The sequence below is a fragment of the Rutilus rutilus genome, assembly GCF_951802725.1.
Source record: "Rutilus rutilus genome assembly, chromosome: 7".
Lineage (NCBI taxonomy): Eukaryota > Metazoa > Chordata > Actinopteri > Cypriniformes > Leuciscidae > Rutilus > Rutilus rutilus.
Genome location: NC_140221.1, coordinates 42,333,023 through 42,477,201, shown reverse-complemented (window position 1 = coordinate 42,477,201; position 144,179 = coordinate 42,333,023). Strand labels below are relative to the sequence as shown.

Genomic DNA, 144,179 nt, shown 5'->3' with positions numbered 1-144,179 from the left:
GCTCTTGTAGTAAGAGGAGGTCAGTACTAAGAACATCTAGATTTACAGGAATAAATTATCCTGATGGGCTCTTGCTCTAAGGAGCCTACACTCAGATACTGAGAGGCTTGAGGTGAGAATGCTTAGCAAACTGCCACCAATTTCCTAGTTACTAAGCCTAAGCCGAAAAATCGAGGTGGCCCTGTGAGGGCCGACACACAAATATAAAGTGACTGAAGTTCAGAGCTATAATCTCAACGACTCTCTAAAGTGAGAGGAGAATGCTTCAAATCTGTCAGCAGATCAGCCTGGTATGCTTGCAAAACCGTCATTGTGTGCAAATCATCACCAGTCTGCCCTGCCATATAAGTGTGCTGTCATATTTTAGTGGCTTAAGAGGCAGGGCCGGAGCACTTAGTGTCGATGCCTCTCCAGCCGTGAGATAGTTCACGAACATCTCGTCAATTGGGTCGTAGTTCGCTGATGCCGATGAATACGCGCTGAATACGGGTTCTTCCATGCCTTTCCGATCTCATCGTGTAGATCCGGGAGGAATGGAAGGCTCACAAGAGCTGGAGCTTTATGGCTGGAAAGAAACCATTCGTGAAGTCTGTCACGAGCGGTCTCTTCCCTCACGTGCTCCAATGACAGCAGAAGCCTCGTTGAAGCGCGTTCCATAACACTCAACAGCTTAATATACGCGGTGCAGGGTAGCTGTGAGGGTTTGGGTTGTATATCCTCTTCACCCATCAGCCATCTCCTGCTCTCTTGGGCTGGTTGTTTTTATACACAGCAGAGCACTCACTGCTGGATCAGAGGATGTTAGTGACAACACATCCTCATCCTGCAGCTCACTCTCGCGAGTCTCTGAAGGGCGTGAGAGATTAACAACTCTCTCAACCTCCTCAGCGAGCTCCCTCTGAAAAACCCCAGGATTCCAGTCTCTGCTCTGCCTCAGCGGGACCTGAATCGCCTGGTACAGGCTGGTTCCCTCAAGAAGAGAGCAGACGAGAGTGGAGTTTTCTCAAGGGAAAAAAACAGTGGCACAAGCAGATCCTTCAGGAACTGATCGTGCATGCTCTGAGTCCAAACAATGAACACACAAGTTGTGTGTCATCAAGTATCAATATTTTAGACACCAATGCACAGACTTCCTGAAGCGTTTTTCACAAGCCATGATTACCTTTTTGAAGTTAGGGTGGACTAAAATTAGACTAAAATTAAACGCTTTGCAGTGTATATATATATATATTTCATTTGGATGTGTTCATTGTGATTATACTGGCTGGGTTTATAAAAGTTTGTAAAATTGACAGGATATTTGCTTGGATCATTTGGAAACAAAGCTTGTCTATTTCCGAATGTAATCGCGTGCATCTCTGATGACTATACTGTGTGTGTGTTGAAATAAACATACCCAAAAAGCGGAGCGTTGCCAGTGGCACTGAGAGGAGTTTTGCCACTGTAGTGGACACGCAGCGGGATGTTCGTAAAAAACCATACTGGTTCACTAAAAAGAGGAGTCATTTTTTGGGAATCAGACTGGTTGCCCTGAATGCTTCTCGCAGTAGATTCAGTAGCGATGAAGAACCGTAGTGCGGTTAGGGAACAGTCTCACGGGAAATTTCCAACAACTGCGGAACGGCTGCGGATCCACTCCGGAACGGCGGCGGAGTGAATAGGTTTCCATTAAAGTCAATGTGTGTATTTTCACTGACTGCGGAATGGCTGCGTTCCGACTCCGTCCCAGTTCTGGCGATCTGCAGCCCTCCGGAGCAGATACACAAAGCTTCTATTTTTGCAGAATGCCAGAGAGCTCCGCAGCAATTCAGCACTTATATCGCACGATCATACGTGAATTTGCGAGATCTCGTGGGTCCTCATGACTTCAGCTGTCAGTCATGGCCGCAGCCGTTCCGCAACAAATCCGGACCTGGTGGGCATTGAAGGACGAAGGACGACGGAGCACGGAGCCGATCCGCAGCCGTTCCGCAGTTGGTGGAAATCCGGGGTTAGAATACTTATTACGTTGGTCCATCCTCATCGGAAGAATGCATGTCCAAGAATCGAAGTTCGAATGTCAAGTGTTTTTATTTAATGGATGGGTTCGCCTGACGAAGAATAGTTGATTGAAATGTTGTTTTAATGAATAAAAATTTAAAAAACAAGAAAGAAGATAACAGTATGGATTTACATTCTTATTTTAATGGATGGATTTTCAACCATACTCAAGTAGTCAGTTGCTGTCATTCAGCCCTGGAAATGGGCTAGTTGTATATGGCATAATAATACACTTGTATTTTCTGAGCAAATCACTTCATCATCACTACATGACTCCACCATGTATTAAAGTTAGAATTATCATTTTATTCATACATTACAGCTGCCATGTTGGATTTCCGATTGAGCAAGAGTGTGTATAGATATTTCCAGTTGCACCTGAAGAGAACCAGAGAAAGCTGAAAATTATATTTTATAGTTGTTTATAGAATCTGTTATATCACTTAAAATACTACTAAGACCTATATTACTATTGCATGAGCCAATGACATTTGAAACACATGTATGAGTCAGGTGAATGACTGAAATACATTTTAGTGTCCACAAAGAGAAAATTCAGTGCAAACACATACGCAATGTCTTATTCTCCGACCAATTATGCCTACTGTAAATGTACAAATATGTAAATATAACCAAATAAAAAAAATAAAAAAATAATGTTATATATATATATATATATATATATATATATATATATATATATATACACACACACAGACCCATCAGTTAGCTATACACATGCAGCTACACCCAACAAGAAATATTTAATTTCTTGAAAATATTCGTATTGCACTTGTTGTATAACATTTTAACTGAAATGGGTATACAAAACATTTTAAAACTATTATACATATATACTGGAAACCTGCCTACCTGGATCATAAAAATAAGTTGTTTGCTTTCCTGAGAACAGATACTCAAATAAAAGCTTATAACTACAAGAATAACCATGATTAGAGAGTTGTCTGCATAAATGATCCCGTAAACATTCACTAGTTTGCACTGTGAAACACAAACTGCAATTTATCTCCATAAATGCTATTTTCTCAATTATGCGCATATTTTCACTTACCTACATCAACTTGCTCCATCAATATTGTCACCACATATTTTACATTTACACTCTGATCTCTTTGCATCAATTATCTTTTTAGATAAAAACAAGGGCTGTAAAAAGACAATCGTAATGCACAGTTGTGATTCATTTACACTAGTTTAACTGGATTTAACGTGTCACTTGTTGAGTTTGTGTGTTCATGTTTAGACTAGAGTTTTATTTTTTATCTGGTTTTCTGTTTATGTCTGAGTTTCTTTGTTATTCTTCAAGTCTGTAAATCACCTCAGTTCTCTTCCTGTTTGTTTCTATGGTTCCTGATTGAGTTAGTTCTCTTCAGGTGTGTAGTTAATTAGCCCTCTCTTGGTTTCTGTCTATTTTCTGTCTATCAGTGTTTCTTTCAGTTCATTGTCAGTTCTACGTTGTGTTTAGTTGGTGGTTCTGTTCCTGATCTTGTTCCTGCTCCTGAGATCTTGTGAAGGTTTGCATTTATTTCTAAATAAAGACTGATGCACTTAGATCCTTTTTCATCTCTGCTGCAACCAACGTGTGACATAATGCAGTTGCGTGTACTGTATATTTTACTCATAAAATATATGTGCTGCTTATAGACACCAGACTAAATGATTTATGCAAAAGATATTCTTAACTCAGCTCACTTGCAGAAAATTATTAGAAACGCACAGGGGAAATGCAAACACTGAACATTAAATGCAAATCTATAATAATTCAATTACATTTCAAGTAATGCAGCTAGCAATAATAAACCATAAACTGAGTCCACATCGTATTATTATGCTTATTTATATCTCTGATGAGGATCGATACTTCGGTTGACAATTGCAAACATTAGATCTTGATAAGGGTATAGTGTTGTTCCACGCAGAAAGAGAAGGCAGTTTTAAGCCATTTAGGTCTCCTGCAGTCAGAAGAAAATCAGGATGTTTCGTGTGAATTAAGAGATCCCTGTGGATTTTCACTAACTGATGAGCTGGAATTACCAAGAGAAAGAATGAAAGATTATCTCAGCATATCTCGATGAATTACCGCACAGAGGTTCACAATAATATAAGAATGAGGTTTTCTTTTGTCTAGCCCATACACACCTGGACGCTTCCATATTTGCGTCATGGGCCAGTCATGACGCTTGACCTGAGCCGCAAATGCCACGTGAACTCCTTGGAGCAGACAGGGAAAACGATTCCTTATACTCCCTGGATACAGAAGGCATATCAATGTCAAACTCACACTGCCCAAATGAGCATCATGGCAAAGTTAGCAAAACAAAGTCCCCGAAAATATAAACAATGCTACATCAGAGAATGTCTAATAAGGGGAGAACTTCCACTCTCAGTAAACTTCCGGCTTCTGAATTGGTTGCACAGGTAAATACACGTGCTAGAAGAGTTTTTGTTTTGTTGTTTTAAAAGACCACACCAAAAATACACACACGCACACGATGTCTCGCGGGATTCTCTGGTCGTAATCAGTCCTTCACTGACCAATCAGCGTTCATTAGCAGAATGCTAGTGTGTTGTGGGAAACAACAACTTAACCTGTAAGAAATCGAAAGGACATAAGTACTCGTTCATTCAACTTTCGATCTATAACCCATGTTGAACTGGCAAAACCTGCAATCAAATCTGAGATTTCTCAACGGCAGTCGGGTGAAAGAGACAAATTTAGCCGTCTAGCGCCATAGACTCCCATTCATTTTGCACTCATGGGCGATCGCCCCCAGTGGAACTCTGGTGGAACTACAATCAAAATTCAGTACCATAGGACTTAATAAGGAGTGGCCAGGCTCTGGCTACATGAACAGTGTTTTTTTTTTCCTTTGTTTTTTCTTTTTCTTGAAAGCTCATAATTGCAAGTAGCTCTTTTTATGAATTATTCATGAATGAATTACATTTGAACTTTGTCAGTGTAGCAATTAATGTAAACTACAGGTCTGATGCATAAATATTTTGAGTACATATTATAAAAGTTTCGCATATACTGTGTAGTCCTATTTATGCGTGATTATTAAATGTGTCTCTGTGGAGGTCATCAGAGAAGCAATTAGAAGTTTCCCTGAGGGAAGTCAGCAGGAGGGACTGAGATATATGGAGAGAGTTAGAAAGACCCGGCCGCTTTTGTCCTTTATTCAACATGGTGACCTGGAAGAGAAAGTGTTTACTTAGTTAAAGTTGTTAACCTTCCCCAGCCTGCCAATATTCATCTCATAATGCAACTGAAATTATGTCAAGTGTATGAGAGGTTTGGATGACCTTGTATTTTCCTGGAAATATACTGGTAAGGTAATGGAGCGCCTTATTTACAGTAATTAGAGAAGAATCAGAACCGACATCGCAAACTTGCTTTGAAAAGAAAAGAAAATCTAACTATATCTGCCGCAGCATAATCTCCCCTACAGCACGTCTATGGCGACATTAACCATGAAATTCGAGTCAGTTTGGTCAACGGCCAGCAGATGGGTGCTTAAGGTGGTAATTATCTTTCATGACAAGTTTGCATATTTGCCGGCAAGCTCTAACAAGATGCTAACGCTCTTTTGCTCAGAGACCCACTGATGCGAGTTCACACTAACGTCAGATTAATTGGACATTACATTGGCTCATCATCACGGACCACTCATGGTGTGTGCTTTATTTCACACATCCATTGTGCTGATGAAACTTGCAGTAGCCCAGCAAACCCTGGAGTATTACCACTATACTGTTTTTGAGGCTTTGCAATGTATTGCGATGACACGATGCTAAACATGAGAGGTATGATGGTTAACGGGTTCAAAATTTGTTATCATCATTTACTCACCCTCACAGTTGTTCCATTGAACACAAGAGGATTTGTTTTGCCTATACAGAGTGATGTGTCAAAAAATTACATAAAAGCAACATAAATGTACCATAAAAGCATATAGCCCATATGACTTGAATTATGCGCTATATTCCAAGATGAGTCACTAGCTTATATTCTTCTCTGCCAAGAGGTCTGACGTCAATGCATCTTGATTTGCCATAGTTTAAATGTGATTTAGACATTTTGCTTAAGACCTTTGATTGTATTCCACACACAAAAGAAAGCTATATGGGTTTCTATAGTAAATTGTCACCACTGTGTTCATGGACTTTTCAGTTAGTTGTCATTTGTCACATGTTCCTTTGTTCAGTTTCCCGCCACTAGTCTGTCTCCCTGGTTACCATCATTAGTTGATCTGTATCACCTGTGTCCTATTAATTACCATCATCTGTGTTTGCTTTTTTAGTTTGTCTTGTTCACTCTGCCTTTGTCCAATCTCCGTTATTTGTAAGTGTGTGTTGCTCAGCCTGTTTACCGGTCTTCTGGATTATTATTAAAACATTGTATTGGAAATGATCTTCTTTGTCTGCCTTCCTGCAACCCACTGTGACATAAATGATGACAAAAAAAAAAAATGAATGCTGTTAAATGGCAGGTTTTCAAGTGAGATGGTTTTTTTCTTCTTTTTTTCACTTAGCTCATGCGTCATTGAGTTCATTGCACAAGAGTAATGTTGAACAACATTTGAATACATGTCAGTTTATTATATAGGGTATTTATTATGGTGGCAGAATCCCAAGTCAGCTGACTAATTTGCCATTTTACATGCGTGAGGGAAATGCTTTCTGGTTGGATGTAATTAACTGTGACATGGATGGTTTGATGCAAATAAAATCCAATTGGCTAAATGCAAGTGCAAGTGTCTGGTTTAGCCTCCATCAAGTGAAAATAATTAGATTTTCTTCATTACTCAAAACAATGAAGAAATATATCAGTTGTGCCTATTCAGTTGTTCTGCCCAGTCACAATCAAAGTACTAAGAATGAAGCAGGATAGATATTCCTATACTAGAAAACCTGACAATAAGAAAGAAAAATCGGACAAACCTTGTGATGTTCCTTGCAGTCTGTGTTGCACCTGCCGCTCTACATATCCTTCTAAATGTTAGAAAGAAGTTGAAGTTTATTTTAACAAGGTCTGTGATCATTTCAGTTTGAGCAACACATTTAATCACAGACTGTTTTGTGATCCCATCAAAATGTAATGCAGCTTTGCAAAGTGGCTGTTACTGAACGATAGAGTGGGGAAAAATGATATTACACCCGACAACAAACCTGCCGCAGTGAGTGAGCGCGTTTGGCCCATTTAATTAGTGCGAGGGTGAAAAATGGTCATGAAAATCTAAATTATAACTGTTTTGGTGGAGAATAAAAAACTTTACTCCTTGTAAGTATAGAGCTCGGGAAAAAAAGCAGCTTTATATGACCCCTTTTAAGAAAAAAAAAAATAGTACCAGTTTCTTATTTTCTTATTTTTATGCTTTCATCTGATTTGTGTTTACTGGTAGAACTCTTATATTACATCTGAAATAGAATACAGCAGTGAAGAAAAGTTGGGAAGTAAAATAAAGGAAATAAACCTGAAAGAAAAGAATTATCCCTTTCAAATGAGTTAGTCGTATATATCTTATGTGTCAGCAGCGCATTATGTTGGAGAGAGCAGCTGTCAGAAGGCTCTATTGGGAAGAAAGCGGCAAGATTGAATTACTTTCCTTTCTGAAGGCTGACTAAGAGCATATCAACAGAAAAAAGGTAACATGACAGTGTGAGATAACTGTGAAGCAGCATTTCTGATACAGATATCTCACATCTCTCTCAGAAACTTTCTGGATATTGAAGATTTGGAAAAAGAATTTCCAAGTAGACCGATATTCTTTTTTTTTTATTATTCTTTTTTTTAAAGAACACACACACAAAAAAAAAAACACTGAAAAGCACTGAAATGCCTTAAAAAGTTGCTGTAGCTACGTTTATCCTAGACTTCAAAACAGTGATTCAAAATGTATTCTAGCTGAATGTTTGTCTGTGATAAAATATTTAGATTTTATTGGTAACAAACACAAATGTTCATTTATTTAAGGGTGCAGTACATATTTTCTGTGCCACTTGTATCAACGAATGTATCAATGAATGCAAAAACGATTTCTCCCATTTGCTATTGGTCAGTCAAAATAGTCCTGCCTATGAAATATAAAATGCTAATTTATGACACTGATACTGTCCAGTAAAAACAATCTCCTTCTAATAATGGTCCAGGGATTTTACCTCCGCTGACGACCACACAAGGCATCCAATCAGGTCAGGTGCCTTGCTTTCATTAAGTTAATGAATATTAATAAAACGAATTAAATTAACAGTCTGTCACATCTTATAAACACATGTAGAATAATGTAACATAGATTAGGCAGCCAATTACCTGTGGAATTCTGGGAGTAGTCTCTCGTCCCCACGGGCTTATTAATGCTGTTTGCATCTATGAGTCACAACCTATCATATTAATGTTTGTACACATAATAAACATCTGTGGCAAAAGCAGGTCTCTTTTGTCTGTTCATGCAGACCTCAACCTGTAAAGCAGGAGTCTTGATCTCACACTTACAGTAGCAGGGTGTTGTTCTATATGAGGCCAGCTGAACAGTGTTTTTACAACTGTGAATTGAATCTATATGCAGTTATTGGCACAGTTATACATTTAGAACTATTGATGCATGAACAGACATTTTCAGAGTTGAGCGATGCATTCTGTTCTGCACATTTAATGGAGTAATGATGCTTGAGAACAGTAATTCTCCTCTTTGCACATCAGGCAGGTAGCAGCTCCAGAGTCCAGTCAGTGATTTTGGTAACACTTTACAATACGGGTGAACTAATTAAAATTAAAACATTTCCTGATAATTTATTCACCCCCCACGTTATCCAAGATGTCTTTCTTTCTTCAGTCGAAAAGAAATAAAGGTTTTTGAGGAAAACATTCCAGGATTTTTCTCCGTATATAGTGGACTTCAACGACTTAAAATTGCAGTTTCAATGCGGCTTCAAAAGACTCTACAAGATCCCAGATGAGGAATAAGGGTCTTATCTAGTGAAATGATCGGCCATTTTTGAAAAATAAATAAACATTTATATACTTTTTAACCACAAATGCTCGTCTTGCAGTAGCTGTGATGCGCCACACATTACGTAATCACATTGAAAGGTCATGCGTGATGTAGGCGGAAGTACAGAACTAGTGTTTACAAAGCGAACTTGCAAAGACGAACGTCAAAGTCAAATGCCCTTTACAAAAAAAAAGTTCAAATAAATGAAAGCTCTAGTGTAAATTCTGCCAGGAAGACTAAATTGTTACGTCACTTTTTACCTTCACATCTAACCAATCGTGTTCTATTACTTGTAGTATAAAAGATCGGTACTTACACATGTCTGAGTTCGCAGATGCTGACGTCAACATTCACCTCCATCCTCCCCACCACCACCACCAGGATGGTCCCTGCCCAAACCTCCCAGGAGGTCGGCTGCGCCCCTGCCTTTGTCTTCAGGCAGGAAATGCAGAATCCGTTACCCTCGGATCGCGAGCTACGGACGGGGCCAACGCCAAATAACTTCATAACACAATACTTGCTTGCTGGGCTGTTAATAAATTAATGCTTTGTTATGTCATTTTGCCTCCCGAGTCTTTCTTTTTTAAGACCCTTATTCCTTGTCTGGGATCGTGTAGACCTGGGGTCTCATTTATAAAACTGTGCGTAGGAACCTTACTAAAAGTGTACGTGCGCCCGAAAGCCAAAAATGGCGTACGCAAAAAAATATTCAGACTTATAAAACCGTTCGTACGCCAGAACCTGCGCAGAATTCACTTTATAAATCCAAGTCAGCGGAAGATTGTGCGCACATGCGTCTCCACCCCGAAATAACCATATGTGGAGCTTACAACGCCTAGTTTTACTATGCAGATCCTCATCTGCATATCATTTGCATATGATTATTCATCCACGTGATAACGTTTAACGGTAAGACATTACATTAATAAAAATCAAGTAGTTGCCTATCCTTGCCTTGTTTTTGAATACATAAATCAAATAGCGTAAAATACATTTCAGAGAAAGTTTTTCTCAATGTTTTCCACTGTTCCAATTGTATTTTTAATTGATTTATATTTTTAATGGAAACAAAAAGGCCTTGGGCATTATTTGCATGAAACTATTTTCTCAGACAATCTGGTATTATCATGATAAGCAATTATCTCTGTGGTTAAAACATTAAAACAGCACGCCACAGGAAAAGTGTTAAAAAACATCGCATCCACAACAAATATTTCTAATGATTGAATATAAAAAAATGTTGTAACTTCTCAGTAGCCTAATGATTTCATGTTTAAGTGTTTAACTCCATTAATTTGAATGGCATATTTAATCTAAATGTTTATATCAGAGGTAAAACATAATTTAAATCATTATTTTATTTATTTAAACTGTTATTTGCGTCGGTTTCACTAAACGGCCCAACGCGCTCGCTGACGCGGACATTTATTAAGAAGGGATGGATATTTGCTTCAAGTGGCAGGCTTGGTGAGTGAAATTATATTTGTATAATCTTTCTGTATATGTTTAATTTTATTTAGATTTTCTGTCTAAAAGTGACCAAAAATACATTTAACTCCAGCTCACCATCGGTGTGGCTAAACTGCTCCATCTCCAAACCTTTCGTACGCATGGGTCAGAGTCTTCAGGATCACTTGAAAATGAAAGGCAGGTGTGTTTGATTAGGGTTGGAGATGAACTGCGCAGGACAGTCGATCGGCAGGAGCAGGATTGGGCACCCCTGGTGTAGACTCTTTTGAAGCTGCATTGAAACTGCAGTTTGAAGTTGTTGAAGTCCACTATATGGAGAAAAATCCTGGAATGTTTTCCTCAAAAACCTTTATTTATTTTCGACTGAAGAAAGAAAGACATCTTGGATAACGTGGGGGGTGAGTAAATTATCAGGAAATTTTCATTCTGAAGTGAACTACTCCTTTAACTAATGCACAGATAATCATGAGTTAATGTATGACTGCATCAGCAACTAATAAAGAGTATCTGCTTAATAGATTAAGTAATGTATGAATTGCTATTAAATATTAAATGTGTCTTCATGTATGAATTCCTTAACAAATGAACTAAAGTGTTAATTACCACAATGGGTTGAAGATATGCATTTCAATTTCCAGTTGTCTGCTTTAAGTCATTAGCTAATGATTTGCAAATATATCATTATGTTATGACTTTACTTGTTGAGGCACATGACTAACTCATTGTTAATTAATATCCTTTATGTTTTGACATCCACTAACCATGGATTTCGATTTACATTCGTCTGCTACCAGGGTGTCACTGTACCAGATGAACGAGCACATCCACTGCCTTGTTCATGGCACAGTAATATCTCTGACTGAAGCTTGAGGTCAGGCGGAACACTGAAAACATGCAGCCGGGCACTGCTATATTTCATAACACTGTTTACACCGGATGCAAGTGGCACAACGTTACACAACAAAAGACCATACAAACCATTATAATCAGTGATACTGTCTACACTAGATGCGGTGCAATGCAATGCCACACAACAAGTCCCTGACAGTAAACAGATGCCCCGTTCTATTTCTGATGTAGAATTCCAAGCACTCAGGCTACTTCTGATACTAAAGACAGTCCAGTTTAAAAAGTTCTTTACGAGTGATACATTAACTCATAATCATCTGTGCATATGTTAAGCATGATTTAATGCATATTAGTGTAGCTGTGTGTTGTAAAGAGTTACTGTAATTTTATATAGAAAGACTACAAATATGCATAGCAGTCAATTCACACACGTTATATTTGTAAATCAAATCATTTTACTTTACATGCAAAGTAAAGTGGCTGGTCATGTCGAAAATAGAAACAGGTTGTGTCGATTAACAACCTGTTAGCCGTCCCACTTTTGAAAAATGCCCAGAAATGGCATACCCAAACTAAAACAGATACAGTTCATGAACCCTTTGCCTAAAAGCACAAGTATGGTCTCATTTGAAAGCTGACACTTGGCAGTTTATTGTAATTATTGTCATAATGAACATAATTGTTATAAATAGCTTCAAAGTTTTGTAAAGTTATTAGAAATTTCTTCATGAAAATAATATTGAAGTTGGCATTGTATCAATCTAGAAATGCACTGCAGCTAAAGCCACATGTCTGACCATGTTTAAAATCTGAAGATTAAAACTCTGTATTTAATTAAATGTTTCTAAAGATCGTGTCATATGACTTTATTTTGATTAGACTCTAAAATGCAAACTGATGTTTATTGTCATCTTCTAAGCATCTATTCAGTCTATTGTCTCTATTGTTTTGTGGTGCAAACGAGCCCCATTCAGTCTCAGTCTCTCCTGTACACATTCACACCTCTCCGGCCTGGTTATGGCTCTAAATATGCTTTTCTTTTGTCTGCATTATAATTACTACCGACTGGCTATTCACGCTGTTTCAATCCCTAATTTCTTTTATCAAAGGTCTCAGTTCACATTTGAAACTGTCAGAGTATCCAGCGCTCATAATGATTACATCGGCACATTTGGGTATAAATTCAATAAATATTATTCCTCTCTATAGAAATCTGACATAAACCTATCAATATTTCTCCAAATCTGCAATTTTTTTTAGCTAAAAGCCCCGAGGGACGTTGGTTTGTGAAGCGCTTTCATGACGACCACACAGGAGGTTTTTTTGTTTGTTTTTGAATGGGAGCGGCTGATGCTCATAATTCATATTAAAGGTATCGACTCATTTTTTCCATTACATAACTCCTGACACAAATGAAGACATAACTGTCACTATAAGTTTCTCAGAATAAAATAGTGGTCAAATACTGAAACTTGAATCTTATATCTTTTTAATGATGTATATTTTGTCAAGGTAATAACATTAAATCTAATAGTAACTTTGAACTATTTAAACAAAGTTTAAATTCAGTGCGTCAGCGCCCTGGTGAAGCTTAACAGGACAATGAGATAAGTGCATGCTTATTTTTTTGTGTGTGTGTGCCTGTTTATGTGCTATTAATTAGTGCTGCTCATATAATTGACATAAACATGGCAGGTTTTACATGTCAGCTCAACCATTCTGCAAATTACGTTTTGTTTAATTACAGTGCTTGTAAGGCAGTGATGTGTGTATGAAGCATTCAGAATGTAATAATGATGTCACCATACAATTACCATACAAAATTATTATTATTATTATTATTATTTGCTTTACGAGCATTTCTATTTCTCTTAGAAATTAAAAATCTTTATTAATAATTTATTTGCTATACTCCTCCTTAGTAGTTGTGTATGCAATATAGTGGTGCATATCAATATTTAAATGCAAAAATTTAATGTATCTATTTGCGTAGATATAAGCATTTACAAATCATTTAACTTTAATTTAACATTAATTTCCTTCAGAAAATAAAAATATTGAATAATAAAACATGTATTTGTGATATTACTTTGAACTCATAGATGCAAGGTTTTTTTCTTTTTCTTTTTTTCTCTCCTAGAAGTTCTTTGGCGTATTTAGTAAGTAATACCCATATTTAGATGCATCTTCTAATTTATGCTAATTTCTTCATCATTAGCTCTATCTCTAAAGCTACTTATACACATTTTTATGCATATTTTTTTATACAAAAGCATGGGTGAGAATGGGCTGGTCCTCTGGGAGAATCTGCTGTCGTGTGATAATATAATCTTGTACTACGAATAACAGCTTGAGGCAGGAATAAAGAAGGTTAAAGCCCCTATATAATCTGACATCTACAACAATTTGCAGAGAATTGTAGGAAGCCTTGGAGGTTGGTACAGTTTTTACCTGCTTCAGTAAGCTGTGATAATAATAGTCTTCTTTCCACCCTGAAGTATTACTGTCACTATTACTTTTAGATTAGAATATTTTGTCTACAAACATAGTTTTTTATGCATAATGTGTTTGTTAATGTAATTTAAAATCAAATGAATTTCTCTGGTAATTGAAGTATTTCTTGCATTTTACTACATGCTGCTGGTTGCTTATTGGTCCCTGTCAATAGAGGCTAGTTTGTATATTGGCTCTTTCCTCAAGGGATTTTTGTTCTCATGTTTTATCATCCGTCAAGCAAAAATTGTGTGTCTGATTGCTTAGAGAACTATTAGTGCGCCTCTCCTCAACAAGCTCATTCGTAAATTACTTGGGATATCATTTAAGTCTATAGCATAAATGTTGTGGGATGAGTTATATGCCAAAATTTCAATAGAAAGGGTTGGGTATTTGTTTGAATCTCTAACATTATAAGTATGAGCAATAGTAGTAATTCTTGCTTTAGCATGCACCTGTAACGTGTTAGACACACACAAACAAATATGAATCAAAAATACTTATTAAACAAAGAGAAAACACTATAAGGTAGATACTTTATAATGATAACACATTTACATAAACAATACCGAAAATGGAGCAGACCGAACTAAAGGTTTAAATACAAAAGGGAGAAATCAACAGAAAACAGCACAGGTGTAGAACTAATTATCAAACAAACAAGGAAGACATGTCCTCGCGCCGTAAACAAACGGACGAAAAAGTCCAGATGAGGAAGGTGGGGGCTCTGAAGGAGGACGAGGGACTGGTGAAGGACAGGGATCAGGAAATGCTGGCAGGAGATACCAGGGTGGAAATGACGGAGGGAGGAGCAAGACAGGGACCTAGACCACAGCCTGGATGAAGGCCCATGACAGAAATAACGTGAACAGCGGAGACACAAGAGACTTGGAGCTGGACGAGACCAGTGGAGACACATGAGACTTGGAGCTGGGCGAGACCAGTGGAGACACATGAGACTTGGAGCTGGACGAGACCAGTGGAGACACAAGAGACTTGGAGCTGGATGAGACCAGTGGAGACACAAGAGACTTGGAGCTGGGCGAGACCAGTGGAGACACAGGAGACTTGGAGCTGGGCGAGACCAGTGGAGACACAGGAGACTTGGAGCTGGGCGGGACCAGTGGAGACACAGGAGACTTGGAGCTGGACAAGACCAGTGGAGACACAAGAGACTTGGAGCTGGACGTGACCAGTGGAGACACAGGAGACTTGAGGCTGGATGAGACCAGTGGAGACACAAGAGACTTGGAGCTGGGCGGGACCAGTGGAGACACAAGAGACTTGGAGCTGGGCGAGACCAGTGGAGACACAGGAGACTTGGAGCTGGACGAGAACAGTGGAGACACAGGAGACTTGGAGCTGGGCGGGACCAGTGGAGACACATGAGACTTAGAGCTGGGCGAGACCAGTGGAGACACAGGAGACTTGAGGCTGGATGAGACCAGTGGAGACACAAGAGACTTGGAGCTGGACGTGACCAGTGGAGACACAGGAGACTTGAGGCTAGATGAGACCAGTGGAGACACAAGAGACTTGGAGCTGGGCGAGACCAGTGGAGACACAGGAGACTTGAGGCTGGGCGAGACTAGCGGAGACACAGGAGACTTGGAGCTGGACGAGACCAGTGGAGACCCAGGAGACTTGGAGCTGGGCGAGACCAGTGGAGACACAGGAGACTTGGAGCTGGGCGAGACCAGTGGAGACACAGGAGACTTGGAGCTTGGCGAGACTAGCGGAGACACAGGAGACTTGGAGCTGGGCGAGACCAGTGGAGACACAGGAGACTTGGAGCTGGACGGGACCAGTGGAGACACAAGAGACTTGGAGCTGGACGAGACCAGTGGGGAGACACAGGAGACTTGGAGCTGGGCGAGACCAGTGGAGACCCAGGAGACTTGGAGCTGGACGAGACCAGTGGAGACACAGGAGACTTGAGGCTGGATGAGACCAGTGGAGACACAAGAGACTTGGAGCTGGGCGAGACCAGTGGAGACACAGGAGACTTGAGGCTGGATGAGACCAGTGGAGACACAAGAGACTTGGAGCTGGGCGAGACCAGTGGAGACACAAGAGACTTGGAGCTGGGCGAGACCAGTGGAGACACATGAGACTTGGAGCTGGACGAGACCAGTGGAGACACAAGAGACTTGGAGCTGGATGAGACCAGTGGAGACACAAGAGACTTGGAGCTGGGCGAGACCAGTGGAGACACAGGAGACTTGGAGCTGGGCGAGACCAGTGGAGACACAGGAGACTTGGAGCTGGACGAGACCAGTGGAGACCCAGGAGACTTGGAGCTGGGCGAGACCAGTGGAGACACAGGAGACTTGGAGCTGGGCGAGACCAGTGGAGACACAGGAGACTTGGAGCTTGGCGAGACTAGCGGAGACACAGGAGACTTGGAGCTGGGCGAGACCAGTGGAGACACAGGAGACTTGGAGCTGGACGGGACCAGTGGAGACACAAGAGACTTGGAGCTGGACGAGACCAGTGGGGAGACACAGGAGACTTGGAGCTGGGCGAGACCAGTGGAGACCCAGGAGACTTGGAGCTGGACGAGACCAGTGGAGACACAGGAGACTTGAGGCTGGATGAGACCAGTGGAGACACAAGAGACTTGGAGCTGGGCGAGACCAGTGGAGACACAGGAGACTTGAGGCTGGATGAGACCAGTGGAGACACAAGAGACTTGGAGCTGGGCGAGACCAGTGGAGACACAAGAGACTTGGAGCTGGGCGAGACCAGTGGAGACACATGAGACTTGGAGCTGGACGAGACCAGTGGAGACACAAGAGACTTGGAGCTGGATGAGACCAGTGGAGACACAAGAGACTTGGAGCTGGGCGAGACCAGTGGAGACACAGGAGACTTGGAGCTGGGCGAGACCAGTGGAGACACAGGAGACTTGGAGCTGGGCGAGACCAGCGGAGACACAAGAGACTTGGAGCTGGACGTGACCAGTGGAGACACAGGAGACTTGAGGCTGGATGAGACCAGTGGAGACACAAGAGACTTGGAGCTGGGCGGGACCAGTGGAGACACAGGAGACTTGGAGCTGGACAAGACCAGTGGAGACACAAGAGACTTGGAGCTGGGCGAGACCAGTGGAGACACAGGAGACTTGGAGCTGGACGAGACCAGTGGAGACACAAGAGACTTGGAGCTGGGCGGGACCAGTGGAGACACAGGAGACTTGGAGCTGGACAAGACCAGTGGAGACACAAGAGACTTGGAGCTGGACGTGACCAGTGGAGACACAGGAGACTTGAGGCTGGATGAGACCAGTGGAGACACAAGAGACTTGGAGCTGGGCGGGACCAGTGGAGACACAGGAGACTTGGAGCTGGACAAGACCAGTGGAGACACAAGAGACTTGGAGCTGGGCGAGACCAGTGGAGACACAGGAGACTTGGAGCTGGACGAGACCAGTGGAGACACATGAGACTTGGAGCTGGACGAGAACAGTGGAGACACAAGAGACTTGGAGCTGGGCGAGACCAGTAGAGACACAAGAGACTTGGAGCTGGGCGAGACTAGCGGAGACACAGGAGACTTGGAGCTGGACGAGACCAGCGGAGACACAGGAGACTTGGAGCTGGGCGAGACCAGTGGAGACACAGGAGACTTGGAGCTGGGCGAGACCAGTGGAGACACAGGAGACTTGGAGCTGGGCGAGACCAGTGGAGACACAGGAGACTTGGAGCTGGGCGAGACCAGTGGAGACACAGGAGACTTGGAGCTGGGCGAGACTAGCGGAGACACAGGAGACTTGGAGCTGGGCGAAACCAGTGGAGACACAGGAGACTCGGAGCTGGGCGAAACCAGTGGAGACACAGGAGACTTGGAGCTGGGCGAGACCAGTGGAGACACAGGAGACTTGGAGCTGGGCGAGACCAGTGGAGACACAGGAGACTTGGAGCTGGGCGAGACCAGTGGAGACACAGGAGACTTGGAGTTGGGCGGGACCAGTGGAGACACAGGAGACTTGGAGCTTGGCGAGACCAGCGGAGACACAGGAGACTTGGAGCTGGACGGGACCAGTGGAGACACAGGAGACTTGGAGCTGGGCGAAACCAGTGGAGACACAGGAGACTTGGAGCTGGACGGGACCAGTGGAGACACAAGAGACTTGGAGCTGGGCGAGACCAGTGGAGACACCATACCAAACATGGAACAGTCTGAACTAAATGGCTTAAATACACAAGGGAGCAAATTCAATCAATGGAAAACAGAACAGGTGTAGAACTAATTAACAGCCATGGAAACAAACAAGGAACTAAAAAGGCAATCGGACACATGGAAAACCAGACTAAAACAATGAACTGACATAAATACAAAGTTCTGTCATGAAACTCAAACTCTAGATGATGCAGGCTGATATGTCCTAAACTCAATTTGTTAATGATCACACATTATTGTCTATATAGCGCAGCTGATTGTTTGCTGTTGCATCAGCATCGGTGCTTGCTCAACACAAATACTTGGCATTGTTTTGCTGTTCAGAACCCCTCCACCTTCCCCAGCTCCACCTGTATAGATCTGCTACAGGGGTTAGGGGAGTGCGGGGCACAACCTAACGCAGGGTTAAAGGTAACACGCAGGTTGTGTTTCCGCTCTTTTTCTCTCGCTGCCAGAAGACGATCTCCCGCAGATTTGTGGAAAGTTTTGATACGATTTCGTGAAGATTCTGGACAAAGAGTGTTTTGACACCATGCAAGTACATTTTTTCATCACAAGTTTTTTCCGGTTTCTGAGTTGGGTGTGTACTTCACCAAATCTGACTTTATATTACCTTAATCACTGTCTTGTTGGCTAAAACATAGCAACATTTTTAAACATATCAGCAACTCCTAGCAACTGTTTGCTAGGCTTAAAATATTTGTTACACAGCAGGGTTAGTTGTAGCACAGTGTTACAACTAAGCTGCCAAGTGTACAACGATAATGAAATGAAAACATGGAGCCACACAACTTTTCAGGTTTGAGTATTTTTTTATATATTTATTTTGCCACATTTAACTTTGGACTTTCACAAACAATGTTGGAATTTAAATGTCAAAGTATGTTTTTTTCTTCCACATTTGTTTACTACACTGTAAAAAAATTGCTGTAGTTATGCAGCTGTTTGCCAGTAACTTACTGTAGATTTAAATTGATGTTATTTACTGGCAACAATTTGTTCAAAATTAAATGAACATTAAACATTAACAAGTCTTTGTCTTTACAGAATAAAACTATAAAATAACAATCTAATGCAAAGCATTCTGGGAACCAGAAATCTTCATCAACCTTTTTCTGTTTTTTTTTTTCCTTCAGATTTTGGTTCCCAGAATGCTTTGCATGAGGCTGTTATTTTAGTTTTATTCTGTAAAGATAAAGACTTGTTAATGTTTAATGTTCATTTAATTTTGAACAAATTGTTGCCAGTAAATAACATCAATTTAAATCTACAGTAAGTTACTGGCAAGTAGCTGCCAGTAATACTGTAATTTCTACAGATTTTTCTAACAGTGTATGCATTGATCCCTTGTTTATTTATTAAAAATATAGCCTGTTTGTCACGCAATAAACCCTTTAAATTGTGATTTTGAGCTATTTTTTATTATTATTACTGTTATTATTAATAATAATAATAATTTTGCATGCAACTGCCACACACACAAATATAATTCAATTGCAGTTACAATATTTGATGATTTCCTGCCTGAAGACGAAGGCAGGGGCGCAGCCGACCTCCTGGGAGGTATGGGCAGTGACCATCCTGGTGGTCGATACGGTAAAACCGACACATCGATATTGTTCGTGTCACTGTGTATCAACTGCTGAGGAAACCTCGGATATGGTAATAGAAAGATTTTGGTTTCCCACGCACGCTGTAAGCAGCAGTAGACCAATCACAACAGTCTGGGCCATTTGACCAATCAGAGCAGTGTATTGGCTCTCGGAAAAGAAGGGTTTAGAGAGACTGAATCTTCAAACTAACCGTTTTCAAACAGTTTTTATTTTATTTTATTTTTTGTATGCATGTAAACCTATTATAGGAGACGTCCAAAACCATTAGGAACGTTTAAAATAGCATAATGGCGCACTTTAATTATTTTATCTTAAATGTGACTTTTTGTGCAAGAATATAATGGCCCTATTTTTAATCTCTGAACATTTCCATAAAAAAAAGCATAATTTTCATTCCGTAAAGACATTATATCAGAGCACACAGAGTCTTGGCTTCACTGGCACTCTCCCTATCATATTTGAAAATCACCAAGCAATTTTGTTTCGTAGCTTCAAGTGAGCAGTGAGTGTGTGATTATACTTCAGGCTGAACTCTAGTACTCAGGACATCATCTTTTTGCTTTATAGTACAAAACTGACACAAAACTGACACACACACACACACACACACACACACACACACACACACACACACACACACACACACACACACACACACACACACACACACACACACACACACACACACACACATGTCTGGTTCACTATCTTTGTGGGGACTCTCCATAGACGTAATGGTTTTTATACCGTACAAACTGTACATTCTATCCCCTTACACTGCCCCTGCCCCTAAACCTACCCATCACAGGAAACATTCTGCATTTTTACTTTCTCAAAACAACTCATCCTGTGTGATTTATAAGCCTTTTGAAAAGTGGGGACCGCTGGCTGGTCCCCACAATGTAGGTGATCTCAGGTTTTACTATTCTTATGGGGACATTTGGTCCCCACAATGTAATATAAACAAGGCCACACATCACACACACACACACACACACACACACACACACACAGGCTTAATAGAAAGAACCCTGCAGGACATGATTGATGTCTGTAACTGTCATCACACATTCACAAGCTTATATAAGAAGCAATGGCTTCTGGGTAATTTGTCTTGCCACATTGATCATTGCCTAATTACAAAAGCACCTACTGAGACGTATGTCCATTCCAATGAGCCTTAAATACTTTTTGAAGACCGAAATGAGTAATGTTGAATTAAAGCGATAATTCACCTAAAAATGTAAATTCTGTCATCATTTACATAAAAATGATCGGTTTTGGGTGAACTGTCCCTTTAAGGACTTGTACATAATATTTACTTGTATAATGGAGATACTATTATAGATTTTATTAATAGTTTAAACTAGTTTTTGTTGTGTTTAATGTTGTTTTTTTCTTCAGTTTTAGCTTTAGTTATTTTAGTACATCAGATTAAACAAAATGGAAATGAGAAATGTTTCCTTGACAGCTAGCTGAAATAAAATAAATGTTAAAATATATAAATATAATATATATATATATTTTTTTTTGTGTTAGTTAACTGTAATAACCCTGCTTGGACAGAACACATTAGTAGTCATCTGTATGCATAAATAATTTGCTTGATATGTATGCATCTTTAAATTGTGATTTTTGTCATTAATTATTCAAAAGTGTAATGCATTAACATTTTAGCATGTATCATACATACTTGATCAATTTTGTTGCAAAGATTTGAAGCAATACAGTGATGTAGAAGAACAGATATGTTTAATTCCCAAATATTTTGTGTTAGAATAGATCTTTCTGTACTCATCTAAATAACTTTGGCCTTTTATATACAGGGTTGGTTAAACGGTAAACAGCAGGTACAGTATAAACTGTATGCTAAAAATCTATGGCCTTTTGTGAGAATTATATGTGTGTAAGCGCTTGTGTGTGGCTGTTGTTGTGCGTCTGTGTGGACTTTACAGAGGACATTAATTCTATTATAGCTGTGTCCTTAGGCCCAACACTACAATTTTATTGTAGAAGAGGAGAACAACTTCATCATTTACTTCAATTATTGCAGAAAAATTGTCAGTATGCTGTGAAATGAGACAACGCGCAGTCATAAATCAAAAGAGCATAACAGATTCCCCACTGAGACTCATTCTCCTTATGTTGCAAACATCCCGTAAAACACACACGCACAGCTAACGCACACACACACTTTTTTTTTTCTCTTTCTGTTTAATTGTGCCAAAAATATACAGACAGTCCACTACTAATCACTTTATATGCCATAAAGAATCCCCTTTTTTTTTTTTTTGTATTGTAGAGTTGTATGAATGCAAATTTGTCTTAGATCTGAGACAGTCCTCATGTCAGATTTCAGTTTTTCTTTCAAGACAATATGCAATACTTTTAAGAAAGCTGAAGAAAGCTCAGTGAAAAAGTAAACCGTGCATATTTTGTCATTCATTGTCAACTTTTACTGTAATTACAAAAGTGTTTGAATATTTAATGTGCGAGACAGATGCTGTGTTGTTGTACGCTTTCCCACTCTAATTTTAGGGGTAATAAATGAAAGACCTTGCAGAGAAGTTTGCCTGTTTGTCATGTGGAGTGTGACAGAGAGCTACAGATGACCGTCTGCCAGTCTGAATCCAAGTAAAGGGTTCTGCTGTTATGCCTGTGAGCAAACACTTAAACACTCTTCTCAGGAAAAAAAACCCAATAGGTGTTCCCGAACACAACCGCTTCAATCTTTCTCCGCTACCCTCTGGCTCGCTTTTGGAAATCAGAAATAGTTTTCAATCAGTCTGCCAAAAAAGAAGGTTATGGGAAGATGGAAGCCGTCAGGGTCATCTCTTTTTGATAAAACGACATCCTTTGGTAAGAAAGTCAAAACTCTGGCCTCCCATCTCTTAAAGAATTATTGGAAAACGTACTGGAATCAAGTCGGAAATGGAAAATTATACAATGCTATGTACTATTTAAGCAAGCACTGTCCGTGAATACACCAACTTTGTGAAACATTGTGATAAAATACAACCTGCTGATATGCATACTGTTTATTTTGGGATTTAAAAACCTTAAAGTGATAGTTCACTCAAATCATCCTGTCATGACAAATCTTGGAGTGTGTGGCATGGTAATGGATATGACAATGTTGATATGTTTGGACTTGGCAGAATAGATCTGCTATTGCTGCTGCTGCTGCTGCTGCAGAGCAAGTACAGGACTTGCTTCTGCCAATACATACACGACACCCTGCTGTGAGCAAGTAAGACATACTGCTGCTGTACAATATAGCGTACATGAATTATCTATACAGGTGGAGCTGGGGAAGGTGGAGGGTTTCTGAAAGTGTGCTGCGACTGCTACAGCAAATGCTGACCAGTATTTGAAGGACGAGCAGCGAGCTCATTGGCTACTGATACGGCAGCAACCAATAAAGAGTTTCATGACAGAACTTTGTATTTCTTCTGATAAACACAAACGAAGATTTTTAGCAAAATAATCCATCTCTGTGAGTCCGTATAGTGCTATTGAAAGAGTGCAGCTCAGCTGATGCTTGAAAAACACACCGCGATCGTGACAGTGATTCATACGACACCAGTGGATGAATCTGTGTCTTCTGAAGCAAAATGATGTGTATGTGTAAGGAAAATACCAATATTTAAACTTTTTAAAATATAAATCAATGCTTTCCGGTCTACTGTCATATGAGCGGTTACGGCAGGACTGAAACGAGAGACGTGCGGATCCATATGCAAAGCCTTTTATTTACAAAAGATGTGTTCAGAACAGACAGGGCCCCAAACAAAGGGAAACGGGTATAATATGGACAAGACAAAGAGCATTCCAGGGACAGGCGAGGGTCAACAAACGGAGATCATAATCCAATGGACAAGGCAATAGGATAAACCAACTAACCAGGCTAAAGTCCAGGCGTGAGGCAAATAGAGCCCGAACAGGGCAAGACGAAAGAGGTAATCCGAGGCGAGCAAGAGTCCAGGGCAGGCAGAGAGAAGGCAGAACATGGGAAACCAGGCTAGGATCAAAACACAGGGCAAACAAGCAAGAGTAAGACTAGAACAGACTAGGAACTCTAGGATTGGCTCCGTAAAGATGCCATCTGCTAGACAGTGATATTCGCTAACAATACTCAGCAATCGGTGAGCTTGTGCATCAGTGTTTTATAGTCCTTGTGACTGACTACAGGTGCGGAAATAATTAAAGCCATGGAACATGGGAAATGTAGTCCAGGGTAACGTAACTCTGTGTGTGCAGTGGTGAACAGGTGACCTCTGGTGGTGAGTGGACGGAAACGGCAGGCGTAGAATACGCGAGCGAGCGATCAGGAGAGGGATGTCGTGACACTTGACGTAAGTATTGTGAAGCTTTTCCGAGAAGTGATGGTCCTCTGTGCTTCTGCATTACATCTTATGTGAACTTCACAATGCACTTACAGTACGTCACACGGAACCCATTCACTTTTATTATATGGACTCACAGAGATGGATTATTTAGATAAAATCTTAATTTGTGTTTATCTGGAGAAAGAAAGTCATAGTAGTGGCCTAAAGTGATGTCTGGTGGGGATATTTTCACAATATAATATTCTATTAAACAATCAAAATATGAGGAGTGTGTTATATTGAGAAGGATTATACACTAACCTTGGTTAAGGTATTAAAATGACAAAATTATTTGTCAAGAAAGGCAAAATCCAGCATATAATTAAATAAGGGCTTTATTGTATTATGCAAAAAAGGAATAGAAAAACAAAAAGCTCACAGGAATTAAGGCATACAGTATGTTAACTACAATGTAATCAGTTATTAATATATATATATATTTTTTTGTTCTCCCTTGTTTTTGATTCAGCAGCCTGTATTCTTCTGGGTACTGACTCACTAAACTGTGCGCATGTTTCATGCTTAACTTCTTTCCACTCCTCCTTAAGTTAATCTGAGCATCATTGGACCCCTGCATGACGTATCATAATTCAGATTTATAATTTCCTAAAGGTTTTCAATGGCTTTCAGGTCAGGGGACTGAGGAGACCACTTAAAGACTTCAAAATGCTGAGCATGAAAACAATCATTGCGTGCAACTTTATTGTGTTTGGGATCATTATCATGTTGGAAAATGCACTTTTGATCTCCAGACAGATCCTCCATACTCTGCAACACTGTGTTCAACAGGATTCCCAAGTATTGGTCCGTTTTCAAAGCGCCAGAAACATTGTACATCCTTCCAACATCTACTGCAAGCATGCGTTCCTAATAAAGTGTCACCAGATTTGGACTTGTCAGACTGCAGAATGTGGCTCCAATCTTCCATACGCCAACCCTTACGTTCTTTGGCAAATGCAAGATGTTTTCACAGTAGATAAAACTAATAAATGGTTTCTTTACTGGTACACAAGCTCTCAATTTAGCCTCTTTAAGCCATTGGCTTAAAGTTCAAGATTGGAGGATAGACTGAATGTCTCATTCACGTCTTTAGAAGCTGTTTTGAGGTGGTGCAACATTAAGGTGATTTTTATCCTCTTGTGAAAATGCTCACTAGTCTTCCTTAACCAGCCACAACACTTTGAGTTCTGCATGGTAGTGGTCTTACAGTGCTTTGAAATAATTCTGTGGACATTATGACCATTCACATCCAGCACGAGAGCAGTATTCAAAACTCAATTGACCAGATTTTGCCATTTTAACAATATCCTCCTTGTTTGAAGAGGACAGCTTCTTCCATCTGGCCATTTTCAATAAAACTAATATTACTAATATGTAGCTAATACCTGACACACAGTGATTTATTGAATTATAGGCTGGGAATAATGAGTGCAAGATTGGTATGACCACTTGGCCAAAAATGATATACGCACAATTCGGTATGTTTCATTGCGTCATGACAAATTATACAATTCAAACGTGGAACGCTGAATTAGTTTTACACTCCAGGCAGAACTTCACGCATACAAATTATTTGATAAATATTTAATAAAAGGTTTAAATAAAGTGCCAATTTTCCTAGGTTAGACATCACTTTTGGCCATGCAGGGATGGCATAAGAGTGAGTACATTTTTATTTGTAGGTGAACTATCCCATTCAAATCTTAAAAAAAATAAATGGCATAGATGGCATAAAAACTTGTTTTTATTTTATCATTTTGTTTACATTACATTTTCATCCATTTTCCAGATCGCTCCTATGTAGGGTTGCAGGTTTTTGTTTTTATTTTATTGTGAATTATTGCATGTCAATTAGCAGTCCAGTGCTGAGAGTGACAAGTGGCTATGCTTTTTTGCTTAATGAAAAAGCAGCTAAGCAAACAGCTGCAAATGAGGGACATTCAGAATGTGTTTTTAATATAGGTGACGTCGGGTGAAGCGTTAAGCAGTCTGACAAATAGCCATAATAAGAGCCTAGCTTGAGGGTTGAGAGCAAAACACACACACACACACACACACACACACACACACACACACACGCAGAGTCACATGTTTACAGTCTCCACGAGAGTTTTGAGAACATTAAACTGATTAAATCCATAGGATACTTTGAGTCAAAGAAACAGCTTGTTTGCGTTGTAATGTGTTTGTCCTTGGCAATGCTTATGCGTGTGGGTTTCCTTTTGAATATGCTGGCCATTATGAGGCCATACATTGTTGTCTAAAGAAGAAAAAAAAAAAAAATTGTATGGTAATATTTAGATACTAGATACTACAATATTTAGGTAATATTTCGCGCACAATTCAGGCTAGAAATGAAAGCTTTAGCGTTAGTTCTGCCGAGAAGACTCAATCATGTTCTAATACTTGTAGTATAAAAGATCAGTACTTACACATGTCTGAGTTCACAGATGCTGACGCCAACATTCACCTCCATCCTCCCCACCACCACCACCACCACCAGGATGGTCCCTTCCCAAACCTCCCAGAGGGGGTCGGCTGCGCCCCTGCCTTCTTCTTCAGGCAGGAAATGCAGAATCCGTTACCCTCGGATTGCGAGCTACGCCAAAGAACTTTATATGATATATTGCTTGCTGGGCTGTTAATTACGCTAATTAAATTAATTACGTTAATTAAATCCACATCTTTCTGGTAGAACTGGAGAATGTGATTTACTTTGACGGATATTGTCCTAATAATATCTTACAAGCATACTAACATTTCAAATTAAATATTTGTCAGCTCAGCATTATTATCATTTCACGAGTTCACACGTACATGGAATCTGATGTAGTATGTATGCGTATTTGGCTTGCTGTCCAGCCGAGTGTGAGGTGATGGGGTGGGGGAGGGATGCTGAGAAACTTGTCGTGAGACAGAAGGTGAGGAAAGGCTTTATTTATACCAGCTTCCTCTTGTGCTGATTGGTTGATTACCTGAACGTGCTCCTCCCGAACTTTGTTACATGAAACTTCATTTATTTATTATATTTGTTGATGAGGTGTTGCTCTTTTGTATTTCACAGTGAAGCAATGCATGAACTAGATGTACTGCTTCATAGAAAAACTGAATGTGAAAATATTTAATAAGACAATTTAGATTTATGTGGGTGTTTTTTTTTTCAACATTTTAGAAAACAAGCCATCTTTTCACACTCTCGATATATTTTATTTAATTAATCTGGTAAGAATGTTCAACATGTTTGGTTTGTTTCATACTGGGATGGAAATGACATCTGAAACATTTTTGGGATATGATTTCATATAATGATTATGATATATAATATTGAAAAAGATTTTGCATAAATGAGATCAAATTCTGTTGTCTGCAATATTTCTTTGTATATCTTGGCAAGTTGGCATATAGTTTTAGAATAAATATATTACATTATATTATATATATATATATATAATTTTTATTTTATTTTATTTTTTTATGCAATTTAAATATAATTACTGGAATGTAAAATTACCCATAATTGTACATTTATCATTTTGTATTTAACATTATAATATTTGTTATTTTATAATACAAGACTTGGTATTTCGTCATTATCCCCCATCTTTGGAGTCTGATGTGTTTGAAGTGCCATGATCTTTCTTAGCATGGCTGTTTGTCTAACAAACGTTCTGACATCCTCCTCATTACACCTCCTCTTTCCAAAGGATTTCCCAGTTCAAACGGCCATGATCCAAGTTTCCTGTGAACCCCCGCTGTCCCAAATCAATACTTCTCTTATTTAATGAGTGAAATCCCTGTTACACGTAATGGCAGCGGTTACGCTTTGACAGCTCAGAGTCGTGGTTTTCAGTTTCATAATGAATTGGGGGAATTCGACAGAAGGGCAGCCTATTTACTATGGCTGTTGATAACAGGCACGTCACTCCAGTGGTCAGCCTCACTTCCTCTAATGAGATGACAGGTGCAATGTTTACTCTTCGATCGCTGCTCTAGTTTGAGGGGTCAAGTGTGTTTACTTCTCAGACGTACGACCCTAATGTCCAAGGCTAAATAGTTGACCCTCCAATTTATGCTGCATATATTGAAAAGGTCACTGGAAGCACAGTGTAGATCTCTCTGTGTGTGTAGGTTGAATTGTGAGCATGTGTCCATCAAAGCATCAGTCATTTCATTGCACATAGACACCTTAAATCAGGGGTAGGCCACTATCCTTCAGAGTTTAGCTCCAACGCTGATGAAACTCACTTGAATAAGCTAATCAATGTCCTCAGGATTAGAGGAAAGCAGGTGATTTTTATCAGGGTTGGGGGTAAACTCTGCCATGAGGCTCTCCAGGACCAAAGTTGCCCATCCATGCCTTAAATGGCAATTCACTGCTGGAAAAGTGGGCTTTTGATAAAATTTTGTCTGTCTAAAAAAATGGTGCTATACATGACTAGAGATAAAGGACAGTGGCATCTGTAGTTTTAACAAAAGCCCTGGAGCCTTTCAAAAGTTCTGGATGCAGGTGGAAAGAGTACCAATTGTTCATTTAGATATTACAGACATTGTAACAATACAAAGCTGAAAATCAGCAAACTCAATAATGTGCACTTACTGATAACTTAAAGGATTAGTTCACTTTCAAAAAAATTTTTGCTGATAATTTACGAAAAGAAATTAAAGGGTTAGTTCACCCAAAAATGAAAATTCTGTCAGTAATTACTCACCCTCATGTTGTTCCAACCCCGTAAGACCTTCGTTCATCTTCGGAACACAAATTAAGATATTTTTGATGAAATCTGATAGCTGGCTCACTCCTCCATAGACTTCTAGGTGACCGAAACTTGCTGGCCCAGAAAAGTTATTAAAGAGATCGTTAATATAGTCCAAGTGACTCCAGTGGCTCAATCTTAAGTATATTAAGCAGCGCGTCTGTGTTACACGTCACCACGTAGGCTCACTATTGGCCGACGCTGGTCATGTGTATGATGCGTGTGATGTACCACACAGACGTGCTGCGCAAAAACACTACGTGAACTAACTCGAGGCCCAGCTAGAAGGAAATGAATAGTGGAATAAAGTCGTTATTTTTGTTGTTTTTTGCACACAAAAAGTATTCTCGTCGCTTTATAAACTTAAGATTGAGCCACTGGAGTCACTTGGACTATATTAACGATCTCTTTAATACATTTTCTGGGCCAGCAAGTTTCGGACACCTAGAAGTCTATGGAGGAGTGAGACAGCTCGCAGATTTCATAAAAAATATCTTAATTTGTGTTCCGAAGATGAACGAAGGTCTTACGGGGTTGGAACAACATGAGGGTGAGTAATTACTGACAGAATTTTCATTTTTGGGTGAACTAACCCTTTAAGGTTTTTTAGGAAAACATTCCAGGATTTTTCTACACAGAATGGACTTCAATTGCAACCAACTAATTTCATTTCACCTGAAGAAAGAAAGACATGGATATCTTGGATGACATCTGGGTGAGTAAATTATCAGCAACATTTTTTTTTTTTAAGTGAACTAATCCTTTAAGCAAGTTTCACCACCAGCCAAAGTTTATTTTTTGAACATTTATGTTTCATGATCCTAAAAACCTTTTGATCTAAGGCTATTTAATACTAATAAGGCTATTTATTTTATTTTATTTTATTTATTATTTTTTTTTATATTTTTTATTTTTATTTTATGTTATAGGACAGTTAAGGAAAAGCACCTGAGTTTCTAGCACAGATGTGAAGAGTTTTCATTAACTATACAGTACTTCCATTTGTTTTAGCTCATATTTCTATGACTTTTAAGCTTATTATTTTAAGCCAATTGTTTGTTTGCTAATTTAGTGCCTACTACAATATTTTGTATTAGTGTCTTTTGCTGGTGGCTCTTTGGAATACTTGATTGTGATTGATTGATTGATTGATTGATTGATTGATTGATTGATTGATTGATTGATTGATTGATTGATTGATTGATTGATTGACGTTAGTTAGTTAGTTAATTAGTCAGTTAGTTAGTTAGTTAGTTCGTCAATAATGTAAATTGCTCAATATTGAAAGTCTCTGACGGAAATAGAGTAAATATGAAACATTTTGCAATTATATGGACTGTAGATGTCTTATATGCACATTCCAAAAATGCCTTATTTCCACCACAACAATATGCGATACTGTTATAACCCTTCAATCTAACAATGGATCTAACATGCATCACAGTCTTCTTCATCTCTATTCATTCTGCTCCATCAGTCATTTCATCATTCAGATTCTTGTCTTGGCGTGACACAGATGTCCGTGACATTTTCTGTCACAAACGATTTGAGGGCAAAACCTCATCTGGAGTTCAGAGGCTGGGCAAGGAATGCATTTGAGCAGCCAGACTTGTGAAAAAAAAAAACCTTTTTCAATTCCTGCTTTCTGCTTAGCTAACAGTACTTTATCCAGATTGGCAACAAAACTGCTCCTCACCTCCTTGTCTGTGGTCATGGAGTGAGCTCAACTCCACAATAAACTTCTGACCTTTCTGGAAATTATCCCAGTGCCCCTCCTGCACCCCTGATTACCTCAGCTCTTGTTCAGACCCTGCTTTGACCTCCTACTTTACAGAGCTGGGAAGGTATAAGGATTGTACCCAGATCTAGAGTTTACCAAAAGCATGTGATAGAGGACTTTTCTCACTGCTTATAGTTTCAATGACGTATATGACATATATGTGTGTGTGTGTGTGTGTGTGTGTGTGTGTGTGTGTGTGTGTGTGTGTGTTTGTGTGTGTGTGTGTGTGTGTGTGTGTGTGTGTGTGTGTGTGTGTGTGTGTGTGTGTGTGTGTGTGTGTGTGTGTGTGTGTGTGTGTGTGTGTGAAAATATTTATTTATTCATTGACTTCTGGATAGTGAAGGAAAAGCTTCACTATAAAATAAATGAATTCATTATAAATATATAAAAAATAAAGAAATAATTCATAAAGAAGTATATGGTCAAACTTTTAACTTGTAATGAAAATTATACTATATTAAATTATTACTACATACAAATACTTGTATTTTTTGCTCCTGCACAGATTATTTGGTCATTTTATTTTATTATTTTATTATTCTTTTATGATGCCCTGGTAATCTATTCAGAAAATGGAGATTTTTTTTTTTTTTTTTTACTCTGATGCCAAGGTTATTGTTCAAATTTTTATTTTATTTTATTTGTTATGTTACAAATATCAATTTCAGATATAAGTGCAATTTTCAAAGCATAATTTGCTTTATTTAATTATTACTTATTAATATTTAACATTTACAGTTAAAGTATGTCAAGAGATGTTACATCTCATGTTACAGAGATGGCTTACAATATAAAAAAAATATGATTAAAAGTGAATAGCAGTCTTTCCAAAAACTCAGGATAACCACATTTCATACTTGACCTACATTCATCTGATGATAGGAATAAGACCAAGATTAAACTTGAAGATAAAAAAAAAAAAGATGATGAATTATTGAATCATGTCATTTGTAATGCACATATGAGGCATGGCACAAAAAACATGTCAGTCTTAAATTGAACTTTGAGAAAGTGTTATAAATGATAAACAAAATGACATGACAACTAAGTTACTCACTGAATGATTTGTATCTTGTATGGAAGCTGACAGCAGCTCACAAACATGTCTGCGGTTTCTCGAAACTCAACTCATCAGATTAGTGACACAACCGAGCTGTGGATGATGCGTTCATTAAAAAACATATTCTCTTTTCTGCTTCAGGAATCAAATTTCTTATTTAGATTTTTGTAATGCAGTGTCTGAAAGCATCTGTATAGCTTAATTAATGTGTAGTTATTATGCACAAAAGCATTAAAAAGCATGAAATAGTATTACTACTGATGCTTTACCTGCATATTTATAAGTGGACAATCAGAAGAACTGAAAACTTCTCTGCTACTAAACATAGATTTCAATAATATCACATCATGTCAGTGTTTGATGTTATATGATCTCATCTATGATACTGGCATGAGTACAGAGACTTGTGATCATGCTCTATCTATCATTCAGGGAGATGTAATGGGGAATTATGAATCTGCTTGGACCATACGTAGAGGATCAACCATATTATTCGGGATAAGCCTCAGCTTTAAAGCTGCTTTGATGCTTTCCACAGAGCTCAAATCACAAGCCATATGGTTTAAATGATCTGTGGTCATTTTGGGGTAGTGTAAAGCCTTAATCTGTACTATTTTCATGACATAGTTGTAAAAAGTTCTGCTTTCAATATAATCACTCGAATAACTTGTGTTCAGTTTATTTGCGTTTTATCTATAAACAGAGATGAAACTGACCAAATACATATCCTATTCACAGCCCTTATCATATAGGATACTACTGTATATAAATGTGCAACCAGAGCACTTTCATTTATAGTAATTTTTTATAGTAGTGCTCAAAGAGGTCATATTATGCCCTTTCACAAAGTCTTGATTTTGATTATTTTCCCCATATTTTACATTGTTGTCCTTCCGAAAGCACAATGTGCTTTAATTAGTCGGCTGGATCAGTGTTGTGATTGGTCAACCTCTTTGAGCGTGTTTCAGAATTGTCAAGTCCTGACCCTTACCTCGCCCCTTATTTTGCAAATGCTTTGGGCGGGAATTATTTAAATGAGGAATATTGTGACATATACGTTCCCAGAAAACTCAAGAGTTCAGAAACAGTGCGCATTGATTTAGAGGATAACTCCCTTTGGATAGTTTTTTTTTTTTTAACTTTGCAGACCTTTTTAATGCTCAGACAGCAACATTACACACTAATAAAAAGTTGAACATGTAAGAACTATAGGTTGTCTTTAGGGCAAGCGTCATAATTTCTATTGATCATGATCACATATTACTTTGCTGTGTGACCAGACTTGCATTTTTTGTTTAAAAATCTACTTCATCTATAATGGCAGAGAACACTCAATTTTTTTGTATTGCAGCAGTTTGATACAAAATTGCTAGCTTTATTTTGAGTTAAGATTTCATCTGCACCACAGGGTGGATTGAACATATAGATGTTTTTCAACACTCCCCAGGAATCAGTTTATGCAACATGTAATTATTTATAACATGTGAGCTGTAAAACTGACAGCGTGGGTCTCTGGCATTGGCGTTTTGATCTTCCAAAAGTGTTGATTGTGAGATACTTAGTTTAAAAATGATTAATCCATTTCATGCTGCCTGGCGAAAGGCCATCTCTTTGTTTTTGTTGCCAATAAACACCTGCTTTCTGCATGATCTGATTGGCCAATCAATATAAAAGACTTTTTGGAATTCTGTGCATCAAAGAAACCCCTTTGTAACACTAATTGGAATCTATTCCTGCAAGTGCAATTGAGAAGGGAATGCTAATGTGTTTAATTCTCCAGGATTTTACAGACCTCCTTGCAGTGCAACTTTATAGATATAATTTAAGTATTATATTGTCAGAAATTAGTTATTATTGTAAAGAGAGTTGAACTCACATGTACTTGATGACCTAGATAGAAACAAGCTTGCTGTCCTATCTACAAACCTCCATGAAAACATAAATCAACATCTTTTGTGCAAAAAGGGACAATGCATATCTGAGAATCTAATACAAGCCACAACACATCTCAACAAGTCTTCATTTAGACTTCTCAGTTTGACAATGTCACAGCACTCTTTTGAAATTCAGTTGTTTCCAGCCAGAATAAAAGGTTTGTTTATAGGTTTAGTATTTGGTTGTCAACTGATTACAGATTTTACATTCAATTCAGTTATTTCTATAGCGCTTTTCATATAGCGCATATCGTTTCAAAGCAGCTTTACATTACATTACTACATTACAATTTAGCATTATTTCCACATCATGATCTGTATCAAAGTAATGTCCATATGTCAGAATGTACAGTTCTTAGATACAAATCATGCAATTAAACATCATGTATTCATTTAAGCAGAAAACAATGAGCTCATTAAAGCAATTATTACAAGTTGTGATCATAATGATTACAATAGAACATTTGGAAGTTGTGTATGTTGATTAAGACTTGACGTCATCTGAAGTCCTGCGTCATCTTTTCACAGATGTTGGGGCATCCGAAATCTTCGTGAGAGGCAGGATCCATACTGGAGCTGGTGTAATCTCTAGTTAGAAAACAGAAAAGAAAAGCAAATAGTGTAGCTGCTGTTCATACCATTTCAAGCAATAGATAGTCATGTGCATCTGATCTGATATAACTGGAGTGCAAAGTTATGAGATGCGTTATGTGAATGCTTGGCTAAAGAGATGCGTATTTAATCTAGATTTAAACTGGGAGAGTGAGTATGAGCCCCAAACATTATCAGGAAGGCTATTACAGAGTTTAGGAGCCAAATACGAAAACGCTCTCCCTCCTTTATTGGACTTTAAAGGAACACTCCACCGTTTTTTTTTTTTGAAATAGGGCTTATTCACTTTCTTTCCTACATTTAGATAGGTGGGCAAATGCATTTTTGTCTCAGTGCATGCATTGTTTTAGTTTGACAGGGTCGGCGCTAGCTTAGCTTAGCATAATGAATGGAATCCTTTGTTGCCAGCTAGCATGTCCTGAGTAAAAGTGATATACATTTTTTTTTTAAAAACACCTAATTACTTCTTGTGGCCTGCGTATTCACAACAAGTACAAATAGCGATGCAGATTAACAGGCGATTTCCTAGGCAGATATTGACTTGTATATTAAGGACTATATTAGGGGGAAGCACAGGCGAAGCACTGCTACTTGGGCGTGATATCTCTGCGCCCAAGTAGCAGTGCTTTGCCTGTGCTTCCCCCTAATATAGTCCCAAGTCAATATCTGCATAGGAGATCACCTAGTGTTAATCTGCATCGCTATTTGTACTTGTTGTGAATACGCAGGCCACAAGAAGTAATTAGGTGTTTTTTTTTTTTTTTTTTTATCACTTTTACTCAGGACATGCTAGCTGGCAACAAAGGATTCCATTCATTATGCTAAGCTAAGCTAGCGCCGACCCTGTCAAACTAAAACAATGCATGCACTGAGACAAAAATGCATTTGCCCACCTATCTAAATGTAGGAAAGAAGGTGAATAAGCCCTATTTCAAAAAATGGTGGAGTGTTCCTTTAATATACCAAAATTCCAGAGTTTTATGATCTTAAAGGGCGTGATGGATTGTAGGGCGATAGAAGATCGGTTAAGCTAAACCATTAAGGGCCTTATAGGTCAGTAGCAATACTTTGTAGTCGATATAGAACTTAATAGGTAACCAGTGTAGAGTAACCATCAGTACAGTCAGATCAATAATAATGTTGAATGTTAAGTGTTACCAACTAAGCAAGCCAAAGGCGACAGTGGCAAAGAACCACTGTCTCAAGCGTAGGTAATAAGCCTAATTTACACAGACATGAGCTGTATTTGCTCTGAAAAGAAAGACAATGGCATTATTTAGATAGTTGTTTTAGTGAATCTGCCCCAAAGGATCCAAAAGAAAAGATCCTGTGCTGTGACATATAATATAGTTGTCACATCTCCAGAATATCTAATACTGTAGGTCAAAATACAGTTATATAGCCTATATTAGCTTAATGACTGCAGCTAATGTGAGTGTTGGATGTAAAATGCCCTCATTACCTTGATAAAACGGTGTGTTAAACTGTGCGCTGAGGATTCACCTCACGCAGAAGACTCCGACAAGTCGCCACACAAAAGACACACCGGTGCATGAATCTGATTACTTCAATCTGTGTGCATCTTTTATTCATGATGGAGACGGATATTTTACCAGACACTGTGTGAAATGGCATTAACATGATTTGGAGATCCTGCACATTATTTCCACATCATGCATGTTTTTTCTTCTTTTTTTTTTTCTGGCCAGGTCATTGCTAATGTAGCGGATTGCATCCCTCCCTCTGGTCTGGTTTAAATTGAGTGAGTTCTGCTGATTCAGGACTGGCTTCCCTCAACGGATCACTCACCATAACTCATCTGAGATCTACACGAACAGGTTATATCTGTCAAAACATTTGAAAATGACTCAGATATTCCCATAAAAGATTAATTAACTGGAGTCTATTCCCAGATATTCATAGTGAGGTAACTAATTCTAATTCTAATGGTTTGCTAAGGCTGTCATCACTATTTCTTTTTCTCATACTGAAGGTGAGATTTCAACAACACAGTATTAAATGTACAAATATTATTATTTTTTTTCTTACCGAGTGATCCCAAATTGCACAACTTGACCTCTGTGTTTTTTTTGCTTGTTTTTAAATCGATTAGACTATACATTTTTAATAGTAAAAAAATGAAAGGAGAAACATGATCCATATCTAGAGACCAGAATATCATCAGAATCTTTCTTCAGTAAATATGTTTCTATCTTAGTTTATGACCATGTTTTGTTATTTGATAAAAAATGTATCTGCCTCAATTGAGCACATACACATATGTGTATGCACATTTTTAGAATTTATGCGAATCCTGGCATTTCCATCCAATATTTTTTATGCGATATCCCATGCATTAAAATAGGTGGATGGAAACAAAGCTTGTGAGAAAAGAGGTGATGCACCAATGTATATTATGAGAAAATGAAAGTGTGTTTGACCTTGGATGCATATAAACCTATTGTGAGAGATTTCAAAACAAAATTTGGAACCTTTAAAATAGCAAAATAGGGGAACAATAATTTTTTTAGGAAACTGAAAAAAAAATTCTGTGTGATTTGCTGAATGTATAGTTCAAAAGAACATCATTTATTTTGAAATGTAAATCTTTAATGTCACTTTTGATCAATTTAATGCATTTTTGCTGAACAAAAGTATTAATTTATTTTGAAATGACACAAAAAATAAAATCGTACTGACTGAAACTTTTGAATGTTAGTGTATATCCTAATTTTTCCAGATAGCCAAACACTGAACATAATGGCTCGGGTGCAGCTGTTTGCGTTTAAAAATTGTAAGCCATTACAATGAATGTTTTATTATATTTACAGAAATATCTGCGCTGCAGTGTTTGTCCTCACACAGGCAAACATCAATTCAATCAGTAGCAGTCTGGGGTGGGATTCCAGTACATATGATCAGACCCCTGCTGAACTGAAATGCTTTGTATATCTTGCTTTTAAATAAATATGTATAAGATGAATATTGCACTTGACATTTCAGTCCCCCTTTCCAGGCTTTGATCTTTCTGTAACATCTTCATTTCACAACAAGCATTACCCAGAAGACCAGAAGTGACGGTTAATGGTACTGAAACATTATTATTCTAAAATAAATTTGCATAACTAATAGGATTGTTTATCTCTTGTTTTTAAGTTTTTTTTTTTTTTTTTTTTTTTTGCTTGGGTCCATCTGATGACTAACAATAATTGCTATTTCATTGCTGGTCCTTATAGCATGGATTTCAGTTAGTTAATGTAATTGTGCTCATCAACAACCTCACTGATTTCTAATCAGTTTCTTTGTGACGTCTTTGATTACTTTTGAATGCAGATGCTTGAATAATCTGACACTGATGAAAACTCAGCATAAACTGCAGAAATAACTGTAGATGTCAGATTTGCACAAAAGGCCATTAGAGGCTGTGTTACAGTGATTTTATCATGGTAAAGCGGTGGTAAAATCGCCTCAGTACCTTTTACATTGATAAGATCACTGTAGAGTAATTCTCAGCATTGAGACGGCGGGTTTTGAAATGGTGCAAGAGTAATATAAAATACACCAGCAATAAGCAATTAAATTTATTAAACAATTAAAGTGTCCCTATTATGCTTTTTTTTATATTACCTTTCATAGTTATTATCTTCCAAAAGAAAGAACCGACGACGATGAGTAGTCTTACTAATCTTACTTCCTGCACAAACCTATAAGGTTTGTAACCAATTCACATAATGCCAGCCTATGGTTTTCATTGGCTGCCCGCGAACAATGTCTACTTTGTCCCGCCCTCAAACACTGTAGGCTACTGAGTCCTGGAAATGTTGTTTTGTGTTGTCAACATGTCGAGAAGACCGTGTTTTCTGTACTACGAAAGCAAATCCACTTTGTCTGCACTTCCAAAAGATGAGGACTCGCGCTGGAATTGATACAGAGCAGAAATTGTTAATACGTAGACTTAATACGTAATTTTCAAAGATAGAAAACGTACTTTTTTGTACGTTTGGATAGATGTTGAAACGTATAATATGTACGTATCTGCAACATGTAAACGTAAGATTATTACGATTTTACAGCTACAAAACGTTAACAGTTTACGAATATTTCCTATCATAAAGATATCTGTATAATTTCCCTTTTACCATTTTATAGATACAGATCCCTTAGACCTACTCTCGAACCTAAAGATACATATTTTATACAGAATATAAAAAGGATAAAACGTAATGGACAGAGAGATGTGTAGGGAAATGGCAGTTTTATTAACAATGTAGCATTAAAAGATATTTTGAGCCACTAATCCTACTCATACCCCTAAACCTAATGTTACCCATAACCATTTCTTAAAACTACGTAGGCTACAATTATGAAGAAAAACATAACAGGCAAGTAAAATCACAATCATTTTTATTATTTTTATTGCGAAAATGTCAAAACCGGTACCAAGCGTCGTTCACATGACGATGTGCTGCAGTCGCAGTCCTCTCTGGCAGTATATAGTTTTGTATGAGGTACAGAGCAGAATTTAAATTATTAATCCATGAAAATGTTAATCCGGTTTCACTCTGTGAAGGCGCGCGCGCCTCTCCATTTCAAATCAGGGGGGCAATCCAGCACCCGAAAAGCGTACCATCCCCGGGGGCCGCCATTGGCTAACAAGCCATCACCTGCTGTTAGCATTCCATTGACTCCCATTCATTTTGGCGTCACTTTGACAGCGAATAACTTTACATCTGAGGCGTTTAAAGACTCTATTTGTCCATTGTTTATTTCTAAAGAAACACGACAATGTATAAAAGGCTCCATTACCTTGTATCTTACGTTATGAAGCAGTAAGTAATTTACAATAAGTATAGTTACGTTCTATATACGTAGAAGCAGTTTTTGTAAAAATAGGCTAACGATTGCGTCATAACCACGCGACTCTCTGGAAATTCGTCAATCGGGGGGACGTGGAGGCATAAAGTCCGATAAAGTCAAGGGAGAAACCCATAGAGAGTCATAAAGTTGCTCCTGCTCCTAGCTCATGGACAGCTCCTACTCACGCTCTCCGTTTCTGCAAGATTTGGAAGGGAATGATTCAGATTTCTCTTGGCACAGCTACTAGAAGACTTACAACTGTCAGACAGGTTGCTCACGTCACATCTACGTCGTCAAGCTCAGTTTGAGTCTGCGCAGTACGCTCAGCCATCAGGAAGTGAGTGCTTCTAATTTGCTACACTTTTCTCTGTTGAAGTCTATGGGGTCGCTGTGTCCATTTCTTTTACTGTCTATGTTTCAAATGTAGTACACCTACTGAAACACGGCATGTCGCAATTTGTGACGAAGCAGGCGAGAGCCAATGAGCGTTTGATATCACTGCCATAAAACATGTCGTAACGCTTCTTGAGGGCGGATTTTTTTTATTTGAATTCATCACGAGCGCGTGATTTGACGTGAACGGTCGCTGCTGAGAATGGAGATGAAGATCGCTGGATAAAGGGCTGAATTTGGATTGTTTCTTGCAAACAACGTATGGATTATAAAGATTTGGATTACATCAAGCTAGTAAAATTTATGTATTTTGTGAATTCATGTTGTGTTTTAGTGTATTATGGTTCTATAGGAGAAAACGCCTTTTGTGTCTCACGGTAAATAAACTAAATATTACAAAATGGTTAAACGATTAAAGAAGGTATTTTTAAGGTTTTAAAGTGTATTCTTGTTTAACACCATGTAGGCTAATCCTCCGAAACGAGTTTGCAGCAGAAGGCATGAACAGAGTACCCTGGTAATCCAGAGTTCTCGCGAGAGCACAAGTTGAATTTGCTCAGCGAGTTACTCTGGCGTCGAGTAATGATGCTCATTAAATATGCCCCTCGATCTGAGCTGCACCAATCACAACGGGTTATCTGATATAGGCGGGCCAGAGGCGAGATAAACAGATTGCGACAGCGCTGCGACGTCGAAGTCATTAGTAAACATTGCAAGATGGCTATGGATGAACAGCATTTGTTTGAAACGGCTTTGGCCGCTACAATGAACGAGTTAGACTTTTTCTCTAAAAGAGAAACAGAAGACGGCGCTCGAATCGTTCCTTTGCAAGAAGGGCGTTTTTGCTGTTTTGCCGACCAGATACGGTAAGAGTCTAATCTACCAGTTAGCTCCGCTGGTAGCTAAGCGTATGGGGTTTGTTGTGATTGGTCGTAGTATTATCCAATTACGTGCAGTGAGATTTTCAAATGCATGCTTGGTGCCGCCCCTCGAGCTGGCCGATTTTCATTAGTTGACGCCAGACCATTAATCTTTTAGATTTAGGTCTGGATTTCCAGGCTACGAACAGAGCGAAATGTTATTATTTATATGTATTATTTATATAGTATTATATGAGTAAACTGCATTAATAAATGCGACTGAAAACGTAATTGATAAGACAATTGAATGCAATAGTCAAAACATTAATGCCACGATTTTAATATGCATAAATAGGAAAACGTACAAATTTGTACATCGGTAGAGTTGTTCATACGTAAATAAATTACGTTTTTGTGCTGTCAATGCGTAAATGTTTTACGTTTTAGTGCTGTAAATCCGTCAGTATTATACGTTTCTGTGTGAATAAAACGTAAATAAATGTACGTGTGGTGGTAGAACTACACTTTATGTAAAAATACACACTTATTCTCATAAGATCACGTTGCAAATTCAGATATGTTAATGAGCGTTTCGGTTTCCCACTGTAAACTGTAGATCACAACAGATTGGGCCATCTGACCTATCAGAGCCGAGTAGGCTCTCGGAAAGGAGGGGTTTAGAGAGTCTGAATCCTCTATTGAACAGTTTCAGACACGGTGAGAAGAGAGGTGATGCTCTAATGTCTATTATGAGAAAATAAAGTGTTTTTGTTTTATTTTGTTTGTTTTTTACCTTGGATGTATGTAAACCCATTGAAGGAGACTCCCAAAAGAAAATTAGGAACCTTTAAAATAGCATCATAGTTGGCATTTATATAGTATTCAGTTGATGAATGGCTACAGGTGCATGTGCATAATTTGCAGTGGCTTTGAAAAAAGGGGCTTACCTAATAAGATTGAATAGAAACCATTCATTTTATAAATGCATATCAATATCCATGATGAGACGCTTTAAAGGGAATGCAACTGGCATTTCAGGAGTTTTGTGTACTTCTAAATAACTGATGCTGAGCCACATTCATTGGCATGAGCTGGCGTGTGCTAGCTAACCTTCTGGTTCACATGCAGTATGACGAATATGAACCAAAATATTACATCTGACAGTATTTAAATTACCATTTTAATGGAACTTTCTCTGTGGCAGTGTTTCTATTTGGTGTGTACAATTGCACCATGAATAATGTGTTACTCAGTGATGAGATATATAAAAAAGTGTATTGAATACATAGAAAACCAAATATACTGTTCGCAGACTTCATTAGTTAAAACTTTAGAGGCAAAAACGGTAGAGGTGTTCTAGTTATGCTAAAAATTCCCAATACTTATTATTATTATTTTATTTTTTTCCAAATGATCTGACGGCGCGGGCGGGTATAGATATATACATAGATGTCGCCTTCGCTACTGCAGTTCATTGGAACGAAACCGTAGCCAAGCGACATCTAGTGTATATATCTATACCCGCCGGCGCCGTCAGATCATTTGGACGTGTGCTGTTTTCAAGAGATAACAACGATATAAATACTGTTCGTTTTCTCACACAAACCGCTCGTTTCGTGTCTTAGGCCATCAATGTGTACTTATGATGGGGAATTGTTTCATTTGGACGATGGGGAATTGTTTTAATTTGGACTCTGTGCTTGTGTTTTGAGACAATGACCATCGACCTGCATTATATGACTGACAGACAAGAACGGTTTGACCTAAAAATATCAAAATTGAAACTACTGCGGAAACAAAGACACCTACATCTTGGATGCCCTTGAGGTAAGCTAAAACATATCAAAAATTAATTTCAAAGTGAACTATCCCTTTAAGGTGAATCTCATTCATATTCAATATAGAAACTGAAATGTACCATTATTAATGTACTGACACCATCTAAAATGTAAAGACTTTTGCAAATGCACAACTTTAGAAATGTATATATAGTGGGACTGAAGTTGAAAAAACTATTGAATCACATGACTGGAGAAACTTATAAGACCTGCATGTTTAACGAAAAACTTATTTACAATTGTAACCCAGATCAGTGCTATTTTTGAATGATACTGTTATAGTATTTATAAATATATTGAATTAGCTTTTATTTTTATATTTTTATAAAGTGATTTTGTGCTTTTGACATTTTTTATTATTATTCTGTGTCATGTTTCTATTTAGATTTAATTTATTTTAATTTCATTTTTACATTTAGTGATTTTAGTCTGCATTTGTTCAGTTAGTTGTCTAGAAAGCATTTTTGCTGTTAGTTTAAAGTTTTTAAATAATCAAATAAATGTTTATGTTTTATTTTATTTTATTTCAATTACATTAAATTATTTGTAATAGTTTTAGTTTCACCTCACAATATCAAAAGTGACAGTATTATGTGACTAATAAGACATTTACACTCTTACTCTCTATTCATGAATTTAATCCTCATCAGCATTAAACCTTAAAGAACATTTGCATGCCTCTGAAGTTGTAAATGCATAAATATGTTTACGTTGAACAATGCAAAAATGTGCATTTTCTAAAACGACACTTTGCAAATTAATACTAATGAGTTTAAATTGTTTCCATATAGGCTGCATAATCCAGGAACGATCCTCATGTGCCTCTATGCAGGACATCCAGGGTCACCTTAAAATTAGTAAATGAAGTCGCTACTGTCACATGGCTATGGTTTCAGTGTTTTTATCATCATTTGCTTGTGGGTAATGGAGAAACTAACGCTGTAGTTACCGTATGCACAGCACTCGTTAATGATTGCTACCAATTACTGGCAGCTGTGTTACTCTAATGACAAGGTTTTAAAAGTCAATTGGACTTTCAGATGGCAATACAGCTGGAGGTTTGAGTCGAGGAATTCTAATACCTGGAGAAAGCTGTCCGTTAGCATTCCCATTCATTTCCATGGCAGCTGCTCGACTGGTGAAATGACAAGGCCTTTGTACTTCTGCCTTTGCTGCAAGTTGGTTTTGGACACTTTTTTTGTGAGCCACGCACCATAGGCCAGTTACACCAACAGTCTGTAAGTTACAGCTTATCCTAGTACTACTACTGCATATTTTAGTTGCACCGTTAAATAAGTTAAAGGGATGGTTCAGAGTATTTTATTTTATTTTATTTTATTTTATTTTATTTTATTTTATTTTATTTTATTTTATTTTATTTTATTTTATTTTATTTTATTTTATTTTATTTTATTTTATTTATTTTTTATTTTATAGGACAGTTAAAGGAATGGTTTGGAGTAAAATCAACCTAGGGTCCTTTGCACCATGACCTCGAGCCAAACGTCCCTTGGTTGAACATTATTAAAGTTAGAGCTTATTTAGAGATATCAGCCGAATGGCTTAGTGCAGGCGCTAATGGATCCAAGGTTGTATCTCGTAAATTACCCCACTAATAATGCCCGGAATGGTACCAAACGTCTACACTAGTACAAATAGGTTCTGTACTCATAAAACGAGACATTGGAAAGTTTGTAAGTACATCAGGAGTTTATTTAAATAACACTTGCCTGACGGCTCATGCTACCGCTAACCCGGACGTCGAGGTCACTTAAAAGTCCTGGCAGAAAGCGATGCATAAGGATGTAGTTTAACGACGAATTATAATTTTTTCCGAAGTGTTGACAACTTAGTGTTAACCAATAATTGTTGCAAACTAGTACAACCAACAAAATATTAGTGTATTCCTGGAACTGGGTGTTGTTACACTACATCAGGGGTGTCAAACTCAGTTCCTGGAGGGCCACTGTCCTGCAGAGTTTAGCTCCAACCAGCTCCAAAAACACCTGCCTGGAAGTTTCTAGTAATCCTGAAGACCTTGATTAGCTGGATCAGGTGTGTTTAATTAGGGTTGAAGCTAAACTCTGCAGGGTTGTGGCCCTCCAGGAACTGAGTTTGACACCCCTGCGCTACATCCTTGCATCGCTTTCTGCCAGGACTTTTACAGGCTTTTCCCAAATCACTGAAGTGACCTCGACGTCCGGGTTAGTGGTAGCATGAGCCATCAGGCATAATTTTACTTAAGCCTTTAATATAATGATACTGATATTTACACTCCTTTGTGTTTTAAGAGAGAGCATTTTTTTAAACCCTGAAACCAAGAAGGTGCACTTTTTTATGCATAACCCTGTGTCACTTATTACAACAAAAAAATAAATGAAAATGCATCAAAGAGATTGTATTATTCATTGTGTAGGCTATTATTGTTTTCTACTTACTAATTATGGAGACAGTTCCAGTCGATGTATTATTTACATATTTAAATATAATTTTTCTTATATTTTTTATGAATATGTATATATTGTATTTCCATAGAAATGTATTTTGCAATTAACAAGGTAAGTGGACATGCACAGCTTTTAATCACTGCAAAAAAACTGAAGGCTGCTTAATGGTAAATATATATTATATTTCTTATATAAATATTGTGATTTAAGCCACTACTAAATGTAATGTTTCATTGCGTCATCACTAATAAAACAATTGACTTCAAGTACAACTACGTAAAATGCTTACAAAATCTCTAACATTTTTGTAATAATGTTTGAAAGAATAAAGTGAAGATTTCAATTTGATATTTACACTCCTTTGTATTTTGAGAGCGAGTGAATAAATAACCTCAAGTCACTTTTGGCCTCTATACTGAATTTCCCATGTTTTCCTTCCATCTCCTCCTTTCACCCTGTTTTCTTTTGTTTCTCTTCTGTTGTTGTGAGCAGTCAGTCTGAGTGTGGGTCATAACACTTGAAAATGAAACATACCTCTGTTTGTGTTTGAGCCTTTTATGTGCCTTCACTTGTGTGTTTTGTGCTCAGCTCTATTTTTGTACGAGCATGGTAAAATCATGTCCCGGCGGTCTATGTCCCAAAATGTTAATCATGCTAAGCCAGCTCATTACTTTTACCCTTTGGTAAAGTACAATCTAGTTAAGAGAAATCCCTCTATCCTGCTGGATGTCAGCCCGGCCTAACCTACAAATCCAAAATCCTGACAGCCTTTTAAGCTGTAGACATAAGCAGATATGCTTTATATTATTTCCTTTCTTGGCCTTTTTATTGTTGATTTTATTATTCATCGTTCAAATGCTGGTAGCTTAAAAAAAAAAAAAAAAAAAGTTAAACACACAGAGAGGCTAAATGGATCTGGATGTTGCATTGTATAATCAGGATTATTACATGACTCTCTGGAATACTTGATTCTGATTGGCCGTTAAATATTTTGTTTGAATTGATAATATTTTGCACGCTCTTTCTTCATTCATAATAAATTATAAAAACTAAAATGAATATTTCATGTCCATTTATTTAATTAGGTAAGTAGCAATGCAATAAGCGGGATAATTTGCATGGTGAGCTAAATAAACCCCTACTGACTCGCAGGAATATATGCTAAGAAAGAAGTAGGTTTAGTTAATGTACAAAATATAACCATACTTCATCTTGGATACAAGATAATTCGTCACAATGTCTGCCAGCAATGAAATAATGAGCAATTAATGTACATTAAATTCTGATGTTGCTCTACTGTAACTGGATGTAAGGAGTCGGTATTAATGCGTCTATATAACTCACTCACCGTGTGCGTCTGAAGTGCAGAAACAGAACTGAGATAAATGGAACATTTGTCTGCCTTGACAGAAGACAGCAAATTGGGATTAATAGAAATATATGACAGTGCTAGCAGAGCCAGGTGATCAATTCCAGCCAATTTTCAGGGCTGGCTCACTGTCCTCACCTCTGTCACTGGAGGGAAAACATAGTTTTATTTCAAAATACTGTGTCTGCATATTCTAGTGTGGTTTAGCCCCTAGTATAGTGTATTTCAGATGACCTAAATATGACGATATTTGCTGTAACTGTGTTAGCATACACAGCTATAATTTATATCAGACATGTTCTGCACTGTAGAGTTAATTGAAATGCAGAAATTAATCATTTATATCACCTGGCTTCTTGTACTATTACTTTTCTAAATGATTAGTCAGTTAAAACAGGTAAGACACGAAACGAAACATTGCATTCTGTCTAAAAATACCATCTGACTAACATGTACAGCAACCGGTCATACTTTTAGTTTTTATGTGCTGTTTTAAGAGGCCGTTACGCGGTATGTGCAATATATAAGTGTTTTCCAGTCACGACATACAGTAGCAGCAAGCTAAAAACATTCAGAACACCCTATCGACTGCATAGAAACCTCTCTCTTTTAGAAAATATATACATTTTAATTGAATCTTTTTGATATGTCCAAACGATGAACGTTGCCTTTTCTTTGGTTTACTGAGGAAAAAAGAAAAAAGAAAAGAAAAAAATGACTATCTAAAAAAAAAGCTGCTTATTGAGTTGACAGATGGACAACTGTCCCCCACCCCCCACCCCCCACCCCACACACTCAGTGAAGGTTAATGGTGTTTCATGGCATCATGATCCCTGGGCGTACATTCCTACAGCTCTCTAGGTGTCCGCCGCTGCCTCCTCCCTCACGCTCTGTTCCAGTGTTACGAGGTGACATTGATGAACCATCTGTTCAGTGCATGTCACCCCCAGCAGCGCCTGTGATGTGCGGCATAGGACGAGAAGCTTTCTGACACTTGTGAGCTCCTGTACTGCCTGCTCAGCTACTTTAAGCCCCCAAATAATCACCACCGACCAGCAGCAAGTCATCCGTCTGTCCTCGGAAACTCGCAGGAGGGTTTGAGCAGAAGCAGAAGATGGGATTCGAATGAGTCTGACTTATGGGAGCAAAGGGTGAATCTCACAAAACCTGCCAAGCACACGCCATATTTCAAACCACAATTACTATTTAATAGGACCATTAAGATTTCTTGGAATTTCAGTGCTTCTGCATTATTATTCCTTATTGATTTTTTTAATGGCTCGAAGAGAGGATTTTTTATATATATATATATATATATATATATATAATATTATATATGTTTGTGTCATGCGGGGTCTGCAGAAGATGAAGATGAAGACTGGTATAAGGTTAAAAATAAGGTTTATTAAACTAGAATGCAGCAGGCGTAACAGCATTCACTAACACAAATAATAACTGACAACTGAAGAGTAAACAAAGAGGAACTAAGGGGCTGTTTACAGTTTACACGACACTGTTTTTAACTAAAAACATAAAACTTTTTATGCATTTTGGCCGTTCGTTTACATGACAATGGCGGTTTGGGTGTCTGAAAACTCAAACTTTTGAAAACGGTCTCCGTGTAAACAACAAAAAGGCGAATCTCTGAAGATGATGACGTACACATGCGTATTACGTGTTCAGTCTATAGTTTTTCATCGCCATCTAATGGCCGAATACAGCGTTTTTAGTCGTTTTCGCAGATCTGTGTGAATGGGGATAATTTTGACAATGGTGTCGTCTGAACGTGGAAAACTCAAAGGAAAAACTTCTCCGTTTTAAGCATATCATTGTTGTGTAAGGGTACCCTACTACCCTTAAATACACAGTGGTGATGAACTAAATGATGAGCAGCTGAGATGAATGATTAGTGTCCTTGGAAACAGATGAAAACAAACTAAATGTTGCAAATTACATGTCATTATTCATTTAACAAAATATTAAGACAAAATGGAGAAGCCATGTGTGACATACTAAGTACACCCTATGATTCAGTTGCTTGTAGAACCACCTTTAGCAGCAATAACTTAAGCTCTCTCAAGGTCCTGCCGCAGAATTTCGGTCGGGTTGAGGTCTAGACTTTGACTGGACAAGTGCAACACTTTGATTGTTTTCTTTTTCAGCCATTCTGTTGTAGATTTGCTGGCGTTCTTGGGATCATTGTCCTGTTGCATGGCCCAATATCAGCCAAGCTTTAGCTGTCGGACAGATGGCTTCACATTTGACTCTAGAATACTTTGGTATACACACAGAGGAGTTCATGGTCGAGTTAATGACTGCAAGGTGCCCAGGTGGCTGAAAAATAAGCCAACATCATCACCGTGATGGACAGTTGATATGAGGTGTTTGTGCTGATATGCTGTGTTTGGTTTTTGCCAAACGTGGCGCTGTGCATTATGGCCAAACATCTCCACTTTACTCTCGTCTGTCCAAAGGACATTGTTCCAGAAGTCTTGAGGTTTGTTCAGATGCAACTTTGCAAACCTAAGCCATGCTGCCATGTTCTTTATACAAAGAAGAGGCTTTCTCCTGGCAACCATTCCAAACATGCCATACTTGGCCAGTCTTTTTCTAAACGTAATGTCATGAACTTTAACATTTAACATGCTAACTGAGCCCTGTAGAGTCTGAGGTGTAGTTCTTGGGTCTTTTGCAATTTTTCTGAGCATTGCACGGTCTGACCTTGGGTTGAATTTGCTGGGATGTCCACTCCTGGCAAGATTGGCAACTGTCTTGAATGTTTTCACTTGTGAATAATCTTCCCTACTGTAGAATAATGGACTTGTAACCCTTCCTAGATTGATGGGCAGCAACAATTGCTTTTCTAAGATGATTGCTGATGTCTTTCCTCCTTGACACAGACCTGAATGCTCCAGACCAGCAAAAAGCCAAAACTTCTGCTTTTATAGAGGTGATCACACTTGCTGATGATCAGTTAATCAAAGAGATTTGATTATCAGCGCCCGACTGCTACTTAACCTAGAAGCAGTAAGAGTGCACTTAGTTTGTCACACATGGCTTCTTTTCATTATTTAAACAAATATGTATAATATTATTTTATTGATGTAGATTCTGTGGTAAAATGTGACCCAGACATAATGAGATTCAACAGAAGAAGCTGTGTAGACGTCAGAGTTATGTGTGTTCAGTTATGCCATTTAATAATATGTTTATATGCAGAAACAGTTAAAGGGCTGTGCGAATGTGCATTTTACATCTAAAAAGAGAAATGTGAACCCCTCCAGTTTGAGAGTGGGCGTTTTGGCTTTTTTTGAAATGCTGAAGTTCAAATGCACAGCTCTTTCAGCTGGCCTACACACTCATGCTGGATGTACGGCTATATCAACTGTTTGGCTGGTATGTAGTTCTGTAGGAGTTGTGCCGTTTTTGATTTTATTTTTGGATCAAATGCAGGAGAGAGGAGGAACAGCTTCAACCTCCACATGCGGGCCTACGGTTTCAGAAGACCATGAACCTTAAGAATTGAGTCATTACTGTTTGCTTTGTACACACACCACTTCCGCATCTCGAGTTTGCACCTTGTTGCGTGTAAGATCACGGAAAATCGAATCAACCTCTTTTAGGAGGTTGCAAATTTAAAGAAGTTCACTTAAGAAACTTAGGATAAACACATTGCGCTACATGAAATCAAATCAACGGGTGAACTTTAATCTGCATTAAACACAAGCTCCAGGATTAATTCAATCAACAATAAATGTTCTTCCATATTTACTCACCCTCATATTGTTCCAAAGTTGTATGGTGTAATTTTTTTTCTTTCTGTAAAACACAGAAGTAGACATGAATGAATTGCGTAGTGACCAGAGGCTCCACGAAGGTGCATGCAAACAGCATCTCTAAAGCTCAATTAAATGGAACTGCATTTTCTGCAGAGCACATCGTGCCTCTTCCCTCTTCAGTCTAATTATGTTGGATGAGCTCAAGCATGGATGCGGAACTTAGATTAGCTTTCTGAGAAATAAACGATGAAGTTCCAAAGAAAATGCATGACGCATCTAAGTTTCAAAAGATCTTGAAAAGACTTGGAAACTTCCTTGGAAGTTGGAACAGGATGTGTAAGTCTGTTGAATTAGTCCTGTGCTGGTTATTCTTTGACTGCTTTTCTCTTTTCTGCTTTGTTCTAGAGCACTGAAGAAAATCTTGCTGACAACACGAACCAGAGAACTGATTCAACAGTAAATAAGGTTATTTTTATTTTATTTTATTTTTATACATTTTGTAAAATTTTGACAGTCTGATAGCATAGATCATACTAGAAATGGAAAGTCAAGTTTATTGCAATGCATTGTAGGACATGGCATTTAGTGTGTCAATGTTGTATGCATGTTTTTGCAGATGTAGTCCGGTTTATGCATACAGAAAACATACATACTGTGTATAGTATACAGTACATATAACTGTAATATTGTGAGGTATTATTTCAATTTAATATAGCAGTTTTCTATTTTACTATATTTTAAATTTATTCCTGTGATGGCAAAGCTGAATTTTCAGCATCATTGCATCAGATATACTTCAGAAATTATTCTAATATGCTGATTTGCTGCTCGAGAAACATTTCTTATTATTATCAATGTTGAAAACAGTCGTGCTGCCTAATATTTTTGTTGAAACCGTGATCATTTTTTTTCAGGATTCCTCAGTGAATAGAACGTTCAAGAGAACCACATTTATTTGAAATCGAAATCATTTAAAAGAACATTGTAAATGTCTTTACTGTCACATTTATTAAATATACTGCATCCTTGATGAATGCATTACATAAAAAATAATAATTTTTTTAGTACAACACTTTTAAAGGGGTGGTATAATGCCCTTTTCACAAGATGTAAAATAAGAGTGTGTATGTGAAGGTTTAGCTCAAAATACACCACAGATATTTTTATGTAGCATGCTAAAATTGTCACTTTTTGAGGGTGAGCAAAAACGCACTGTTTTTGTGTCTGTCCCTTTAAATGCAAATGAGCTGCTGCTCCCGGCACAGAGGGCGGAGCTTCAACAGCTTGTGTCCTTTTACCTCACACAGACATGCACTAAAAATGCCAAAAACGTTTAGCCCTTTTATGTTCAAACCGGAGTCAGACAATGATGGAGAGACTCAAGAAGAAGTGACAACATGTAGAATGCAACAGGACATTTCTGAATGGTTAGTTGATGAATTTATGTAGCTGATGTGGAGTTAACTATCTTCTAGTCATTGATTAGGATATTCTATCATGGTAATCTATAAATCGCGTTCCCGGGGGGCGGGGTTTATGTAAATTCTAGGCTTGGCGATGTCACTAACCCGGGAGGAATGTCATGTAGTCCCTACCAGCCATTTGTTGTAGTCCTTAAAAAACGATTTCTTTAAAAGCAAATATCTTCCTTTGCTGTGAACACTGCGTTGTAACTTTGCAGATGTTGTTTATGCTCAAAAATCAACATTACACACTAACTAAAAAGTTAGAAAAGTGAAATCATAATCAACAACCCCTTTAAGCAATTAGAGAATGAGAGATATTTTCTCTCTCTCTATTTTGTTAACACACATTACATTTTTATTCAAAACCCACACGTTCCACTTCTTGGCTCAGCCTCTGTAATCTTTGCAGCTTTGCTGTGCTATTTGGCACAACCATTCTGTTGATAAACTAAAGTTCAAATGGCCCACAATGGTCATGCTCTTACGGCCGCAGGCTAAAAGCATGTGAAATGTGTTTGCAGCTTTTAGCCAGATGGTCATATTCCTCCCATGCTAAACGAATTGAGTGCTAATCTGCAGCCTGAACATATAAAAACATGAAATTTGTGATAAGAATGTTCTTAGTCTAAAGGAATAGATCAATAGTTCAGAAAGAATGCAAAAGCAAAAGGTTCATAAATGTGATCCATGTGACTTGTGTAATATTTTTCTTTACTTTTGAAGAATAAACTGATTCACAGATAATCTTGCCATGTTCATGTAGAGATTGTTAGATATGAGAATAAATTGCTATTCTGAATTGAATATTTTTAGTGAATTGATTGAGCTGGTTCACAAAAATGGGCAGAATGATTTGTTTGGGAGATGAACAAACAAACCATTTGTCTGTTGGTTAAATTAACTTAAGTAATAATATTTGCCTTAGATATCGATTTTATTTGTTTGTCTTATTTTTTCCTCTAACATTTCTCCATTAAGCCTCTCGTAGCACTTGATTGTGCCTTTAGAAGGTAACACCAGTTGATGCCTTGTTATTACTAAAAAAAAATCAAAATAAAAAAACACGTATTAAACTGCGAGACAGAATGTGCTCAAATCAATTTAAATGAGCATTTTAGAGCCATTGACAGAGTAGTTGACATACCAACAACATTTGTATAAACCCCTTGAGTCACATTTTTTTGCCTATATTGAGATGTTGTGTCGCTGCCAAATTGCCAGTTTGCTGTGGAATGAGTCTGTGGTGCAGATGGGAGGGTGATATAATTAAGCCTAATTTTCTGTTTTCCGTTCTTATGATAACAGGGTATACCGCAGACTCACAACTCAGTCCCAGCATAGCAGAATGTCTTCAGAACGGTGCGGGATGCCTACAGATTGTCATAGACGCAGAGACTGTTATTTCAGTACAAATAGCCAACTCAAAATGGTTGCCTAATGCCCAGTGAGTTTATACACTGCAAAAAAAAAGATTTTCTTCCTCAGTATTTTTGTTGTTTTTCATTACAGATACCTAAACATTCTTTGAGAAGCAAAATCACCTAAGATATTACCGGTAAGTCTTGTTTTCTTAACTCTTTGCGTACCTCACTGTCAGATTTTTTTAAATTGTTTTAAGCATAAACTTTCTTAATTTGGATGCATTTGTCAGTATACAAGACTTAATACCTTAATTTTTAAGAATGTTTAGATATTTGTACTGGAAAACCAGTAGCCAGCAGCCATATCACCCTGTAGCCCAAGACTGGTTGCCCACTGAAACTAAGCAGGGCTGAGCCTGGTTAGTACCTGGATGGGAGACTGGAAGAGGTGTTAGTGAGGCCAGCAGGGGGTGCTCACCCTGTGGTCTGTGTGGGACCTAACGCCCCAGTATAGTGACGGGGACACTATACTGCCAAAAAGAGCACCGTCCTTCGGATGATATGTTAAACCGAGGTCCTGACTCTCTGTGGTCATTAAAAATCCCAGGATGTCCTTCGTAAAAGAGTAGGGGTGTAACCCCGGCATCCTTGGCCTCTGTCCATCATGGCCTCCTAATCATCCCCATATACTGATTGGCTTCATTGTCTCCTCTCCACCAGTAAGCTGGTGTGTGGTGGGCGTTCTGGCCCAATATGGCTGCCGTCACATCATTCAGGTGGATGCTGCACATTGGTGGTGGTTGAGGAGATTCCCCCTTCTATGTAAAGTGCTTTGAGGTCTCAGAAAAAGCGCTATATAAATGTAATGAATTATTATTATTATTATTATTAAAACAAGACAAATGCTGAGGAAGAAAATCACTTTTTGCAGTGTTAAGAAAGGGAAAATTTGAATTGATTTTTGTTGTCAAACTCTGCAAACCCCAAAACTATGCAGCCACTCCAACTAACGTCTTCTCCATCCCACATTCAGAGGATGTTCTCTTGTGTTCCTGAGGGAACTGTTCACTTATTTCCTGTCTCTTGACCTCAGCTGCAGATCAGTGTCTTTTAAGCGTTCCTTCAAGCTATTCTGCTTGTGAAGGTTAATCGGAAACAATGGCTAGCTGCTGGGATTTGCAAAGCTGCCGCATTTAATCCCCTCATTCACTGTGAGATAAACTCTGGATTTTCCACAAGATCTTCTCTTAATTTGTGCAGATTATCTACAGTGGATGATTCCCACCAGCAAATATACCGACACAGCTTGTGGTCAATGGCTTAAGCAGGAAGTAGCCGCATAGTTGTGTATATTAAAACTGCACAGCGGCATCCAGAAGTCTGAGGCCACATTGAAATGGTTGGGTTTTTTCAAACAAGGACAGTGTTGTGTATTTTTTCCTGAATATATTTAATGCTACAGTGCCCCTAAAGGGACATGGTGATGGGAAGAAAAAATGCATCCTAGACAGCAACATAGTGTTGGATCACATCTGGCTCACATCTGATACACAGTGGATTCCATACAGCCCAGATGTGGGCCGGATCTGGGCCGACACTATTTTGCATTCTGGGATTTCAATGCTTTTGTGTTCACTTACCGAATTTCTACATTCCTCGAAAATGTTTACATTTGTTGCATTCCCCCGAGAAACGTTGCGTTTGCTTCAAAAAACTTTTTATGTGAGGTTGGAGGAAAAACTGTATTTCATGCTGCTGCATTCGTTTGCAAACTTTGCATTTTCCTCCCATATCATAGATGGGTTTGCTTTGCTGAACATGAAGTTTTTGGGGGAATGCAACATTTTTGCAAATGAATGCAGAGTTTCCTGAGATGGGAGGAAAAATATGTATTTGTGCTTTACCTTGCAAAACGTTTACGTTCAACGAGAAACGTTGCAGTCACTCACAAAAGGTTTGCATTCCCTCAAGAACCTTTGCATTCTCTCCAAAAGTATTAGGGTACAACGGCGCTAAAGTCGCACCGGGGTAAAAGGCGCATTTGAATTTATTTTCTTTTAAACTACTAGATGGCACACAAATTCAGCTTAGCACTTTTTTTAACATTTTCTTAATTTTTGAGACCACATGGATGGTGCGGATGATGCCTTCAAGGCACAATAATTAACATGATATTAAATAGCCGGCTGACTTTTCCATTTGTTGACATGACATGGTTAGATTGAAAATGAAACAATCATATTTAAACGTATTAATCATATAATAAAATGTCATATTTATTTGTTACTAGTGTAAAGCTTTTTTAAATTATTATAGGGTCTCATGCAATGCTTTCAGAATCTTTACTTTTTAAAATACTTTTGTTTCTGTGTTTTTTAAATATATTTTTTATATATTTTAATGACAGTATAGACAAACTTTGCTAAAGTGATCGTTTTAAACAAGTATTAAAGGTGCATTGCGCAAGTCTCTGAGTTTTTGCAGAACTATGCCCCCTTCTGGCGACACGCGGAACTGCAACCAGAGTTGTGCACGCGGTTACGTGGAGTTTGCGTTGGGGTTTGGGATGAACTAGAAGCCGGTCTCTTTGAATCCATCTTCTACTTTTGCAAAAGTCGCTTGAGTTGTCTTCGCTGATGCGGATAATGGCGGCGAATACACAAACCTGCCAGACATAGCCAGGTGAGCGTGAACGCGCATGACGTCACGCCCAGTCGATTCCGTCCCGAATCCCTCTTATTTATTTTACTGTACAGGATTATAGAGGCAATCGCAGTGATCATAGAAGGGCTCATTCAGCCCATCAGGCAATTGTTTAAGCATGTATGGGTTAGAAAAACGGGTATTTTTAACATGAAATGTTGCGCAATGCACCTTTAACTTAGACATTATTTAAAACATATTATTTTAGCTAAAGTGTTTGTATCAATACTTTGTGCCTTTTACCCCATGCTGGGTATTATATTACCCTGTGTGTGGGGTAAAAGTCCCCCCTCACCACCTCATACATTTCTAAGATTTTTAGACCAAAACAAACCCCTTGTATTATTCGTTTTCACACAAAATCTGTTGCTCCATCAATGTTCAATACAAACATATATTTTTCCTGTAATCATACACTATGGGAGAAGTGAAAAGCACATTTTTCTTAGGGTGTGCCTTTAGCCTCGTTGTACTCTGCTCTCCCCATGAACCATTCGCTCGCAAAAAGCCTTGAAATATAAATTTTCCTCTCACCTCATATTAAAAGTTTTGCTAGCAAACAAAGTTTCTCAGGGAAATACAAAAGTTTTATAAGTGATGCAAAAACACATTTTTTTTTCTTCTCTTTTTGTCTCTTAGGCACTCTATATAATGCAAATAAATTGCAAAAAAAGTTTTTTCTTTGTCTTTAATGCCTACATGTCGTTGGTTACACTTTATTTTAAGGTGTCATTGTTACAGTGTAATTATATATTTTATATATTTAAGTACTGAGTAATATTAATTAACAACATGTACTTACTATAGTCACCGTTATTTATATAGCGCTTGAGCCTGTATCTATATATCAGCAATGCAGATTGTATCTAAGCAGCTTCACAGTGATAACATGAAAATAATTCAACAAAGTTTGTTTCTAGAAGAAAATTGCGTCATCGTCCACCTTAAATAAGGCAGATCAATAATATTGTTGAATATTAAATGTCCCCAACTAAGCAAGCCAAAAGCCAAGGCAACAGTGTCAAGGAACCAAAACTCCATCAGTGACAGAATGGAGAAAAAAACCTTGGGAGAACCCAGGCTCAGTCGGGGGGCCAGTTCTCCTCTGGACAACGAACAAACAGTGTATGATTATGATTCAGGCAGCATTACAGGTCAGAAGTCAGATTGGATCAGAACATTCAGAATATTCAGAATATTATCCAGTTCCATCTAGTTGGAAGTCGGAGTCATCACGCCGGTATGGAGACTACTTTGTTGAGGATCAGTGCCGATGGCTGTCGTGTCGATGAGGCCATCACAGGGCTGATGAGGCTGGCACTTCTGGGATGCACCGTGGATGGGTCCAGGTGCAGGTCCACCATCTGATCTGGATACGGCACGGATCCGGCTGACTTCAGAAAACCTCGGAATAAACAGAAAGACTAACATTAGCGTAGATGCCATTCTTCTTATGATGTAATGAGTACATCAGGTGTTATGGGAAGTGTCCCCGGTTCCGGCTGACCTAATCTATGCAGCCTAATAATCAATTAAAGGTTGTATCAGTGATTTCAGGCCCAATTTTTTTCCCAAAATCACATTCATCTAATCTTTCCTAACGATCCGCTAGCTGCCCGCCCCATAAGCATGCCGTCAAAAAAACGCGTCTCTGTAGGCAGCCTAGGCTCTGAGATCTGCACAGAAGCTGGCTCAAAACCTCACAACACCCTCCCCCTGTTGGTGATTGGTTGGAACACTATTTGTTTTGGTTTTGAGTGGTTGGTGAACCCAGTTGTTTTTGTGTGCAGATCTCAGAGGCTGCCTACAGAGACGCGTTTTTTTGACGGCATGCTTATGGGGCGGGCAGCTAGCGGATCGTTAGGAAAGACTAGATGAATGTGCTAAAAAAAAATTTGGGGCCTGAAATCACTGATACAACCTTTAACTGATTTGAATAATAGAAATGTAATGTTCTATATGAATGCCAGGTAAAAGAGATGCGTTTTTAGTCTAGATTTAAACTGACAGAGTGTGTCTGCCTCCCGGACAATGTTAGGAAGACTGTTCCAAAGTTTTTGTGCTAAATAGGAGAAGGATCTACCGCCAGCAGTCGATTTTGATATTCTAGGTATTATCAACCGGCCTGAATTTTGAGATCGCAGTAGACGTGAAGGACTATAATGCGTTAAGAGCTCCCTCAAGTACTGGGGAGCTAAACCATTTAGTGCTTTGTAAGTAGTCAGCAATATTTTTTAGGTATAGGGTATAGTCAACAATATAGAGTTAGGGTAGGATTAGGATTTGGTTGAGGTTTAGTTGCATGTAAGTATGCATAATTTACTGTTATTACTATTGTAAGTACAATATATGTAAAATATGTAACAAGCACATTGTAAAATAAAGTGTTACTGAGTTTGTTAGTTTTTTTCAGAAAAGACCATAATGATCCATGTAGTTTAAAGGCTTCATGCACTACAGCCATTTTCATTCTTGTGTTGAAAGGCGGCTGCAGGTTAACAACAGAAGTTGATTAAAAGACATCAAACGACCTTCATTTACATCACAATCCAATCAAAACACATAAAGCACGTCTGATTGTTGGACACTCATCGGCCCACCGCGTGTGTGATTTTCCTGTGGAGATTCGTGATGAGTGATATTGTGCGACACTAAGAGTGGGTGGCGTAAATAAACTCAATTTCATCCTCTCGCAAGGCTGCGGCAGAAGCCCGGGGCAGATGATGTAAATACAGCGGCTCCTCGGCTCGGCGCCCGGAGAGAGTAAGACTGATAATTACCACTGCACATTATGACAGAGACACTTTCCCCTCCCCAGTGCCATCACTTCCCACTTTCCTCCTTATTACGACGTGTAGACGGCCCTCATAAAACTCATACACAGTATTCCAGCAGAGCATTTTTCCTGTGCCGATAAAGGTTAAATGTGGGCTTTTAAGTCATTTCTGTGGACCCAGAAACCTTGCAGAAGATGTGAATTCTCTGTAGTGACAGTGCAGTCCTTTTTTTTCTTTTTCTTTTTTGGATAAATGATGGATGGTTTTTACTCTGGGGTTTCATTTAAAGCCACAAGCTATGAACAACTTTGAATGTCAGTCACCCCGAACAGGTCATTGCAAAACCAGTGACCTTTACTTCTAAAAAGAATAGAGGAAGCACATCAAACAACCGTTCCCCAGACAGCCCTCGCTCAACACAAGTCAATATGTTTAAAAAAACGACATCTTAAGCTTGTATTTTCTGCTTTAACCTGTGGAGTTCATCCCAACGATGTCCTTATGTTAAGTTCATCCTTTGAATACCTTCGTTTTAGGATTGAATTTTAGATAATGCTGTCTGAGTGGATGCACCTTGTGGTGTATATTGTGTGGTTCGTGTAGAGACGCTATTACCACACAAATGACATGTAGAGAAGATGCAGTTTTCTGTGCTGTGAAAAGCAAATCCACTTTGCATGCATGTACCCCAAAGGACGAGGACTCGCGGTGGAATGGAAGCCATCGTTACTGTTTCAAGTGCTGAGAAAGCCTTCAAAAATTGCAGTAGGCGTTTAAGGTGTGTTCACACTTGGCATGTTTGGTTCGATTAAAACTAACCCTGGTTCATTTGAATAAGCGTGAACGCTGCCATCCGAACCCTGGTGAGCACCAAACAAGCTTCCAAATGAACTCTGGTGCGTTTCAAATGATATGTAAATGAAGGCAACACAGACCTAACGAACCAAAAACTGGAAGATGCGACCCTAAAAAGGACAAAATACTCAAGCTTACCTGTATTTTTTTTTTCTCGTCATAGTCGCGATGTTGTACATCACAGTTCGGTACAGCCATCAGAACCACGTCTCCTCACAGCAGATCTTCATTTGTGTGTGACGGAGGGATTCCTGCCGCTGTTTTGACTCCTTTACACATTTATAAGCTCTTCACAAGTTCTCAGCTGGTCAAAATACCATCAAATGTAGGCTAAGCACATACAGTACAACCAGCAGATTTATCCCAGAACACAGCATTGTTTTGGATGTTCGGTTAGTTCTGTCGCAAAATATATGTAATAAAAGCCGACCAATCAGGTTGTGAACATATCCCTGTGCCTTTAGGTTTGGTATCTTTAGGTTTAGTGTTAAAATGCCAATATGAACGCTAAACAGACCAGGGCCCGGTTCCCCGATAACGTTCACTGTTAGCGCGCAAAGAAGACTCGAAAGATATATCTTACCAAAGTTGTTTATGTTCCTAAGTGTGTTCCCCGAACCATACCTTAGGAAGCTGCTTAAGATATACCTTCTTACGTGCGACGTTACCGGGTGCTGTCCGTGGCGATGGTGCTGAATTGGTTGATATCGATGGCTCGAGAATCAATTATTCTCTCGTGCAGGGGCTGTTTATGTGAGAAAGCGGTGTTCTTTATAAAAAAAAAAAACTGAAATAGTTGAAATTGCATTTATTAGGACTCATGGGATATTATAAAAAATAATCCAAACTATAATAGCCTATAATAGCCTAGCCTACATATTTTTAAATTGTATAATATATTGCTGCCATAATAACCATTTCAAATTTGTACGTGCTTTCTTCTCTTTCCCATTTTTGTTCGCTGAGGTGGAGCTGCGATGAAATATTGTTCTTGGAAATACTTTCCAGCATTTCAGTAATAAAAGTGTAAGCCTACATCTCGGTGCTCGGCAGTGATCAAAAAGGGTTTAAACAGTGGATTTTGAATCTCTTGAAACTCAGAGATGTGGATTCAGACGGCAATTAAATTACCACACGACCTGTTTGTCAAAAAACAGTAGGTACTAATTTGGCCAGGGATTTTTACGCGGGTTGGGTGAGAAAAACACTGATATTATGGATTCGGACGGCACTAAAATCACCGACTCACCCCTATAAATGTTTAAAATACCATACAAGCCCATGAGAAACAATATTAGCTGACAGTAGCCTATATGCTTTCACTGGCCTTTAAAAGCGCTTTTTAATTAAATTAATAATATTGTATAATAATATAATAAAAAATCTAACAACAATCAGTGTAATGACAATTTTATTCTTTGCATGAAAACACTTGAATTAGCCTAATTGAATACTGTCTGGGTGTATTAAAACTTCAGAATTATATTCGTATAGACCTGCAACAGTGATAAGGTAAAGCTAAGAGTGGTCCAGACCAACCTTACGAAAGTGTGACTTACAGAAGATATACTTAGCGTACGAACGTGTTGGGAATCGTGCCATAACTTTAAGAGAGAGGTTAAGGAATAGGTTAAGAACTACTTAGCGATAAGACCGTTTTGGGGAACCGGGCCCAGGACTAAAGTTTTTTTTTTTTTTTTTTTTTTTGGTTTGGTTTGGTTTGGACCAAACGAATCAAGTGAAACGAACTGCAAGTGTGAACACACCATTAGTTTCCGACATGCTCTATAAGCGGTAAACCAATCACAACACATTGGGCCGTCTGACCAATCAGAGCAGAGTAGGCTCTCAGAAAGGAGGGGTTTAGAGAGATTGAATCATTGATCGAACCGTTTCAGACACTGTGAGAAAATATGTGATGCTGCACTGTATATTATGAGAAAAACACAAAAAAGTGTTTTTTTGTCCTTTTATGCATTGTACGAGACCTTCAAAACAAAATTAGGAACCTTTAAAATAGCATAATAGGGGCACTTTAACATTTAAATATTTTATCATTAAATTATTATCTAGCATTCTGCCTTTATTCAGTAGAGCTAAATGTATTATAATAATTCATTCTCCTTTGTACATCCAGGTTCAGTTTATTCTATTTACTTTGAATATGAATGGAATTTGTACTGTTTTGTCAGTTGCCTGTTTTGACTAGAAATAAATGTGCAGGATAAGTTATTATTTTTGCTATAACCTGGAGAATGTACATTTCTATTAAACCATCAAAAGTTTGCCTTTACATCTGTAATTAAATGAGTGTATTGTTGAACTTCCAGATTAACAAAAATCAAGGAACTTTATATTCTTCAGTCAACGTAAAAGCAAAATGGCTTTGTTTACATTTTGAGTCTTATTGTGAACAGCGTTGTTAGTGTCAACTAAAACTATTAAAATAATTTGAATTAATTGAAATAAAATATAAATATTAGATGAAAAACTTAAAAAAACTTAAATGAGAATTAGAAATGAAATGACTGAAATAAAATAAGTTGAAAATATGTAATAAAAGCTGGTCAATAATATTAAACAATACTAACATTACACTGATTGTGAGTGATTCTCTTGTCATTTCCCTCTGATTTTAAGGATAAGTTGTGGGTAGGGTTAGGTTTAGAGGTATTTTTCTGCATCTAAAATGACTTTCTTTTTCTGCTTATGTCTGCTTATGTCACCTATGCTACTTAAGTTTAAACCAATGAGTTCTAGCTGTGTTTCAGGTGGGGCATCATCTGGTTCTGTTCTAATATGAAATGCCTATTTTTCTTGAACCAATTAATTCCCAGTGCACACAATGCTGCACAACATTGTTTTCTCAGTAAGTAAAAGATTTTATGAATACTGTTGACCTTTTAAACCTCAAGTGTTTGTCCTCATAATTGCACACCATCTACACTGCAAGTGTGCAACAGCAGCAATACGATTACACTCCTATTATAACCAACAAAGAATTTTCATCATTGCACACCTTCTGTATGTTGTAGATTGTTTCATTGATTATAACCTGAGTGTTCTAGGTTTGTCGTGTCACAAGCAGTGTAGACGGGGCGTAAGTGAGCTGACAGGAGTGTGTTTAGTATAACATACTACTGTTGGCTAAACCTCTCCCTACTGAAGTGTGCCTCGCTGTCTTATGCCAGACTCCTGCAGTGCACGAGTAGTTGAAGGCATCGGACGAGGACTTGAGCGCCGGCCAGAATTGACAAAGCAATGGGTCATCATCCGCAAACAATCCCAGCACGCTCCGCCATCTGTTTATAGGAGAGGACAGAACATGGATTCCTACAGTGTGATAGTCTATGACCCATACTTGAGCACTTTTCAGTGCACAACTGATTAGAGGTTGTTCATTCTTCACGTGATATTTCCATTCCAAATTTGGCATATATGGTGCAAGGTTTCTCTTTTAAATGAATAAATATGTAAGAGTGTTTGGATCCTACTTCATCCAAAGATGAAGAGGCTTCACGTTGAAGAGGCTACTTCACTAGATGACAACAAAAGTCTGAACTGCTAGGTGATGTCTTCCTAGTATATATGTTAGTTATGTTAGAGTAATATGGAATATGATATGGAGTTCTTGTGTTTTTCAAGTTGGGAGAAACACTAGCATCACTTGATAATAAATGAGTGGATGCACTGTGTATATTAATAATGTGGCATATGGTTCACATTAACATATTGAATGATTTTGACATTACATTTTTTTTAAATAGCATTTAATCTTCCTTTAGTTTAGGAAATGTATTATCACAATAATTGGTTGTCCTTTGTCCATCCAGTGTCAGTATTTTCTTTAAATAGAAATTAAAATGAATTTTTTCCATTTACTCCGATTGCATACAGTAACTATAAAGGTTTGGGAGAAACTTGCACACTATAAACATAAAATAAAAAATCCCATCACCTTGTTGCCCAAACCACTGTTATAATATCTTATGAATGTAGGGATTTTAATTGAATATTAATTAAATGCATTCATGTTTTTTATTATTATTATTATTTATAATTACATGCAATTCTGTGGTGGTTAGTCTTTAAAAATGTCTAGTGCAGTGCTGTAAATCATTGCAATAACATTTTTCACTCTTTATTCATATTTTAAGTAGTGATTATCAACTTGATGCCAGACGTAGCCAAAGGATGAGATTTTTTTACTGCCACTGATGTGCAATTTACCATAAAAATTGAATCACTGTTTCATCACACCACAAGCAAATGCTTCTTATATGTCATAATATTATTGAAAGTCCTTAATAGTGAATGCCAAGTCGAAGAAATGTGTACTATGAGGAATCTTCTCAAATTCAGTCAGTGTCGCATCCATTAATTTGGTAATGAACGATGCCTGGTTGTTTTGGCACTCTTCATGTTGTGAATTTCTGAGCTTCACACATGGATGAATCATTAGTCATTGTGTTAAAGTTCATTAATGAGCAGCAATATGCGCCTTTGAGGTTTCAATCCTAATGGAATATACACGAAATAGACATTCAGTTCCCCTGGGTTTAATTTAGTATTTGTATTAAATTGAATTGAATTAAAAACCTTCTTGATCACTAATGGATCTTTTAATGTTCAATATAACTATATTTTATGGTGTTGTTCTTCAGTCACATGAGAAGCCATCTGTAAAAAATGAGATATTTTATTTGTCATATATTTATGCTCGTACACCAGCAAAATAAAATGCATATCTATAATTCCATCGCAATGTCAGTGAACAAATAGACAGCATTCCTTCCCAAGATGCCACCTGCAGTGTGTCATGACGCAAACAGAACATAGCACGTATTTGGGGAGAATTAAACATTTGTCTTTACTGAAATACTTAGAAACATAAAAAACAGCATCAAACAAATGTATCACTTTTAAAAGAAAAAAACAATATTGGGAACAAAAAAAATAAATGTCAATTCCCTTCAGTTTCATATCAGCAACATTCCTGGGTGCTTTCGGCGATCTGGTTTAGTCATGGTTTAAGGATTTTTCTTCTTTTTTTAAGTGGTTCATCTACAATAGTCACTTTCTGGTCAGCTTTTGGAGGTGATGTGGGAATAGGGAGCTCTTCGCAGTGTTGCTTAAACACAGCACATTAAAAGTACATAGAACAAACATTTGGGCACCCAGTTTTATATACATTAGATTTCATGTATTCTGTAAAGGCATCCATTTCTTTTAATGCGTCATTAGCATTGCAACTTTATTCTCAACCATGCGGAGCAACGTCGTAACCCCCCTTTCAACGTCTTTTGTCTGTCCACTCAGGCTACTGCAGGTATTTTGTGTCATTGTCAAGAGCAAACTGATGGATGAGAGTATGAACTAGGACAAAACCAGAGACAACCAGAACAAGGGGAGAAAGAGAACAGCCAATACTTGAATGGTGGACCCATGACCCTTTAGGCAATACTGGTCTGATTTGGGCTTTTTGGAGCACTTTTTTTTCTTCCTAGATGGCGCTGTTGAAGGTTCCAGATTGTCCAGCAGCTCTGGGTCAATTTTGTCCAAGGTCTGGTCAAGGTGGTTGGATATGGTTCCCAAAGGACCATCATTGAGACTCTGCTTATTACGAGTGTCGTTTTTCGTTTGATCAACCTCCCGAAACTTGGTCTTGGAGATGTTCTCCTTTTCTTTCAGGGGATTGTTGGTGATCTGCCGGCTGTTGTAGGATGAAGGATCCGGGTGGGACTTGCTGGAGATAATGGAGGATTTGTCATTATCCGAAAGACAGCACCTGGGAATGCTTTCGACAAGAGGATCTTCAAGGGAGAGGAACTTTCCAGAGCGTGCCTTGGTGTTGAAGATACTGGTTTGAACCTGCGCCGGAGAGTCCACGCACCCCTCCAAATCGTCGCTTTTCAGTCGTTTCAGGTCCTTCCCAGTCAGAGAGGTGGGAAGGTGGCACTCCAACTCGGAGCTAGACCCTTTGAAGCGTTTGAACCAGTCCCACAACGGCCTGGCTCGACAGTCGCAAATCCATTGGTTCCCATTGAGCCTTAGGTACTGGAGGGACACCAGAGGGTTCATGGCCTCCCCTGTCAACATGGTGAGGTTGTTGTAAAAGAGAAACAAGGTTGTCAGCTTGCCCAGATCGTTGAAAGCCCGCTGCTGCACGTGTATAATGCGGTTCTGGTGCAGGAGCAAGCGGTCAAGGTTGGTGAGACCACGCAGCATGTGATCGGTCACCACCTTGATCTTGTTGTTATGTAAGAATAGGTAGGTGAGGTTCGCCAGGTCCAGGAAAGTGTCCTCGTGCAGGGCCAGAAGGTTATTATCCTGCAGGTACAGATACTGGAGCGAGAAGAGTCCTCGGAAAACTCCCACCGGGAGCTCGGACAGCCCGCATCTGTGCAGGTGAAGGGTGTGCAGCTTGGTCAGACCGCGGAACGCGGTGGGACTTATGATGCGAAGGTTGCTGTTGTCGCCGATGTCTAATTCTTCCAGTCTCTCCAGCCCGTAAAAGGCCCCCGCCTCAATATGGCTGATGTTATTCGAGTACATCCACAAGACCGTGAGGTTATGCACAGAACTAAAGCTGGTCGATCGGACCACTGTCAGTTTGTTGCTCTGGAGGAATATTCGCTGGCTACGGACGGGGATCTCAGTGGGAATGGAGAACAGACCCTGCTGCTGACAGGCCACGGTTGGCCTCGGCTCGCTGTAGCACACACACTTCGCCGGGCAGCCATTCATCACTGGCACCATGTTAAGCCATAACACCAGGCAGAGGAGGCGACCACCTGTTGAGAAGAGACAGATAGGCAACTGGTCAGTTTGAGGTCAAGACAGCAGCTACTTCATTTAGCAGGTGACATCATTTCATGTTTGAACAATTTTACACAAGCTTGAAATAAGAATATTAAACTGTGCTCATGCAACATATACACTGCCGTCACTAAGACGTTTAATCAGCAAGGATGCATTAAATTGATCAAAAGTGACACTGAAGACATTTATAATGTTACAAAAGATTTCTATTTCAAATAAATGATGTTCTTTTGGACTTTCTATTCGTCGAATTAGAATAAAAAATAAAATAAAAATAAAGATTCCACAAAAATATTGAGAATAATAAGAAATGTTTCTTAAGCAGGAAATCAGCAGACTAGAATGATTTCTGAAGGATCATGTAACACTGAAGACTGGAGTAATGATGCTGAAAATTCAGCTTTGATCACAGGAATAAATTACATTTAAAATATATATTATTTTTTTAAATAATATTTCACAATATTACTGTTTTACTGTATTTCTGATCAAATAAAGACAGCCTTGGTGAACAAAAGAGACTTTCTTCAAAAACATAAAAAAATCTTACAGCCCCCAAACTTTTGAAAGGTAGTGAAACTTTTTAACTTGCTTTGGAATCTCTTATGGAAAGAAAATGTAAAAATGTATTTAAAAATAAATCTAAATTAAAATATAAAAGGTCATAATGGTACATTTCTAATGTACATCTAACATTATAATTGGTAGAAAAACAGTAACTTTATACAAAGCAAATATTACAAATATCTGTTCACATTCACACATCACATACATTGTAATGAAGTAAATATGTAAGGGATAATGTAGAGCGAGGCGGTTGTTATAGCAAATACAACTCCGACAGACTGATCTTGGATCAGCCTGAAGGGGTTGTATTCGCTATAACAACCGCCTCGCGCTACATTATCCCGCTTATTACATGGCTACCTACCAAATAAATCAAAAATTTGACACAAAATATTGATTTTAAAAGGAGTTTATTGATTTAAAAACGATTGTATTGCTTCCGCTAAAGACAATTAAGTCTGTTCCGTCTCAACGGTTAGAATCCTGCGTCCATAGCAACGCTCTGTTTTTCATGGCAACGGTGTGTTATCCTTAGCAGCGGTCTGTTATCAAGAAATAACAGACCGCATTCTACATTAGAATTCAACCAAGCCATGTAATAATTAAATATAACACAAGCCATTTCAAATGAGTTGAGTAAAAACAGCATGCATTTATTTCAGACACAGCTCTTCTATAGATTAAACAGCTCTAAAATGGCTGCCTGCCTGTGAGAGCAGGACCTCTCTGTACTTGCGCCTGCATGTGTGAATGCTACCGGCAAAAATTTGTGCCGCGGGATCCATTCCCATCCATCAGCCAACGCAAGCGAGAAAAGCCGGCCAAATGAGAGAACCGATAAATGAAACATAGGAGGGAGGCTTGAACAAAATTAGCTCCATCATTGCTATTAGCACTAGCTAATCACATTCCAGCATGGTGTAAGGGTTGACATTTAGTCTGTCCAGGGAAGATAAATGTGCTGTGGGTGTTCGATACGTGGTTGGGTGAGATGGGGCCAGGGGGAAGGACTTAGGATGTTGGATCTGTGTCTCATGGGAGTGTAGCGAGTGTGAACATGCTTGAAGTGAATCTGGACTGTTACAGATAAGATGGCCTCTCTCATCTATGATCTGAAGCCCAGTGGTCTCTGTGTGTGGATGTGGCACAGATGCATCTGAGGGTGGGTTTATCTACGGGAGGCACACAGATAAGAAATGTTGTTTTTATTCAGCCATTCTTCAAGTCAACCATTATTTAGGAGAGCAGATGAAAAAAAGTGTCTGTCTATGAGATCTCTATCATACACCACTGTGAGATTGATGCAGGGAAACATTCATCTCTGGACAATTAATGCTTCACATGTGAACAATCCACAACATCTCTACAAGCCTCTATCTATCTACAGTAGGTGATGGATTTCTGTCTATCTGAATAGATAGATCAACAGACAGATGGATGGATATATGGATAGATAGATAGATAGATAGATAGATAGATAGATAGATAGATAGATAGATAGATAGATAGATAGATAGATAGATAGATAGATAGATAGATAGATAGATAGATAGATAGATAGACCAACAAAATGCAAATGGATGGATGGATGGATAGATAGTCTTAATTGCTCTTTCTTCATAAATATCATTGTATTATAGTCTAGCATTAACATCTATCACAATGCCTCAATATCATGTGACCGTTCACCAAATCCTCCTTCAACCATGTTTACATAATCAAACCCATGTGAGATATTTTCACGTGCACATGCAGAAGGCAGAGGAGCCTGTAGATCCTCTCGCCCGGCTCCCTGAATTCTCCTCCGTCCCTCAATCTTGCAGCTTGTTAAATGGAGCTTGCTTGAGGCTTGACAGCATCCCTGTGTTACACTTTCCCTCAAATATCCTCCCTCTCCCTCTCCCTCTCCCTCTCCTGTCATCTTCCACCAGTGAGCTGTCAGCCTTCCTCTCCATCTTTCTGCTTCACAGCGCTTCTCTTTCACCCTCGCTGCCGATAAAAATATTCCATTGCCGCTCTTTGAAACGTTAGGCTTCATGAATCTACCAGACCTTCTGTTTTATCTTCTAGTCATTAGTGGACTATCCCCACCCACACAATGCACGTCGGAGATCCGTTTTCAAAGCTCCTTTTTTTTTCTCCTTTTTTTTTTACCCATAGCCGACCGTGCTAACCTTGCGCTTCCTCTGTCTTTCATCTGTTTAGTGCTGAGTAAAGCTACTCAAAATGTCATACGCCATCCTCCCAATTATTTTGGTGCATTGTCTCGTCCTCTGGACAGTCACATACCCATGTCCTTTATTGCTGGGCGCCCTTCACTGTAAAGGCCATTTGTCAGACATGGACTACATACTAGCACTCAATATTTTTCTACCTCGTCTCCATCAGTATGCCGGTCATGCCTCTCCTTTCTCTAATCCCAGTAAGGAGCCCCGCTTTGCCTTTTTTTTATATTTCTGTTTTTCTCCTTTTCACTCAAGGGGAAGCCCGTATCCTGTCGTGCCACAGAAAGAACAAACCTGTTTCATAAAAGGTTATTGCATTGCAGACCACAATCTATATAACTGTTTACCGACCTATTAGTTTTGCATTACCTCTGGTATTTTTCTAAACTCAAGAGAATCCCTCATAATAACAGCACTCCAGTCGATCGCTTACTCATTTCACAAAGAAGCCAAGCTGCATTTTCAGATGACGAGCTTATTAGCAGTGCGCCGTTCGACGTGCTGAGGACCACCCTCTTGCAAACCTGACAACCCGAATGGTGTTTTCAGCTTTGCATAAAATGCACTGATTGCTGCTTGTCTCTCCACTTGTGTGAAAAGCTCTCATCCTGATATAAAAGACGCCACGGGAGAGCGAACAAACCATTGATAAACAAGGAGGCGAAATCAAGGATACTTCTCTACTGTCTAATTGAATTATTTGTATGGAAAACAAAAGGAGACAGAATACTGAACATGGACTTGAGATAATTGTGCAAAGAGAGAGAGAGAGAGGCAGCAGGGACAAGTGGTAATCTCTGACTTAGCACATTTGCATACAGTATGTCTCTAGCATATGGAAAGCATGTAATGATATTTACAACATTTTTTCTCAACCATACAAGTGGATATGGAAAGTAATGGCAACCCTTGTTTTGAGACCAACCGGGGTGTTTTGGACATGCTGTGGATGGATTTGAACACACTCTCAATTGTAGACATTGGAACATCCTGTAGCTCATCCTGCATTATTTGCACTGCAGACATGAATGATGCCTCAAATTGTGTGACTTAAAAGTGATCAAAATTTTCACCTTGCAGACACTGGAAATGGGTGGAAACATCCCACAGACACATATCTAACAAACTTTTTGTCTTGGTTTCCATTAAAGTCCCCCATGTAGTCAATAATTGTATCCCTTAAAACTCATCTTTGATCACCAAAACGACGATTGATTTTTTTTTTTTTTTCATGCCTTAAAATAGCTTGAATGTAACTCTACACCCTTGCCTCATTTAGTAAACGTGGTTCTATGAATATGCAAATGAGCCCCGTGTCCACTCACTCATGCCAGCTCAGAGATCCACTCGTTGATGATCGCACGTTGATGTGATTGGTTACAAGGTAGTTTGAGACCTCAGAAACACCAGCGATTTCAAACCATGTTTTTGAGACTCTTTGGTTCACTGCAGTTTTAAGGAGAACATGCTCAGCAATGGTGGTGACTTATGACTTTGCACATGGTTTGTCTTAAAGCATATTAAAAACCACATAGACATTTAAACAACATTAAAAACTTTATTTTCACCACAGGGGGACTTTAAACCCATGATTAAAACAAGATCAATTTGCTTTTTAAGTAAATAATGTAGTGTAAGATAATAAAAAAATTGTAATAGTATTGAAAAATATATTTCTTACCACATAAACAAATTGTTTTGATTTGATTTAAGCTTAAACCTCACTAAATTTTGTATGGAGCCCTTAAAGGGACATAGTGAAGGAAAAAAATATGGGATGGGTGGAAAATGTATGCGTCGATATTTTTTGTTTATTTGTCGATTGTTTGTTTCCCTGAGAAACTTTGCATTCCCTCGCAAAACCTTTGCACTCCCCTGAGAAACATCGCATACACTCGCAAACAACACAAAGGTTTTGCAAGCGAACGTAAGGTTTTTCGGGGGAGTACAAAACATTTGCGAAATGTCATTTTTCCTTCTACCTCATATTTTTTTCCATCACCATGTGATGCCACGCTCCAAAATTTCAAGACATATTCACTGAAAACAAGTCTTAATATTTTATGCAATTTTGCATCTTTATGGATGTTTAGATATTTTTAATTGAAATCAAGACAAAAATATTACTTAAGATTTGCAGTGCAAAATAACGACGATTGCACTGACAATGTATTGATGAGTTTTGCACAGGCGAACACACTGACATTCTGTTCAGAATTGATTTGAATATTATGTGAGAATTGTTCAATATTTTGCATATTTGCCCACGAGTAAAGAATAAAAAAATGAATGAAATCATAATCTAGTGGCTTCATACTTCATGTGATTTTAGAGGGCATCTGAGTTGCCCGCCAGTTCATTCCCCATCAGCGCCATTTTCTGCATTACATGAATATAGAGGATTACTCATTTCCGGAGTTGACATTAATTACACTCATTACCACTGAATAAACAAATGAGTGACAGTGCCAACATCTTAATCATGTGGCAGAATATAGAAATAAATTTACCACATTTCAAGCCTCTTTAGCACCCACTGGTTCCGCTTCGTTGTGAGCTTTCTGAAGGCCAATTAACCACAGAACTAAAGCACCAATTAAAATCCATTGCCAAGTTTAGATGTAGGGAGAAAAAATAGCGATCGAGACTTCATCTATTTTTGTTAACTGTTGATGTATGCTACTAGACACCACACTGAAATTAAATTACTAATTTCAGAGACTGGCGTTAACACATGGATTTTTGGATATTTTACTCCTTAAAAATAGCAATAAGATTAAACAAAATTAAAAGACAAAATAATATGACTCAGAAAAAAGTCTAGTATGTATTGATCAAGAATATCTTGGAGATGAACCTAGATAAAAAGGTTAATGAGGAGACCAGCACACCAGCAACTCATGCTGTAGAAACCAATGTATGAAACATCAGCTTTCTCCTGACTGTGACTGTATGGACCTACTGTAGTTTCTGATCACCCAGCAGGCATTATTGACCTGTACACATGGACGGTCATGAATTTAAATGTATCAGGCAGCAGTGGTGTTGGCACGTGTGGGGGTAGAGGTTAAAGCGAGTGAAGAACAGTGTGGATGTGGAGGTGGAGGTTAAAGCCAGTGAGGAACAGTGTGGATGTGTGGAGGTGGAGGTTAAAGCCAGTGAGGAACAGTGTGGATGTGTGGAGGTAGAGGTTAAAGCCAGTGAGGAAAAGTGTGGATGTGGAGGTGGAGGTTAAAGCCAGTGAGGAACAGTGTGGATGTGTGGAGGTAGAGGTTAAAGCCAGTGAGGAACAGTGTGGATGTGAAGCCAGTGAGGAAAAGTGTGGATGTGGAGGTGGAGGTTAAAGCTAGTGAGGAACAGTGTGGATGTGTGGAGGTAGAGGTTAAAGCCAGTGAGGAACAGTGTGGATGTGGAGGTGGAGGTTAAAGCTAGTGAGGAACAGTGTGGATGTGTGGAGGTAGAGGTTAAAGCCAGTGAGGAACAGTGTGGATGTGGAGGTGGAGGTTAAAGCCAGTGAGGAACAGTGTGGATGTGTGGAGGTGGAGGTTAAAGCCAGTGAGGAACAGTGTGGATGTGTGGAGGTAGAGGTTAAAGCCAGTGAGGAACAGTGTGGATGTGGAGGTGGAGGTTAAAGCTAGTGAGGAACAGTGTGGATGTGTGGAGGTGGAGGTTAAAGCCAGTGAGGAACAGTGTGGATGTGTGGAGGTGGAGGTTAAAGCCAGTGAGGAACAGTGTGGATGTGGATGTGGAGGTTAAAGCCAGTGAGGAACAGTGTGGATGTGGAGGTTAAAGCCAGTGAGGAACAGTGTGGATGTGGAGGTGGAGGTTAAAGCCAGTGAGGAACAGTGTGGATGTGTGGAGGTGGAGGTTAAAGCCAGTGAGGAACAGTGTGGATGTGGAGGTGGAGGTTAAAGCCAGTGAGGAACAGTGTGGATGTGTGGAGGTGGAGGTTAAAGCCAGTGAGGAACAGTGTGGATGTGGAGGTGGAGGTTAAAGCCAGTGAGGAACAGTGTGGATGTGGAGGTGGAGGTTAAAGCCAGTGAGGAACAGTGTGGATGTGGAGGTTAAAGCCAGTGAGGAACAGTGTGGATGTGGAGGTAGAGGTTAAAGCCAGTGAGGAACAGTGTGGAGGTGGAGGTTAAAGCCAGTGAGGAACAGTGTGGATGTAGAGGTTAAAGCCAGTGAGGAACAGTGTGGATGTGGAGGTGGAGGTTAAAGCCAGTGAGGAACAGTGTGGATGTGGAGGTGGAGGTTAAAGCCAGTGAGGAACAGTGTGGATGTGGAGGTGGAGGTTAAAGCCAGTGAGGAACAGTGTGGATGTGGAGGTGGAGGTTAAAGCCAGTGAGGAACAGTGTGGATGTGGAGGTAGAGGTTAAAGCCAGTGAGGAACAGTGTGGAGGTGGAGGTTAAAGCCAGTGAGGAACAGTGTGGATGTGGAGGTGGAGGTTAAAGCCAGTGAGGAACAGTGTGGATGTGGAGGTGGAGGTTAAAGCCAGTGAGGAACAGTGTGGATGTGGAGGTGGAGGTTAAAGCCAGTGAGGAACAGTGTGGATGTGGAGGTGGAGGTTAAAGCCAGTGAGGAACAGTGTGGATGTGGAGGTAGAGGTTAAAGCCAGTGAGGAACAGTGTGGAGGTGGAGGTTAAAGCCAGTGAGGAACAGTGTGGATGTGGAGGTGGAGGTTAAAGCCAGTGAGGAACAGTGTGAATGTGGAGGTGGAGGTTAAAGCCAGTGAGGAACAGTGTGGATGTGGAGGTGGAGGTTAAAGCCAGTGAGGAACAGTGTGGATGTGGAGGTGGAGGTTAAAGCCAGTGAGGAACAGTGTGGATGTGGAGGTGGAGGTTAAAGCCAGTGAGGAAAAGTGTGGATGTGGAGGTAGAGGTTAAAGCCAGTGAGGAACAGTGTGCATGTAGGTGTTGTTGCTGATGACAGGCCGTTCCTCACACTTTTCTCTCAGCTCCTCTCAATGCCTTTCCTAATTGCTACTTTCTTTTTTTTCTCCCTGAGGTAAAATCTGTAATATTGTTTCACCTCTTTTGTCTGCTTTGCCCTTTTCTTATTTGACTTTGTTTTGACTCTTTCCTGTGTTTTTTTGTGAGCGACTACAGCATGGGTCATAGTATTCATTAGTATGGTGAAAGAAAGCCACAGAGGCTGAGAATAATAATTTTTGCAAGCAGTTTCAATAAATGTTTTTTTTTTTTTTTTTTTTACAAGATTTAAGATTTAAAAAAAAGAAAAACTAAAACTAAAAGACAGAAGTGTGCTCATATGATTGCTTTTTCTGCAACTTGCTGAAATAAATAAATTTGTTTTCTTTAATAAATAAATTAAAATTGCATTAAACTTGATAAACTGGTTCTAAAGTTTAGATGTGATTTTAATTTATTTATTAAAGATTTTTTTTTTTTTTTTTTCATCTAGTTGCCAAGGCAACATACCTTATTTTCATTTAGTTGAACTAGATGTACTAACTAAAACTAAAACTACACACCTATAGACTGAACACGTGATATGCATGTGCACTAGTCTGTCATATAGGCTACAATTATATTGAGAACATGTGTGCTTGTGACATGGCTTTTAATGGTGAGACATTTGTTTTTGTAATCAGGCTCTTAAAAATTATATAAAAATTTGGATTTAGATTTATCGGCCAATATATTGGTTATTGGCTTTCAAATATAAATAATTATCGGTTATCTGCCAAATTTTTTATATCGGTGCATCCTTAATAAATACGCTATCATTTCATCCTTTGTGCCCATCTTCATCATTATCGGACTAGAACGTGACACTTATGCTCAACAAGGCTGCATTTATTTGATGAAAAATATAGTAAAATGTTTTTATTTTATTTTAATATATCTGAATTGTAATTTATCCCTGTGAATCAAAGCTGAATTTTCAGCATCATTACTCCAGTCTTTAACATGATCCTTCAGAAATCATTCTAATATGATGATTTGCTGCTCAAGAAAACATTTCTTACTATTAACAGTGTTGAAAACAGTTATGGAAACCATCATAATTTTTTTTCAGGATTCTTTGAAGAATACAAAGTTCAAAATAACAGCATTTATTTGTAATGCAACAATGTAAAAGTCTTTACTGTCACTTTTAACCAATTTAATGCATCTTCGCTTTAAAAAGTATTTAAAAATGTATAAATTGTACAAGTTGTTCACTTAAGAACTACTAAGCAGTTAAAAGTGTTTTCTTTCTCTAGCCATATCTTATTACACCAGGACACCACGCTAACATGTAAACATACAGTATATTTACCACACGTCCTGTGGACATAAAGGACAAAGGCACCAGGAAAAGGTAAAGGGCAGAAGAGAGGGACATTTAGAATAGAAATTGGCTGAGAGTAAAGAGGCAACAGGAAAGGTGACACAGATGAAAGGTGTTGTTGGGACAGAAAGGTAAAGATGGATGCTCAAGGAGAACAGATGCCTGAGGTTTCTGCAGTAACATTGAGTATAAGCTGTGGAATGCAGATGATTTTATTGATGCTGGAGCAAAGCGAAGCAGATCAGGACTTATTTGTGTCTGCCTTCTGTACCACATGCTCAAAGTTTGCCAGATGGTTCATGAATAACAGAGAATCGAGCAGGTTGCGGGAAAAATAAATAAAGGAACGCACGCAGACACTTTGGTTTACTACTGAGGCCAGAAACATACTTAATGCAAGTTCACAAATGCAAATAAATGCTAGGCCAACACATTCCCATTATACAAAAGTAAAAATACTTCTTCTAAAAGCAGCTTAATGTGGATAGAGAACTGTAAGTAAGCCATTTTAGGTTGAATTCTCAAATTTCCATATTTCATATACAGCTATTTTTACAGATTTTGATTTATTTTGTGCCTCTAGGGGGCAGAAATGACACACTTCACTTTCTTTTCGCATTTCCGTGATGATAATAAACCTCAAGGGGGAGCTAGTGTTACCAAGAAGTGTTGTTTAGGTAGCATCTATAGACTCTTAAAGGGGCTATATGTAAGATTTTATTTATTAATCGCTTTTTTTATTGCCAACGTGTGAACAGCTTATTACAAAATCTAAAAATCGCAACCTTCCATGACTTCCTGTCTCTGTCATTTTTGTTGTGTTTATTTCGTTATTGAGAAGAAAGCATGCATGACAAATTTACATATTCATTTAAATGTCGCTCTTAGCAGCGTGATTGATGTCTGGAAAAAGAACTTCGCAGTGATATCGAGGCTAAATCACGTTCAGTCTCTTGAACGTCACTTGAGCAGGAGCAATAAGTTGCTGGCTGCAGTTCACTTAACGGCCACCGGTATCGCCAATAACAAGGGTTTCTGAATTCTACAGCTCCTTTCAAAATTATAGTATTGGCATAAATGGGTCCATGAAGAACCTTGAACATCCATGGAACCTTTCCATTCCACAAAAGGTTCTTGAGAGTGGAAAACATTTTTTTTTTTTTTTTTTTTGGTTTTTAAAATGTTCACTAAGAAAAAAAAGAAAAATCTTTTAGGAACTGTCCACTTCTTTGGGGAAGCAAAAGTGGTTCTTCTATGGTATCACTGTTATTTTTAAGAGTGTATGAATGTTTAAAAGATCTATCTTACTCAACAATATTTTGTTCAATGCTCTACCATCACAGTAGTTATGTATTTTATTTTTAATATCTGAAAGAGAGAAAAAAAATCAGGATTCTTTGATGAATAGAAAGTTAAAAAGTACATTATTTTTTAAATATAAATCTTTTGAAACATTTTGAATGTCTTCACTGGCACTTTTGCTCAATTTAATGCATCCTTGCTGAATAAAAGTATCAATTTCTACAGCATTCTAATACATTTAGGAACCAACAGACATGAAATTGAGCTTAGAGGCTAAAAGCATCTGTTCATGTAAGATTGTACATTTTGTTTCAGGGCTGAGACTGCTGCGTTTAAATTGATGGATTTTCTATAAAGACACCGTAAATAGTAAACTTTAATGTGAGTGGTTAATAAAATAAGACTTTGGAAGGTACGGTTTCAGGTCCAAACCACTTGACCCAATCTGATTAGTAGCCCACGTATTTAAAAAATACGAATAATTTGAGTACTTCTAATAACACTTTCCAATTCTCTCAAAACAATTCCCATTGCTTAACTCTGAATTTCCCTCCTCCCACCCATGCAATCCACTTCTCTTGCTAACAATTATGATTTCCCATTTCTCACAAGCCCACATGCTCCACCTGGATTATGAGCCAAAATAAACACAAACCAAACACAAGTATAATCATATTATATTCATAACTATTCCCAAAGCTTCTTCTTAAGTCAGCATAGTCATACTAGTTTTAGTACTCAGAGGCTAGTAGCGCAGAACACTCATCATTCACAAAGTATTACAAATTCCCTGCTGCTTAAAGACCCCTTAACATGTCGTTTTTTTATTTTTTTATTTAAATAGGCGATATCTTTCGTCTACATCACAGCTTCGAACCATGATTTGATGGTGGTACTTAATCATTCTAAGCATTTGGATAAGAAATTTTGTGCATTTTTTTTCCTCTAAGAAAAAGACAATACATTTTGAATATTTTGTTAATCTGTATAGAACACTAGAGCAGTGTTATTTAGAATTTTTGTTTATTTTATTATTAATACTTTGAATTAGCTTTTGTTTTTATTTTAAGTTTTCATTTTAATTTTAGTTTACGTTTTAGTCACCTGTTATGCATTTGTGTATTTATATATATATATATATATATATATTTCAGTTTAGCTTTTCTATTTTTTTTTTAAGTTTTAGTACTTCAACTTATTTTACTTCAGTTAGTTACAATACACTGTATGCATGTGTATACACACAATATATACTGTACATACATTATACATTTATATAGTTTTAGTTAAGTGTTAATAACAACACTGCACTAGAATATCAATGCTGTAGGGTTAGGGTTAGGTTAGGGTTAGGTTAGGGTGGTTAGGGTTAGGGTTAGGGTGGAAATGTGTATGCATGCAGTTCTGTTTAATAACAGCTAGAGCACCAAAAGTTACAGACTGCAGCTTTAAACTATTAATGCATTTGATTATGCTTTCAGATATAGATACAAATGTAATACTCTCAGCTCTGTTCAACATGTTTAAATCCATTATGCAAAAAATCCACAATTTTCTCCTCAAATCAGCACTGAAAACGCTAAACAAGTAGTTTCTGTCTGGACCCACTCATATGTTTCCATGCTAGATGATTTTGGGATTACGTCACGCTACATCAGTACATAAACCACACCATACTTTTCATGTACCTCGGATCCAGGATATTTACTTACTACAAAGACACATTTAGTTTCAGATAGCTAACCCTGTGGACAGATCCGTCAACATAAAAAAAGGCTCCTCTACGCCTCCGTTCCAATGAAAAAATAAATAAATTCAGCGACGCGCCAAACGCGCTGCTTTCATCACAATGTAAACAATTTATTTTCTGTGAGTCGAGACGTGAGCTGGAAATCCCCCAACTTCACCGAGACTGACAGTGGCATCTTTTAGGTGCCTAACTTAATGAGATCCTGGACTGGCGGATAAACATTCTAATTCAGTTTTGGGAGGCAAAGTGATTCGAAATGCAGTCTAGAGTAGAAACATCTGCGAGCTTAAATAGCTGCACGTTGGAAGCAAATTGAAAATTGGCTTGGCGTACAAAGCGCTGTCATTCATTCAGGCTTTTCTCACCCAATATATAAACACGAACATGTTTGTTGCTGGAACTGTATTTCCACACCTTTAATTACAATGGAAAAAAATCCTTCAGTGCAACAGTGCTAGAAAGCAGCGTTTTCTCTGCGCATTTAATCTTGATTACAGATAACTGAGGACGGGCTGTCATCTAAAGAGGGTCATCAGCTGGCCATTATCTTGAGTACACAAATAACACTTTTATCCAAATAAACGGCTGAAAGTGGCTCTAGCTGCAACCGGAGGGCAGGACAGAGAAAATTAGAATGAATCGCTTGCTTGCTAGTCTCATTTTAATAACTATCCATGTACATTTTACTCTGTAGTCAGCAATAATTCCTTTCCTCATCTCTCACGTTGATGTAATCGCTGAGTATTCCTTGTTGGTACATTTATTATGCAATATCGTAACCCATAGTTCATATAGTAACAGGCCTTGTGGTGTAGCTTCCACCTAGAGACCAGTCCAACCTATTTTAAAGGCCCTTTTTAAAACATTTGTATATCTTTAATTCAATAGTCAATGTTTCTTTCACCAAACACAGTCAACTCAAGTTTTGCATGAGAATTTTTGCTCTTGAAATTAAATATGGCTGTTGTACCTTTAAAGACTCATTATGTAAATGACCTCTGTTGTGACTGGCGAAACCTTTTTCATGTGAAATGAGCAACAATGTTAATCCCTCCCCTCCAACCACCTGCCATATAGACATTTTCTACACTCCAATCAATTCCTGATGATAAAAACATGGCCCACCATACACTTTTTATTCCTCGTTGAATATCCAATTTCTACGGAAGCTTATATCCACCACAGAATAAATTTTTTTTTTTTTATATTTCGATTATTTCCTCGATTTCCTTCGATTTTTTTCTCAGAACTTTGAGTTTTTAAAAAGTCACAATTACCTTTTTTGTGTTTTTATTCCACTTTGTGAAAATAAGCTTCCGTATATACTTCTATCACATTGTGAATCTAAAATGGGTTGCAAATGTTTACTTTAACGTGGCACCAATATCAGGATTATTTCTGAACTATTACTAATTTTTGCAGCTTTTGGAGGTTCAAATCCCACTTATTAGTCCCTATTGAAACGTTCCATGCTCTTTCATTGGACTCAGCAAAGCTACTCTGCTTGCTCACACATATATAAATTATATTTCACATCATTACCTTTTTAACCTTCTTTTCAAGCTGTACTGGACCGTTAATAACCGTAGTGATAATATTTCACTCGTTGTATCCACCTGTAGCAGTCAGACTAACACAAGACTCAATGACGACCTCTCAAATTTCGATGAACTCTGGATAAAAATAGCTGAATGGCACCGTGGAGCTGTCAACTGTCAATATTGAGCTTCTGTGATTAAGTGTTTGAACGGCAGCGTCTCGCTGTCTCGCTCTGTGGTCAGCAGTAGGTCAGATGATATGGCTCAGATTCTTCACAGACACAACACCGTATAGATGTGCAACACAAGCTTTCTTTTGTGCGTTTCAGTGAAAATCATCTGTTCTGGAGATACAAGGGTCTCTTCAGAACACACTCCTGTGTTTTGGCACTGTAATACATTCTGTTTGTGTGTGTGTGTGTGTGTGTGTGAGTGTGCGTCTAGTTATGGTGCTTTAAACCCTGACAGTTTATTTTCTGTCCTTGGGATAAAACAATGGATTTGTCCCTTGTTCTACATGCTGGAAATCAACCACACCATGTAAACGTGTGACTAAAGCAGTCCTACATTTCTCTGGGATTTTAAAAATAGCCTGCATCACAGACACACTAAAATACACAAACAACAAAGGATTTTCTTAAAGGCATGCTGGCATTTTATCATTCTGTCAGTTTTTAGCTTGGTGCATACATTATGTAACTCATGCGACTAGATAATCCATATTCTGCCAGCGGAGACCCAGTTTCTCTGGTCTCTGTAGGAGGAGGAGGGGTGCATGACTTTTGCATGACTTTGCTCAGAATGACACGTCCTGCTGGCATATGTCAAGTGTCACAGCTCAGCCTGTATTTCACAAGAGCAGCTAAAAAAAAAAAAAAAAAGACAAACACTGGGAATCTAGATTGACACCTACTAGCTGATAGTGGTGGTTAGCACTGATAGAAAATGATAGAGCGAGAGAAAATGCAGTGGTATCGAAAAAAGTAGTCGAAAACCATTTATACGTGCAAATGCGTTAAATGATCTAGGAATGATCTCTTTTCACATGAGAAATCATGAACAAGATCTATTTAATATCTAAATTATTTCTTCTAGATGGCATTGATTAAATGAAGAGCAACGTTTTTTTTTCTCCTGATCTATCTATCTATCTATCTATCTATCTATCTATCTATCTATCTATCTATCTATCTATCTATCTATCTATCTATCTATCTGTCTATCTATCTATCTATCTATCTATCTATCTATCTATCTATCTATCTATCTATCTATCTGTCTGTCTGTGTGCGTGTGAGCAAGTGGTCCTGGTAAACCCTACGTTATGAGGACAAAATGTCCCCACAAGGATGGCAATATCTGGAATCCTAGTTCTTGTGGGGACATTTTTGGTCCCCATGAGGAAAGCAGCTTATAAATCAGACTAAATGATTTTTTTTGAAAATGTAAAAATGCAGAAAGTTTTTTTTTTTTTGATGGGTACGTTTAGTGTTAGGGGATAGAATATACAGTTTGTACAGTATACAATTCATTATATCTATAGAAAGTCCCTGTAAAACATGAAAACACAATGTGTGTGTGTGTGTGTGTGTGTGTGAATACACTATAAAACATGCCAAATCATGCAGACATAATAACTGATTTTTGCTGCAAGCTTTTTGTTTTTCTCAGCATTTTTTATGCATAAAAAACAACACGTAGATGTAGTGTCTTGTTTGCCAAAAAAAAATTGTCAGATAAATTCCTTGACCAACTTTAGTGTTTTGTTTTTCCTACATATTTAGAATATTATAAAATATAAAAATACGAATTTGTAGGGTCATAAAAAAAACAATATCGCCTCCAGACATCACTTTTGACCACTACTGTTGAAAATCCCATTTGGGATTCAACTTGTTCTGTCTTAATATACCAGAATCTGTTTCATAACAGCTTCTGTTTTATGTATATGTTTACTGTTCATCAAGCATTAGGCTACTCTGACACAAAATATCTGGAAAAGTCACAAGAGCATGAAGTAAGTAGAGCCCATTCATCGCATATGCAGCGAATTAAGAGTGAATAAAAGTGCATTCATCGTTATTAACCAGAACCAGAAGAGTTTATTCATCGTGTGTCTCTCAAAATGAGAGTTTGGAAGGCTTAAGACCTGCGGTTGCACACAACTACTAAATATTTCATAGTCAGACATTGACTTGTCAGGAACTGTCTCATCAGTTTAACATTTCGATCCCTTGTGTTGACTCGCTCTGAGGATTTGTAGCTGGCTCTAACTCTGTATTTGCCAGCATTAAGAGTTTTTCATTCAAGATTAAAAGTACTTTGATCATTTAATTTGTTTGTTTGGAGAGCTTAGAATGCAATGATGAATTTGCAAGGATTTTTTACAAGAAACTTTTAATCGCATACAACCATACTGTTCTTTCTATTTCTTCAGTGTACTATACATACTGTGGACTGTATGCACGGAATGCCACACATTTGCTATAACGAGCAGTATACAACAGAACACACTGTATCCCACAATGCAATGCACATGACTTGACCTTCCACTTCCACTGTAACAAATAAACCATAAGTTACTCTAAAGACTTAAGATATACAAAGACAGCACACTCATAATACATGGAGAACGGGAGAAAATTCAACACGCAATATGCCAGAATAAGTCCCGCCTTCTAAATAAAAGAGCCAATCGCTGATTGGTTAAGTCATCGCGTCACTGCAGCTGCCGTTTAGAAGCTCCAGTTTATAGAATGACACTTAGGACTGCACATGTGCATTGGTGGATCTAGCCTGAAAAACCTTTATTCAAAAAATATGCATTAAACTGATCGGAAATTACAGTACAGACATTTACAGTATAATGTTAGTCTTTATACTTTATATTCAACAGAAAATGTATCACAGTTTCCACAAAAATATTAAGCATCACAACTGCTTTTAGCATTGATAATAAGGAATATATCTTGAGCAGTAAATCAAAATATTAGAATGATTTCTGAAGGACCATGTGACTCTGAAGACTGGAGTAATGATGCTGAAAATTCAGCTTTGACAACATAGGAATAACTTAAAATATATTAAAATAAGAAAACAGTAATAATATTTCACAATATTACTGTTTCTACTGTATTTTTGGATCAAATAAATCCAGCCTTGCTAAGCATAAGAGACTTCTGTCATCAACATTTACACATTTTAACAGTAGTGTATTCAACTTTCAAATTCATTTCAAATCCACATGGTGCTTGGTAAGAATAAACAAAGCCACACAAAAATACGTAAATATGTAACATATATAATATCAAATATTCAACAGTTCTAGGATGTATAAGCAATGGAAGATTTTAAGATAAAAGTTACCTCAGGGTCATAAAGTCTCATAAACAGCCAAATTAGATATTCGAAGTTACCACTGTATGTTTGGGGAAAACCCTACGAATAGCGTCCCCTTTCCACAGTGCCCTTCAAAAACGCCACCTGTCTTCCCCCAAAGCCCTTCCTTTGTGTATTCAATCTGATTGAAGGCTCTCTGTGAGATCCTCCCTTAATTATACGGCAAATGAGCCATCACAACGCCATTAAAATGATGCTCTTTTTTTCCCTTGCATTGACTAACTGTCTTCCCCCGTTTTCCCAGAGCTTTTATTAGCAATAAAATTCAATTTTGCGTTTCCAGGTTGCCAGCCTAAGGGAGTAAAAATGCATTACCCCAGACTGAGAGAAAGTGGGAGCTAATGATTCAGCTGCATACAATCCAAGAGGCTTTCCATCATCACTGCTGAATTATTAGCCTGATGCTATACAGCATCGTCCTGTCGGTGGAAGTGCGAGAATGCGCGTATATCTGTGAAATGAGAGCGCAGATGACTGAGCAGAACAAGTTAAAGTATGTGTGTCTGTGCTATTTTCAGGAAGATTAATTGGTTACCAACAGCAGTAGATCACAAGGGACCGAGTCAAACGTGTGTTTTGTTCTTCTGTTTTGACATTTACAACAAACAGCAAGTTTAAGCTAGTCAGTGAGCGCATCTCCCAATCTGACCAGCTGAAATGTTACCAGAACACCCTTTTGGGTTGTTCTAACGTGCATTTGGGAATGTAACATGCACCAAACATCTTCTCATACTTGTAAAGAGAAGCGTTTATCAACAAAATACAAGCTTTAAAGGTGCAGTTAATGGTTTCCTGAGAAATGCTGTTGAAAGTGGATCAGACCGAGCACCAAAACACTTGTAGCCTATCAGCAGTAAGGGGTGTGTCCACTCATGAGGGGGAGGTGCCTGTGCTGCATAGCATGTTTGTGAATGTGGGGGCGGGGCTATCAAGATAGGGGTGTGGTCCTTTTGGGTAGGGGCGTGTTTGTTTTGGTGATTTCAAATATCAACAGCGTTTCTCAGAAATCGCTTACTGCACCTTTAAGGGCTCCCTGCAGTTCTCTGTCAAAATAAAAGTTCCATGCTTTAATATTAGAAAATGAATAAGACAGCCATAAGATTAGTATTGTAATTTTACATTGGTAATGTAAAATATAGAATGTAATATAAAAAGGGCCAAGCCAAACATAAATATTAAGTGCTCTTTTTATGGTCTTAACCATTTTAATCTCAAATCACTGTTTAGGAAATTAGCAAGAATTGCACAAATACTGTTGTTTTCTTTAAAAGTTCAAGCTGTGTGGGTAAACTGGGAAGAAGAGTCAGTGTTGTTCCACTCAATGTTAATGACTTCAACAAGTTCATGAGTCGTTGAGAAAATGTCTCCCAGTTCGTTTGAGTTTAACATGAGACCAAATATACACTATATGGTTCAAATCAGACTCTGACCAGGCCAAAACATGAGCCTGTTTAGCACTTGTCTTTATCCTTCTTTAGGAAGTTTCTGAATCGATGCAGCCGGTAAACAAAGCCGTTATGTTAATGGTTTGAGCGTGTATAAAGTAAGGACACAAAGTTGTGAAGGAGCTGACACAGTTATTTAAAGGCCTATGCGAAACGGGTATTGAAAATCTATTGTCTTGATTTTAGTTAGCAAACATAAACCACATTGCAGACATTGTGGATTCAGCACAAACATGCCTCCTCATTTCTGAGCTAGTAGTAAAAGGCTCCCACACTTGACCACTGGATTTCAATGACCTTTTCATTCGCAAATGATTAGTGGAAAGGGGCTTTTTACAAATCATTTTACAGAGCTTGCAGGCCAGATTTCCATTATATGCCAGTACCAATCTTTTGAGTTACTAGATTTCGATGATTACACTGATTACACTTGTTAATGTACAAACGTCTGCATCGATGGCCCCTTAACGGACAGACTAAATGCTCTTATCATGCTGGAGCAAGTGCTCACAAAGACCAATGTCTAGCCGATTCAATATTTTGAAAGCTGAGAAACGGAAAGATTAAAGAATTTGGGGTTGGTCAATTTTTTTTATGTTATAGGAAAAAGAGCTCACCAAGGCTGTATTTCATCAAAAATACAGCAAACACAGTAATATTGTGAAATATTATTACAATTTTAAATAACTGTTTTATATATATATATATATATATATACATGTGATGTAATGCTGAATTTCAAGTCTTCAGTGTCACATGATTCTTCAGAAATCATTCTAATATGCCGATTTGCTGCTCAAAAGAAATTCTTATTATCAATGTTGAAATCATACATTTTTTGTGGAAGCCATGATGTAATCCATTTCTTTGAGGATTAGGGTTTGCATTCACAACAGCCTTTATTTGAAATAGAAATGTTATGTAACATTATAAATCTCTTCAATGTCACTTTTGAGCAATTTAAAGCTCTCTTGCTGAATTAAAGTATTAATTTAAAACTTTTGAAGCCATGCACTACTCACATTTCCTTCAGAAAATGTAACAAATCTAGATTATAGTAGCGTAAACTGTATTGGAGAAAGCAGAAGTTCTCTATAATGCAGTGTGCTGCTGATAAAGCAGACCTGCATCAAATGTGTGTCATCTACAAACAGCTGAGTAATGCTGGCCTCTGCCCTAAAACACTCTAATGAGACACGGGGAGTGAGAGTGTGCTGCTGTAATGAAGTGTGATCTCAGTAATGAGACAAAGGTAGTGTGTGTAGAGAGATGGAGGGATAGGCCCTGTCCCAAATGGCACACTTCATATGCACTTTCGGTCTTGTGGACTTACAATGGCTGCCGCGTGCGCGTGTCCGTTAAGTCCGTGAGACCGTAGGGTGTCCCATTTGTCATTTCAGGCCGAATGAGCACCCCCTTTGCGGTCGAAATGCGCCCCGCGATGCGCACTTTTGCCGAGCCCAGCAGACTTCTTCCCGACAGTCAAAGCGGCATTACGTCACGAAAGTGCGGACTCGTAGGAAGACCACAAGTGCTTAGGGTGCCATTTGGGACAGGACAATAGAAAGAGAGAGAAAGTGATTGTGTGTGTGTGTGTACCTGGTAAACCCTATGTTATGAGGACCAAATGTACCCACAAGGATAGTAATAGTTTTCTGTGATGGGTAGGTTTAGGGGTAGGGTTAAGGGAGAGAATATACAGTATGTACAATATAAAAATCACTATGTCTGAAAGTTCCCACAAAATATGGAAACCTGTGTGTGTGTGTTTGTTTGCGTCCAGGGAATATTAAGGTCAGCCTGCAGTCAAGTTCATTTTGGCAGTGTTTAATCAAATCTTGTTTTCAAGCTTGTACTCTGCCCATATACACAACATGTATTGAAATATTGTTCATAATACATTTACATTTACATTTATTCATTTAGCTGACGCTTTTATCCAAAGCGACTTACAATTGCTATATATATGTCAGAGGTCGCACGCCTCTGGAGCAACTAGGGGTTAAGTGTCTTGCTCAGGGACACATGGGTGTCTCACAGTGGATTCGAACCCGGGTCTCTCACACCAAAGGCATTTGTCTTATCCATTGCGCCACACCACCCCTTTCACCATAATATTATATCAATACCATAATATTTAATCAAACACCATAATATTTAATCAAATTCTAATGAATCAACATTAAGACAACATTAAAAAAATAAATGGTGTAGAATTTACTTTGAAACTATTTTCACTTTAAAAAAACTCCAGCAAGTAACTCATTGAATTGTAATAATTCTTCTTCTTCTTCTTATTATTATTATTATATATAGCCATATTCATAGTGGATTAAAGCAAAACCTTATATGTCCACTCAATCTACTATCCAATTCAATCCTAATGGATAAAATGAAGCTCCACCCTAAATTATTTCCTTCTAAATATTCCAAATATGGCACATTACAGATTAAATGCATTACCAATGCTTTTTCCTGCTGCCTTTCAGATGTCCTCAACTACAGGAGAATCCAAATTGTGGGTGGTTGATTCATCCCCACAAGCATCCATTAATAACTCTGTTGCAGAAGTAAACATGCCCACACTCAAAAACAACCTTCTGTCCATATGCTTCTCTTTCAGTCATTTCTCCAGGAATTGTTCTGTTCAGTCTAATTTATAACCAATCCTCCTTTGAGGTTTAACACATCAATATGTTTGTTTGGACTGTGGAATAAAGGCCCAGAAGAAAAAGGTTTCAAATCTCAGTCATATTCATATACAAGAAAGTTCATTTCGTGGACTTTCTGCGGAGTGACTTTGGACATTTAACCCAAACAAACATATCTGTTCATGTCTTTGGATATGAACAAATTCAGATGAAAACACTGAATCTCATTGCTCATGTTGAAATATGATCAAGAGCAGAACTGCACACACGCCACACGGCTGACTCAGACGCCCTTGAGCGGAACATGTGTTAGAAGTCGTGTTCTCCATCAACACATATGGTGTGAAAAACTCCTTTTTGACTAAAATCTAGATTAAGCTTCCTCCTTCCTCCTTGTACACATAATTATGATGAGAGGAAACATGAGCAACACCAGAACAGCATGACACACGGCCTTTAGCAACACCTAGACATGCTATCAGCTTTCTTATAAATCAAGCCGGAGACTCCTAATTATCATACAGGGAATTCGATTCTGGTTATGGTTTCATTTCACAGTTATGTTTTAAGTTTCGACATTATCTTTGGAGCCTTTGGAGAAATAAAAAACACAAATAGCACTAGCTATAAATTTAACGTATGTGCATAATTGAAATATTGCACCAAAACTTCCATCCGATGTGTTCAAGAAAACAAAATCTTCACTTTAGTTTGTTCAAAAAATCTATTATAAAAATGGAAGTTGCTGCAGTCGAGAAAGCCACTGGTGCTCTTTTTTATTGCATTATAAATTACTTGTGCCTTTCATTACAGAATGATCAAACCAACATTTGAGATGCTGTGCTATTGCATTGCATTATGCACGTCTTCTTATTGGAATAAAAGTTAGCCGGCTCAATTGAGTGCATATGCTTTTTATGCAGTTTTTTTATATCTTGGTGTTTCCATCCTGCATTTTTTATGTGATATCCCAAAATGTTGCGTAAAAATCAGCCCGTTCTCATCCCAAGGCGTCATATACTGACGCTTTTGACATTTCGTCTACATCGAACGCACATGGCACCCTTTAGCGTCAATATGAGACGCAGATAGAAATGGGCCAGAAGGCGCCTCCTAGCGGTCTAACCCTAACCCTACCCCAGACCGAACAAAGCTCTGTGCGTGTCATATTGACGCTAAAGGGTGCCATGTGCGTTTGATGTAGACGAAATGTCAAAAGCGTCAGTATATGACGCCCTAGGATGAGAATGCGTTGGTAAAAATAGGTGGATGGAAACATATCTACTGTCATTAGGGATGTGCCCGAAGCCAAATACAATGTTCATAAAAGGAAATTACACATTTTACGGAGCCCCCAAAGAGACATGGTGTTGGAAAAAAATACGAGATGAGAGGAAATATCATTTATATACAGTATATAATTTGTGTGAATCAAGGAGCCACTATTCTGTACATATGCAGGATATTGAAATCGCTTGCTTTTCACTTTAATTTTCGAATTCACAAATCACACGTACTCTGTGTATAGGTAAGTAAAATCTGATGTACTGTAATGTAACCGACTACCACAGCAAGCATAACCATGTCCCTTTAGGGGCTCCGTAGAATGCGTTACTCATTTTCCGTGCCTTTCCGAATTCGGATTTTTCACATCCTGTAATTTTATTGTCAACATGAACACTGGACTCATTTGTGCCTAAGAAATAAATGTGGATAGAATAGTCAAGATTATTTGGTCTTTGAGAAATGTTTTGAAATGTTCAAGAGATCTCATTTATGATTTTTTTTTTTTTTTTTTTTTTTTATGTGGCAAAAAAACATTTCTTCAAAAAACTTCAGTTCCTTACCCAGCTGTTTCAACAAAGCAACAATTTTGCCTTTTCAAAACGACTCAATGGCAGGCCAACTATTCCATCATATCTCACACGCTCATGCTCAAGTTATCCAGGTGACCAAGCAAGCCACGTTTAAAAATAAAGGCACACAACACTGCTCTACAACTAGAAAATATAGTTTTGATCGATCAGATTTCTCAACTACATCTTATGACAGGAGAGTTTGGCTCAAATATGCTCTGATTCAGAGGAAATCTATATAAAATCAATCAAATTTCAACAAAAATAGTTTGAAGCGTATTTTCTCCTGTAAGACTGTTTTTTTCTGATTCAAAGGTTTGTTCAAATCTAATCAGATATTCAGATAAAATGCAACAAAATGCATAAATGAGGGAGATTCACCATTCTAACAATGTTTTCTAGCCTTGCAAAGTGTTCGAGTAGTTTTTCTGCCCTGCTGCAGTAAAACAACAACATCCAGTCGGAACAAATGTGATGCTTAAATTAAAACTGAAATACAGTGTGATTTTGAACCAGTGACATTTGGGGCGGAGCTCCACCAGCACAGTGCAACAGAAATAGAAACCGAGTGACCTATAAAACTTGTCTGATTAGAGCAAAAACTATATCGGCATGCAAGAGATTTATTGCTTGTCACTTTACAGCATCATGCCTGGCTAAGACAAGGTGTAAGGAAGCTCAAAATGAGACCTGAGAAAAGAATGCGCACAACTCAAAGGCAACAGTTGTGAATCATAGCTGGTAATAGTGATGTGTGTTAGTATTCAAGAGATCCCCTGGTTGTGCGGTTGAGGATGTTGGATTGCTCACACCGATGCACAGATAAGCCAAACACTGTTATCATCCGTAGATTCTAGCTCAGCCCTTACTGATCTATTTCACTTTACCAAGCGTAAACACCCTGGAGGCAAAATGACCTGAAAAAAAGCAAACTCCTTTCATCTCTTCTCAGTTTTCTGCACAGGCTGCAGGGTGCATTAAGTCTAGGCCGTGCTTTTACACACTGGTTTGCCGCAGTTTCGGTGCCCCAAGTTTGAATCATCACAATTGGAGCCTTAATGTGTGTGATGTTTCAAATCTGTTTGTCTGCACACTGGATATGGTGCTCACTAAGGCAAAACATTGAAGTTTAAGTATCAAGTCGAGTCACCTTTATTTATATAGCGCTTTATTCAAAGTAGATTGTTTCAAAGCAGCTATACAGTGATAACAGGGAAATTATGCAGTTTTTTTGTTCAGCTGAAGTCAGTTCGGTGTTGATTCAGTTCCGTTATGAAGATCGTCAATTATTACATTAGTTCATTTCATCTATAAAGCAGTTCTGCAAAAAAATTATGCCATCGTCCAGCTCAGTTCAGTCCTCATTGTTGGATATTAAACAACTAAACAAGCCACAGGCCACAGTGGCAAATAACCCAAACTCCATCAGGTGACAGAATGGAGAAAAATACCTTGGGAGAAACCAGGCTCAAACTTATGGCAAACCATTTGTGCAACAGAAGCGATGACGCAGCAAGCACAGCTCAAATCACGCAGCTTGTTGAGATGACATCTGATGTTGATTTTTGAAGCAATCAGATTTACGATTTGTGCCTGACAGATGATAAAACCGGGACCAGAATTTCATAGAAACATGGCTGGACTCTTTTTGACTTGGGCCAGCAAGTAAAAACAGCAACCACCCAAGAACATTCTAGCAACATGCTGGCAACCAACAACAATGCAACACATAGAATTGTGATATTCGACAGGCTCAGCTATTTTTTTCTTCTTCTTGGTAACACTATATTTCCTACTTTTCTACTAACTATAAGTAACTATGCAACTGCATACCAACTACCAGTCATTAGAGTATTAGTAGAGTGTCTGCTTAATATCTGCTAACACTTTATTTTGATGCTCCCCAACAGACATTCGACTAACTATAAGTAAATTTGCAAGTACGTCAACTTATTCTACTAATCCTAACCTAACAGTCTACTAATACTCTAAATGAGAGTTAGTTGACATGTTGTTGCAAAGTTACTTAGTAGAATGTAAGTGGACTACACACACACACACAATTATATTACTATAGATGTTTAACAGAGGCAGTTCAGTTCTGCAGGGACATCAAATGTGAGGAAGCAGGGTGGCATCGTTTGTTGAATGACTGTCACTATGATCAATGAAAGGGAAAAAAAAGGGGTTGTAAGGGAATGGAGAGAGGGCAGAAAGGGTGGGAACAAGGATATGACAATGATAAAGAGCTCAAACACCATACAGTGAGAAGGTGAGGGAGAAGGAAGGGAAAACAAGGAAAGTACAACGATAAAGAGCTCAAAAGCCATACAGTGAGAAGATGAGGGAGAAGGAAGGCAGAAACAAATGGCCGTGTGAAAATACCCTCCTTCCTATGCTGGAATATGTCATGGAGGCAGCAGGCAGGCTTAGAGTCCCAACACTTGAATTCAATCAGCCTGCGTGCTGAATCCCTTCCAGAGAGGGATGTGAGAGGCACAACCATCTGTCTCTGCTCTGATGTTTCTGCCGTCCACGCTGTAAGCCAGCAATTACAAGGCAAAGCGGCAAGCTGGCCTGGGCCGACATAGGAGCATGGACAAGCCTCCCCCACCCTTCTTCTCTTATCCTTTTAACAGGCCTCTCAACCACTTAGTAGAACACACTAGTTAAGAAATCCTGTCAAAAAACTTCTGTATTTCTGTATCTCTACTATTAAATGTGATGCATTTGAAATGTGGAATGTGTTCCAACGTTTGAGCTCGGTAATAATTTTGTTTTTATTTTTAAAAGTCTCTTATGCTTATCAAGACTGCTTTAATTTGAACAAAAATACAGTAAAATAACTGTTTTCCATATGAAAATATTTGTAAAAAATTAGACTTCAGTCTCACATGATCCTTCAGAAATCATTCTAATAGGCTGATTTGCTGCTCAAGAAACATTTCTTATTATTATCATTGCTGATAACAGTTAATATGAAGAGTTCAGATGCAAAAGCCTCTAAGTGCCAGAAATTTTCTTCTAGAATGATAATTTTTATCAAGCTTGTATATTTAAGTTCAGCAATTTCACTTAAATGTCAATGAAAATAACCTATTAATTGTCATTTAAGTGAATTTACTGAACTTAAATACACGAGCTTGATAAAAATGATCATTCTAGAAGAAAATTTCAGATGGCACTTAGAGGCTTTTGCATCTGAACTCTTCATATGCTTAATATTTTCATGGAAATACATTTTATTTCAGGTTTATTTTAAGAATAGAAAGTTCTAAAGAACACCTGAACTGTCACTGTTGCTGAATTTAATGCACCCTTGCTGATTAAAGGTAATATTTTTTTATCTTTCAAAAATCGTACAACTAAAGAAAACTCTTACTGATCCCAAACCTTTGAATGGCAGTGCAGAAGAATACCTTTGTCGTTTTAGGATGTAATGAGCCATAAACATGTGGGTTTGTATTTCATGATTTTTTTCAAAGGCAGGCATCAAGCATTACTGCTTGTTTAAGGCATAAATCAAAGAAAAAGTTTATGCTTGAAAAAAGAAAAAAAATGTGAAAGGGGTACAAAAAAATAATAGGCTTCTAGCTTAATGTAAGATGTGTTATTTGCAAAAATTGCATTATTTTGCTTATGTAAACGTACATTGTACAAGGATGTTCAGACTGAAAAAAAAACAAGACAAAATACTGATTAAGAAAATGCCGAACTTAGGTGTGGATTGTAGTATGAAAGCAATCTGGCTCATGGAGGTGAACTGATACTCGCATCTTTGCATGCTTCCAGTCACATATATTATAGGATAATGTATTTCTTATTGCTGTTTGTCTCCAAACAAAATACCTTCTGAGAGCAGCTCACATTCTCATGCAACACATGCTGCAAATGTTGTTCTATGCAAAGTTCTGGTTGCAAATCCAAAGGGAAAATACTTGAATAGTAAAAATGGCGTCTTCTCCTCCTGAGTCGTGACCTAGCTACAGTGGTAAACAGCTGTCGCTAGCTCACATTGGTCCTCACGTTGATGATGCAAAGTACCATGTTTGGACACAAAAGTACAATGTGAAAAAAGTCCTGTTGGGGTGAAGGGAGGAACAGAACTCTCTGGTTCAGTGAAATACAGTAACTTGAGTAGCTGTGTTCCTTTCCTTTCTCCTCGTACTGAGCACAGTCCCATCTCTTGGGATGGTTTTTGTCTTTGAGATGAGCCGTATTTCTGACCAAACCCCAAGAAAAATGTGCACTTTTTGTAATAAGGGCACTTCAGAGAGTAGAGGCTGAGCGTGTGAACGCCTCTGCTAAAAAAGAAAAGAAAGGATATGCATTATTTACTACCTGCCTGTGTTCCTTTGCTCTTCACTGCTCAGACAAAGCTCAAGGCCCGCAGCAGAGAATTGAGTGTGTTGAGAAAGAGATGAAGCTTGAGCAAGGCCTCTTTTGAGCCCCTTTTTCATTCTAATGTCATCTTTAATGCAAGTCAGTCCACTTGGCCGCCATTTTGCATGCTATTTTAAAGGGGCTCTATGTAGAATTCAGAAACCCTTGTTATTAGCAATACCGGTGGCCATTAAGTGAACTGCAGCCAGCAACTTATTGCATGTGCTCGCACTCGTGCACACGTGCACACACCGAACGTGATTGATTCAATGCCCCGATCTACTCACAGTGAAGTTCTTTGCCGTTTTTTGCTTAGAAGTAAAAATAGCTGGAAAATACCTTTGCAGTGATATACTGTACGAACATCCCAAAGTCATCCACAAAGTTTACGTAAGCATTTTTATTTTGTACTATACATGTTAATTGCTTCTAACTTGAAGTATTTGGGTAAGCTAACTCATACATTTAACTTAAATTATCATGTAATCTCAACTTAAATATTGTTAGTAGTGGAAACATAACTAGCTATGTGTAATTCAGTAAATGCTAACTTGCTAATTGGTAACACAAAGCTTTTTTATCATTTTTATCAAGCTTGTATGTTTATGTTCAGTTATTTCACTTTAATGGCAATGAAAATGACCTATTAATTGACATTAAAGTTAAATTATTGAACCTAAACATACGAGCTTGATAAAAATGCTCATTTTAGATGAAAATTTTAGATGGCACTTAGAGGCTTTTGCATCTGAAGTCTTCATATATATATATATATATATATATATATATATATATTCTTGCACTTAATATTAATCTTGAACAAAAAACATTATGTAACACTTAATTTTAGCATTTACTCTCCTGTTTTGAGTGCTATGGCAAAGCATGCTGGGAAATATAAATCCTGTCCCAGTTTCAGTTAAATCTAAGTTAGAAACAAATTCGTTAAACTCAAAACAGTAAAATATTTCTGATTAATTAAAATGTGTCAGTTTCATGAACTCAAAAGGAAAATAAAGTTCTAAATACTCAAAGTTAATTAGTTTGAACTAATTTGTTTAATTTAGGTTTGCCCTACTCAAACCAACTAATTATTTTGAGCATTAGGGTTTACAGTGCACGTTTGAATATATAAATATGTGCTACAAGCTTTTCTCTCAATAAAAAAATGACTGTGTTGAGATGTATTATCGACTTGTCCCAAGTCCTTTGCATAAATATAAGTCTACAGGATTTCATAGACATCCTCTCGTTTTTTTTTTAAGTTTTGTTGCAAGCTGTTCATACATTGGGAATAAAAAAGTGATTCGTGCACGAGACTTTTAAGTCATGCAGGCACAGTTTTTGTGATTAAAAGAACAAAATCGCCCAAAAGTCCTTGCCAAGTTATGCATCAATGATCATACTTTAGTTTAGGGTCCAATTCTCACTATTAACTACGACTTTTGCCTCATAAACTCATAATTACTGGTTATTAATAGTTAGTAAGGTAGTTGTAAAATTGAGGTATTATGGGATTAAGGGATGTAGAATCTGGTCATGCAGAATAAGCCATTAATATGTGCTTTATAAGTACTAATAAACAGCCAATATCCTAGTGCATGCTAATGAGCAACTACTTCATAGTGAGAATTGGACCCTAAACTAAAGTGTTACCGTATCAATATAGATATATCATGTCAAATCACCAATAAAAACAAAAAAATGTGACAGCACTAGGGATGCCCACAAGTGGCTTCCCAGTACAGAGACTAGCGACATGCAGCAACAAAGTCGTTGATGGTGTAAACGGGGCATGAGGACCTTTTTAGATGCAGTTTGCATGACCAACCGTGCCTTAAACAAAAAAGCTCCGTTCACACTGATAGCGAAACAGGAACTTAAAGTCATTCATTTTCAATGAGTGCGACAGGGGGTGTTGGCAACTTGACAAAGTTCCAAGTGTAACTTTATGCAAATAAGAGCGACTTGTCTCACATGATTCGTCTGCTGTGAGTCGGAGTGCAGACAAGATGTTAATGTTACTGTAATCAACGTTACTGTTCTATATGATTTGTCTCTGCCCAGTGTAGATACATAATTAAAAACTCATTGTCATTCTGGAGTGACTTTGATTCATGCACTGATAATCGTTTATCTTAATCATGATGTGATACATTATGCACTGCTGTAACTTAACAACAAGCACATTCCCTTGTAGAATGTTAAAGGGATATTTCAATTCAAGTTAAGCTTAATCGACAGCATTTGTGGCATAATGTTGATTAACACACACACACACAAATTGAAATTGGGCTCGCCCCTCATGTTTATAAAAATGCACAAATCGAGACTGCAGTGAGAAACTTACAATGGAAGTGAATAGGGAGGTTTTTTGAAAAATGTCAGAAATTGTTGCTTTGGATAAAAGCGTATTACTTAATGAATAAAATGTAAGTAATACAATTTAAAGCTTATGATTTTATAATAAGCACTTCAAATCTTCTGTTAAATCGTTTGTATTATTTGAGCTTTAAAGTAGTTCTTGTCATTCTTACACAATTTTAACATTTATGATGTTACGCTGTCATGGCAAAAAAAAAAAAAAGTTTTTTCCCCCCTCACACACATTAAATATATTATGAGACTATTAGCCTGCGTTGTAATGTATAGTTTTCATCTTGTGGCTCTACTAGCAAAACAGTATTTTAACATTTACGAATTGGCCCCATTCACTTCCATTGTAAGTGCCTCACTGTAACCCAGAAGTTTTGCTTTATATTTTATAGAAATAAAACAGGAGACAAGTAGAAATAATGTCTTGTGGTAATTGAGCTGAGTGTGCTGTAGATTGAAGTTTACTGGTATTGGACCAGGACTATTCCTTTTACTTTTAACATCAAGAAAACAGACTCCTTGCCAAATTACACGGACACATTATTTCTACTGCCGATACATCTCATCATGCCAATTGCTTTGCAATTCCTCCCATTAATTCCTCTACGAGTGGCCCATCTCCTCCTCAAAGTTCTGCTGATCTCTCTCCACTCTCCTTCACATCTGTCTCTTGAATCTTCAGCTGAACAATCTCAACTTGTTTCTGAATCTAGTGCCCTTTTCGCAAGCATATTTCCTCCTCCTCCTCTCTCTTTGTCTCTCTTTTTCGCTGATGAAGTGGTCGTCCTCTATCAGTCCTCTCAATGGATCACTCACCCTTTTCTCTTAAAGGTCATATCTGCAGCGCGGAAAGCTGATAAGCTGTGTGTTTGTCTCAGCTGTGACAGTGAAACAGAGGTGGAGGCAGATGTGCTCTCTGATAGGTCCATGCGGTGAGGGATGAGCACGATCGAGAGGGACTGCGTTACAGGGGTGGCCATCAGATAAGCGGCGCGATACGCTGGCGAGACAGATCGGTTAGGGATATAAACACTTGGGGGATGATACCGGCTTGCTTCTGCACTCTGTCTGTGGCATTTCCGAAAAAGAAGTAATCCGGAAATGTGGAACAAAGGTTAGCGCATGTGCTGCAGACTTATTTATTATCTGAAGGAAGATTCAGCATGGGTGCATTCAATTGATCAAAAGTGACAGTACAGACATTCATAATGTTACTTGCCAAGACCGGCATTTTGACATTATTTTGTGTGTATTTGACTGTTTAAACACAATAAGCAGCGAAAAAGAACTCAATTTGGTACTGAGAGGCGGCTTTATGTGTTGCACATTGGGTGCGAGCACAGAATCTGTGGGAATGAGTAAAATGATGTGTAATCCCACGCCGAAATTCAAGCCCGTAACACCAACAATATTCATCCGGAGCAAATTAACCGAGTGAGTGAAGGGAGGCGGGTTTGTGTGTCACTCGCTGTGGGAGAGATGAGAGAGAGAGCAGATCTATTCTGCGGAAAATGAGTATGGGAAGCGTTTCAGATATTTCAGTATCGACATGTATAGAAAAATCGATATTTTTGACAAGACTACATTGCACTTAATTTATTATGTCAGATGCCTTTTTTAAAAGACTACAGATAAAAGGTACAGATAAAATGTATCTGCCAACGTATTCTACTTACCTGAACCCTATCCTAGCAGTCTACTAATACCCTAATGACTGGTAGTTGACATGTAGTTGCAAAGTTACTTGAATGTCAGTTAAATAGAATGTCTATCAAAATAAACATTTTGATTCTGATCCCACTTTATCTGTCCAGTAAATAAAAAGAAAAAAAGGTGAGCAGTGCCAAGGTGGATCAACGGTCTGGCTGTCCAGTCATGATTTCAGCTCACCTAACACTGTTTGGCTACACTTGCATGAACTTCAGCTCCCTGCGGCTCAGCATGTACAATCATTCTGCCCTCAGCTGTACTCACAAGTTAAATGTGTTTTTATATCCAAAAACAGCTCGTTGTCAGACAGCAGCAGCAATTTCAGTTCATCTGAGAGCAGTGAAAACAAAGCTGAGCATTTCAATGTCTTATTAATATTCATTGCTAATTGAGTATTTACTCAACATAGCGAGAAATCTATCCTGCTAGCATTCCCATTGCATTTTCACTTCTACATTTTGAATCATTTGCTGAGCAAAGTATTTGCTAGCTAAACAATATTATAGAGGGTAAAACTGCTCTATAAAAATGTACCACAGTCACTTTATGCCAAAACTAAATAAATTAAATCAGTTATTGTTACTACTAAGCCAAAACGCAGTCTAACAAATACATGCTTGGGGACACATTTTACAGCCAACAATCTGAATAAAATAAGAAATTGTTTTAAGAAAGATTAAGACACTTAACATTAAGATTTTTTTTCCCCATTGAAACATTTTCTGACACATTTTCAGAGACAGACAGACAGCTAGATAGCTAGATAGAGAAATAGATAGCTAGCTATATAGCTAGCTATATAGATAGCTAGCTATATAGATAGCTAGCTAGCTAGATAGATAGCTAGATAGATAGATAGATAGATAGATAGATAGATAGCTAGCTAGATAGATAGATAGCTAGATAGATAGATAGCTAGATAGATAGCTAGATAGATAGCTAGATAGATAGATAGATAGATAGATAGATAGATAGATAGATAGATAGATAGATAGATAGATAGATAGATAGATAGATAGATAGATAGATAGATAGATAGATGTTTACCCACATATTATTACTAAGACTGAGGGCATGTGGACAGGACATACTTCCACTCTGTCAGGAAGTTTGTTCCTTTTCTTGCCTTGCCATCCTTCCATGTGTTTCTGCAGTACCTGTTTTCGTAATGACCCACATGACTGAGGGTTTCTGCACTAATGTCTCACTAATGAGTAGCTCAGCCCATGAGAACAACAATCTGCCATGTTTTATCCAGCATCTCCCAGTAGTTTCATCTCTTGGGGAAGGTATGTGCTTTAAGGTGCAGTGAAACTTCTTTTCACTAGCTAATTCTAATAAGCCTGCCGCATCATGGAATTAAACAGACATGCAAATCAGCACTAAAAAGGCAGACACGGTCCGCTTTTTGCAGCTCGTATTAGCATGCGCTGCTCCACTGAGTGCTGTTAGGTGTAGTGTAGCTTCTAATAGCAATGAGCATCAGTGGAAAGTGCAGGCTAGGTTTGATTTATGCTAACTAATATGGACGCTTGTTCGACCCAGAATTTGATAGTGGGAAGTCAATTTGCTGCACAGTGCTGACTTGTATAACAGATATGTACAGTATCACAGCCTGATGACAAAGAACACTTTGCTTGTACTGGTGCTTTTAAAGAATCCACAGAGCAATATTCTGATATGAAGCAGTGCTATTTTAGTATCAATGAAATATTGTTATGGTTTTTATTAAAGTAAAAAAAAAAAGTTTTATATAGTCTCTTTTTTTCATTTTCACTTTAGTTCAAGTTTTAGTAATTGTGCTGTGTTACTCTAATTTTTATCAGTTATTTAAGCAAATCAAATTAAACTAAATGAAAATTAGAAATTTTACTTTAGCAACTACTGTAGCTGAAATAAAATCCATATAAAAAAAAAAAAAATTCAGTAATGATTTTTTTAATGGCTTTTTTCTTTTAATGGCTTTTGTTTTAATAATCCTGAAATGACCCTGAAATAACCCTAAAATGAAGGACCTATAATTTACCACCAGCTACCATGTTACAAAGAATATTAAGCTACAGTAGATTTACTAGCAGGCAGAGTGAAAAATGACCTTTGTTAAAGATCTCTGGTCTTTTGCTGAACCTTAAGATTTGATAACCTTTTTTTTTTTTTTTGTCTGTGTGAATAGAACAAGCCTGTGGTTGAACATGAGGTTGGCAAACCTTCTCGACCGTGTCTTTAATCGCACCACGCAAAAGCACACACGGTTGTGTTTGTTTAGGTTCATTTTCCCCCCTATATACTATTGATTTCTCTCTTACACTGTTGATATTGAATATCAGTGCTCTTAAAGGGATAGTTCACTACACTGAAAAAAACAATAAGAAAAATTTACTTGAGTTCTTGCTTGCTTATTTTTAAGTAAATTTCACATGTGTAAGTTTGAGTAATTTTAGATGAAGTTTACTTTGCAATGCTCAGTTTCAAGTACATTTTACTCAAACAATATAACACTGACTTAAGCCATTCTTTTAAAGTGTATGCTTTACTTAGAACATCTAAGTACTGTAAATAATACAGTAGATATTTGTGTAGACAGCAGATCTACATAATATAAGTGTGGTACCCGCCCGAACACAGAGACCTTAATACTTGTTACAAAATACACAATAACATTCGTTGGATCATTTTTGTGTAGAAAATGAACTCCAGATGTCACAAAACAGCAAGTTACTAAACCTAACAACAAAATCAATGATAAAATAGTGTAACTTCAGCTGGAAAACAGTGACAAATGCAACTGTATTAATTATTCATGCCCCAGTGCATGATGGGAACCAAAATTCTGTAATCGTTTACTCATCCTCATGACGTTCCAAACCTTCTTTCATCCGTGAAACACAAAATGTGAATTTATGAAGAATATTCTGTTGTCTCTTTTCAATATAATGAAAGTGAATGAGACGGCCAAGCTCCAACATGACAAAAAGCGCTGTGAAAACGACATTACCACTCTAAATGTATTTAGTTTCTTCCTGTCATTTAGAAAACCTGGAGTGAAGGAAGCCAAGCCACGGATAAAGACAAGGACAACCAAAGTTTAGTTTAAATATTCCATACTGTTACTCATAGGTAAATTAATTCAGAGATTAGTGGAAAGGTTAGGCAATCGTTTTGTTATTTTGCATTGGGAGCAGTTCCCCAAATCTTTTGAGCCATTAAAATGTAGTCAAGCTTCCCCTGTGCCTCTAATATGGGCGACTCCTGTGACTCTGTTTAATGAACCTGCGTTCAATGCAGTGGAACACTCGGGGTGATTTAATTAGGTGTATTTGCTTTAAAGTTTGCATTTCTCTGCAATTAAATGTGCAGTCATACCCAGCCAGGCCAGACTAACCATCTTAGCCAAAATATCACAGTCACAGCACGTTTAATTACCCTGTAAGCAATTTACTAAACTAAACAACCTGCTCTGTGGGGTGAAACTGGATATATTTGAGTAAAGGCTGCAATTATTTGATAAAAAAACTGAAACATTTCTTATTATCAATAGCTATGTTTCCATCAACCTACTGTTATTTTATGCGATGTGCATACATTCTAAAAACGCGCTAAATTGAGGCGGATCATTTGTTTTATCTGATAAGAAGACATGCGCATAACTACGATGAAATCACGTTTACTGAATAAATCCCTCGATTCGCAACAAAACACTGACTTTGCCTCAACAGTGGATGTGATTGGATAACTGGACTAACCAGCAGACCATTTTCATCGCACAGCATGTCAAATGTTGGTTTGATCATTCTGAAATGCCTGAGCCAAATTCCGCCATCCCTCCCAGAAGCGTCTCACATGATTGCGTTCCCAAACACCAGCATCCGAACGCAAGATAGTATGACAGCGTTTACTGCATTTTGTCTGCACGCTCTGGAGATTTAAGTCATTTATGATATAGGATAAAAGGAATTTTCCCAGGAAGAGAAAATTTGGTTCTCTTGAACGCACGGGATGGAAACGCTGCTTTATTTGCGAATGTTCTATGCAATATTCCAATTTTGCACATAAGTTAAATTCGCAACTTTGGGACCTATCATACACCCGGCGCAATGTGGCGCAAGAAAAGACGCAAGTGTTTTTTGCTAGTTTCAGTCCAACACAGTTATCTTTATCACGTCCTGCGCAAACATTGTTCAAATAGCAAATGCATCTGTGCCCATTTGTGCGCCCATGGGCTATTGGTCTGAAAACCTGGTGTGTTCAGGCGCATTGTTGGAGCGTTGCTATTTTGAGGCAACTGAAATAAGACTGTGCAATTGACCAACAAAACCTGGCCTAAAGTCAATGGTGCAGTATAGATTTTTTTATTGTTATTTAAAGAGCACATTAGTAATGTGCGCCTTTAGTTGGGTCCACAACGCACGTACACTCTGCTTATTACACACAAAGGGAACTTTTAAAGGGAATAGGAGATGAGACTCTGATTGAGTTATTGCACGTTACACCCAAAACACACCCATTACTCATTAAGAGAATAGGGACAACCCTTTTAGACCATGCGCTGGCCGACCATTTTTCCCGTCGTTAAACTAGCAAAAGTGGATTCGGACACGCCCTAAGTGAACTTGCTTTAGACCATGCGCTTAGATCGTTAAAATAGGGCCCTTTGTGTGCAAATATAGCTATTCACTCGACCAATTAGTTTGGGACAGAATCTTTTAGTCTGACCTACAGCAAAAGTGCTTGGGAAACCTGTATGAAAAAAATTAATATTTTTTTCAATTCCGACAGCAGTGGCATAGAAATGACACACTTAACCTTTAAACAGAGAGTGCAGTAGACAAAGTCTGTTGAGAATTTGATCAGAGCCCTGAGCTGACATTGCACATCCAAGATGAATGCAAATGAAATCAGCCAGTGCAAACGCAAACGCAGACCTCTCAGTCAGGCTTCAACCGTCATGCATCTATAATGCTTGGGAAATCCAAGTGACTTCTCCTGGAGTGATACTGTTACACACACAAAGCCAACTGCTGAGAAAGACTACTACTGAGAATACGAGGAAGACCTAAAGAAGCAGAACGCAGAAAGAGGTTATGAATGTGAATCTATTGCAGGTGGAGCCACAAATTAAACAAAGCGAGAGGCAGAGGGCAGGACAAGACGGGATGTGAGAGATGTTCTGTAAGTGGCTTTTCCATTTCTTTCTGCTGCCATTCTAATTGTGTGCATGAAGCTCAAGTTTGCCCCCTAGTGTTCACGGTATTCCCCAGAGGACTTCAGTTCAAATATAAATGACCCCCTCCCCCGCGCTGCAATCTCCTGCAGATAACTTTCCCTCCGCTCAACATGCCTGATCATATGATTTTGTGCCTATGAATTATGTAATACATTTGAGTTGGTGAGTTAGTGGTTTAATATGCAGTCACTCTATCCATTTACAGAATCTAAGCCACTTAATGCAAAACGTTGCTTGAGGAAAACTTTCATATGTCTCACGACACATGGACGAGAGTTATGCAAAGAATGACAAACTCAAACCCGTTCAGCTTATATCTAATTTGTACAATGTTTGATTTAATATCTCTTCCTGCTTTTAACATTTATCACACCTTAACCACAGTGGGCCTCATAATACTGCAACAAAGAAGTTAAAGCGTTAGGCATTATGACCTAACAATGAACATTTTTCTACAGAATTTATTAAAAATGCTAATCTAAAAAAAAAAAAAAAAAACTGTTCACTGTTAATTCATGTTTGTTCATAATACACAACTTACACACTTATGTAACAAATGTATTAGTGTATATGGAAATGCTGTAAATGTATTGTTCATTGTTCATGCTATAGGCATTGCATTAACTATTTTTCACATTTAGAATCTTTGTAAAGATTATCATTGTAAAGCATTAGCAAAAAAAATATATATTATGGCACAAATCAAATCGAAACTTGTTGTTGCACACATACACATACACGTTCAAGGTGCAGTGTGGGTAATTTTTCACTGAGTTGTAGCAGTACCACTGTGTTGAGCAGCAGGAGCTGGAAGTGGTTAGAAACTCCCATGGATCTGAAGGAAGATGGACTAGATCTCATTAGCAGACCCAAATGGAATCTACGACCACAGAACTTTGCAGATTTCCATCAATTATATATATATATATATCATTAGCATTATCTATCTATCTATCTATCTATCTATCTATCTATCTATCTATCTATCTATCTATCTATCTATCTATCTATCTATCTATCTATCTATCTATCTATCTATCTATCTGTCTGTCTGTCTGTCTGTCTATCTATCTATAGCATATATATTCGTCGACAGAAGACAACCAACAGCACATCCCTCTCCAGACGTAACATTCACATATTCAAGATGTGCTTTGTTCATATCTTGATGCAATTAGATGCAGTGTGAAAATCACACCCATCACAGTTCTGACACATTCTGCAGTGGGAGCTAAAGCTTATGGATTTTATCTGCACTACCTCTGTTTTTCTAATGGCAAGATGGTGTCAAGGGAAGCAAAATGGCCTGCAGGGGATGACGGACCCATTTTTGACTCGTCCGTTCCTGCTTATTAGTGACTTCTTCAGCCTGTTGCAAACATTAAAGTTTCTTTTCATAGATATTCTCAATGCTTGTGACAGCCAGTCTAACTATGGGTATTCTATGCCCTCAGTCCATTCACTGACTGTCTGATGTATTTTGCACACAAAAATGGCAAGAACTGAAAAAAAATGTAATCGATAGTTCCTATCTGACTGGGGTGTGTTTCCCAAAAGCATCGTTAGCCAACTATATTCGCAAGTTCCGTCGTTATCAGCATAGTTCAACGAGTCAGTGTTTCCTGAAACCATCGTTCTAACGAACATTCGCAGACAGCATCGCAAATTTGTGTAGTTGGAACGACAGCTCTCGACCTGTGGTTAGAAGCATAGTTTCTAGTTTGCATGACGTGGACTTAATAAATCCTTATCTCGAGCAAAATAAGCAAGCTGACATTCAGTACAACCTGTGTCTTTAAATGTCATTTACGTCTACTAGTTTGTCAACAGATTTAAAGCAGCGTTTTTGAAGAGTGCACATGTGCGAACGTGCTCTACTATGTAAGAACGAGCCTATGATTGAATCTGGAAATAAAGCAAAATAACTGAGAAAAATTTGAAATAGTCCTCAGATGCCATGTCTGTATTTTATAGCAAAACATCTAGCGTTAATTGAATCTCAAACAGATTCATTAAAAGAAGTTATTACTCCACCACGTGCGTGACGTCATAAGCCAACGTGGTTGAACGACCACTTTGCGACAATACGGTTTCGGGAAACAGTCGTGACTAGCTTGATTTCTTTAACGATGCATCTTACTATGGTAGTTAAGCAGCGAGTTACGTCGTTGTTCGGGAAACGCACCCCTGGTTGGTAGTTCACAATTTCTGGGAGTGTGGGTGAACCAGTCCACTTAAAAATGAAGTAATTCTTACAAGTTATTGAGTTTGAGGAAGAACTATTCACTGGATTTTGCCAAAGTTTACCAGGTTAGTGTTTGAAAAGAGTTTTGTTTGAGGCACTTAGGCTTCTTTTAGACTGCCAGCAAAAATCTTTTTTTGCATATCTAGATTTTATCCAAGGGTTTTTGAAAGTCTGCACAGCAAAACAACAACCAAATCTGATTCAAACCACATTTGGAGGTCGTTTGAAATGCGATTCAAATCATATTTTTGCAGATATAGCTCTGGCTGCTCAAATTGGATTTCAAACTGGAAGTCTTTTGCGTCAAATGGTGACAGAAATGCAAGGATATTCATACAGTGTTCAAATGATATGTCAAAAGATTCCGGCGTATTTCTTTGTCACAGAGGAGTTCTGCACTGCGATTTGACAGGGCACTTATTTGGAGAGTGAGATGATGCACCTCCATTTTTCCTGCATCTGTTTTGAAAGCCTCGTCACATACGTGGGTACACATTTGTCAATACCAAAGCAATACATGCAGATAGGTTGGTTATGTCTGGACACACACATCCTATTTGAACACTTGCAATTAAAAGTGCGGAGAGCCTGCCTGAAAAGATTTGAGAAAAAAATCCAGTCTGAACACAGCCTTAGTAGCAAGTAACTACATATCCATGTGCAGACATAAGTTATGTCTGTGCAAAAATGCACTACCGTTCAAAAAAATGGGATTAGTAAAGAATTTGTAATGTCTTTGGTAGTATCTTATGCTCACACAGACTGCATTTATTTAATACAGTAAAAATGGTAATATTGTAAAATTATTACAATTGAAAATATCTGATTTAATTTATTCCTGTGACGCAAAGCTGAATTTTCAGCATCATTGCAGTCTTCAGTGTCACATGATCCTTCAGAAATCATTCTTATATGCTGATTTATTGCTCAAGAAACATTTCTTATTATTATCAGTATTGAAAATAGTTGTGCTGCTTATTATTTTTGTGGAAACAGAGATACATTGTTGAGGATTAGTTGATGAACAGAACGTCAGAAATACAATTATTTATTTAAAACATAACTGTTTTCTACCAATGTAAAAGTCATTACCGTCACTTTGGTTCAGCATCCTTGCTGAATAAAAGTATTAATTTCTTAAAAAAATAAATAATAATAATGGTTGAATGGTAGTGTATATATTATCTTCAGACAGACAAAGATTGTGATCAACATTTCCACAAATTATTTTAAGGTTTCTGTATATATTCGATTGCAAACCGACATTGCAGTTTAATTATTTGAATGAGATCATGACCAATTACTTTGCACTCTCAGAAAAGAATGGTATTCTTTCAAAGGGTTCTAATATGTACAATTTAGGTACTAATATGTACACTATTGGTACCAATATGTCCCATTTGAAAAGGTACCACCCTAGTGACAGCATTTGTACCTTTTTTGACATCAACGTCTAACTAGACATCTTGTAAAAAAATAAAAAAAGAATTATAATTGGTTGCTTTAAATGTCAGTCAGGTGGTCTTTTCCTGTCTAAGTGATAAGCGATGTTAGTTAAAAATTTGGCTATGTGAGACTTGCAGTTACTCATCAAAAGAGTGATCCAGCGATCCTTGTGCGTAGCGTGAAATCACAGAGGCTTAACTGAGTCATGCCCAGAGTTACGGTTAAAAAACAAAAGCTTCAAAGCCCACTACTCACTGTTTCGCATGCTTTAGGACCAGTCTCCGAGCTGTAGCCATCTAACTAATGAATGGTGTCGTTTTTACCAAGGAGGGCCACGGCAAGCACATTCACTGACTTCCATCGCCCATTCATCATTATACCCTGCCACTGGCTTTGATCTAGAGGTAATAAATACCTTCTTTATGGTTTATTCATTGTAGCGAGGCCTCAAGTCCAGGGCAATTTGTGGGTCAGTGGTTGGGTCAGTCAGAAATAGGTGTGCGCAATAGAGAGAAAGTGTCCGGTGTTGCATGTCAGTTGTTTTGTCTGTGCTTAAAGACCTGTAACAACCTAAATCTCACATGCCAATAGGCAAACATGTAAACCAGACTTGTCTACATAAAAAAAGGCTTTTCTTGACCTTACAAAGTGGTGTCAAGAGATGCTTAACACAATCAATATTCTGGTAAAAAAAATACGATGTGATCAATAATCGCATTTCTCAGAAGACTCTGACCACGAGCGACACAATGTCTTCTTCTTTTGCAAATGCACATATAGATTTAGCATTAATTCTGCATAACTAAGTTTCACAAGCTAATATGAAGCAAAAACTCCACTTTTAGCTTGCTGGACTGAATTTGACCAGGGAATTTCGCTCTGTCTGACTCTTCAAGCTGTCAAAAGTCTTCGTAATAAGGAGACGAATGCAGCTGGCTGTTAATTTCCTTTGTGGATCCTTGTATCCTAATATAATAAAGGAATCAAAAGGATATGCCTCAAATGCAAAGAAATTGAGTTCTATTATACATTTCTGAAGAGACATATTGGGGAATGAGCACTTGTTTTCAATAATGTGGTACTGAGCCTCTGCGCTTCAGTGGAGTCGTATATCACCTAGAAAATACTCTCAGTCAATAATTCATAATTTCTTTGTGAATCAGTCTCAATCCGTTTTATGAATATGAATGTCCCTGGAAATATTCTGTCTGTAATTGTGCTTTGAATGGTGGGGATGCTGTTGCTTTTTCCCTGACAGCTTCATCTGTTCCACTGTTGTTTTTCCTAAGTGGAGAAACAGATACCGTCCCTACAGAAAGACACTCAGAACCCCACAAACAGGGCAGGAAAAACTCATAACACGTAACCCGTTCATCTCCAAAGTCATTTATGAAGACTTAAAAACATACATCACATATTATTACACTGTCAACCACTTAAAGTCCATCAGGGCCCTCTAGGCCCTCAGAGAATACTGAAATCTATCAGTCATCCATCCATCCATCCATCCATCCATCCATCCATCCATGATTATTTGACCCTCAGAAGCACTCGAATGTGCCTGGTTCCCAGCAAACATGATTTATTTGTGCACTTTCTGAAACAATTAAATTCTCCAAGCTGGTCTTTTCCAAACTACTTATTTACCATCTGAGATTCCAGTTCTCATTCTCTCTGATCGTGATGCAAACAGTGAACATACATAACTTTTTTCGTGTTTGAGATGCTCTCTCGGATACTATTAGGGTTAGGTCTATAATTAGATATCAAGGGAAATGCTTGCCAAACTTGGCTGTTTTTGATTCTCCTCCACCAGGAAGTGAGTAATTTTTGATCAGCGGTTATTAATGGGCGCTCAGCCATCATTCTCCATCTCTAGCCCTCATCTTCTTCTTCTCATTATGATTCAATAAAGCATAGCAAACAAAGCCTGAGATTCTCTTCGTGATACCTAAACCTATTATCTCAGCATCTCTGCTGTGACAAATTGGTTCAGCTGAAAAAGGAGAGGAAAATATTTCAGAACGTACTCAGATGAAGTGCATCTGGTCAATAAAGCCTTAGCAAACTTCGGTTGAAAATGATTGTTTTATTCAGCGGTTCTTTAATCCGTAGGGATCAAGCAAATCACCATCAGTCCCATTTGATTAACTTGAATGGCAAAATCAGAGACTATTGAAAGGCACACTAGTCTTTTCTTTTCCTTTTATGCTAAATGGATGGCACGCTTCTGCGGAACACTGGCACTGATCTGAAAAAGCCCTAATATAGTCCATCCTGAAAGAACCACTTAAATCTCATACATGAAGGCCCAAGCCGCTTTCACACAAGTCTTGCCGTGTTTAAATCCAGTTCACAAAATGAATGTGATTACCTGCCCTTTCACAGATTTCAGAAGGCCAATTAGGCTATTAGGTCAAGTTACGGTTCACGCCTGAGAGCAACTAATCCGCTACAGTGCACACTTGCACATCAGAAAAGAGAAGAGCGGACCTGATAATCCAGAAAACAATTGCATGATTTATATAAGTGCAGCAGGAAGATAAACAGACCTTTTTGTTTGCTCTGCTGCAGGTGCATGAGTGTGTGCGACAAGGGATTTGCATCATTGTGGTCGATGTTTCCTGCAAAAACACCAGGTGGATCAGAGAGAGATGGATAGAGACAAAATATAGAGAGAAGTGTTTGGGGTTGGTAAATATCTCAAATTGTTCATTACATATTCACAATGATTTTACTGGAAAAAGCTAAATTTTACTAGCAAAATGATTTTGAAATGATTTCATGGTCTTAATGTGGGTATGAACAATATATATATATACTGAATTTGTAAACTGAATTTAAAGATTCAAATACATGCGTAATGATATGACGCAGCGCCTGAAAATAGGTCTAATAGGTTAGACAAACTTAGTCCCGGTCGCGTTGGAAGTTACCGAGCTGGGGACTATTTTCAGGCGCTGCGTCATATCATTACGCCTGCTGGACTCATGGTACGGCAGCAAAGTTTCTTGATTATTACGCAGGAATGAGAGTATAGTTCCTAGCCATATCAGCCTAGAAAATCGCAACTTTTCATTTTCCGTCGGTCTTAGTACACGATGTAACTACAGGAGAGTCAAGTTTTAAATAGGAAAAATATCGAAACTCTTTGGTCATTTTTTTGAGAGAGATGCTAATGGTCTTGTCCGATTCAATGATCTATGCTAAGCTATGCTAAAAGTGGTACCGCCAGACCCGGAGTTCGGCTGAATGGATTCGAAAACGGTAAAACTCAACTGTTTAACTCTGAGTATCCCTTTAACGTCTTTTGTTTTGTTTAGTTTACTGTCCAATTGGTCTAAATTTACTACTCAAAAATATAGATGACAACATAAAATTATGTCATGTTAATTATTTAGCATATTGGTGTCAATGCAATAGGGTAATATTGAATGTATGATTGTGAAGGCCATTATTTTTTCTACAAGTAGATTTTGCTACTGCCCTGAAGCAAAATTATTTGAGGAAAAATAATCTCTGTTGCTTAAAAGCAATTAAATATCCACATCCATTTGCTGCTCCTCAGATTTCTATGTAGGGCCCTATAATTTCCGCGACCACGGAATCACGGACGGCAAATTAACGCGGAATCTATAGTGTTAAAGCGTAATTTTGCGTAATTTTACATATTTGGAATGAAATTCTGTTTTTGTGTGGGAGAAGAACGTATGTCTGGGGAAAATGCAGACCGGGGGAAGCAAATCTAGGCGCCACAACCCCCCCGTCATTTCAGCTCCCCCTTCAAAACAGTGAAAGGATGGCGAAGCAACTCTCCACGGCTCTGCTTTGGTCAGCGGAAAAGTTTAGAAACTCGACGCTAAGCCCTCAGTAGTAGTCCTACAACCTGAATACTTGTTTAAGTAACTTTTGATCAAATGTTTTTGGCTGTCAACAAAGTCAACTTTAATTTAATAACTCAGGGAGTAGGCTACTTGCTGTATATTGCCTTGTTTTTGATGCACTTTAATGTAGGCTACTGTATGGAAAATATGATTCTTATAAGTACTTTATGTATACTTTATGTTTTTTTGGCCCTATTTTTTTTACTTGAAAGAAAAAGCTAATGGAGCACTTAAACTAATATAATGTATTTTACTGACAGTTTAAAGCTCATAACCATTAATATTTTGTTGTTACTTGAAGTACTTAGAGTGCAGTGTTATGTTGCATCATGCAGTATTTGTCCTGAAAAGTACTGAGTAAATGTGATGTCTGTTACCTCAAAAATGTAAGTTCATTCCTATTTTATTTGTGTACATTAATCATTAACATTAAAAGCACATTCTTTTTAAGACTAAAATAACAGTAAAGGGTAAAAAAAAAAAAAAACTGAATTCCCAAAAATTAAAACGGGAAAAAAAGAATTTGCAAAAATTAAAATGGAAAAAACGGAATTTGGGAAAAAATAAAACAGATTTTATAGGGCCCTATCTACGGAGGAAATGTCTGAGCAGACTCCACTGCCTGGGAAGACTCGGGTCATTTAATGTGTGCAGCAGCCTGTTAGAGATGTTATATCGGTTTGTGAGAGCCAGAGTACTTTAGTGCAGAGGGAGCAACACTAGTTCAGTTTGAGAATCTGTACAAAGTGATGAAGAAGGCCGGCTGTGTTATCAGACCTCACCTGGGCTCTCCGGAAGCACTGGCACAGAAGATGATGCTGGGGAAATTCAGTCCATCCTGGAAAATGCAACACTCCGTCCTGGAGGACCTTTAGCCACTGGCTTGTTCGACAACAGTGTTATAAAAAAGAAAAAGCACTACTGGGGAACTGTTCTGCCTCTTGCCATGAGACGTTACAACACTTCCTTCTCTCCCAGTTGTGCCCGCCCTCACATTACTTTGAGCTGTCAACCGGGCCTGGAGTAACACTGCACGTGTCTCTTTTATCTCGCTCTGTGATGTCTTGCACAAGGAAGACTGAGCTGTGTGTTTTGCATTTGATGTTTCCGCTATTTTGCTCTGAATTTCCCATCAGGGATCAATAATGCACATCCATTTCTTGCAAACTCTTCACACTTTCACTGAAAAAAAAAAAAAAACTTCGCAAGGGAGGGCGAGATAAGACCATCCTAAGACACGGCAAAGTCAGGATGAGTGCAGTACGTGCCCGGAAGCTTTATAGGAATGAATAGAGAGCGACACAAGGAAAGTCAGTTAGCAATTAAGGTTCTCTAATTGAAGAATTGAAGAAACCACAGAGCAGTGGTTCTCCATAAGCAGACTCTGTCACATGGATCTTGGCCAAATTGAGATTTCTTTTTGTCCTAAAGGGAATTAATTTTGGTACTGGAAGAATAGTTTAACTACATTTCGCCTGTTAGAGTGGCCTGTAATACTTTACAGCTTCTCATGAGGGAAAGCTCTTGTAGATCAACTGATAAAGCATGATGTTAACAAGACTAAAGTCATGGGTTACTATCATAATATACTATATAATACATGGGTTAATATAAAATATAAAATATACTTTATTCCTGTGATGGCAAAGCTGAATTTTCAGCATCATTACTCCAGTCTTCAGTGTCACATGATCCTTCAGAAATCATTCCAGTATGCTGATTTGCCACTTAATTATTATTTTTTTGATCAATTATGAATGATGGTTCATATTATTATCAATGTTAAAAACAGTTTTTGCTGAGTAACATTTTTATGGAAACTGTGATGCTTTTTTCCGAGGTTATTTGATGAAAAGAAAGTTCAAAAGGAAATTATTTTGTAACATTATAAATGTCTTTACAGTCACTTTTGATCATTTTAATGTTGAGTAAAAATATTCTTTTTTTATGTACTTACATTTTGAATGGTAGTGTAAGGAGGTTTCAACAAAAATATAAAGTGATTTATTGAATATAGAGTGATTTCTGAAGGATCATGTGACACTGAAGACTGGAGTGATGATGCTGAAAATTCAGCTTTACATCACAAGAATAATAAAAATATATATATATATATTCAAATACAAAAAAGCTATTTTAAATTGTAATAATATTTCACAATATTACTATTTTACTGTATTTGTCATCAAATAAATGCAGCCTTGGCGAGCAGAAGAGATTTCAGTAACACTTTAGTTTAGGGTCTAATTCTCCCTATGAACTAGTTGCTTGTTAGCATGCACATTACTAATATATTGGCTGTTTATTAGTACTTATAAAGCACATATCAATGCCTTATTCTTCAAGACAATATTCTACATGCCTTAATATAATACCTAAACTTAACAACTACCTTACTAACTATTAATAAGCCGTAATTAGGAGTTTATTGAAGCAAAAGTCGTATTTTAGTAAGTTAATAGTGAGAATTGGACCCTAATCTAAAGTGTGACCGAGATTTCTTACAAAGAAAACATTTTAAAATCTTAATAATTTCAAACTTTTGACCAGTGTATGTTCATTCAAATTCAGCTAATTCATATTCTGAATGCACTGTGTGTTGCATTGGATAAAAGCATAAGCAAAGTGAAAAAATCAAACTTACAGATTTACTTCCGATTTCAAAAAATCTTATTACTTTTGATTCTAATAAGAAAAGTTGGAAAGTATATGTTTATTAAACATTCATTCTGTATGAAAGAAAACTAAAGGTTTACACTATTGCCATGTCCAAGAACATGCTTTTTTTTTTCTCTCTTTAAACAAACGAGTAGAGAAACTGTATGAGCATGAAGTGTATGAACTATACTTCTACAAGTATATGATATTCTATATTCAGATATCCTATTCTAGCTAAAATAGTCACATATCTGACCGAATACATAATGAAGTATGTTTTTGCATTTCCCTCTGAATCAAACCTTCCCAGCTTTGGCATTGCTAGCAGCATCAGTTACTGAGATCCTTCATGTACCTTGAAATACACACTGTGATCTCCAGCCAGGCAATCTGTTCTTAATCATCAAACTCTATCCACCACCAGATCATTACCTTCACATTAAAGCACCACACCAAAGAAAGACCAGTCCACAACATCACGTCCTCGCAACTAAATTAAAAACACTCACAATTAAATCCGGTGGATTTTATCTCACAATGGAAGAGATTCAGCCATTATAGTGGCGTCAGTGAAATGCATCAGCCCAAACAGTGAGGAGATAATGGAAAATATCCTGAACCTTCCAGCATCTCTGACTCCTGACGTCTAATGCACTGGGGTGTTTTACTGTAGTAGCTAAAACGTCAACTCTGCACGCTTTCAGTGAAACTGCTGCTCGAATACTTTCGCCTTCTACGAGGATGTTTTCCCCCTTTAATAATTCTGCTGCTTGATGGCTAAACAATTGGTTCTGTGCTCATGCATTCACAACATTTATTATGCAAGGACACTCTCAAGGAATTTCAAATTAATACGGAGCTGTTTTACAGCTTTAACTAGGATTTCTGCATCGAGGAACAACAAATAAACTCTTAGAGCCCTGATAAAAGACTTGACTATGTGCGAGCGTGTGTGTGCCTCTGATAAATGAATGCTGCATTCTCAGTTGCATGTTCTGTGCATGTAATGGTCCCCTTCAGTGTTACAGGATAATAGATCAGTAATTAGCCAGAGAGAGGCTTTCTCTACATGTTCGCCGCAGTGGCGCACTGTGAATGTGAGCTGTGATGGTGGTTTAGACTGCATTGTATCAATAGGTGGATATACGACTTTTAAAGGTGGTGTACAGAAAGAGAGGGAGAGATAAAAGCCAAGTGTTGTATAAAGGAGTGGAACATCAATATTCAGTGGGCTCTGGAGAATCCTCTTTTGAGAATTTCTCTTCTGGACCTGAGCACACACGTAACATAAACACACACACACCTACTCGCGCCTCTCTCTCTCTCTCTCTCTCTCTCTCTCTCTCTCATTTCAGTACTGTTTACATAATCTTTGTATCTCTCAACCACAACAGAAAAGTAGGTTGCACTTTATTTTACAGTGTGCGCACTTTTGTGTACTTACAGTGTACTTACCTAAGTACTGGTTAATATAAGGTAAAATGGGTTAAGATTAGGTTTAGGGGCAGGTTCAGGGTTAGTACCTAGTTATTACCCAGTTATTGTAATAACTATAATAAGTACATAGTATGTACATGGGGAACAAGACTGTGAAATAAAGTGCTACCAAAAAGTATTTATATGGTTTTCTGTGCATTTACCGTGATAAAGAAAGTTATTTTGACAGTTACCATATTAAAAATGATGATTCTATTTAAAGTACCTTAAACCAATGTTATTTTGGACAGTTACTGTAGTATTACCACAGTATAATTTGATGTACCTTGAAGAATCATGTTTTTGGACATTTACCACAATAAATAATAAAGGTCCGGTGAATAAGAAGGCTGTTTTGAATAATTAATAATTTTGAACATTTACTACAGTAAAACCACAATATTATTTGAAATACCTTAAATAATCATTTTTTTTTTTTTTTTTTTTTTTTTGCACATTTATCGATAATACTATGGTTTTATTTGAAGTTACTGTGAATAAGAAGGCTAGCTTGACAGTTACCACAATAAAAAAGCATGATATTTGAAGTACCTTAAAAACAATGTTATTTTGAACATGTATTATAGTAAAAGCACAGTATTATTTGAAATACCTCGAATAACCATGTTTTTGGATATTTACCATAATAACACCATGGTGTAATTTGAAGTATCTTAAATAAGAGGATAGCTAGACAGTTACCATGGTAAAATCATAGTATTGAAAGTACCTTCAAAACAATATTATTTAGAAGACTTACTATATTAATACCACAATTTTATTTGAACAACATTGAAGAATGTTAATACCAGGGAATTATTTGAAGTATGTTGGAGTAAGAAGGCTATTTTGACAGTTAACCTGGTAAAATCATGATATTATTTGAATTACCTTAAACACAATGTTATTTCAAACACTTACTATAGTAATACCACAGTATTATTTGAACAATTACTAAGGTACTATGTTTAAGTTTTAAAGTTCCCTGGGGAACAATGTTTTTTGGACATTTACTACTTAATACCATGGTCTTTCAATATACTTCTGTTTTTTTATGACATTTACCATGATGATACTATGGTATTTATAGACTTCTATACTATAATTGTCAGTGTGAACTCCACTATATCAAAGAACAATTGTATAGCTATCTGATACATCACTTTACCATGGTACTGCCACTGTATTTTTAAGGTATTCTGAGTAATATTAAGACACTGCTCTGCTCTATAGTCAATCAAGGACATGTGTTTAATTGTTTAATTATCATGATTTACATACATGCAATTTGTAACATTTGGAATAGATGTCTTCATTTGAAGGCCAATGTATTCATTAAAATATAAATGCCAAAAGATGACTAATATGCAGAGCCAAAGTTATACAATAGAAATCCATAGATGTTTACAAGTGCACTATATACATGTACATGCATGCAAAGTCAAAGAGAGAACAATTCAAAGGTCAAAAAAAGTCTAATACAACAGTCTAACTTAAAAGGAAAGCTGCTATAAAATATGAATGCGTGTTTGAAAATGCAAGCCGTCTCTGAGTGCAGCTGGTATTTGGGTTATGTTGTGGCTGTTACACAACCGTGTGCGCATAGACTTCACTAAAATAGAATATTATTCTCAGGTCTACACTGAAAGTTAGCAACACAGAAAAACTAGACTGCTCTTATTATAATTAATACAGTTGTCTACTTAGAATCACTTAGTATCATGTAAAATATATCCACTAGTAAAAAGGTATGCTGCATCCATATGCAAAATATTCTACCGAGAGATTCGGGTCATACACACTTTCTACAAACAGTTCTGCTCGTGCACATCTATTTAACAAGCTCCAAGTAGAACCTCAAGCAAAACTCTTTCTTTAAAAAATTTTGATATCACAAACTTTGCCAAATCCAGTAAGGCAGGTTTCAGATGTACTAAAAAATGGACAATTTCAGCTTGTGCTTGCCAATTTTTGGGGGGCAATAGAGCGCAACAGTGATGGCCCACTTTTCCAGCGTCCTTGATATCTCCTCAAAGTATTTCCCCATTTTTCAAAAATATATTGAAAAAATTACTTCTAAGTCCTGAGCCAAACCAACCAGTTCTGACATTTTCTAACTGATTTGAAGCAAAAAAGATATATGAAAAATGACAAATGTTCAAGGCTATGTACTCAACGTCTTTCAGAGGAAATTAAATCACGCCATTCACAATGATTCATGAAAACAGCCCATAAAGAATTGTGAATGGAATATTAAAGTCCCCTAAAAATGTCTAAAATGTATATGTCTATGTGGTGTTTTTAATATGCTTTAAGACAAACCATGTGCAAATTCATAAGTCAACAGCATTGCGGTCTCAAAAACGCGGTTTGAAATCGCTGGTGTTTCTGATGTCACAAACCTTGTATGGTGTGAGTGAGTGGAGGCGGGGATAATTTGCATATTCATAGAACCGCGTATACTAAATGAGGCAAGGGTGTGAGTTACATTCAAGCTATTTTAAAGCATTAAGGCATTAAATATTTAATTTTGGTGATCAAAGATGAGTTTTAAGGGATTACATTATCTTTTCACAGGAATAAATAATATTTGAAAATATATTACAATAGAAAACAGTTATTTTAAATGGTAATATTATTTTGTAATATTTCTGTTTTTACTGTATTTTTTTCAAATAAATGCAGCCTTAGTAAGCATAAGAGACTTCTTTCAATGGAGATGTCTCTATGGAGAAACCGAATAGGGTTTTTTACTTTCCAGAAATTAGCTGATGCACTCTACATATATGACATGAAATGTAGGCGTCCCATCTGAGGATGAGTTTTGTCGAGTAATTTCCTCTTAAAGAGATAGTTTACCCAAAATGAAAATGTGTCATTACTCCCCTCAATTTGTTCCAAACCTGTATAAGTTTATTTCTTCTGCTGAACACAAAAGAAGATATTTTAAAAAAATTAGGTAATCAAACAGTTGACTACAGCCATTTACTTATGGCTGTCAAAATACAATGGCTGTCAACTGTCTGGTTACCAAAATTATTATTATTATTTTGTGTTCAACAGAAGAAAGAAACTCATACATGTTTGTAACAACATGAGGGTGAGTAAATGATGACAGGATTTTCATTGTCGGGTGAACTATCCCTTTAAGGCATTTTACTTTATTCTTTCATAGTAGGCAGAGTTAAGAACTGAGTCACTCCTGCGATCTGAACTCTTGACGATCATAATCTCCACCCGATCCCGCTAATGCCGAATCCCACATCCCACCTGCTGCTTCCTTTGACTGTGGCTCGGGTCGTAATAAAGCAGAGCTCATTACGAGCACGCTTGCTTCCTGAGCACCATGGGCTGCCTGTTTCCTCCTCGCCCTGTTTTCCTCCTCTCTCTTTGTATATTTTTAGTCTTGTTTCAATATCGCAGTGTTTTAATTTCAGCTGGCATCCTTGAAATTAGAGGAGAGATAAAAGAGACCCGGCGCTATGTTAATATCTCTTTGAAGATGAGTCGAGTTGGCCGTAGAATCCCTGGCTTTTCTCCTCCGGAATACCGAATGAGTCGATCCTGCTTCGTCAGCTCCGTCAAGACGCGAACATGATCCATCCATCCATCCATCCATCCATCCATCCATCCATCCATCCATCATGTGGCTAATCTCCTCCTTTATTTATTTACCCTTGTGCTGAATTACCTCGACTTTTTCTACAAAGGCGCCTCTCTTTCTGCCTGCCTGCTTCGATTCGTCGATCTTCCCTGTCCTTGCGTGTCACTCGAGTCGGTGTGCGATGTGATGGTTTACCGTCTTAAGCCCCATTACTTCTTAATGGCCATGAGATATTTGAAAATAAACCCTGGAGGCAGATCTCTGCACTTCTCTGGTAAATAGGCCAACACATACTGGACTTTAACAAGACATGCATGAATATTCACACTGCTACGGTCTTTGATCAGATTCCTGACATCCCGTTCTCCTCCACCCTTTCTTTCTAGCAATTTCTTTCTCCATCTCAAACACACAATCGCTCATTTTTTCTCTCTCTCTCTCTCTTCTTCTGACACTCTTGATTTATTCCAAAATCTGCGAGCTGCGTCACTGTCTGCATCCTAACTGAAATGGAACCTCATAAGTGACTGATTTGGAACGCTCTCGACAGCGACTCAGCATGGCACATATATGCTCCTCACGTGATGCCCACAGGACACTCCACTCAAAATTGATGTTGGCATGTTACTAAACTAGCAATGTGATTGTTTACTAAGCATAATAATGTAACATTTTTGTTTAATATACATCAGGGATTCCCAAACTTTTTTGTCAGCCAATCCACTTTATGATTCTAAGTTAAAGGGATAGTTCACCTAAAAATTAAAACTCTGTCACCATTTACTCACCCTCATGTTGTTTCAAACCTGTATGAGTTTCTTTCTTCTGTTGAACACAAAAGAAGTATTTCATTCTATGTTTTTCCTGCTATAGAAATCAATGGCTACTGTCAAAAGTTTGGTTACCAACATTCTTCAAAATATCTTCTTTTGTGTTCAACAGAAGAAAGAAACTTATACAGGTTTGGAACAACTTGAGGGTAAGTAAATGATGACAACATTTTCATTTTTGGGTGAACTATCCTTTTAATATGTCATCAATTTAACAACACATTCACATGTTCACTGTTTTTTATGTCGGATAAGTCATATCGGTATTTGATATACAGGTAAAAAAAAAAAAAAAAAATATATATATATAGGCCTATATATATATATATTTTTTTTTACAAATAAATTTTTTAATAAATATTCATTTATATATATAAAAATTTAAAGTGTTACTTTTAATTATTATTTTTCATCAACTTGCCGAAATCCTGCTCTACATAAATTATACATGCAATAATGTTATGGGGGTGTTTACACTTCAACATTTTCAACTAAAAACGGAAAACTTTTTATGCGTTTTGGCCATTGATTTACACGACAACAGCACTTTGGGGGCCTAAAAATGCTACCTTTTGAAAAAAGATTTCAAAGTGCAAGTTTTTGAAAGCAATAACGCTATCTTCTCCGTGTAAACAACAAAAACGCAAATTTGTGAAAAGGGTGACACATGCACATGCGAATGACATGTTCAGTCTATAGGCGCATATGACGTCGCCAACTACTGGCCTGGCACGCATAATACAGCGTTATTAGTCGTTTTCGTGAAATCGTGTAAACGGGACTTTTCGACAACAATGTTGTCATCTGTACGCAAATGAAAAATGTTTACGTTTTTAGTGCATTGTTGTCGTGTAAATGTAAGAATTTGTTGCGTGCCAATTTCAATTCAGTTCCCGATTCTGATTTCAATGTGAATATGTGAATTGAAGTATCAAACAGGATGCTCAACTAGAAAAGTAAATTTGGTCAAGATAGATAGATAGATAGATGTTTTTCTCATCATATTATATACATTAACGTCTGCGGAATGGGGTGGAAGAACACTTCATTTCCCAGAATGCATTACCTGTGTTACATTTATTTGAATTGCAATTCATCTAGCCATGCCAATTAAAATTCAAATTCAACTTTCTGTGGTTGTAACGAATTCACTCTCATTTAATGAACAGATGCCAATTCCTCAATTCAGAATTTTTTATTCTGAACCAGGTATCTACTATTCGAAACAGCCTTCATGTCAGAAGCAGGCCTACAAATGCTGTCTAGATAGGCAGTTCTCAACAGTTTAGAAAAGAGCTTCAGCCTGCGTTTACTAATCTTGTCTGATCAGATCCGCTTGTTTATCGCTGTGCCTCTGTATCGCTCCATCCTGATGAACAGCCTGACACAAGGAGATCAGCGTGAGACGAGAAACCCCAGAAGAAAACCTCAACGTGTCGGAGCACGGTGTACAGCTCTTTACATTTAACATGACAAAAGCAAGGGCTGCATCAATAATTGACAGACTATTTCAGAGACAAGATGTGAATTCAGCCGTCCCTGTAGATCACACATTCAATTTGACTTATCTTGAGAGTGTCTATAATTAGCGCCAGTTAAGCATTTTAGACTGGGTGGTATGACCTCAATCACACTACGAGTGACTTTATATCATGGCATGTATCATGATGATATATTTATGTGTGCTGGTAATTTAATAAAGAAAAAGTTATTTTTACTGTATATTAAATATACCTTTAGCAACGTATATGTTTTTTTTTTAGATAACTTATAGGTACTCAGAAAGAAATTAAAAGTACTCTGTCTTATTTTATATTTTTTTACTTTTAATTTATAATTTGATGGACATAAATATTTCTAGCATCGTATGGTCTTTACAGATAGGAACAAGTTACATTTATAAATCAGGATAAATAGCAAAAACCATTCGAAATGACTTTTACTGGTGTAACTCAAATTAAATTTTATGACTTTTGAGAGATATTTTTTAAAAGGCCCCTTGAACTGAATGCTACATGTGGCTAGCACCCATTTTACCAGCCTTTTATTACATAATAAATATTCATGAGCCAGATTTTATAATTTTTCATAAATTTAATGTATTTGTACATCCTTGCTTGAAGTTGGCTTTTTGTTGGTTAAAAACAAGCAATATACAGACGTCTGTAGCAAAGTTGAAATGATGTCTTTTCAAATGAGTTTTTCCAATTAAAGTTAATATTTAATGATAGCAGTGTGATGTTGAATTGACAGGTTTTGTGTTTTTTGGCTTGCTGTGTCTGATATCTCCCAGCAAAAAATGTTTAAGCAGATTGAATTTGTGCAGCACAGCATAGCGGCATCCCACTGGATTTTTATAATACTGAGAGACACAAACACATGAGGCCAGTGAACACCTGGCTCACCTCATCCAGGTGAACATACACCCGCAGTCTCACGCACACACACACACACCTCCCTCTCCCTGGTGACCTTGCTACAGAGAAAGAGGAAGAGAGAGAGAGATACATGTGAGTAGAAAAGTAGATGAGAAACATTGTATATGCAAACAAGAACACCTACGACTGTGAAGCTCAGATGTTTTTAGCAATCACACATTTCCTTTTTTCCAGGCTCCCTTATTCTCTGTAGTTTATTTTTTCGGCTGTTCATCCTCATATGAGCTGTGTAAAAAAAATCAATAACACCTTTCTTCTTTATGGTGACCATTTTCTCTAGCACTGTATAACAAAGATAGATAGATAGATAGATAGATAGATAGATAGATAGATAGATAGATAGATAGATAGATAGATAGATAGATAGATAGATAGATAGATAGATAGATAGATAGATAGATAGATAGATAGATAGATAGATAGATAGATAGATAGATAGATAGAGCATGGATGGATGGATGGACCAACATTTTCACCAAATTCATCAGAAAATCTCATTATTAGCAAACCATTGCCTTCTATTTAAGTCGTTATCAATTAGCAGCAGATCAGGCCTTCCTTCATGACTAATTAAAGCAATTAGAGAAAGCTTGAACTAATGCATTTTATACAGATAGCAGCACCAAAGCGACTCCTTTCGCTCACAGGTCAAGAGCAGAGTAATTAACTGACGATTACACCCTCAGCCTAGTGTGCTTCAGAGGAAATGAGGGGGGAGAGTGTGTGTGTGTGTGTGTGTGTGTGTGTGTGTGTTCAAGCTAACATGCATGCCACTGGCGTGTGGTGTTTGTGTTTTCATGTTTACTCATGCATTCAGTGTGTGTGTGATTCTATCTTGACCTCTAAAGCGAGACATTGTGCTTTTGTAACTTTCCTTGATATCGTGGAAACATAATTTATGGCAAAACATTTCTTACTTTCTGTAAAAACTAAATCTGTTGTTTTTTACTAAATGAAACTGGCAGCTGTGGTTGCCAGAATAATTCTGTAAAAACTACAGTAAAAATGTAAACATATTTACAGAACAACCTGAACATTTTACAATTCAAAACTGTAATTTACAAAACTTAAAAATAGTTTTAAACCGGTAAATCCAACAGCCCTTTTCTGCTGAATTAGCAAGGCCATGTTGCTACCTAAATCTGTTGTGAACATATACTGATATCCACCATAAAAATTGCTAGTGATAAAGAGGAAACACATGATGAAACAAAGTTCATCATCACAAGTAGCTTTTCCACAAGATGGTGTAAATACAACAGAATGTGAGGAACAGATTATGCAATTTATAAACTGGTGGATTATGAATATTGATTATGTAACATTTACCAAGAAAAGGGTAAAAATGTGCAACCGTTATAATGATGGGGGGATGGAATCAGAAAATAGGTATTTCCCTCTAAGAAGAAAAACTTCTATATAGAACCTTAAATAGTTCTGTCAGGTGAACCTTTTAGGGCTTCCCATCATGGGATCATTTTAAGGATTTAGTTTTAATTAATTTTGTTTCGATTCATTTTTATTGCATCTCATAAACATGTATCACTAGACTAAAACTGAAATAACATGTTAAACATGAAAGTATTATGCAATCATTTAAGACATGTATCTGTATATAGAACCTTTTTTGGCATAAGGGGTTCTTCAAATTTAGTAAAGAACCCATAGGGTTCTATTTAGAACCTTATTTAACCATTTTTTCTAAGAGTGTATAGACTTCAAAAACAATTATCCAGTTCTGAACATATCAAGCGTAAATGCCGTTCAAGACGCATTCAAATTGCATGGCAATCTGGCCAGTGTTGCCAAGAATAATATCTAATCAGATAGAAATGTAATTGATCAAGATGCATGAAGTGACTAAAGAGTAAACATCCCAGAATTGACAAGAGCTGTTTTTTTAAAAGTCAAATATCTTGCCTGAGCACCAGTTCAATGTCACATCAAATGCTCTAGACTACTTCTACTATTAATACTATACCTTGCTTAAACATTCCTGTACATTCATACAATCTGAGACTTAAAATCATTATGTACGGTAAAGGTTTAGACTTCCAAGATGTAGCAGGTATCAAAAACTGGTACAGCAATACAACAACAACAACAACAACAATGGAAGATGGTAGATCCAGGGGGACTTTAACAGCTTTATTCAATAATTGTATCATCTTAAAACTCATCTTTGATCACCAAAATTACAAATTTAGATGTTTTTTTCCTGTGAAAAAAATGTCTTCATGCCTTAAAATAGCTTGAATGTAACTCTACACCCTTGCCTCATTTAGTATACGTGGTTCTATGAATATGCAAATTAGCCCCGCCTCCACTCACTCACGGCAGATACACTCGTTGACGATCACTGGTTGATGTGATTGGTTGCAAGGTAGTTTGTGACGTAAGAAACACCGACAATTTCAAAACGCACGTCTTTTTGGGTCACTGCAGTTTTAAGGAGAAAATACTCAGCAATGGTGTTGACTTATGAATTTGTACATGGTTTGTCTTAAAGCATATTAAAAACACCACATAGACATATAAACAACATTAAAAGCTTGATTTTCTTCACAGCTGCCTGAGGAACGATGCTGGCTATTTAAAAAATAAATAAATATATAAAATCCATCCACAAAGCTGTTTAGACACGATAAGAATGAAATGGATTCTTTCTATAATAATTCTACTTTGAATGACAATGGAAGATTGTTCACATGCAGAAAATGAGCTGCTGACAGAGGACGTTTCTCGTTCTCTGATGTTGATTATTGAAATAATTGTGTTTCTTGGAGACTTGAACAGACAATTAAACAGAAAGTGAAACGCCAACAGCATACCTTTCTTTTGTCAGTACATTTAGAAGAATGGATGACCTTCGAGCTTATAAACACACACTGAGTTAAAAAACAAACTAACAAAAACATATTCTAAAGCTCACATGATTGGACCAGCTTCCTTTTGTGACGTGTGGACAAACAATGTCATTCACTGTTGGAAAATCCATAAAACTGTACCAATGGCGCGTTTTAAGAGACAGATCCATAACCTGTCCTGCCACCACGTCCTCGACTGCCCTCGTGAGACGTAAGCGATTGGCGATAACATTATCATGGACATTCCACCAGGGAGAGTATGGTCACATTTAATTTGTCATGTTATGGTATACATGCAATAATAGTCTGCACAAACCACACCAAGACCTGTCAATTACTGTCTGGGATACGGTCACACACACGCGCACACACACACGCACACATTTTTTATTTTTTAGTACTTAAATATATATATACATTCTGCCAGAGGTCCTGGCTTGTATCTTGTATCTGTATCTTGTTCAGATACATGGCATCATGGAGTCGATCAAACACCAACAGATAAAAAATCAAAACCTGACAGCCTGTGCTAGAAATCTTACAACGGGCCATGTTTGGATCTTCCAACAGGACAGTGATCCAAAAACAAACATCAAAATCAAAACAAAAATGGGTCACTGAGCACAAAACAAGCATCTGCAATGGCCATCCCAGTCCCTGACCTGAACCCTATAGAAAATGAGGAAACTGAAACTGAAGAGAAGAAGCGCCAACATGGATCTGGGAATCTGAAGGATCTGGAGAGATTATGGAGGAATGGTCTCTGTTCTCCAAGCTCATCTGGCATTATAGGAGAAGACTCAGAGCGGTTATCTTGGAAAAAGGAGGTTGCAAAAAGTATTTAATAAAAGGGGGCAAATAATTGTTCCCCAATGTGTTTTGGAGAAAAACATTTATTTCATAATGTGATTCCCCCCCCCCACTTTCAATTATTTTACTTCAATTAAAGTATAGATGTTTTGAAAATAAAATGTTTTAAATAAAATGTCAAAAGGATTAACAATGCAGATTTATTTTTACAGCCATCTTTGATCATATTTACCAAGGGGGCAAATAATTCTGACCAGATATTATATATTAGTGCTGTCGATCAAAAAAAAAACAAAAAAAAAACAATTAACCGCATATTTTTAATTAATGATCACATTCATTGAAATGATGAAAGATTCAACATAACATCAGGAACATGTAATAAGAAAGTCAATGTGGTCAATTTTGATTTCTTGTTGACTTTAACATCCATACCCTTATCGACTGCGTCTGCTGCCCCCACATCGCTCCCTTTCACCCCGCTTGCAGTGGATTTGAAAGCCAAGCACTGGATTTATCGAGCTGTTTTTGACCCCATTAGAGGTTTGAGAAGAGCTGAGTGATTTCACCTCCCCTCTCCGGCTATGTGGATATAATCTCCTAATTACTGGAAGTCTACGTGATGTTTTTCAACCCTGCAGTTATCAGGCTTCTTTTTTTTTTTTTTTATCTGCATGTGTGTGTTTCATTAAAAAAGACTTTTGAAGTAGCATCTGATGATGTGTTCAGAGAGTTCATTAATGGAACAAAACATGCCAGTGTTTCATTTATTAGATGTTTGTCATGTTTTCATTCGGCTTAATGTTACTTTTGTAAATGAGCTGTCGTTTACTGTCTTTTTACTTAAATGTATTTCTGTCTTGCCCATTTACTGTTGCACATGATCTCAGTATTCAGTAGTAAATATTGAATATTTCCCACATTATCTGGCCTACACAATGATCAGTTTTTTGGGATTGACACCGCATTTACTTACAGGTGTGAGTCTTGAAATGTCCCGTTCACACAGCAACTCACAGTATCTTCTCAAATACTGTCTGTATGAATGTGCAACGAGAGCCAGGCTCATATTCTCGCTCTATGGTGTTTTTAGCCCCCAATGGCTCCTTCCAGGCAGCTAACCCTAACCTCAACCTTAAACCTACCCATCCCCTCGCTGCCTGCCTGGAAGGCGCCGTTGGGGGCTAAAAACACCAAACACCCATATTCTCTAACCAGTAACCCTATATAGCGACAGTGGCAAAAGTAATATCAAAGATGGCGACATCCATTAAACTGAAACTTTATACTCTGAAACTTTGTCTTATCACTTTTGACACAACATAAGTCCAATCGAGCTGCGTGTTCATCCGTCAAATCTTCATTATCCGACAGCAGCTTTTATATCTGGATGGAGAGCGGAGCATTTGAGTCTGAAGGGAGCAGTGACTGGATTTTAAACCTTCAGATGACACACAGCTCATATATCCATATATCCATCCATCCATCCATCGCTTACAAAAGTTACCGAAAGCACACATGAAAACACACAACACACAGTAGACACTCTCTCAAACATGACGTGACAAATAGTCATCCAGTTCAGTTCCATTTACACAGCGCGGGTTTTCTGAGAATGCGGTTGTGAGTCCTAAAAATGTAGGGGTGTGAATTTGGTTATAGAATGCGGGTGTCACTCCCGTAAATAACTGAAATGTGTGTGAACGTAACTATGTTAAGGACTCAAATACAGGACTGACAAGCGTATTCTGCTGCTGTGTGAACGTTACTCTTAACTCTTACTCTATTCCAATTGGCTCATTTGCATCTATTTTAAGGCATTTTAGCTATGTATTTAAGTCGATGCTTAAATAAACTCCATTAAGTCTTATGAACTATGAAAAACCAACTTCAAACAAGTGATGGTCGATATAGCCAAAAATATTATCATACAATATCGATATTTATTTACGAGTAATGGGGAAGGAAATGCTTTCCACATATTTGTTAGACCTTTAGAATGAATGTAAACATGTAAACTTGTTTGGTCATAATTAAACTCCACAGAGTTAGCTACCTTTTAATTTAGGGCCCAATGCAATCCATTTTATTTTTCCCTAAATTCTGTTTACCTTTTTTTATTTTTTTATTTTTTATGATTTAATACAGTTTATATAAGCTTTAACAATTTAATCAAGCTTTTAAAATGTAATCAACTGAAAATATAACAATACATTTACATCGGTCAGAGAATGTCTAATAAGGCGAGAAGTTTCACTCTCAGTAAACTTCCGGCTTCTGAAATGGTTGCAGTTCCACTTTGATTCCATATGAGGGCGCTCACAGGACGAGTGCAGAATGAATGGAGGTCTATGGCAGTATACCCATCAAAATCCACTTTTCTCAGGATATAATTTTTTGTCTAGTAATTTGAATATTGTATTCGAAAGGAGATGCAAAGAAATTACACATTGCTGGGTGTTCGATTTTTTTAGAGTCACTTATTTGCTTTAAAAAGTCTTTTAAAGTGTCATACACATCGTACGACCAGAGATACTGCTTTACGGCAATCCTTCAGTCATTTTGGTGCTTTCGCGCTCTGCACTCTCCAGGCATCGACAACACAGCTGACACAGGTAAATACACGTGCTAGACGAGTTTTTGTTTTGTTTGTTTCTGGTCCCGCTTCGGATGCCACGATGCCATCAAGCGGTATCTCTGGTCGTAATCAGTCCTTCACTGACCAATCAGCGTTCATTAGCAGAATGCTAGCGTGTTATGAACAACAACAACTCAACCTGTAAGAAATCGAAAGGACATAAGTACTCGTTCATTCAACTTTCGACCTATAACCCATGTTGAACTGGCAAAACCTACTATCGAATCTGAGATTTCTCAACGGCAATCGGGTGACAGAGACAAATTTAGCCGTCTAGCCCCATAGACTCCTATTCATTCTGCACTCATGGGCGATCGCCCCCAGTGGAACTCTGGTGGAACTACAACCAAAATTCGGTACAATAGGACTTAATAGGGAGTGGGCAGGCTCTCCGTAGACGGGCTCTGCATCAGTCAAATAAGATGCTGCACAACAGAACTGTAAAAATTTAAAACATGGATAAAAAATATATTGGTTGTATGATATTCCTTAGAAATAATCATATTATTTTTACTTTGAGGAGGACATTTTAAGATACAGTAGTGATATATTTCTGTCATAATTTCTTGAAGTGAAACCGAACTTTTATTTTGATGGGTTGTCGTGAAGATCTTTCAGTCTTAGGCTCTTTTTACACCTGGTATTAAGAAGCGTTTTGGTCGATCGGATCACAAGTGGCCAACGCTAAATACAGGTGTAAACGGGTCTAAAACGCTTTGAGCTTGTCCACTTTCCACCACTTCCAGAGGTAGTCGAAAAAGCATTCGACCGGATTGTTTTCGTAGTGTAAACGCTCACGTGGTCGAATGTGTTCGAACAGACACAAAAGACCGTCTACTCTCCGCCTACTGACCTAATGCACAAACATTATGGGAAGAGCGCTAGCCAGACGTGATTTAAACTTTGTCGTCTGAAGACCCAAGTTTGGTTTGAAGATGAAAAACGTACCAAGCACAATGTTCTCTCACCGTTCCTGATTCAGCGTGTGATCTTGCGAAAGCTGCTGCTCTCTGTGTTTTACGTCGTCTCCTTTCATGTTCATATGTAAATTGTTAACTGTAATTGTTAAAGCTTATTTTGTCCATTAGATCGAAAGATCTGAAAAAGCCAATACATACATTTACATAGACCCTCCCCTTGAAAAAAATCAGGAGAGAAGTGCTTGAAAGTGGACAAAAGAGACAAATTAAAACACCAGATGTAAACGGGAATGCGTCTCCCTCTTCTACTTGTGATCCGATCGACTAAAACGCATCCTTCGGTGTGTATTTGATGGTAGTTTTTCTCAAATGAAATGGTGAAAAGCTTGTGAAGTGACTCTCAAAGCAGCTGGAAGTTCATGTGTTCATGTCCTCATATGTTGAGACAGCAGACGCTGAAAACACAGCGAGCATCACATGTGCGAGTTTGTGTTTCAGACGAAACCGTGATGTTCATTCACACAGAGACACGCAGAAATCACTTATTAGTGTCATGCGTTTATATCTGCTGCGTGATAGGCTGTTAGATTGATCCATATCGAGTAAAAATGTCCAAGCTCTGTTGGTGACAATGATAAAAATGTTATCATTGTTATCGACATAGACTTTATCGTGATCTCAATATGATATTGTTTATCGCCCAGCCCTACTTCAAAGCCACAAGTTTCCTCATATTACACACACACACACACACTTAATCTATGTACATAAAGTATAGTATGCCTGTTCATTTTCAAGTTTATTTTGCAAACCAGGTCAGAATCAAAGTGTATTTTATCTAATACGCAGGTCACTTTCAGCTTGACATTTGTGTCCCACTGGTTCTCAGTAAGCAAGACTTCATAATCGAACCTCACATTCAAGCAGCAGACATGAGTTTCTGAGATTCTTTACAAACTGGGAAACAATGTGTTTTTAATTCGTGTGGGGATAAGGGCATAAGGTCAGAAAGTCTAGTTCAGTTTCTAGCTCATTTTGTGTGCAGCAAAGAGCACAGCCTGTCCGTGTGTGCCTGTACGTGTCTGTACCTGTCTGTCTCTGCACCCAGGCCGTGTTCGTGGAGTCTGTGCACTGTCAAGGCTTTTCTTGCTTCAAGGCTGGTGACAGTAGACAGCTTTTTCCACTGTGCATTCTCTATTTAATGAAAGATAGAATTTTAGTTGACTGTTTTGTGCAGAATTTCCAATGGATGGTTGGTTCTATAGGCTCTAATAAGTAACCAATCAGCCTGAGCAACCACTCAAAACATCCTAGCAACAGCATATCAGCACTAACAACCACCAAGATACACTAACCACTACCTAGCAACCATCCGGAAAATCATAGCAACACTAAGTAAGATTTGTCCCGCCCCTCCTCCACTGTGATTGGACGGCTGGGTAAAAAGTGACAGTGATAAGTACTGCATTTTATCCAAAGTTACCCAACTCCCGGCGACTGGTAAAATAACGCTGAGCACTCAGCGTGAAATAGACGCTCAGTGCCTCGTCATGCTGCTGGCATTTTGAAAACATGGCGCTCCCATTGAAAACAACTAGAAAAAAATAAAAAATGTTCCAGTTTTGAAAAAATACTATAGCCTCAGGAAAAAAACGCTTTGTTGGACACAAGGCCTAAAAACAACCACCCAGAACATCCTAGAAACAGCATAGCAGCTCTATCAACCACACAAAGCTTAGTAACCACATAAAACACGCTAGCAACAGCATAGCAGCCCTAACAACCACCCATAATACCCTAAAAACTACCTAGCAACCACCCAGCACATCCTAGAATCAGCATAGCAGCTCTATCAACCACACAAAACTCCCCAAAACCACTTAGTAATCACATAAAACACCTTAACAACAGCATAGCAGCCATAACCAGGGTTCGAAATGAGGGGGGTCTGGGGGGGTCCCGGACCCTCCATAAGTCATTAGGGACCCCCCATAAGAATTTATTTTTGGATTTTGGGGGGTCCCCGACAAATATATTTTAACATTAAAAATAATTGTGAAAATTATAGGTCTTTAGTGACGTTTTATATTTATAACAGTAATTCATTTATTTCCTAGCGCGAGGCAGCAGTCAGGGCAGCTATTAGCCGAGTGAGTTCCTATACAGCGTCACAGATTGTTGTTGTGGTGCTCCCGCAGACACACTGTAGCTGAACGCGGCAAAACGAAATCTCACAAAGAGTGAAATCCTGTAAGTGCTTCGATTATATTTATATCTATATAATTGCTTATAGTAAAATATTAGTAGTTCGAGTTCCTATATCAAAAGTTGCATTAACTAGATACTCAGTGTATAATGATTAGAAGAGTACGTTTGTCAACGTTTCTTGTTAGCTAAGTAGGCTATGTGTATGAAGCCAAATGATCTGCCAGCTAACAGCAGACTATGGAAGCTTGTTTCTTACCTAAAAAAAGGTAGCCTAATTCTGACTTTTTATCTCAGAATTACGTGATATAAAGTCGCAATTGCAGGTTATAAAGTCAGAATTGCGTGATATAAAGTCGCAATTGTGTGTTATTAAGTCAAAATTGCGTGATATAAAGTCGCAATTGCGTGTTATAAAGTCAGAATTTTGAGATATAAACTCGCAATTGCGAGAATTTTTTTCTCAGAATTGCATGTTTATATCTCGCAATTCTGACTTTATAATACGCATTTGGGAGATATAAAGTCAGAATTGCATGATATAAAGTCGCAGTTGTGTGTTATAAAATCCGAATTGTGAGATATAATTCTGAGGTAAAAAAAAAAAGTCTGTCTTTTTTTTCCCTTAGAATTGGACTTAAATATCTCACAATTGTTAGTTTATATCTCACAGTTCTGAGAAAAGATGTCAGAATTGCGACATATAAACTCGCAATTATGTGTTATAAAGTCAGAATTGCGTGATATAAAGTCGTAATTGCGAGAAAAAAAGTCAGAATTCTGACTTTATATGACGCAATTGCGACTTTATTTCATGCAACTCTGACCTTATATCTCTCAATTCTGACTTTATTTCTCAGAATTGCGAGATATAAAGTCAGATTTGCATGAAATAAAGTCGCAATTGCATGTTATAAAGTCAGAATTGCGAGATGTAAACTCGCAATTGTGAGATAAAAAGTCGCAATTATCTTTTAAAATGTTTTATTCAGAGTTAGAGGGTTACCTGTTAGATTATAGCCACTTCTCCAGACACCACTACAATACTGGGCCTAGCCCAAACCATGAAAAACATCCCAAGACCATTATCCCACCTTCAACACTTCAACATTGCTCCATATAATTTTGCCTACAGTATATAGCAAGGTAGTCTTCAGAATTTTTTATAATTTAATAATTACATTTTAGGGGACCCCCCAAGAGTCCTAAGTCATTTCGAACCCTGGCCATAACAACCACCCAGAATACCCTAACAACTACCTAGCAACCACCCAGGACATCCTAGAAACAGCATAGCAGCTCCATCAACCATACAAAACTCCCTAACAACCACTTATCAACCAACCAAAACAGCAACAGCATAGCAGCCCTAACAACCACCCAGAATACTCTAACAACTACCAAGCATCCACCCAAAACAGCAACAGCATATCAGCCCTAACAACCACCCAGTATGCCCTAACAACTACCTAGCAACCACCCAAAACAGCAACAGCGTAGCAGCCCTAACAACCACCCAGAATACCCTAACAACTACCTAGCAACATCCTAGAAACAGCACAGCAGCTCCATCCACCACACAAAACTCCCTAACAACCACTTAGCAACAGCATAGCAGCTCTAACAACCACTTAGCAACCACCCAAAACAGCAACAGCATACAAGCCCTAACAGCCACGCAGCCACTTACCACTTAGCAACCACCAGAACACCCTAGCAACAGCAGAGCAGCAACAACAACCTCCCAAAACACCCTAGAATTGTTTGTGGGTTTTGCATAGGCCTAGAAAATAAAGTGTTCTTTAGTTTTCTTCAGAAACTTGGAATTGTTTTGACTTTTAGAGTTAGATTTGTCATTATTTTTCATTCAATCTTATGTCTGTACAGATACATTTGAAATTGCCCAGAAAACTCTATTGCCATGCACCAGAATATTTGCACTGAGTTCATCTTAGCAACCTAAGCGAACAGTGTCTGAGAAATCACCCATAACAATGATGCCATTAGTTATATCAAGGTGGTTATCTCCGTAATCGTGTGTAAGTCATTTGCTCGGATCCAGTGAAACATCCGTGTTGTTTCTCACTGTCAGACGTTGCCTTCTCATCTGCCACACTTCGGTCCTCTCCAACCAGACGAATGACGGTCTGAATATCTTTTCCCACGCAGGCCTGACTCCTAATGTAGATACATTGCTTGTTTCAAACTATACTTATGATGAAATACAAGATCTTTTGTCTTCTATTCTGTTTCACACTTTTTTGTTGTTTCATTTTATTAGTGTTTTTTCCTCCGATGGGTATATCAGCCATTCACTTTGTGCCTTTGTTTCTCTGTCTAGCCATCCGTCTGTCTCTCTCTCTCTCTGTCGATCTGTCTGTGATTCTTTTTCTATCTTACTCATTGATTTTTCTTTCCTCAAAGGGAAATAAAAAATGTCTAAGATGAGCAATACTTGCACTTCTGAATTTTATAAAGAAGAAGTGTAAAAGGAATCAGTATTGTTGCTGTTCTAGGAAAAAAAAAAAAACTCTTTATAAGGACCTTCTTCTCCAAAGAAGATTTGGAGAATGTTTCCCCCCCATCTAAAGAGATATGCTTATTTAAAGCCGGAAGAAAGAAGCAGAAAAGATAAACACAGTCTTTCTTTGTCCATATTTGATTAAATTCCCAGTGTTATTGAGCAGTATCAGTTAACACAGAAAGAATCAATATCAGTGTGATACGCTAAGGTTTTATGTCATATCTCAAGTGAGTTTGTTTAGCATTTGAAACGCATGCTAGTCTCAGATCCAGACAAGAGCCAATTCTTTCGCAACAATAGTCTAATGTAAAATGATACTGTGGTTGACTGTGCCTTATCTCCACTGCATCCTTGAGCTCCAGATTAATATTTTTCTGTTATGACAACTCTTGGAGTGTTTGGCCTGGTAATGGACGTGACAGTGTTGATATGTTTGGTCTTGGCGGAATAGATCTGCTAAACTATTCAACAATATTACGCATCGGCTTGCATTGGCATCATTGTATGAGAATTGAACTGAGCTGGACGATGACATTACTGTTTTCTCCAGAGCAGCTGTATAGAGATAAATTAACTAAATTAACATCACTGAACTTATTTAAGCTGGACAATGACACTATTTTCTTCTAGAGCTGCTGTACAGTCAAAACAAACTTTATTTTCCTGTTATCAGCGCAAAGCTGCTTTGAAACAATCTGTATTGTAAAAAGTGCTATAGAAATAAAGGTGACTTGACACTGCTGCTGTTGCTGAGCAAATACAGGACTTGCTACTGCCAACACATACATGACATGCTACTGTGAGCAAGAAAGACATACTGCTGCTGTACAATATACCGTACATGAATTACCTGTAGCAGATCTATACAGGTGGAGCTGGGGAAGGTGGAGTGTTTCTGAAAGTGTGACTGCTACAGATAACGCTGACCAGTATTTGAAGGTTGAGCAGCGAGCTCATTGGCTACTGATACAGCAGGAACCAATCAGCTGTGCCCTATAGAGAATGATGTGATTGCAAGCAGATTGGGGTTAGAGTTTCATGGCAGAACTTCATATACTGTATGGGTGGATCTCATTGAATAAAAAACGTCACCAAAACAAAAAGACGACAAATAAGTAATTATATTTTGCATTGGTCCATTATGATTTTTTGGATAATATATATATATATATATACATACTTTTTTTTTTTTTTTTCTATGAGAATAAAACATGGAAAATCATTTTTCCCACAAATTCAGATTATTGTAATACACAGATGAAGATTTTAGATAAATAAACAAATGGTTATTCCCATTAGATTCACAGTACTGTAATATAATTATCTGATCATTTTAATATTTATAATAATTAGTTTTTTATCAATAAAATTAAAGTTTATTATTATTTTATTATAGTTTTTTGTATTACATAAATGCATATATATATAGTTGTCCTAAAAACAGACTTGATTTTCTTTATGAAACATTTTTCTATTTATTTTTAGTGTGATTGTGGCGTGATACTGTATGATCCAGATATGTTCTTGAGAAGTTGTAAAACATATGTAAATATATTTAAACACTTGAAAACTCTGTTTCCACTTTACCCATTATCTAGTGGGTTATTTTCCAAAGTCAGTTTTGTTTTGACTAGGCAAATATCAATGTGCACACACTGTGGCCCTCTAATTCTATTAGATTTAATGAAAATCCTCAAAACCAGATGAATAAATCTATATCATAACGACCTTCTGTCAAAGTCTGAATCCAAAGCCTTGTGGCTCTCACACTCTAATAGTGCTGATTTCTAAGAGATATGCTAAAAGATTGTCACTAATGGATCTGTGGTGTTAAAGGTCTGAAAAAAAAAGTCACGTTGCCTGAGTGATAAAGAGAAAAAGGTGACAGCGAGCAGAGAGAAACAGAGTGTAAAGGTGGCTGGATAGGAACAAACAAAGAAATGCGTAAAGAAAAGAAAAAGATGAGACAGATGGACGAAAGAAGGAGGAACAACACTGACTTATCATCCAGACAAAGGCTCCAGTCATGCACCTAATTTAAGGTCGTCCTGTGCTCTGTCTAATTAACTATTTACCAGCTCATCCATCATGAACTCTATTCAGCTTCTTACAGAGACCTCCTCTCCAGATTAAAGGATAAATGTTTCATTACCATGGGCGTGTTCAGCTAAAAATGGTCGCTAGCTGTAGCGTTCATATTCGGGTTTTGTAATGAGAAAATAAAAGAGGTTGAACTTGAATCACCATGAATTTTTTTCCTAAGAAAAGAGAATGGCCACCGCAGCTCAGAAAGAGAAGCACAGGCTCACTTGTTAGCTTAAAGCTTTATACGTGTTTGCTTTGAAAGGGAGAAAGTGGTGTTTGTCTGGAGATAGAGTCGTAGTTAATCCTCAGAGGGACGCTTTACTGCATGTCCACCTCTTGTCAATTACGCTGCAAGTTCCAAGGCACCGTGTTCACCGCAATTAGATCCTCCTCCCAGGCAATATCTGAAATACATTTACATATGATCGTTTATGCAAACTTTAATGCAGACAAAAGTTGTTGATCAAACAGTACTGTACCTGCCCAGGAGGAGCAGTTAATTAACAGAGCTGGACGGCACGATGTGTTCAGCGCAGGTAATGGAGAAAATGTGCCAATTTTGCTTTACCATTTATAATGCGGTAGGTGTATTTATGAGGTTATCAGTATGCAGACGTATGCTTTATTTTACAAATGACAGCGAGGTACATGCAGTAAAGCACAAAAACAAGGACACAGGAGGAGGAGGAGGAGGATGTTTACAATAGTTTTTCACTCAAACAAGAAGTGAGAACTAATAAATTAGTTACGTCTACATTATTGGAATTATATGGAAGCTTGTTTCCGCCACTGAATAAAAAAATAAAAAAGGTAATTGCGACTTTTTATCTAAACATTCTGAGTTTACATCTCGCAATTCAGAGGTTTTTTTTCTCAGAATTGCGTGATATACAGTTGCAATTGTGTGTTATAAAGTCAGAATGTTTAGATAAAAAGTCGCAATTACCTTTTTTATTTAATATATATATATATATATATGCACAGACAAACACGCACATATTCACAGTACACACATATGATGTAAAATGATATAAAATTGTGATTTTGATCATACTGCCCTATAATGCAGGAAATATAAAATAATTTTTTACCCAGAATAATAATGTTTGGAACTCTGATTGAAAAACTGCACAATGAATTTTCATAAAATGGATTTTATGAAATTACGACGATCCTAATAGATTTAATTTCTCCTCGATTTCAATTTGAAATCACGCTAAAGTTAATCCAGTTTCATTCCACGCTATAGCTCAAAGCATTTTAATAGTCAAAAGCTGCATAAAATGAGAAGTTACAGCAGCTGGAAACGTAATTTCATACCTTCAACTATGACTTTTAAGCTTATTTTGCTAAGAATAACTTCATTTTGTCATTCACAAGACATCCTGTGTCGATGAAAGACTGCAAAGCATCATTAAACTGCATCTCTGAAAGGTCACTCGATTGATGCGGTTCGGTCACTCGGTTGAACACAGAGCTTGTCTGATGCAATAGTATGTGAGATTACCTGGATAAATGAACCTATTGCAGTGGATTCAGTTCGTTTAGAGGGATTTGATGAGCGTCTATTGAGTCTCTCGCCACGCCTGTAATACTTTTCCCACTATATGCGATGGAATTATTTCTTAATTTTTGAGAAAGATTGAATCCACAAATGTTGCATAACGCAGCATCAGCCACATACAGCTTTGACAGTTTGAAGCCTACAAGATACAGGAAGCTGATATTTTCAGTATTCTTATTATATTATTCAATGTGTTTCCATCATCCTGGAATCCATTCAATTACATAATGTGTCAGGGACAAACCCACACGAAATTTGCTCTGAGGTTGCTCTTTCATAGCTCATGAGACTTAAGTTAAACATATTTTGAGAATTCCATTGTGTATCAGCGACATCCCTCCTAAAATCCTAAAAGAAATACAAAATAGACACAATTAGAGTCAATTGTTAACACACAGTTTGAGTATAGAGCAATAAAATCAAAGCCGCACACTCACAAGTTGAGTTTCTGTTGAAATCTCATTAAAATCAGATCTCATTTTGAGATATTTTTGAGATCACTTCAGAAACTCACATATGTCAGATTTTTGTTTTCTCTCAAAATCTGAGATACAGGAGCAAAACTCTATTTGATCTTTCTTTTGAGAGAAGATATTTTAAGTCACCAAAGTGAAAGGCATATATGCATATTGGTTTTATGTTTGGTAACATATTGTTGTTTATTCTCATAGCTGTTGTTGTTTTTCTATGAAAATATACAGACATATAATTAGTGTATTCCCCATTATATTTATTCTCAAAATTTGAGAATATATTTGTGGGGGTGTTTTAAAATGAGGAGGCAAAGTATGTATGTATATATGTGTGTGTGTGTGTGTGTGTGTGTGTGTGTGTGTGTGTGTGTGTGTGTGTGTGTGTGTGTATATATATATATATATATTAAATGATGTGTTTACCTATACTATATTTTTAATTATGAATATACTAATTTCCTTGTGTTAAATAAGAAAAAATATATTTTTATTTAAATTTAATTAAGAATAAATACAATACAAATCTATTTAATTTAACAAATAACACTGATTCTAACTACACAGTATAAATGGCAGTTGAAAATCCAGGCTGACTTGATTGGTTGACTCCGATGCTTTCGAAATTAAGCAGACGCACACATCATTGCACACAATTGAAAAAATATATATCGCCCAGCCTTATTGTGATGTTTGAAATCCCAGCACTATCCAGACCATAGCTAGCATGATTCATCCTGTCAACCCATGCGACTTCATAACAGCTGATCCTCTTTCTTTACACCTGCGAGTAGCAGATGAAGCTCTGTATCAGAGAGACCTCTCAGCAGAATGAGCCTCCTTCCAACAGAGCGCTCTCTGAGAGTCTGCCATGTATTCTGATCATCCTCATCATTTGGTTGGATAATAGGAGACTAGAGTGTAAATGACTTTGTTTGCCGTCTGTGTAAATGTGTGGTTCTGAAGAGGGTCTGGTTGAGAGTGACAGTCTGAAGGAAAGTTATTAGACAAAGCCTTCTTCTGAAAGCTCACCACAATGAATTAGCTTCCCCCGTTTCTGCTGGAGAGCTGCAGGCTGGAATGTTTTCCGCAGTTTAAATACGTTTTCTGATGGACTCGAGGAAAACTGCTTTTCTGAAACAAGAACATCTTGGAGAAAAACGCTATTCTGACAAGCTTAAAACACACACACATCTCTGTTAACCATGTCTACTGACTGAAGTGCTTCTAAACTCATCTTCACCAGGTTTCCGCTTTTGTCTTTAGTGTTGATTTGTATAATTTGCCACCTACTTTACAGAAAGATTACAACACAAATATATGCACATTCTTTAAAATTAAGATTCGTTAAAATTCATATCCTTATACTCACCCCTATGTCCCGTAAGTCATTCTAAGCCATTCTAATTCTCCTTCAGGCAAGAATCAATAGCATTGGTGTTAATGATATCAAACCTGCTGGGTTGTCTCAGAATGTGCCATATTTTAATTTGAAAGCAAGTACAAATTAAATTTGTGAGTTTTAGCAGATGTTTCAGTGTATCATTTAAGTTTTTCTCTTTTTTTGGGTATGACTTTATGATGTTGTTCGTCTTTATGTTGGAGCTTGACAGTCATGTCATCAGGAACTTGGGCTTTAACTAATGGCTATTTTTATAATTGATCAATTATTTCTTTGACTAATCAGATAATATTCAGATAAAATCAGATATTCTGCCAATGCACTGTGCGAGTCTATAAAAATAAAAAGATAGATGCGCACATAAGATCTAGCTACAATGCATATTACAATATTAAACCATACAATAAATATATATTTGTGTCAAGCCTTTTAAAGCCAGAAGTATTTCAATCACTTAATTATGAGTCGGAAAACATTCATAAAGCATAAACATTAAAAAAAAAAATATATATATATATATATATATATATATATCTTTTTTTCTTTTCTTTTTTTTCTACTGAAAAGATAACAGTTTGACGTGGGTGAGTAAATAATAAAGTATAATAAATAATAACAAAGGTTTTTCAATATACTATTGTTCACTCAATGAAATTAATCATATACTGTATAGATGACTACAGCTTAGAAGAGGCAAAAATCAGACAAACAAAGAGAATGAGAGAAAAAGCTTTCTGAGTGGGCTGTCACCACTCAACACCGTTTTGCTCTTGCTTTAATTACAGGATTCACAGCAAAAAAAAAAAAAACATATGTCATTTATCATCCAAATACCAATACCTTCCCACAACACTGTACGGAAATGAAGACATCTTATTCATTTTCCTCTCTCTACCCCAGCAAAACCATCTGCGCGACTAGACTACCCCTCTTTCTCATCCTTAACGCTCTCCGTCTCTCTATGATGGAATATTTAATGTGTTTTCAGTTCAATCAGGTTAGCTCAGCGAGACGGGAGGGGCCACGGAAACCCAATGGGTCTAAACAGTGAGAAGTACGTGACCACCTGGCATCCTAAACAACATCACAACTCCTGTGAGAAAGCACACCGTGAGGAAACACACAAGATGGGTCATGCATGAAACACTGCACTGCAAGCTTTTTTTTTCTTTTTACTTTAATTAATGCAATACCTTTTGCATTGTGGCAAAGAATGACACTAGAGTGCATTGCGCTTGCCGGATGAGAGTTGTGCAGTGAGCTGCTTCCATCCTTTGAGCTTTACGGTTTTAGTCGCTGCTGTATATGGGTGGAGCACTGCTGTTTTTCAACACCTCCCAGAGCTTCTTGTGATGTGATCTTTAGTTAGATCTGCTCACGAACTCACAAGTGCAAGCACAACAACAAGCATCATCAAGTTATTTGTTAAATCCTAATTAGACCATGGATAATGCAGAACAAATGTGTTGCAACCATTTTCTACAGTGCCCTAATAAAGCTCTGCTGTCCTCTTTGGGTTGAAAACAGCAAAACAGGAAGCTGAACTAAACTCAAGTCTTTATGTTCTTGATTTCAGGACCACGGATAGCGCCTTTCTGAATTACTGTCTGATGAAGAATATAAAACAAATGTGAGACTTAACACTGATACAGCTTGATAGAATTAAATTAGCAAATGTTTATGTGTGATCCCCTTGACATATTTGTCAATAAATGCAAGGGCAAACTAATGAATATTACACTGAAAATACCTTTTTGGTTTTAATATTTTGTAATAAGTGAATGAAATTGACTTATCTATAACTGATATCTTGAGCCGAACATACTCATGTTTAGATGTTTAGATAAGCTCAATTCTAATGATTAAAGTCAGCATATCCATTCACATCATGCTACATCTACTTGTACGCCACTTTTTTATGTAATATGTACGCAGTTGCATAGGATGCTGATAAGGAAAACGTTCAAGATGTTAGATTAGCGTCCCTTTCTTCAGATACTGGTATTGAATGTACTAAAATACCTATTGTAGGCTACGTTTGATAACTATAATAATATTGTAGATCAAATCAAATACCAACATAGAACGCAAAACAGCATCAACTGAACTGTACGCGCCACTATCAATTACCAACAACAACTATTTGCAATCCTCATTCGCTCCATTCATTGTCCAGCCCTACGTAATTAAATATTCGGGTGTAAAAGCCAATGGCCACTCCCCCAAACGCCATATGCAAATAAGTAGACAGGACCGCAGCTGAAACAACTCAAATTGACACAGTTTGTATATTTTAAACCCCTTTCTTATTGCTCATTAGTAAAACGTTTTCAAATAAATAAAATTATTTACTTCACATTTCTCACTGCATCGACAACGAGAAGAGTCTCGTCTCCGGTAGGAAACAACTAACCAACCTCAACCATGCATTAACCTATTCAGGTGCACCCAAGCTCGCGCATCCCTTCATGAACGCGCATTAACGAGTTGAGAAACATGCATAACTGCACGAGCCATAGCAATTGTGGTTCTTACTGACAGACTGTTTTCAGTGGGACAGACCGACGTGTCAAACTAGGAGGCTTTAAAAACGAAGTGTACGGAAGCAGAAAAATATCGTTTTCTATGGAGAGTTCTGAATAATATGACCAAACCGATTCAATAACAATATGTTCCGGGATACAAGAAGCCTTTTCGTCCGTGACAGACATTTGGGGATGCGCGCGGCGTAGCGTATAAATGCGGCAGTTAAAATATATGTAGCCTATATGAAATAAACAATAACGAATTCAACAAATATAACTTTTTCAAAAATAATTTCCTTGACTTACCCTCAACAATTAAAGTCTTCATGTTTTATGAATATATCCAGTAAATGAGTAATCCCAGAAAGAGGTTCCCGTTGGACTGGAGAAGACGGTGTTTTCCTCGCTGTGGTAAATTTGAATAATTTGCAAACCTCACGGAAGATGAACCACCATCATCCCTGTCGTTGAAACTTTAGCCGACGGTCGCCGGACAGGCGCGGGACGGAGAGCAGCGTCTCCCGGTGGTTCCTCTCTCAGTCATTTGGGCAGAGACACAATCACAGTAATATCCAAACTCAAATATCTGCTTCTGCCGAAGAGGACCTGCTCGGAGGAATGCCGAAACCTGGCGAAAGTCACACTGGAAGAGGATAAACTACTGTCGGGATGAATCCATATAGACTGTGTGGCACATTTCCGGTGAAAGCAGAAGTATTCCAACGACCCGAGTGTCCGTGCAGCCGCGCGGGAGGAACGGGAAGAGGCTGTGGCGCCGTGCGTGTGTGTGTGTGTGTGTGAGAGAGAGAGAGAGAGAGAGAGAGAGAGAGAGAGATGGGGGGTGGGGGGCTAAGAGATGAATACGGGTCATTTTTGCAGACATTTTTATTAACACATCAACAAAAATTTGTGTAAAATTTTGATTAAAATGATATGGATAAATAATTTTTTTGTGCCTCCAGTTTAGATAAAACCTTTTTTCCCTATATTCCCTTAAAGCTATTCAATCAATCAATCAATCAATAATGACAGCAGGATCTTTTCAAGAGATCCTTGTCAATAGTAAGTTCTCTTTTTTAATGTGTCCCAACATTAAAATGGCCTTATTTAACTTAAATTTTTAGCTTGAGATTGCACAATTAACACATAGTATTAGTCGTGTCAAATACTTAACATTAATTTTAAAAATTAATGTAAATCACTAACGTGAAACTAGAAAAGCACCCCTTTTACAGAATGAGCCATACATTGAATCGTGACTATATATTGTTCACCCAAAAAGGAAAATTCTGTCATCTTTTACTCACCCTCAGGCTGTTCCAAACTCGTATGAATTTCTTTCTTCTGATGAATGCAAAAGAAGATATTTTGAAACCAAAAAGTTGGTGATCCCCATTGACATCCATAGTATTGCCTTCCATAGTATGAAAAAAAAAAAAAAAAAAAAGGGTCCATCACCTGTTTGGTTACCCATATTTTTCAAAATATATTTTGTGTTCAGCAGAAGATAAAAAACATACAGGTTTGGAGCAACAGAATTTTCAGTTTTGGGTGAAATATCCCTTTAAGATCTTAATATTCTAGTGTTTTCTTTATCTTTATATAGGCCTATATATATATATATTTTTTTTTTTATATATATATATATTTTTTTTTTATTATTATTATTATTCATCTAGTATTGTTAAAATATTAGTATAATACTTGACTCATCTTAAAATGTAATTCCACAATATTGTACCCAAATAGTAGTGCAAATAAAGCTCAACTGAATTAAATAATTAAAAAAAAATTATAAAGGGAGAGGGTATTGTGGGTTTTTTTAGTCAAAGATTGAGAGAGAGAGAGAGAGAGAGAGAGAGAGAGAGAGAGAGAGAGAGAGAGAGAGAGAGAGAGATTAATGTTTTATAGCACAGGAGCAGGAATAGAGCACTAATGAATCTTTTATAGATTTCAGATGCTTTGACGTGCAGAGAATCCATTTGTATAAAACGAAAGCATTCCTGCACATAATTGTAAACACAGACACCTGAGGACATGCAAACTTTTAGAGAATTATCTTTTATTAACAAAGTTCGGGAGGAGCACGTTCAGATAACCTAACCAATCAGTGCGAGAGGAGGCTTATATATAGAGCCGACTTACCTCGGTTCCACAGCAGTTTTCCAGCATCCCTCCTCCAACCCAACTCCTCACTCTCCATTATTCCGATCCCAGCCAGGGATGGGGGGAGTGCTTTGGGTCCGGGCCAAATTCTGAGCTCGGAGCCCTCACACCATCCCAAATACGCATATTCCATGGACTGATTATTCGTAAGTACTAGTGAATTGCTCCTGCATTTATTTGACCTAAACATGTTTGACTGACTGGTTTTAAATACTAATACTAATACTCACTCTACTAACTTTGCAACTTGTCAACTAACTCTCATTAAAGTTAATAGAACGTGTCAGCCACATATCATCAAATTCCTTTGCCTTCATTTAACACACTGCTCCATAAATCAACAGTCTCTGTAAAAAAAAAAAGAAAAAAAAAAAGGTGTGAAATATGAGATGTTCGAACCAGAAATATGACATTCGAGTTTAATGACTTTGAAGGCCTCTTATGTTACAGTCATACGAAAAGATTTTTAGCTATCCATAGATCTGTTTTCTCACCTCACAGACTTGTGTGAATTATCCACTGGTTAGGTGTCTCCAATGAGCACAGCAAAAGAACAAAAGCTATTGCTAAATCAGGCTTTCACTTTCACTTATTTGCATTTCTGTTGGGGTAAAGCACTGCCAAAGCACTGTAAACATAAAGCTTATACGTTTATATATGCATTTGTTTCAAAATGTACAACAACAAAAATACTATACACTAAAAAAATAAATAAACAACATCTTGATAATGCAAAGAAGAGCTCAGACTTTCTGCAAATGTCTCCTTTAGTGTTCCCCACCAGAAAGACATGAGAATGAATATATAAGTGCTTTCATTTCAGGTGAACGCTTTCTTTAACAGTGCACAAAACAGTTGCGTTCAATTTCCAGTTGTTTAGCATCTAGGCATTCGTTTATATATGGCTCCCAACACGCAATAATGCAGCATCCAACTAATTTTGTCCACGCATTCACATTACCTTGAGGATTCTCAGAAGGTGTTGA

The 144,179-nt window shown here is 37.8% G+C and overlaps 1 protein-coding gene across 2 annotated transcripts; it reads right to left on the bottom strand.

Moving 5' to 3' along the window:
- Positions 1-64,216: 64,216 nt before the first annotated feature.
- rtn4r (reticulon 4 receptor) lies at positions 64,217-141,803 on the bottom strand. 2 transcript variants are annotated; one of them, XM_084413458.1, is made up of 2 exons: positions 141,334-141,803; positions 64,217-65,687 (listed from the first exon to the last, which is right to left on the bottom strand). In XM_084413458.1, exons 1-2 carry the CDS (start codon positions 141,353-141,355, stop codon positions 64,270-64,272), a joined length of 1,440 nt encoding a protein of 479 aa, XP_084269584.1. In that variant the 5' UTR covers positions 141,356-141,803; the 3' UTR covers positions 64,217-64,269. The 2 variants fall into 2 exon arrangements, with proteins under 2 accessions (XP_084269584.1, XP_084269585.1); XM_084413459.1 differs by lacking the exon at positions 141,334-141,803 and adding an exon at positions 67,005-67,084.
- Positions 141,804-144,179: the final 2,376 nt, after the last annotated feature.

Excerpts from the sequence above, each read along its gene's own strand:
- rtn4r (XM_084413458.1), bottom strand. The coding sequence starts at position 141,355 with ATGAAGACTTTAATTGTTGAGG. Across the intron at positions 65,688-141,333 it reads GAAGACTTTAATTGTTGAGG|GTGGTCGCCTCCTCTGCCTG; the intron begins GTAAGTCAAGGA and ends TCTTCTCAACAG.